General features: G+C 26.2%; 4 protein-coding genes, 1 long non-coding RNA gene and 1 other non-coding gene across 13 annotated transcripts; 1 reads left to right on the forward strand and 5 right to left on the reverse strand.

Moving 5' to 3' along the window:
- Window positions 1-5,327: 5,327 nt before the first annotated feature.
- LOC114132207 (uncharacterized) lies at window positions 5,328-7,455 on the forward strand. Its single transcript, XR_007604773.1, has 2 exons — window positions 5,328-5,618; window positions 7,078-7,455. It is a non-coding gene; the product is annotated as an uncharacterized LOC114132207 (transcript).
- Window positions 7,456-8,390: 935 nt separating this feature from the next.
- Window positions 8,391-36,657, reverse strand: LOC114132211 (kynurenine/alpha-aminoadipate aminotransferase, mitochondrial-like). Of its 7 annotated transcripts, none has more exons than XM_027997608.2 (9): window positions 36,634-36,657; window positions 16,505-16,712; window positions 15,488-15,656; window positions 12,121-12,310; window positions 11,750-11,866; window positions 10,035-10,178; window positions 9,658-9,964; window positions 8,852-9,060; window positions 8,391-8,682 (listed from the first exon to the last, which is right to left on the reverse strand). In XM_027997608.2, exons 1-9 carry the CDS (start codon window positions 36,640-36,642, stop codon window positions 8,635-8,637), a joined length of 1,401 nt encoding a protein of 466 aa, XP_027853409.2. In that variant the 5' UTR covers window positions 36,643-36,657; the 3' UTR covers window positions 8,391-8,634. The 7 variants fall into 7 exon arrangements, with proteins under 7 accessions (XP_027853409.2, XP_050058725.1, XP_027853411.2 ...); XM_050202768.1 differs by lacking the exon at window positions 36,634-36,657 and adding an exon at window positions 34,938-34,972; XM_027997610.2 differs by lacking the exon at window positions 36,634-36,657 and adding an exon at window positions 22,488-22,651.
- A 2,344-nt stretch (window positions 36,658-39,001) lies between these two features.
- On the reverse strand, window positions 39,002-68,860 carry LOC114132206 (uncharacterized). Of its 2 annotated transcripts, none has more exons than XM_027997599.2 (7): window positions 68,505-68,860; window positions 54,847-55,016; window positions 54,551-54,764; window positions 54,323-54,480; window positions 47,395-47,658; window positions 43,641-44,007; window positions 39,002-43,098 (listed from the first exon to the last, which is right to left on the reverse strand). In XM_027997599.2, the coding sequence occupies exons 2-7, from the start codon at window positions 54,952-54,954 to the stop codon at window positions 42,809-42,811; spliced, it is 1,401 nt and encodes a 466-aa protein (XP_027853400.2). In that variant the 5' UTR covers window positions 54,955-55,016; window positions 68,505-68,860; the 3' UTR covers window positions 39,002-42,808. The 2 variants fall into 2 exon arrangements, with proteins under 2 accessions (XP_027853400.2, XP_050058727.1); XM_050202770.1 differs by lacking the exon at window positions 68,505-68,860 and adding an exon at window positions 62,476-62,677.
- Window positions 68,861-75,766: 6,906 nt separating this feature from the next.
- LOC114132201 (uncharacterized) lies at window positions 75,767-92,775 on the reverse strand. Its single transcript, XM_027997596.2, is given in 4 exon segments — window positions 75,767-76,908; window positions 78,631-79,394; window positions 91,640-91,964; window positions 91,967-92,775. Coding segments are annotated over 4 exon segments (2,415 nt in total). The 5' UTR covers window positions 92,570-92,775; the 3' UTR covers window positions 75,767-76,185.
- A 4,949-nt stretch (window positions 92,776-97,724) lies between these two features.
- LOC126550723 (uncharacterized) lies at window positions 97,725-98,656 on the reverse strand. The gene is made up of 3 exons (XR_007604774.1): window positions 98,287-98,656; window positions 97,988-98,167; window positions 97,725-97,908 (listed from the first exon to the last, which is right to left on the reverse strand). It is a non-coding gene; the product is annotated as an uncharacterized LOC126550723 (long non-coding RNA).
- An 11,425-nt stretch (window positions 98,657-110,081) lies between these two features.
- Window positions 110,082-124,023, reverse strand: LOC114132197 (la-related protein 1B). The gene is made up of 20 exons (XM_027997591.2): window positions 123,006-124,023; window positions 118,229-118,266; window positions 117,276-117,335; window positions 116,925-117,186; window positions 115,583-115,675; window positions 115,320-115,519; window positions 114,988-115,133; window positions 114,734-114,920; window positions 114,255-114,651; window positions 113,426-113,517; window positions 113,028-113,233; window positions 112,714-112,936; window positions 112,496-112,657; window positions 112,218-112,432; window positions 111,302-111,459; window positions 111,043-111,187; window positions 110,867-110,976; window positions 110,657-110,793; window positions 110,371-110,590; window positions 110,082-110,291 (listed from the first exon to the last, which is right to left on the reverse strand). Exons 1-20 carry the CDS (start codon window positions 123,385-123,387, stop codon window positions 110,179-110,181), a joined length of 3,546 nt encoding a protein of 1,181 aa, XP_027853392.2. The 5' UTR covers window positions 123,388-124,023; the 3' UTR covers window positions 110,082-110,178.
- Between the last annotated feature and the right edge of the window lie 406 nt (window positions 124,024-124,429).

The following is a 124,429-nucleotide window of genomic DNA, read 5'->3' on the forward strand; positions in this document are numbered from 1 at the left end:
TTTAAAAAAATTTATGAATTCTATACATGTACACATATACTATGTATATAATTCATGAATTTTATGTATATTTAGAATGTGCACTACATATTTGCAGTGACACTCACGTCTCACGCTACACGCACATGGCAATAAATCAATGTGTACATATTGTTATATACGTAAACGATTTGTTAATTTTTAATTTTTAAAAGCACAGACGATTTTTAACTAAAATTGAAAAATAATAGGTGTTATATCATAATTCATGTAGATAAATTATGATTAAAATAAAATTTTGTTTTATACGGAATCAATATAAGGTATATTAAGCTATTATTTTTATTATTATATGTTTTTTACACGTGTATCAACTCGAAAAAGTGTAGGTATTTTTGATTACACGCTTGAATAAACCTATCATAATAATTTTTAATTGCTAAATAATAACACAGTGACACTAATTTTACATGTAATAATACATATTACATATAGATATATAATGAACACATACGTCATATAGTTTTAGCTACCTATTAATAATATGATAAGTGATAACTATTGTTCCCAGTCTCTTTAAGGATTTATAGTATATTATAGGAGGTAGGTACCAACAAAATTATATTTGCATTGTTTTAAATAATGCTAAGTAAATATAATTTATTATGTAATATGTATTTTTAGATAACATCAGTATTAAAGCCCTTCACTGCATAATGTTCCATTTATGGAACACATAGAATGTACGATAATAATATTCTATAATATCGTTATGAAATTATTTTTATTTAATTCTAGACTTAGGACAAAATGCATCATGTATAACTTTTATACATTTACCTAATCGACATAAAATAGTTCTTAGAATTAGAACGGTACGTTTGCATGTAGTACAAATAAATATACAATTATTATCTTTAAAAAATCGTATTAAGTTCACCATCATTATACGATATGTAAAAAATATCAATTTGTTACACTGATCATGCGGTTTTTATAATGTAACAATCGTTTCGTGTTCCACTATCAATAATAAAGCTGTACCGTCATTTATATAAATGTTCCATTTATGGTACATCATCATGGATATTATAAGAATAATATCTATAAACATCATGCGGATAATCACGCGATTTAAATTTATTGTAAACATGACTAAATCGTAATTTGAAGTTGAAATGACTATAAAAAAAAAATTCGCTTACTGTAAACTAAACTTAGTACTAAATTTATAAAATTGTCATTTTTAATTAAAAATGAATAAATTCAACGAGCGCTGTCAACATATAAATTTCAAATGATTATAAATAATATTTCACCAAAATGTATTTTTAAATTATTATGCAAACAACTTTTGTGATACCTTACAATTATTAATGTTTTACGGTTTTTGACTAAGTCTTAAGATTTATATCAATATTAAAATACCTAAAAAAAAATAAATAAAAACACTCAAAATGTCTATAAAATATAAATATAATTTAAAAATAGTCTAAATATTTTAAAATGATTATTAAACTAATATTGGTACATTTTAGGGTTCTATGATATTTTTGAATAATTACAAAATGATAAAAAAGTTAGAGGACAAAACTTTATTTTATTAATTCTTTGTAATAAAAACTTATGAAAATTAATATTATATCAAATTTCCAAACCTTATTTGTTGAAATTAAAAATATTACGTATTTACATATTTTCGTGATATTGACGTATTAAAATAAATATTTGAAAATATTGAATAAAAGATATTGAATTTATATAAGTCAAAATGAAATTCATACGTGAGACAAGTAGCCACGTGCCTATATATGGCATGCAATCATTTTTAATGACTCGAGTACTTCATATTATGTTTTCAAAAAAAGTATAAGTTTACACTTGATTTTTTAAGTCTACCTACAGACCTACTCTTTCAACTAAAAATAATGTAAGAAAATAAAAAAAATTTCAGTATTTCAAAATAAAAAAATTTTATATCATACGTTTGTATATATTTTGAATATTTTTATGAAAAATGGCTATAACATATATTTTAAATTATCTTGTATAGCGTGTATATTTAAAATTATAAAAATCACACACCTATTTGATGTTTCTTATACAAACCCATATTTTTCGACTAATTAAAAATTAATTCACTTTAATATTAGACATAACCAAATTAAATCGATTATTAAGAACGTTATATTCGGGTGTATACTTGTATTGACTACTCCATTTTATAACAACAACAGCAAATTTAGGTTCTGTAAAATTTATTTTATATTATTAAAATTATTATTATTTAAAATTAGAGTAAATTTGCCTATTAACAAATTTAAAGGTTAGAATATATGTAGCCTAATATTATAGGTCTTTGCATTGGTTTTTATTAATATTATAATTTTTAAGCAAAGAAAATATTCTAAAGACTTTTTATTTTGAAAATTATTTGTATTTCAAATTAAAAAATCGGGCAAGTGGGTACCGTTCTGCTGTACATTAGGGGGTGGGGTGGATCTTGGACTAGGGTAGGTTAAATTTGAATGCAATGATAGGTATCATTGTATACGAAAAACGATTCTGAACGAAGATGATTTGTCAGCCTAGGATATAATTTCCAGTTCTTGGTGAAAAAGGTGGTTTATGTTTAATGGCCTGAATACACCAAAATTTAAGTTCTTTTATAATTATTATAAGCTAAACTTATGAAAAATCTTGTATTAAATTTTCTACTCTTAGCTACCTATACAAACATTTTTATGAATTATACCTACAAAATAATTTGCAAATATTCATAATTTTGACGAATTTTTGTCAAAATTTGAACTTTAAATGCTAATAAAAAAAAATTGTGCCTATGTATTCTTATAATTTTAGAACCACTATAAGAATAACATATGAGGAACTTTGTATAAAATTTTCAAGTATTTTGATAGGGCCAAAAAAATTTTATCGACCCTTCAAAAAAATTTTTTCAGAAAAATTGAAAATTTCAATTGTCTATAAATAGCTCAAAAAAACTCAAAATATTTTGAAAATTAAATCAAGTAAATAAAATGCCAATCTAAATAACTGGTAAAATTTTCAAGTATCTATGACTTATACTTTTTGAATTATAACAAATATCAAAAATCGTTTGAGGCTAAACCGTTATTTAACGCGGTTTTTGTAAAAATTTAAATTTCAAACACTCATAAAAATTTTTTGTCTAAATTCGGAAGAGTTTTTTTTACAGATATTTGAAGAAAAATGTATGGAGAACCTTGTACCAAATTTTCAAAACTTAGTTATAAAAGAAAAAACTTTTATGATTTTTCAACTTCAAAATTACTTGCAAATTTTCGCGTTTTCGACAGATTTCGTAGAAATTCGAATTATAAACTCTTATAAAAAAAAATTGTGACTAACGATTTTTAATTTTTTTTAACTACAACAAAAACAACTCATAAGGAACCTTGTATTAAATTTTCAAAACTTTTTGGTCATCCAAAAATTTCTTATCGACACTTTAAAAAAAATTTCTCAAAAAAATCGAAAATTTCAGTGGTCTATAAATAACTCCAAAAAAGTCAAAATTTGTTGAAAATTTAACTATATACAGATACCACTGGCATTAACATTTGGTGAAAATTTCAAGTATTTTTAGTGATTAGTTTTCGAATTACAACCATAAAAAAAAATCGATTTGGTCGAAAACTGGTTTTGCGTAAAAATTGCCGTTTTTCCGTCATTTTTTTTTGTTTTTATCGATTTTTTTGAAAACTGTTAGAAAATGTTAACTTTTTACCTCTATAATGCACCAAGGATATTCACTTTTACATCGGAAACCACCCCCATAGTTTGAAATTGGAGCATTATTTCGACTAGTTATGCTGTACAGACACAAAAAAAAAAAAAAAAAACACACATCATTGTAAAATCAATACATTTATCACTTCGTTCAGAATCTAAAATAGGGTAGTTTAGTGGTTAACGCTCTGTTGTAAAATTGGAATCACTCAGCTCCACTTAGCTCCACTCAGCTTGGATATAGAGTAGTTCACTATAATGAGTGTATTAAATTTGAATCCAATGATAGGTATCATTGTATACAAAATATTATTCTGAACGTAGATGATTTGTCAGTGTAAGGGCTAGGGTATATATTTTCCGTTGGGTAATGACCTGAAAATCCCAAAATTAAATCTTGTACTGAAAATGCGAATTTAAATAACTAGTGTATGTTCTACGTTTCTACGACTAGTAATTTTTAATTATAACAAAAATCTAAAATTATTTGATAGTAAATCGTTGTTTTTTACATGAATTTAGGATTTTGTAAAAATTTAAACATTAGATTTAACTATTTTTAATTGGCCAACTCTCAACTTCCTTTATGATTATTGTAAGCCAAACGTATGGAAAATCTTGTATTCAATTTTCAACTCTGAGCTTTTTATACAAATATTTAACTACAATTTTGACGAATTTTGTCAGTATTTGAATTTCAAACGCTAATAACAAAAATTGTGCCTATGTATTCTTATAAATTTTGAATTATTATAAGACTAACTTATTATGAGGGAATTTGTATTAAATTTTCAAGAATTTTGACTGGGCCAAACAATTTTTATCGACATACATAAAAAAAAAAACGAATATTTTAAATCCCTAAAAAATAGCGATTGCCTTAAATCAGCGAAATATATTTGAAAATAAAACTATGTAAAAGAAATTCCAATCTTAATAACAGGTGTAATGTTCAAGTATCTACGACTAACTTTTTGAATAATAATAAATATATAAATTGTGTCAGGATAGATGGTTATCGTTACGCGATTTCGTAAAAATTTAAAATTCAGACGCTTCTAAAATGTTTTTCTATAATGACGGTAGTGTTTTCTATCTATAATCATTTAAAAGAAAACTTATAGACAACTTTGAGTTAAATTTTTCAATCTTAGATTAAAATACTAAAAATTTTATAAATTTTCAACTACAAAATTACTTGCAAATTTTCGCTTCGATATATCTCGTAAAAAATTGATATTTAAACGCTTATAAACAATGTTTTAATAACATTTTTTTATCGACATTTCAAAAAAAAAAAAAAGAAAATACTTAGAAATATTGAAAAATTTAGTTGTTTATAAATAGCTTGAAAAAACAAGAATATTTGAAAATGTAACCTAGTAGATAACGATAATTTTAACAGTTGGTGAAAATTTCAAGTATTTACAGTGATTTGTTTTTGAGTTAAAGCTAATAAACTAATATAATATTTGGCATATTAGGTATTATTTAGGTAGGTATAGTTATTAAATAAAATGTTTACTTACATTTTTAATAAAATTATTATGATTTATTGAATACATATTGGCTGAACGTTATATGCTTATATAGTTAATATATACTAATACAATATTTAATAAATATTATATAATGTATACTTAATCTGTTAATAATTATTTACAATTTAAGAATCTGGCATAACATAAATCAAAATGTTCAAAGTAAATTAATCGTTAAAAATTGTATAAAAGGATATCACTTTTAAAAATTCATTAGATTAACTAGATTGAATTAAATTATTTTTAATACATCAACAATCCAAATCAAACATGAATTTTAAATTTACTGTTGCAATGGCAATTGTCATCGTCGTGAGTTTGTCCGTAAGTAGCATCAATATAATGTTATAATATTATAATTTATGGTTATTTTATTTAATAAAAGCCATTTAGTTTCTGACAGATTAAATATAAATAACATAATAATAAATAAATATTTAAAATTAGCAGTTAAATTATAAAAATTAAAAATTAAATAATTAATCTAATAACCTTATAGTAAAATATACAGTAGGTATAAACAGTTAAGTTTAGTTTGGGTTAGGTATACCATATAACTCACATATGGTTTGTAGGTTATAATTTTATATATGGTGTATACAATGATGTATTTTGACTTATAAGTTTAAATAATGAAGTAGGGAAAATTTCTAAGATTAAAAAATTTAATACAAGGTTCCTCGTAAATTTCAATTAATATATTAAAAAAAATATATATATTGAATATTTGTTACAAACGTCAAAAGTTCAAATTTTGATAAAATAGCTGATATTTAAACGAATCATAATGATTTTGGTAATTTCATTGTATTTCAATTCAATATTTTCAGTGAAAATTATTCAACTTATTACTAGTGAAATGAATTAATTTAATATATTTACCTATTTACCTATAGAATTAGAACGTTACATTTGCATGTAGTACAAATAAATATACAATTATTATCTTTAAAAAATCGTATAAAGTTCACCATCATTATACGATATGTAAAAAATATCGATTTGTTACACTGATCATGCGGTTTTTATAATGTAACAATCGTTTCGTGTTCCACTATCAATAATAAAGCTGTACCGTCATTTATATAAATGTTCCATTTATGGTACATCATCATGGATATTATAAGAATAATATCTATAAACATCATGCGGATAATCACGCGATTTAAATTTATTGTAAACATGACTAAATCGTAATTTGAAGTTGAAATGACTATAAAAAAAAAATTCGCATTACTGTAATCTAAACTTAGTACTAAATTTATAAAATTGACATTTTTAAATAAAAATGAATAAATTCAACGAGCGCTGTCAACATTTAAATTTCAAATGATTATAAATAATATTTCACCAAAATGTATTTTTAAATTATTATGCAAACAACTTTTGTGATACCTTACAATATTAATGTTTTATGGTTTTTGACTAAGTCTTAAGATTTATATCAATATTAAAATACCTAAAAAAAAATAAATAAAAACACTCAAAATGTCTATAAAATATAAATATAATTTAAAAATAGTCTAAATATTTTAAAATGATTATTAAACTAATATTGGTACATTTTAGGGTTCTATGATATTTTTAATTATTACTTTTTACTTATTACTATTAAATTTTAAATTCGAATTTAATACTTCCTGAATTATAATGTTGTTGGTTAATTGGATTTCGACTTTTTACTCCCCAAATAACCAACTAAAGCTTTGTTATTCAGAAAAATATAAATACTTACAACCTGTGCAAAACCAAACTATCTAATTATTATTTTATATTTATTTAGAATTTAGGACAAGTCCAAGCAGATGATCCTCCAGTACCTCCAACTACTACTTCAGCTCCAACTCCAACTTCTTCCACTCCCCAATGCCCAAGTTATCCTTCATCAACTGGATCAACTACAACACCATCTACAACACCACCTACAACACCACCAGCAACGTCTCCATAATTATATTAAATATTTTTACTATAAATTCTGATATAAATCAACAGTTGATTTTATATACTTGCTAATTATACCCATTGAAGACGCAAATACAGTATTATGCACACTTAGATGTACTAATATAATATGTATTTCGTTATTATAATTTGTATCACTGCACATAATAATTATAAATGCCTTTGAAAATTAAAATATTAAATTGTTTTTATTATACATTTTGCTGCTAATGAACCATTTTTCTCCGAATGAAAACTTTGAAATTGAAAATAATAGATCTTTAGGTTTCATACAAAAAAAAAAACTTAGATATATAATTTAAATTTATTCAAATATCCTTTTTTATATGTATATTGTATTTATAAGGTCAACTTCAATAACCTCACCAATTTCAAAATTGAAATTTTCGAACGTAATGGATGTATTTAAAAGAACCTAACCTAGCGCGCATGTGTTGTATCCGTCTTGTAAACGTAAAAAATATCAAAAACTTTTTTACCCGGGAAAAAACCGAGAATCTTACAGTCATAACAACAAAAATAGTTATTTAAGTTTGAAAAACATAAAAACATAGATTTTGAAATGATAAAAACTTTTTTAATACAAGTGATGACAAGCGTCGTTTTGTACATTATCTTATTATTTTGAAAAATTACTGGTAATTTTTGTATTTTTACTTCTTTTTAAGCAAAAACTAGATCCGTCTTGCTTTGATTCATCTAATTATTAACCAAGTTGAAAATCGAAGCATTCTGTCAACTAGTTATTGTGTATAATATGTACAAAAAATAGAATTAAAAAACAAAAATTGTAAAATCAATACATTTATTATATCGTATGTACTATTTTAACATTATAGTTGCTACGCTCAGAATCTAAAATTGCAACAAACATTTTAAATACTTAAGGTTACCTAAGGTACTTAATAATTTTTTCATACTTTAACTATTTTTAAGTTTCAATTAGTTTCAAGAAGTTTTATTGTATTTAAATATTATGTTATAGATTTTATATTTTTATTCAGATAATAGGGAATTGTGGAAGAAATTAAACTGACAGCAACGAGACTAAAGAAAAAGTATGTAATAACAAAATTATATACAAAAATGTAAGTTAAAGCTAAAACTGTTCCACACAACCAAACTAAAAAATAAACAATTTTTAATAGATATGTATTTTTACTAGTTAATTATAAATTATAATAGGTATTATTTTTATATTAAAAAAAAAAAATACAAAAAAATTCAAAACTTAAAAATATGATATAACTTAACATATTTTTTAATAATAAAATAAAATATATATAGGTAGATATTAGATATGCAAATTCATACATACAATAATAATCGATAACTGATAAGTATTATTTATCATATTTGATTTCATAAATTTATATTAATCCAATAATTCTTCTCGTATGGCTTCCGCAAGCAGTGCAATTCCCTAGAATAATAACACTATTTTATACTTGATTAACTTAAATAACTAATAATACAAATTACTATATAGTATTAAGCTCTATTATTTATAATGCAATTTGGATGAAAAAATTACTAAAAATTAAATTAAATGTTGCAAAAATAAATAATTTTTTATAAAAGAAAACACTTACCCGATCGACTTCTTCTGGTGACGCAATGGAGTACGATAATCGAATATAGGGACTTGGATTTTCAGGAATGGCTGATAACGCAAACCCAGGAGCTAAAATTATACATTTTTCCAAACATCTAGTAGTAACTAATTTTTTAGCATCGTTCAGTCCAATTATTTTCAACCACAAAAACATACCACCATTTGGCTCATACCATTCAGCTAATCCTATTTAGAAAAAATTCATTTTATTTATTAGTAGGTATATGCATATGATAACAAAAGTTAAAGAATAAAAGTCCGTTTAATTTTATCAAAAAATTTAATTATTATTTCGTTAAATACAAATCTTATATAATATGATGATTTAAAAATTTAAAAAACTTTCTTGATTCATAATATTTCTTGATTAGATACATAGATTGTATTTACATAAATACGTAGTATACATAATTTTTTTTTTTTGTAAAAAATATGTATATATTATATACTCGTATATTTACCGTGAGACAAATTTTAAGATTTAAATGGTTTAATTATGAGAAAAAAATAATTACGTCATTAAATAAACAATAATAAATATTATGAAGATAACTCAGTGTACCCTTAGCTAGCATAACTTATGTATATCGAATACTGTGGTTATGGCAACAAATTTTCCAGTTTTCCACACTGTCACCCTTAAGTATTATCTCACATAATAATGTACACTTTACTAAATTCCTAAATAAGATCATCATTTTTGACAATATCTATATTTTAATTTTTTTTCAATTTTCAAATACAGTTGTCAGTTAATTATATTATATTGCAATAGTTTCTTACCGTTAAGATGTTTATTAATTGCAGACATCATGTAATCCAACTTTTGTTTGTAAAAGTTTTTGACGTGCATAAAATGAGAAATTAAACCATCTTTACCCCAATGTGATAAAAGCTTGTATAAAAGCACTTGCGATAATGATGATGTGTGCATTGATGATGTTTGCATATGCAGCTCTACTCTATGTAGTAATGTTTTGGGACCGGTTATGAAGCCGACGCGTAAACCAGAGCTCATGATTTTTGAAAAAGAGTCAAATCGAAGTACACGACCTTCTGTATCCATGGACAAAAAACTAACTGGATTTTCCTTAAATCATATTTCAACTAGGTAATTAATTGATTTATTGTCAATTAATTAGAGAAATGTTGACAGTTACCTTTTCGAAATGTAAGTAGTAATATGGATCGTCTTCAAGAATAAGCATATTATATTCACAAGCCAATTTATAAATTTCACGTTTTCTGTGTGTGGGTAATGTAGTTCCAGCCGGGTTTGATGCAGTAGGGTTCAAATAAATCATCTATTATTAACATTGAACATATGTTTATTATATAATATTGAAGCTTATCTACTTTGCTTATTTACTTTCCTATGGACAAAGGTGTATTTTTTAATTTAAATGTAAATAGTATTAATTTATCTTTAAATACAATATTTTAAAATCTGTTTGTGATCTTATAATTTTTATGTAAGCAGGTAAATGTATTACTAGTATTGAATTTCTATTTGATAGACCTAACTCAACCTTACACGAATCTTTTGAAACAATTTTTAAGATAAAAAAAATAAAAGAAATACACATTATAAAATCCGTCATGCTATTGCTTATGTATGCTATTTTATAGTAACTACAATATTAGAACAATATTATACCTACTTAAAATATTAGATTTTATATGATACATATTTCATTAAATAAAATTATTTTTAAATACTTTTCACTAATTGCTATACAATTTCTATGGGAAAAATGTTTATCTTTAATTTTTTTTTTTAAATAACGTTTATGAGTATATATTGAAGATAGGGAAGTGGGTAACACTCTGCTGTACAGTAGATATCGAGTGGACCTCGGGTAAATAGTAAATCATTATAATGTGTTAAATTTGAATGCAAGGTAACCATGCATAGGTATCATATTTAATTTTTTAATTTTTTGTACATATTGTAGTTACTCGTATGTATGGTTCTATGTCATTTCTATAGTTTTTTAAAGGCTTTAGTTAGAAAATCTTTAGAGGAACTCGGTATTAAACTTTCAATCCTTATCTATAAATAAAATAAATTTAATATATTTTTAACTACAAAATAATTTAGAAATACTTTATACTTGTGATTTTGACGAATTTTGCCAATGTTTAAACTTCAAACGTTAATAAAAAAATTGTGCATATTATGTATTTTTATTTTTATAATTTTTGAATCAGTATAAGACTCACTAATGAGGAAATTCATATTAAATTTTCAAGTATTTTGACTTAGCCAAAAAATTATCGATATTTCAATAAAAAAAGGAACATTTCAAATGCCTATGAAAAGCCTTAAAATCGAAATATTTTGAAAATTAAATCAAGTAAAAAAAATGCCAATCCAAACAATTGGTGAAAGATGATTGAAGTATCTATGACTTGTTTTTTTTTTAATTATAAGAAATATTTAAAATTAATGGAGAGTAAATTGAAATATTGGCGCTTGAGTTGTATTCATAGTTATTTGAAGGAAAACTTATGGAAAACTTTGTGTTAAATTTTTTAACCTTAGGTATAAATACCAAAAATTTTATGAATTTTCAACTACAAAATTATTTGAAAATTGTCATGTTTTTGACATAATATTATATAGTAAAAATTTGAATTTTAAACGTCTATAAAAAAAATTGTGACAAATGAATTTTGCTTTTTCTTTTAACTGCAATAAGAACAACTTATAAGAAATCTTGCATCAGTTTTTAAATTTTTTTTATTGAAATTAGCAAAACTACGATCAGAGGATAAACCACCTTAATATTTTTATATTATAATTATTACAATAAGAGTATCGGTGTATACACATATAGTAGTATAATAATATACATATATAATAATAGTTTACTTTGGGTATCGGCAACATTTTCCTTTTTCTTTCAGCTAAAACTTTTTCGATTTCTTCCACGACTACACCACAAGAATCTTGTATTATTGGTATGATATCAGCACTATATGGTTTGAACTGCAAACATATTAATATTTTAATCATGAGATTTTATAATAATAGTAAGATAATCAGTTTAGTTACTTTATAAATTATTTGTAATGTTTAATATTTAGATAGAAAAAGTTATTACTTAGGTATTACAAACACAGACTACAGTATACTTCAGCATTCGAAAAATCAAAAAATGAATTTTCAATTATTGGATATATTATAATATAATTAGAATTTAACATTAATACATAATTATGGTAAGATATTGAAGGCTTTACCAAATCAACGGCTCCCGTGTAAACAGGATCAGGCATAATCACTGGGTCGTTGCAACGCACACACATTTCCACGACCTTGGACAATCCTTCTTGTGCGCCAGATGTCATAATAATAGATCTTTTACTCCAATTTTGAGGTCCGTGAAAACTTTCTTGTATTTCTTCTAATATATTTATTAGAGGCCGATATCTAATAAAAGTATATAATATATAAGAATATGATTTTTATTAATCTATATTATATAACAGCTGACTACTAGCTTAGCCAAAAATAAATTGCTTTTGAAAACCCCCTCGAAATGTGTTCGAGTTTTTTATTGGGTTCAATCAAAATGGTGTACCTAATTTTTATATTATACAACACAACCATAAAGTTTTCTTGCCACTTTTTCAGACTTACTACTGTTGTCGTAATATGCATATATTTATTTTATGTATATATTATATTATACACATTTAATACATCTATAATGTTACTACTGTTACAATATACAAAAATTATTAAAATATAAATCTCAGTCTAGAAAATAATATTATGTGTATATGTGTACATATAACTCTATTACAATTCTTTAGTCAATAATCACTAATCAGTTTGCTAACTACTTATGTATATCAATAATATTATAGGTTACGCTATAATAATATAGTTCTCTATAGCAATAACTACTGGTTGTGGTCTCTGTATAGAACTCTACGATATTAATAAAGTGTTTTACATTTTAATTGTATGTGTTTCATTTTATTCGTTTACGTTAAAATAATCGACGTATAAGACAAAGTGACGCCTAAATAGTGACTTGTTACACTTTATGAAGTTTTATTGTGTGGGAATGGGGAGGGATTTCAATCTAAAAAACTATATTTTTTGTATGTGTTTTCAGTTTTGCTAACCCAATAGATTAATTTGTATGAACCATAAAGTGAAGATACATAATATTATATGCATCAGATTATTTTACTATCTTACCAGGAGAGTTCGTTTTTTGTGATTAATTTTGATATGTCTTAATGAAAATTGTGATGACATAAAATATCAAATTATAAATAATAAGAAAATTACTTTGGTGATGTTATCTGGCACTGATAGGCTATTATGATTTATGACCAACTCGTTTTTAGAACACCACCATTCATACTATCCTCACCGTGAAATAAGAATGTAACTATACTTCGTCGTTTAGTCGGCGGACCTGTTTTCAACCGCAAATCATTAATAATTTAGGTATTACTAATGATTCTTTTAGTTTTTGCAAGCCAATCAAAGTCGACCTGCGTGCGACGAACTCCTTTAATTCGATACTCGCGTACATTCTTATTCTACGACGATTATATTATAATATGTTCCAATATTCAATGGCAAGAGAATTTTAGGATTTGAATTATTCAATCTATTTTACAAATTTATTTATGGTATGTATTTTAAAGAGAGATTACCTAATTCTATTCATCGAAAACCACAAGCAAATTTTACCAATAATTATTAATATTTGTAACATTATTTATTAATTTAAAAAAACATAATATTTTTATCAGGTTGTTTTTATAATTTTTTACCTTTAACATACAAGTAGGTACATGTACTATGTTTAATTAACATGACCTTATTGCTAATTTAAATTTTGTATATTTCTTTATACAACGAAACTAATAATTATTAATAGTAAATTATGTTTTGGCTGATATGCTGATACAATATTGTTAACCTGGGGGTCACATAAATATTATTTAAATCAATACGAAAAATTATATAACTCAAACAACAAATAAAGTAATAAAATAAAAATAAATATACAATCTTACATATTAATACAAGTATAATATTATATTATTATCATATCAAAATTTCACACTAAAATTTAAATCTATTTTATTTTAATGGTGGTGAAGCTACGACTAAAAAATTGAATGGTGTTGTCATACATTACGTGTTTAATAAATGTTTCATAAAAGCATTATATCAGCTCACTATGAATGAAAATTCATTGTGAACAATTAGCTGCTAAACCTATAAATGAATATGCCTATTTAATAATAATAAAAAAAAATTATTAAAGCTAGATAGATAAGACGCATAGGTAGATATGCAAGTGCGCAATTTTTTTTGTTTTTATAAATAAGTGGGATCCGTTGTCTCGCCATAGATATACAGGTTTACCTATGTATATTATGTTTATTCAAGGTACATTAAAAAGACACCCCAAAACCATTTGAAAATAGTTTGCATTATGTTATTTATTAATTATTATATTATGTCTTAACCATGAAAAAAATCTTATAACCACATCTGGTGCATTTCCACAGTAGACAAAACCTACAGAATTACCACTATATCTATAAGATGATTATTTTCGTTAATACGTGTATCGTGGTAATCAGTTTTTATATTTGTTTTATGAATATAAAATTATGTATTTTTTTTAGAGAATAATTTTTAAGACGAAAATTCTTAGATTGTATTTACTGATTATAAGATGTAAAATTATATTTATTAACTAGCATGTAATTTATAAATAATTTTTATATTTACCAACTTTAAAACTTCATGCTAAGCTTTTTAATGAGTTTTTGTCATTTTACTTTGGTTAAAAATGTTGTTTAAAACCACTGTTCAAAAAATGAAAAAAAAAACAATTCATATTTATTTATATACTATATAGTGTATTATAGTGTATTTATATTTAAATATAAAATAATTATATCATAATAATATTATGTTTGTGCTTAATTTTATATTTATAAAAAAAATCTGACCTTCGTTCTATAACATTAAGAATAATTTTGGGTGCGGTAATAGATTAAATAGTATTTTGGGGTATCAAAAATAAAAGAAAAAAACTAAAGTACTTTTAAAAATGACCAACACAATATAAAAATTGTAAATTCGCAAATTTTTTTTTTAAACTTATTTTTACCGATTTTAACCCTTTAATATCGAAATTTTGAAAAATCTTTTCTTAGTGAGTGTCTACATCACAAAATAAAACTACTATCCAAATTTCATACTCATAGCTTCAGCGGTAACGGCACTGTTTTGATTATTATTTGAGTACACTTTCCTTTATATTATGTATAGATTATTATAGAATTACCATCTACTTTATTAAATTTTTATGTCCAATTAATCTTAGGTGGACACCTATGGTATTGTATTCATATTCAAAAATGTATTAATATTTTTTTAATTGTTAGTCATAAAAATAATTTTTTTAAATAAATAATATTAATATGTTTAAAGACTTTAGTTACTATTTGGAGTACGACATTAACTAATTACTTTTAGTTTTTATGTTATTATCATTTAAACTTGTTCATTAAGTGAATAATTAGGTATTAATATTTCTTATTAGTAAAAATAAAAACATACCCAACCGAAGGTAGATATTGCAAGGCATCTGATAGTTCTTGACCTTGAAGTTTAATATTTTCGCCAGTAATTAGTTCTACGCTTATCTTCTTGAATGGAAATGTTTGTACGTTCGGTACTCCTACACCGAATTTTATGCAATCTGGTGGTAGTTTTTCTAACAATCTCGCTAAAAAAACATCCAATCAGTAATGGTATCATATTTATATAAATAAAGGTACCTATTCTTTGTTACAATTAAAACAATGATATACAAATCAATGTCAAATTTAGAATTTTTTTTATGAATGAAGGTGATATACTGATATGTATTAACAAAGTGTTCAATGACTTTTGTCAGTTAATATTTGAAAAATTCCTTCTACGGACACGTGTGTGTTTTGCATTATAATTTATAAAAATACCCATGTATGAACAAATATTAACTTTAAATACAGAAAATCATTTAAAAAAAGGTGGGCTGCAAGTGGGTAACACTTTGCTGAACAATAAGCAACGAATTAGTTTCTGCGTAAAATTTGAATTTATTAATATATCATTGTATATGAAAAACAATTTTGAGTGAAGATAACCTATAAGTTTATATCATTTTTATGATAATATGTTTATTGAAATTCCTATTAAAGTTATTAATTGTATTATTAGTATTACAATAGTTTGATAAAATCATTTATTTTTTATTTTTACATTTACAGAAAATTGTAAAAATAAAATTTACTCATGTAGTTATTGACAATTATAATTAAAACACGTGATAGGCATTTCAAGTAATCACGGTTATTTTGTTATGAATTATAACAAATCAAAACGGAATTATAACTTCCAAAATTGAAAGTTGAAGTTTCTACTGCCTAAAAGGCGATGATACACAAAAAAAAATGTACACATTATTGTAAAATTAATGTATCAAATGCTCCACTCGGAATCTAAAAATGTCAAAAGGAAATCTATCTCTCAAACCGTCCATCATAAATTCGCATACTAACATAATAACATCAATCACAGTATTATAGTTACTTATTTCTCGAAGTTTAGACGACTGGCGTTTAGATGAAATTTCGTTAATGAAATAAGAATAGTCAATTTCAAACGGGATAGCACTATTTTGATTGTATGGTGGTAGTGGTTCTTCAGGACAATATTCAGGAACTATACAGTCAACTGAACAACGTTCCATGGACGCTGATTCTTTAGAGGACGAATAAAATTGATACTGTGCCATATTCTGTAACAGAAAAATACAAAATTAAAATAGGCAGGTAACAATAATATTGTTTAACAAACAATCGTTAGGAAATTATTAATTTTCGAGCGTATACCTTTAAACACTACTATCATTTTAACATTCAGTTAATTCATATTAAAATTACTAATTTATATAAATATAACTTAGAGTAAAATATTAAATAAAAAAAAGCGGGCAAGTGAGTACCGCTCTGCTGTACATTAGGTGCCGTATGGATCATTATTGTATATTATAGGAGTGTTAAATTTGAATCCAATGATAGTTATCATTGTATACGAAAAACGATTCTGAACGAAGATGATTTGTCAGCCTAGGATATAATTTCTAGTGGTTGGTGAAAAAGGTGGCTTATGTTTTAATGGCCTGAATACAACAAAATTTAAGTTCTTTTATAATAATTGTAAGTTTAACTTATGAAAAACCTTGTATTAAATTTTCAACTCTTAGCTACTTATACAAAAATTTTTATGAAATATACCTACAAAATAATTTGCAAATATTCATGGTTTTGACGAATTTTTGTCAATATTTGAACTTCAAATGCTAATAAAAAAAAATTGTGCCTATGTATTCTTATAATTTTTTAATCACTATAATAATAACTTATGAGGAACTTTGCATTAAATTTTCAAGTATTTTGATAGGGCCAAAAAGATTTTATCGACACATAAAAAAACAATTTTCAGAAAAATTGAAAATTTCAGTTGTCTATAAATAGCTCAAAAAAAGTCAAAATATTTTGAAAATTAAATCACGTAAAGAAAACGCTAGTCTTAATAACTGGTAAAATTTTCAAGTATCTACGACTTATACTTTTTGAATAATAACAAATATTTAAAATCGTTTGAGGATAAATCGTTATCGTTACGCGATTTCGTTAAAATTTAAAATTCAAACGCACTTAAAATTTTTCCTATAATGATGCTTCGAGTTTTCTCTATAGATACTTGAAGGTAAACTTATGGAAAACTTAGTGTTGTATTATTAATCCTTAGATATAAACACAAAAAATTTTATGATTTTTCAACTTCAAATAATTTGCAAATATTCATGCTTTTGACGAATTTTCGTCAAAATTTGAACTTCAAATGCTAATAAAAAAAAATTGTGCCTATGTATTCTTATAATTTTTTAATCACTATAATAATAACTTATGAGGAACTTTGCATTAAATTTTCAAGTATTTTGATAGGGCCAAAAAAATTTTATCGACCCTTCAAAAAAAATTTTTCAGAAAAATTGAAAATTTCACTTGTCTATAAATAGCTCAAAAAAACTCAAAGTATTTTGAAAATTAAATCAAGTAAATAAAATGCCAATCTAAATAACTGGTAAAATTTTCAAGTATCTACGACTTATACTTTTTGAATTATAACAAATATCAAAAATCGTTTGAGGCTAAACCGTTATTTAGCGCGGTTTTGTAAAAATTTAAATTTCAAACACTCATAAAAATTTTTTGTCTGAATCCGGTAGAGTTTTTTTTACAGATATTTGAAGAAAAATGTATGGAGAACCTTGTACCAAATTTTCAAAACTTAGTTATAAAAGAAAAAAATTTTATGATTTTTCAACTTCAAAATTACTTGCAAATTTTCGCGTTTTCGACAGATTTCGTAAAAATTTGAACTATAAACGCTTATAAAAAAATTTTGACTAACGATTTTTAATTTTTTTTAGCTACAATAAAAACAACTCATAAGGAACCTTGTATTAAATTTTCAAAACTTTTTGGTCATCCAAAAATTTTTTATCGACACTTTAAAAAAAATTTCTCAAAAAAATCGAAAATTTCAGTAGTCTATAAATAACTCAAAAAAAGTCAAAATTTTTTGAAAATTTAACTATATACAGATACCACTGACATTAACATTTGGTGAAAATTTCAAGTATTTTCAGTGATTAGTTTTTGAAGTACAACCACACAAAAAAATCGATTTGGTCGAAAACTGGTTTTGCGTAAAAATTGCCGTTTTTCCGTCATTTTTTTTTTGTTTTTCTTGATTTTTTTGAAAACTGTTGGAAAATGTTAACTTTTTACCTCTATAATGCACCAAGGATATTCACTTTTACATCGGAAACCACCCCCATAGTTTGAAATTGGAGCATTATTTCGACTAGTTATGCTGTACACAGACACAAAAAAAAAAAAAAAAAACAAAAAACAAAAAAACACATATCATTGTAAAATCAATACATTCATCACTTCGTTCAGAATCTAAAATATTTGTGCGCATTATCTATTATGTGTTTTTTCTTCAAATTAAAATTACATAATACATTATATAGGTATACAAATAGGTAATATACTTATTATATTATGTATTTATTATAATACCTATTCAAATAAAAAGAGCATTAAAATAAATACATTTTACTATTTAAACTTATAGGTCATTAAATAAATAATCATTTTATATTAAAACACATCACGTGCTTTATGGTAAAGATATGTACAACTAAACATGTGAGGAATGCGTGTAGGCAATAGAACTACAAAAGTAGGTTAACATCTTATATATTTCAGTTATATTAAAGTCTATTAAAAACAGAATTAAAAATTAAATTAAAATATTCTATATGAAATTTAAATTTTAAAATTTTCCATAGAAATATGGATGGAAAATAAAATAAAATAACTAGGTATTTAGAATTTTCACGTATTTTATATTATAGTCCTGCATATATTTATATCACATAAAATATATAATAAATAATATAACTGGATATATTCCTTAATAGTAAAAATATTTATAGTAAATACTAAATAGTAACTAGTAAGGCAATTTAACATTTAATTTATAACTGTAAAAAAATATATGCTATTAATTACTTTTGCCTAAAATATAAGTAATAGCATATGTTTACTAATATTTGAAAAACAATGTAGGTGTCTATATTATTTTTAAGGTGTTCAAGTTTGGAGAAAAACATTTACCTTATTTTTCACGTCCTTTATGCATTCCTTGTCAATTCTCAGTTTTTAATCATTCAATTACCTTTTATACTTTACTTCTTTTTACTCAACATATCACGAACACCAAGAAAATAAATAATTTTTTTCAATCTTAAGCTATAAATATTCGTTTCTACTGTAGATTTTTGACGTAATTAAATCGAAATTCGAGTTAATGAATTATAATTAATGTACTATATAATATTACTATTTCCTAAGAATAATGGGTCCGTGAAAATAATGTTTAAAGACATGGAACTATGATATTTTGAAAATTAATTTTCTTTTTATACTTATATTTTAATGGTGAAAAATATCAAGTTCCTACAGTAAATAATTTTTTAACTAGGTATAACATAATAAATATAATAAAATTGAAATAAATAATAACTAAAATCGTTATTTGTATTTAAAATGTTCAATTTTGTTCAGTCTAAAAAAAAAAAATCATGATATATATATTTTAATATATTATATTATCATTATTCATTATACTTATATACATATATTATAAGATATTTTTTAAATTAGTTACAGCAACTATTATTAAAAACCTTTTAATAATTATTAATCTTGAATTACATCAAAAACATAAAAAAAATTTTTATTTTTTATTATTTTAATATCCTTACAAAAATATGTACTAAATACAATTTCATACCGGAAACTTCTCTCGAAATTGAATATTTAAATATTTTTACTGCTTTAAAAAAATACATCAAACATACCAAAAAAAAAAAAGATCTCATATCATTATAAAACTAATAGATACATAAATTGTTGCTCCATTCAAAATATAAAAGGAGTACTGTGATTAATTTATTATACTTTCCACTTCGCTGAACTAAATTACTGAGATTTAAGATCAATTATTGTTTTTAAAGGAAGCAAAAAAACATTTAAAAAACCTTTTAAGCAAAACTGATTTAAAAATAACATACAAAGTGCAATATTTAACGAAATAAAGTACCTACTAATTTATTGAGAGTTGTAAAATAGTAATCATAACCTACATAACGACACATCAATTATTAATACACACGTATTGTGTAGGTGTATTATTAGGCCATTCACGATCGATAATAATTAATATTAATAGTCTTATCATAATCAGAAAGTTTTATATTAGTTAAGTTTCATAGATTTCATAATATTATTATAAAATTTGATATAAGAAATAACATATTTTGTATAATTGGCAGTGTTTTAAAACCTTAAAATTGTATATTAATCTTAAAAAAGCTAAAATAGTAGAATATTACTATACTATAATTTAATACATTTTTAAGTATGAAAAATTTTATTGGAAAAATCAATGTTTTTTTGTTTTATTAATTACTTAAATATACGAGTATAACTTAACATCAATCTTATATCATACTAAATAACACGTCATATAACTATGTATTTATTATTTTTGTACCAAAAATTTAAATTAAAATACATATAGATCTATAAATGTACATAACTTAAACCATGATCACCTTATTGTTAGCAATATATTATACAAAATTTATATATTATATATCAGTACTAATATATATATTATACTAGTACTTACTGATTTTTCGTCTATAAATTATAATCAATTATAATAATTGGCTAAAAATGAAATTAAAACTTACCAATTTCATCGAAATATTTTTTTTTAAAGTCTTCATAAAAGACATTTCAGTATAAGAAATAGGTATTTATAATTAAATAAATTTTAAGAAAATAAAGTTTTTCAAACAGAATCAAAATAGTATTCAATAATAATAAAAGTAATATACAATGTTCCCTAATATTAAAGTATATATTACTTTAAATGTCCGTTTAAAAATGAAGAAATATGTTTTTTAGACGAATGTTATTAATTACCTATATCCATTATCCATGGCTAAATATATATATACATATACATATATACTTTTATCACCGTACTACGTCGGTCGGTATATCTCTTATCTATCACTGTCAGTGGCGGTCATGACACCTGCGTATCACGAAGTTGCGATCATACCTATTTATTTAGCTATGCCTATATGAAAAAGTAGATCTTAAAACAAAAAATATTTAAGCTATGGTTGTTATGATTTAACACATTTTTTGAACAAGCTCAACTGTAGACTGCACCTAACTACGGGGGACTTATGAACAGTATATTCTAACAACAAACAATTGATAACAATGATTGATATTTTAGATCTTATCAAAGTTGTTGTTTACACCAAAGTTTTGAACCTGGGTCGTCAATATTAAATGTTAATAAAATAAAAATAATAAATTGTACAATTTTACTTGATATAATTACTTATAAGACGTATAATATATTATCTTGTCTAAGTTAAACTAAAATTTAAAACTATTTTATTTTAATGGTACTGCAGCTACTATACTAGACGGTCCCGAATGGTCTTGTTACACATGCTTGAAAAACGTCTTATAACAATATTAAGTATATAAACTCACTATTTTATTTATTAAATAAAAATATTTTTGAAAATAAATAAATAAAAAATCACCACTTAGTGTTTACTTCGAAAAAATGTACAATAAGCAATATGTAATTATTTTCAATTCTAAATTACTTAAATTTAAGTACACAAGGAGGTTGTCACAATAAAAATTTACAGAAATACTATGGTACACAACCTTACAACTAAAGTAATTTAACCTTTAAAATTGTGTGGACTTATAAAATATCAATAATTATTAGTAATTAGTATAAGATTTTTTTTTATCTTCTCTAAAATAAAATATACTAATCAATATAGTAACAATGGTTGCTGAGCTATAATAATAATATAAAATATTACCTTCTATTACTATTTAATATACCAAGAAATCTTTGCAGTCTTCTTACGGTATAATCTTCAATACACTTTTAATAATAAATTGTAAATGAAAACTTCAGAACTGATTAACTTAAATTAATATAAATAACACTACCTAGTCACTAATATACTATTCAAATGAAATGCTAGTACATTGGATTTTAAATGAACAGTATTATTGCATATGCTCCCTAACAAAAATGATAAGATGTTAAGTTGCTTAATTAACGTTTTAAATTACAGCGCCTGTACTTACTAAATATACTCAATCGATAGGAAATTTCATTGTATTAATCGTATCAACAAATAAATGTTAAATAATTAATTAATTCATACATTTAATAATAACATGGATTTATATTTGTTCTATGATAAAAAAATTATAATAATCCAATTGAGACATTATATTGATAATAAGCGTATACCTCTGGGAAACTCGTTAAAAAGGAAGTAAATTTAAGCTTTTAAAATAAAAATATAAAACTTGGGATATTGGTATCTCGACTGTCGTATAAGTATAAAATGTCAATTACTTATTAATTTAGTCACGATAATATAGTTAAAATACAGTCGAGTTTCAATAACTCAAACTTCTATAACTCCTATAATCCGATAATCAATAATCCCTAGGGTATTCCTTTACGCTCAATGCAGTAGTTATAACTTGAGAATTAAAAATTGAAAATAAAGATAATTTTTATCTCAGTTGAAATTCGAGCTATCGAGATTCGACTGTATTTGAATTTAATAGTACATCATCTCTCAAACATGAAAACGATTCTGATTTCTGAGTATGAAAAAATGTTATAGAGAAATTTATCTAAATCCAAAACACATGTATACAAGACACATATATTGTATGTTTCATTTATACATATATGTATAATGTGTATGTATATTACACGATTCGCTGAATATATAAACCATCAATTTTTTACTTGATCCAAACTTATTACATATAATAATACATTAAATTCTTTTGAATTTAAATATTAACGATGTACCTACCTACCTAATAAAAATAGTATAAATTAGATAAGGATTTGATAATTTAGAGTATAATTAATAATTATATTACCTATTTAATATCTGACGCAATATCATTATATGATTTGGCCTTATACTTTGTTATTTACATAATACTACAACACAGTTGATTACAAAAATATAAATATGACAACACAACAAAAATAAATAATAAAATCACGTGAACATGATATATTTTTTGCAATCAAATTATTCAGGTCAATATTTATTCAATTTGTATATTGTATAATAATTAATAATTATATACCATACGAAAATATTTAGTTGTATAATATTATTATCTATGTTTTTGAGGAATGCGATTTTAACATAGTAATTATAAATAAACATAAAGTGCAGACCTTTACTCAATGGTGTAGACACATTAAAGTATACATGTATTGAATAAATATACACATATTTATATAAAATAGATAAGATCATTCACCTTAAAGCAAGTTAGTGTTGTATAGAAACATTACGTTTTACAGCAGTTAGTCTATTATTATGTTTCAAAAAATCTTGAATTTTATGGGTAATCTCTAGTTTTTGACCTATTTGTTACTTGGAGGGTAGGTAAGGTTAGGTATTGGGGGGGGGTTAGGTTAGGTACCTATTGGGGGAGGGGTCAAAAATAAAATATTTTAGCTTATTTTAAATTAACTAATTGAAAAAATGAGAAAAAAATTCAATTTCGATACAACTTTGATATATTTTTATATATTAAAATTACTAAGACTTTGAAGGGTGTTTAGGCTGGGAACAGACAATAATAAGCCGAGTGTCTAGTTACTGCCTGTACTTCATACGGATCTTGTACTACACACTGACCTAACTTGTGTGTTTGTGTGTGTGTAAACTTACAAGTAATAAATAAAATGGTAACACTGGTTTTTATTATACATATATTGTTTAATAATTTGGTAATATTCAAATATGAGATCGTGTAAAATTCTTTAAGTACCTGTATAATGTATATATATATATAGGCCCTCCTAGTCTAACGGATAAAAAAGTGTCTAAAAATAATAGTTTTATTTTTATTAACGGCTCTTTTTGACGACGGTACTTACACGACATCGTACGATACAAGAAAGCGGGAGGGCCGTGTTAATTTGTGCGCACCAGCGGCTCGGCAGCGGTCAACAACGTAACGGCACGTAATCTTAACATATTATATCATTATAATAATTCAAGATGACAAAATAAACTAATTAAACAAAAATAAAATACGTTAAGTATAGCGGATGGTGAGCGTGACTGTATCGTGTGTGAATCGGTTGGTGACAAATATAGGCCGTTGACGTATACCTACTGCAGGCAAACAAGGCGGGTGGTTGGGGTGGGCTATCAAGGATAAGTTATACTCTGGGTGCAAGCAAAGGGTTACCGAAAAAAAATATTTGAAAGCCATATGGCTTATGTTTTATTAAAATTAACACATTTAAAAATTAGTAGCAGTCTTAGCTGATGAAATCGTATTTTAAATCCATATAGTCACTTAATATGGATATATGCCCAAGATTAGTGTGTAATCAGTATCTGTATCTTGGTCAGGATATTGACCATAGTTGTACATTTTTAAAGTAAAAGTTAGGTACTTTTTGGCCTGAGTGTGATTGTGTAAATGATAAAATAGAAGTTGATTTGACAAATTAACAAATGGATTCTTTAATAATAATTAAATAACTGTCAAACTTTAAAGAGAGAATAGTTTGATTTATTATCTTATATAAATTAACATGTATCTTAAAAAAAAAAATAACGGTATCAAACTCGCACGGTGACTGATGAGTGATAATTATGGATAGGGACTTTATGCTCTAAAAAACCTTAAAATATGCATGCATTAGCTTAGCTGGTTAGGGTAAAAATTATTATATATGCTATAAAAATATACAAAAATGCTAAAATATGCTCTTAAAAATATTTTATTTTTAAATAAAAACGAAAAATTTCGAATTTATTTATAATTAAATAAGGAATTTTTCTTTAGGCTTTTTTAATTAAATTTTCACAACAAAAACACCAAGTCTAGAATATTATACTAACTATATAATATATATATATATATTGACGCAAGACGAAAACGTATACGATACGATTAGAAAAATATACATCAACTGACCGTATTTGGCGTATTCCATATGGTCATTTTATGTTTTTCATAACACACAAATAATCGGGAAAACACACGGTAGATACTTTATTTAAATAAAGTTTAAAAAAATAAAATTATTATTATTATAATAATAATATAATAATTTATATTTTATCATTTAAATCTATTTTTATAATTCATAGTAAAATATTTTTCCCATTGTTTTAAATATTTAATTTAGTTATAATGAAATATGCACTTATAGGGAAAAAAGCTGAATATCCAAAGTTTAAATATAAATCAAAATGATTGCTTTAAACTTTTAGTATTATGAAACAAATACATAGCTATGTTTTGAACGATTACTGAAAAACATGCAAACTCTTATAAGTATCTAGCCGCTTTGAACAAAAAAAAAACAATTGTTATTCTACTTGGCATAGTTGATTTTTATTATAAATTGTGTAAATTGAGCTGAATAAAAAAATTGAACTATTTAACGCTTAAAAATATAAGTATTATATTATACAATTATGTATAATATAGTATATATGAAATATTCAAAAATGTATGTTTATAATGTTTACTTGCGTGATGTTCCATTTTTGGAGCGATTGAACTTTTCAATATTTTTTAGAACATATATATATTGTATACCTAGAAATCACATATAATTTTGTTGTTATGTATATAAATATTCTTCTTTAGCTTTTATCAAATGTTGGCTAAAAACCTTAGTTGTTGAAGCTTTAATAAACACTAAAAAAAAAAAAAAAATTGTTGTTAAAATGTTCACATAAATATACTATAAGCATTTAAAAGTTAAATTTTGACAATACTCATTAAATTTATTTATTTTTAATTGAAAACGTCAATATTAGAAATTTAGTACAAATTTTAGATTATAGAAATGCGCAATTTTCTTATAGTCATTTCAACTTAAAATCACGATTTTTACTCTAAATAGAAAAATAACTTACTAATTTATAAGCTTATAGTATATTAATTTAAAAAATGAAAAATATAATTAGTTATATAGTCTGACGGACATCCTCTACTCAGAATCTTTTTTTGTATATAATATAAATATCATTGAATTTAAATTTAACACCTGACCAAAGACGAGGGAGTGAGGGACACTATAAATATATACAATACGTAGACCAAGTTTTCCGATTTTTATTTTAACCTTAAACTGCAAGACTTTTTTAAGTGCTTTGCCACCCTTCCGGAACATTGACAAAAAAATTAAGAACCGTGCAAGGATAAACACGTTGCAACTCGTACCGCGGCTGCACGAAAGATAGTCACTTGGAACTTTGTACGCCTATTACTATGTGACCGAGAGCCGTGTGCACTCCAGATTTATTTTAATTTTGTTTTAAATTTCCTTAGCTATTTAAATATGTAGATTAAGTAGATTAAGTGCTTCGCCACCTATCGCAACACTGTAAAAAAATTAAAAACCGCTCAATAATACCAGTTAACACCTTGGACAGCGGCCGCATGAAAAGTAGTCATCTGAGACTTTGGTATCTTTTATTTTATGATGTGTATGAGTTTTTAACTCTAAAATCATTATTAGAGTTAGGATGTTTATGACCTATAAACACACAAAAATTCCCTTAAATCTTCAAAAAATGTACTTAAAAATTATCTAAAAAGTCTAATTAAATAAGTGAAAAAAAATTATTTTTAAATAATAATTTTTATTATAGATATGGGTGTAATTATAGTAATTTAAAATATGAATTATAATATTAATAAAATAATAAACAATAGACAATAGTATACATTTAGATTTTAAGCATTATATAAAATTGACGGTTTATAAAACAGACGATTTTGCTTTCGACATATTTAAAATCGTTAAAATATACAATTTGAAAAATATCGATTAATTGGTGAACGCGGATGCCGAATTACTACTGACAATAGTTCTTTTTACTGCAATAATTATAAGCACGTAAAATAATACATCTAATGTCTATGTCAATTTAATCTTGTTTATCGGATTTATTCCATACCATTTATAAATATACCAAACATTCGATAAGCATCTATATGATCGGTGTATGTCTGAAAGAGTATTTGCTTTATCAATGTATAAAACCAAAAAACCCACAATAATAATACTAATATTTTTTTTAATGTTATACAAATTTTCTTTAAAATACAAAATTTGTGAAAAATGACTCCACATTATACAAAAACTACAAAAAATTTACCTTAAAAATTAAAAAATGACTTAAAAGTGTTAAAAAATGACAAAAAATGCCTTTATAGCTACAAATGTCCAAAAATGCAAAATAAAATTAGAATATTCTGCATCAGGGAAGAATGAAACAAATTTTTAGCTAAGATAGCATTGTATAGAATTAAAGGAAAAAAAATACATGTCATTAAACACGTCTTCGACCACGGGTCGTGTAAAGATCATAGGAGTGTATCGCACTGTACTGAATTTGTTTACTCAGATGTATATCATTATAATATTTTTTAGTTTAATTGGTGATATTATATTATATTAAATTATACTATATAGCGGTATCGTTCATGGCCAAATACATCATCATCGCACGTACGCTTATGATTCAACGGGAAATCATCGATATATGATTGACGCAAATGCGTGGGAAGAGCGGATGCGCGTGCACTGACCAGCAGGGACCAGCCGGTACCCGCGGGACTCTATGGACGATATATAAGGGGGTCCAAAATAGGCACATTTTAGACGTGATCCACCAGAGTTAGAGCAAGCACCTTCACGTCACCCAGTGTAATATTTATGTCTCCTAACGTTGATTCCGATTTAGAATGATATTCTTATATAATATTGATAAAGTGATATCTAAAGTTTTCATTATTCTTTATTATAAAAAATACTTCGATTCCAGTATAATAATTAGTTACAATAAAAATTTAGTTTAGTGAGATGAAAATTGTGGCCTTCAATACTCGCTGGAATATAATTGTTAATACACGAATTTACGGGCAATGGTCGTTTGGGCGAAGCTAATAATTTTGACTAAAAAAATAATGGTCCGTTTGGGTGTACCATTTGGACGAGTGAAATTATTTTTACCTATGCGAGGTAAAAACCTGATGGCAGATACGGATGATATTAAGTATTGCATTTTAATAAAAATCTAATGGATTTATTTTAAATGCACTAATATTATATTATATGTCATTTAATTTAAAAAAATTATGAATTCTATACATGTACACATATACTATGTATATAATTCATGAATTTTATGTATATTTAGAATGTGCACTACATATTTGCAGTGACACTCACGTCTCACGCTACACGCACATGGCAATAAATCAATGTGTACATATTGTTATATACGTAAACGATTTGTTAATTTTTAATTTTTAAAAGCACAGACGATTTTTAACTAAAATTGAAAAATAATAGGTGTTATATCATAATTCATGTAGATAAATTATGATTAAAATAAAATTTTGTTTTATACGGAATCAATATAAGGTAAATTAAACTATTATTTTTATTATTATATGTTTTTTACACGTGTATCAACTCGAAAAAGTGTATAGGTATTTTTGATTACACACTTGAATAAACCTATCATAATTATTTTTAATTGCTAACTAATAACACAGTGATTAATTTTACATGTAATAATACATATTACATATAGTTTTGACTTATAAGTTTAAATAATGAAGTAGGGAAAATTTCTAAGATTAAAAAATTTAATACAAGGTTCCTCGTAAATTTTAATTAATATATTAAAAAAAAATATGTAGGTATTGAATATTTGTTGCGAACGTCAAAAGTTCAAATTTTGATAAAATAGCTGATATTTAAATGAATCATAATGACTTTGGTAATTTCATTGTATTTCAATTCAATATTTTCAGTGAAAATTATTCAACTTATTATTAGTGAAATGAATTAATTTAATATATTTATCTATACTATCATAAGATATAGTAATACAGATCGTGTTCTTTCAAAATTGTTTTTCGTAGGCAATGATTAATCATTAAATTTTAAATTCGAATTTAATACTTCCTATTCCAATTATTTTGAAAAATACTGGGGATTTCGACTTTTTACTCCCCAAATAAAGAAACGAAATTTTCACAAAATAAAAAAGTGAACTTTGGTTGTAAATTAAAATATTTTTAATTTTTTCGATATTAGAACAATAAAAATAATTATTCAAGTTTAAAAAACACATATGTGTGTAATTAATAGCATATTAATAAGCACCAGAGTAATTTTAATTTGTTTAAGATTAAATTTAATATTTAAATATTTGAAAGATAATTATATTAGTTTGTTGGTAAAGGTAATATTTAGTTGGTTTTCGAATATAATTTGTTATAGCTTAAAGTGTTAATTAATAAATTAACACATACTATTATATTAAATATTTAAGTACGATTCTACAGGGTTTATGTATGCTAAATATAATATATATATATAAATCATAAAGAAATTATCGATACTTAATTTATGATGAATTAAATGTTTAATGAAATGTGGTCTACTTATATATACCTATATATGAATAAAAAGGCAATAATATTTTATGTTTTAATAACGCAAATGCTTTTAAACGCTAATTTTGCTGTCGACGTTGGAATATTTTTTGTTTTATATTATACAACATTTAACATCACGTAAAGAGATAACTCAAATACAGCAATCGACTTTAATTGTTTTCATGAAAATGACAACACCTGAACTTCGACGTTAGGAGGTATGACAACTATGGATTGAACTTTTGAATATCGATTTATATGTTGACATTACTAATAGCTAGACACTCAACTAGGTATCATTTTCTGAAAATATTTATTGTTTTATGTATAAAATAATCACCGGTGGACAATCTTTTAAACACAAAGTCTTGTGTTAAAATAGCTTGCCTATTAATTCCATTTAATCCATATCAACTATTTACTTATACATTTTTACTGTATTCTTTATATATATAATTTTCATGTTATATTACAACAAATTGTCCGTATAAGTAATATATACTTTTTTAAGTTGAGTTTACACAACATTTTGATTTCACTTAGGTACTACTCGTATATTGTAGGCGATCTGCCGAGAAACCGGGTAAGCGACGGGACAACTATTTACATTGGATGATAACTGCTAGACTTTCAAACATAGCAATCGACTTGTTCATATTTTTACAGAATTAAACCTCACCAACCCAATGAAACGATTTTTACTCGACCAACTCGAAGGCGCCAGAGGGTTAACCTTCCAAACACCCGCAATCAAATTTCCGTCAGCCCCTAGTATAATGAATAAAATATATTGAATTTATATAAATCAAAATTAAATTCACGTGTGAGTTAAATATAGCCACGTACGTGTATATGGCGTGCAAAAATTTTGTAATGACTTGAATACTTCACATATGTTTTCAAAAAAAGTATAAGTTCACAATTGATTTTTTAAAGTCATCCCACTCTCTCAATGCGCTGCTTAAGAATACAAATATAATTAGTATAAATACAAAAATGAAAAATTAATACATAAAATAATATATTACGTTTTTAAAAAAAAAACATAATTTATGATAAAAACTTCAATTAAACAGATGAAATTATTACCTGTCATACTTGTCTTTATTTATTTTGATCGTATTGTTTATTCTGAGACTCGTTCCGCCATCAGCCGAGGTACTAACTACCCACGGCATGCTCAATGTGTTGCGCTTCGCCAATGATTTATATAGTTTACGTAGGTATACAAATGTGTGGCAATTGTATTAATTTGTATTAATTTCTGTGTTGTTTGTCAATTATAAATTAAATAGAACTATATATTATAATGCATTATGATAAATGAGCATGCCCATACTCCGGAGTTAGTGTTCGCGACTGTGAACTATTATACTATAAGGCATATTAGGTATTATTTAGGTCAGCGGTTCTCAACCTGTGGTACGCGTACCGCTAGTGGTACATGACAAGCTCATAGGTGATTTAAACCGCTGATTTAGGTAATTTATCGTTAAAAATAGTTTAAACGGATACCATATAAAACAAATTCGTTTAATTATCTATAGATTGAATTAAATTATTTTTAATACATCAACAATTCAAATCAAACATGAATTTAAAATTTATCAGTGCAATGGCAATATTCATCGTTGTGTATTTGCCTGTATGTATCAACGTGTTATATTATAATTTATGCTTATTTTATTTTATTTAATAAACGCCATTTAGTTTCTGACAGATTAAATATAAGTTACATAACAATAAGTAAATAAATATAAATAGGTAGTAGTTAAATTATAAAAATTAAAAATTTAATAATTATAATTTAATAATCTGATAGTAAAATATACAGTAGGTAGTTATAATTTTGTATATGATGTATACAATGATGTGGTTTAGCTTACAAGCTAAAATAATGATGTAGGAAAAATTTCTAAGATTCAAAATATTTAATAAAAAATCCCACATAAATTTTAATAAATATATATATATATATATATATATATAAAAATAATAATAATATATTGAGTATTGTTACGAACGTCAGAAGTTTAAATTTTGATAAAATAGCTGATATGTATAAACAAATTATAACGATTGTGGTAATTTTATTGTATTTCAATACAATATTTTCAGTGAAAATTATTCAATTTACCTATATTATCAATATTATCATAAGATATATTTAGTAGTACAGGTTCTGATAAACCGTGCTCTTCTCGAATGGAATTTCGTAGTTAGTGATTAATCATTAAATTTTTAATTTTAATTTAACACGTTTATAACTTTCTAACGAGGTACACAGAACATCTACATTGTACAGCAGAGTGGTTATCTACACTTAGCTTTGTAATGTTGTTTGTTTTTCCCAATTATTTCGAAAAGTGCTGGAGATTTTGACTTTTTTCCCCTAAATAATCAACAAAAGCTTTTCTATTCAGAAAAATAAATACTCACAAACTTGTGCATGATCAAACTAATAATTATTTTATACCTATTTAGAGTTTAGGACAAGTTCAAGTAAACCCCCAAAATGGAGCTGATGTTGAATGCGACCGCAAAGGATTTCCACCATGTCACCCACCTACATAAATCAACATTTGATCTTATATAATTTCTCTGTTCTCATAACTTCTAACAATATATCTATTAAATATTCAAATACAGTGTTATGCACACTTGGATATACTAATATATTTATTTCATTATTATATATAATATGTAATACTGCACATAACTATTACAAATACTTTCGAAAATTAAAATATTAAATTGTTCTTAATGTATAAAAAAAAATTGTCCCTATGTATTCTTATAATTTTTTAATCACTATAAGAATAACTTATGAGAAACTTTGTATTAAATTTTCAAGTATTTTGACTAGGCCAAAAAAATTTTATCGACACTTCAAAAAAAAAAATTTTCAGAAAAATTTAAAATTTCAGTTTTCTATAAATAACTCAAAAAAAGTCAAACATTTTTTGAAAATTTCAAGTATTTACAGTGATAAGTTTTTGAATTACAATCATATAAAAAAATCTTTTTGGTCAAAAACTGGTTTTGCGTAAAAATTCCCGTTTTTCCATCACTTTTTTTTTTTTTTTCTCGATTTTTTTGATACCTAGCTGTTAGAAAATGTTTACTTTTGACCTCTATGACGCACCAAAGATATTCACTTTGCCATGTGAAACCACGGTTATTTCGACTAGTTATGCTGTACACAGATATAAAAACAAAAAACACACATCATTGTAGAATCAATACATTCATCACTCCGTTCAGAATCTAAAACCTTTTAAGCAAATCTGATTTAAAAATAACATACAAAGTGCAATATTTAATGAAATAAAGTACCTACTAATTGAGAATTGGAAAATAGTATTTAAAAATAATAATCATAACCTACTTAACGACACATCAATTATTAATACACACGTATATTGTGTAGGTGTATTAGTAGGCCATTAACGATTGATAATTAACATTAATAGTCTTTTTATAGTCAGGAAGTTTTATATTAGTTAAGTTTCATAGGTTTCATAATATTATTATTCAATTTGATATATGAGATAACATATTTTGTACAATTGGCAGTATTTCAAAACCTTAACAATTTATATTAATCTTAAAAAAGCTAAAATAGTAGAATACCTATTACTATACCTACTATAATTTAAATAAAACTTAAGTATGAAAAATTTTATTTTAAAAATCATTGTTTTTTTGTTTTATTAGTTACTTAAATATATAACTTAACATCAATCTCTTATCATACAAAATAACAAGTCATATACCTAACTATGTATTTATTATTTTTGTACCAAAAATTTAAATTTAAATTTATGTAGATCCATAAATGTACAAAACCTAAACCAGGATCATCCTATTGTTAGCAACATATACATAATTTATATATTATTGTATATAAGTACTAATATATACCTACTGATTTTTCGTCTATAATCAATTACAGTGGTCGCCGCTTATTGGACTCACGGTTAATTGACTCATTCGCCTATTAGACTCAAAACGGCTGGTCCCGATTCGCACATATACTAACACACAACAAAAAATTCGTCTATTCGACTCACACACCGGTTAATAGGGTCATTTGGAAATTAGATAAATAAATAAAATATACATTGAACAAACGTGTAATAAATAAGTCGTTACTTTTTATCGCGGAGATAAAATAAATTACTTTTTCACGATAAACCAAGCAGTCGTCAAGTGAAGTCACATGAAGTCCAAACTACCGAACTCGTTACCGAGGAAGATATATGTGGGGAAATACAGTCAAAACAGTTTAAAGAGAATGTGGTTGGTGATAGCGACGAAGAGGAACCTGATGAGAAACCACCATAAACTAAAGAAATGCTAGAAGCGCTTCAAATTTTACGTAGATGGATTCAGCAAAGAGGCGATTTTGACGTATTCGAGAAACATAAATCTTATGAAGATAGGATTATGAAGTTGGTAGAAGAAGCGAAAATCCAATCAACATTAGACGTATTTTTATCAAAAAATTAATTAATTTTATTAATTATGTATTTATGTATGTATGTTATTTATTTTATTTTTAATTACGTATAGCTAGATTTTTACATTTTTTATACCTTGAATTTCAATATATATTTTTAATTTTTAATTTTTTAAATTTAAGCATTTTTAAAATTGTTTTGAGTCATTCGCCTTATTGACTCATTCGGTTAATTGACTCAAATTGTCGGGTCCCAAAGCGATTCTAATAAGCGGCGACTACTGTATAATAATTGGCTAAAAATGAAATTAAAACTTACCAATTTCATCGAAATATTTTTTTTTAAAGTCTTCATAAAAAATATTTCAATTTAAGAAATATTAATAATTAAATACATTTTAAGAAAATGAAGTTTTCAAACAGAACTAAAATAATATACAATAATAATAAAAGTAATATAGAATACTTCCTTATTAAAGTATACATTATTTTAAATGTCCGTTTAAAAATGAAGAAATGTGACTTTTTAGATGAATGTTATTAATTACCTACACCAAGAAGTAGATCTTAAAACAAAAAATGCTTAAGTTAGGGTTGCTATGATTTAACAAATTTTTGAACAAGCTCAACTGTAAACTGTACCTAACTATGAGAGACTTATGAACAGTATATAAGTCTAGGGGTCGGCAACCTGTGGCTCGCGAGCTACATGTGGCTCTTTTGGTCTATAGTTGCGGTTCTCCAGCTACACACATAACAATTAGTATAATATTATATTATTATAAATTAATTTTATTATTATTATGTCTATTAAAATTTTAAAATAAAATTATATTAAAAAAATTATGAACATTTTTAATGGCTCTTTAAAATCTGGAAAATGTTATATATTGTAACTTTTGGTTATTCTGTCAAAAAAGGTTGCCGACCCTTGGACTATAGTCTAACAATAAACTAATTGATAACAATGATTGATATTTTAGATCTTATCAAAGTTGTTGTTTATACCAAAGTTTTGAACCTTGATTGTCAATATAAATCAATTACTCAAACAATTATGAACCTCCAATAATAAAATAAAAATAATAAATTGTACAATATTACTTGATACAACTTATAAGTATAATATATTATCTTGTCTAAGTTTAACTGAAATTTAAAACTATTTTATTTTTGTAGTGCTGTAGAAAATTAAATGGTCTTGTTACACATACTTTACAAATTTCTCATAACAATACTATATCAACTCACTGTTTTATCAAATAAAAATATTTTTGAAATTAAATAAATAAAAATCACCAACTAGTGTTTACTTCGAAAATATGTATAATAAGCAATGTGTACTTATTTTCAATTCTAAATGACTTAAATTTGAGTAAGCAAGGAGATTATTAAATACAATTATATTGTATTATTAGGTTTGTCGTTTACGGAATCATAAGTTATAGAATGCTCGTTATATTTGGTTTATCCGAGATGTCATATAAATGAAGTAAAAGAAAAGCAGCAACTATAATCATTGGACAAATATAATAATATAATGATGTTATGTCTAAACCACGAATTATATACTGGTCAATTTTACATAATCATAAAATTTATATACGTTGCACTGTCATAATAATAATAATAAGTAATAATAAAAAAGACGATGGTACATATCGTATACAATTGATGTATCAAGAGGTTGTTTATAAGGTTGATGGTTTGCACAATTACAATCAATTCCTTGGAGCACCGTGTTCGTCTAATAATAAAGCAAGCTATCCAAGCCTATCTTTTTAGATTGTAGATCATGAGACCAACCGTGGGCGTGACTGCGACTTAAACGTCAAACCTAGGAATTTTATAGAGATAAATAAATAAGTGAGGGACTAATAGTCCCTAATTGCTACTCTAATTATGCCTATAATAAGACCAACATGTACCGTCGAATAGTGTATCAATGGAAAATAATAGACACTATAATACATTATAATATATAAATATTTATAGATAAGAGAGGATGACCGTACCTGTGCCATAGTCGATGGCCCTTCAACCGCTAATCCTTGTTTCTTGGGCCATAGTTTTGAATCACTGGAGTTATTGAAGATAACTATCGCAGAGATAGTTTTCCCAGTCACAGTGAATGGCGTTCACAGGCTGTGAACTAATATTGTTGCTGTTTTTGAAACGACCGTGCAATAATTTCACGTCGGTAGTTATTGTGTAATCGGCATATTTTATTATTTATTTATTTATTATTTGTCTTAAGAGAACGTTTTACTCGCATATTATGTTGTCTCCGTCTTATACACGTACGGCATAGCAAATTTTCATTCCCCATTTTCAAAAGTATGCTGTTAGTTTTGATATTAGAGTGAATTTACCTATATTATATAATTTAAAGGTAAGGTTATTATCTAGAGCCCCACGTAGCCTTTTATAGATATTATTATTTTTAAGTAAGTTATGATCATTTTAAAATTTAGAGTTTCAAAAAAAATGTGACTTACTTAAAAAAAATAATATCAATGAATGGCTACCTTGTGGAGCCTTAGATAATAACCTTATCTTTAAATTATATAATAGGTCAAAACTAACAGCATAATTTTAAAACTGGTGAACGAAAGTTTGTTGTCATACGTGTGTAAGACGAAGACAACTTATTGAGCAAACTCGTGTGATGGTAGTAAGTGTCGCAATATTCATAAAATTCATACTGATATCTCTAAAATCATTTTCTACGTGTACAGATAATAATCCCATATTATTGTCACATAGCAATACACTGTATGTTATCCTACATCTAAATAAAACTGCCAAACTTTAACGAAAGATTAGTTTAATTTACCTATTGTCTTATTTAAAATTAATATGTATATTGTATATCTTATAAAAAAAAATAACGGTATCAAACTCGCACGGCGAGTGATAACTAAGGCTAGGGACTTCATGCTCAAAAAAAAACCTTAAAATATGCATGCATTAGCTTAGTTGGTTAGAGTAAAATTATCATATATGCTCTAAAAATATGCAAAAATGATAAAATATGCTCTTAAAAATATTTTATTTTTTTTTTATTTAATAAAAACGGAAAATTACGAATTTATTTATTATAAAATTAGGCATTTTTCTTTAGGCTTTTTAATTAAATTTTCACAAAAAAAAAAAATTGTAGTTATCTAGTCTAGAATATTACATTAACTATATTGATGCAAGACGAATTGTATACGATACGAATAACAGACGAATAGACAACAACTGACCGTATTCGGCGTATTTCTTATCGACCAATTTTATGTTTTCGATTACACACAAATAATCGGGAAAACACATGATAGATACTTTATTTAAATAAAGTTTAAAAATATATAATAATATAATAATTTATATTTTATCATTTAAATTTATTTTTATAATTTCTAGAAAATTCATAGTAAAATATTTTTTCCCATTGTTTTAAATTGTTTAAAGAGTTATAATGAAATATGCACTTATAGGGAAAAAAGAGGTGAATATCCAAAGTAAAAATGTAAATCAAAATGATTGCTTTTAACTTACAGTATTATGAAACAAATACATAACCATGTTTTGAACGATTATTGAAAAATGTATCTAATCTTAGTAGTGACCAATTTTTAAAAAGGTCTAAAACTTAAAATTCTTGTGAATTATATTTGAATGTTTTATATTTAGATCGAAATCAATACTTTTGATTTCATAGTTGAAACATACAATTTATGCAAACATCTTTATGTAGTAGCTATCATATTTTATACCGAATAATACATTTATTAAAAATAAGTAATTTTAGTATAAACATGCTATAGCCTATAAGTAATGGACCCTGCTAATCTTAAAATTCTTGTAAATAAATAAATAAAACAATAATTAATATTAGTTATTTTATATAAGTTGTACCAATATGTATGAGATTAAACATTAAAATTCCAAAAATGATTTGATTGACCTATAAACAAAAATGAATAAAAAATCTTCTGCGTACATGTTAGATTTTCACGCATAATATCTTATATTAATTATAATTTTTTTCAAAAAATTAATATTGTTTTCAATAATTACGTACTTTTCAATGTTATTTGTTAAAGTAATCACACTATTAATTATAGTATGATTTAAATCACCTTAAATGCAATACACAAATACGCATAATAATTGACAATACACTATTTTATTTTAAATCATAAAAGCTGATTCATTATAATTTAATTTTACTATAATTGTTCAAATGTTGTTATCAAAATTATTATATGGAACATAAAAATAAAAACAATTATTAATATTGTATTGATTCCGTAAAAATAATATCTAATTTACTGATAATATTGGATTTTAGATCAAACAATTTTGTATCACATAAACAAATAAATAAATGTATTATGTATTGTACATGGTTTTATTTTATTATTCAAAGGTTAACAATAATTTCTCGGTTCATCTTTACAAAAACAATCAGAATCGATTTCTACGGATAAATTATAAACTTTATAAGTACTGTGAACTATTCAAAATGGTTTGTACAGGTAAGCATTAATTTACACACATATTAATATTTTTAACACATCTAAAATATTACCATGATTATAACACTCAATAGAAACACAACAAATCGTATATATAATTATACAAATTTATTATAAAATATAATTTAAAAATTATTTCATTACTAAAATCTCATAATTTAAACGTGACGACCCTTGTACATAGTGAGAAAGCAGCAGAAACTATAAAATACTGTAGATGATTACTGAAACGATTTGCCATATATTTTCTGATCAAAACGCACCAGCTAGTACTTATATTCATGAATACAATATGTATAGAGGTCTCGTCATTTTAAACGTTTAAAAAAAGATTTTTAATAATTTTACAATAATATATTATAATACAATTAAAACGAAAAAAAGAACTATACATACGGGATACAAATCTAAACTGCTTTTTTTCTCGTCGCGAACACATTTAGGTTCTTCATATACAAGACGTACGTACATCATAAAATTTTAATATATTTTATGTTATATTAAAAAAAAAAACTTAACAAATAAGAAAGTTTTTTATTCATAATTCATATTATATATGCCCTTTTGGTAGACATAAACATTTTCGTACAAATAAAAAATAGTATTTTTTCATTAAAAAAAAACTTTTTATGCAAATTAGGCATTTGCATTTTGTAAACAGAATAATTTAAGAGTATTTGCTTGGATAATTTGAGACGACATTCATCAAAATCTTACAAATCATAACAAGCCATAACATAAATGTTAGCTAACATATGTTAATTCCTTTTCGTCGCAAACTTTAAATTTGTGTCTCAAAAAATACCCTGTACTCAACACAATAATATGGAATGTGTGAACTTCAGAGAAGTTTATGTAACACACACAATAAATGAAAATTAATAATAACATTTATATATATATTGATCCTATATTATACCATTGGTGATTAAATAATGACACAAACATTAGGCCGCTTAAGATTAATTGGTTACAATATTATATTATTATTCTTCATTCGGCCATAGATAATATAACCTATCTACCTAAATTCGTTACGTCGAATGTACTAGCATTGACACATATTATAATAGCTTAATTTTAAATTTTAAACTGTAACACGCAACTAACTCATATAGATATTCAATTGAATAATTTTGATTGGAGTAGGTACACTACGATAAAATATTTAATATACAATTAAACACAAGGTTTTACTTAACATTTATACAAAAGTATACCTTATACGCGAATTTAACGATACTTGGATTTCCTCTTCTGAATGAAATTTAAATTAACTTATTACATTATTATGCTGCTAGAAAAATCCACATTTTATCTATCTAATATTTTTGTATGCTTCACACATTCATGTATATAAGTATAAATTTTTTGGATAAAACTCGATTGTGTTTTGTAAATGATTTACCTTTTTTGAAGTACATATAATATATTTTGACGAATAAGAAAGTACCAACACCTAAAATATGGTTGTAGTTATCTATTAAATAACTAAATAACTAATAGCGTGGAATTTATAATAAATTAACTATTTTTTCCCAATAGGTCTTAATATTGTAGTTAAACATCGTTATTAAAATAAATATTGTAAAAAAAATATAAACGAAAAAATAAATAATAAGTGAAGTACACAAGTATATTGTTTTTTATATGTTTAACTAAGCACATACTTAAACACAACATATACTTACACGTGTCTTAGATGGATCTTCTTTAATATTAGTATAACATATGTTGGATAAGCACTATAGAATTGACAGTTGTTTATTTATTGTTTGTTGTTTTATAGGTTTGTTATAATTGAAATTTGTATTAAACCTATATATTTTGTAAGATTTGGAGATATTGCACCTCAAATAAAATTAATTTACCGCACGAAATCGTACTATATGAAAATAATAAAACGGTATACAATCGAATTCTACCCATATTTTTACTAACGCATTAGTTGTTATAACAAGTATACTTAAACGAGTATTTCGGTAAATCAAAAATTATTATACAGATTATACAACAATCATGGATCTCCCCAAACACAGTATTATAATATTATCACGAAAATATTAATTTGAAAAAAAAATTTAGATGGAGACGAGCATAATAGATATTCTATAATAATTAATATATAATATTATATATGGTAGTGTTCTATAAGACATAATAATATATTATAAGCATAACGCACATAAGATACACACTCTTATTCGTCTATATGACTACAGGTATTATATTTATGATGCACGGGCAATATTTGCTATTTGCATTTATACAAGATTTGCATGCAGATCCTGTTCAAGAACACAATTTCAAAGTATGTATATAGCCTTTATACAAAATTTAATCATTACAAAGTGTCTTTAATCATATTATTATTATCGTCTCGAGATGATTTATCGTGGAAGGTAGTACGAATCTTTTAAAAGGGCGAGGTGTCGGGGGAACCGCCAGATAATTAATTACGACGTTTCACACCCAGATTATGGTCTTTTTACTGTTTTAATAACCCAACAGTAGTAGGTAACGATAAAGACAAAATGACATTTAATCATAACGATACACAGATTATCGGTGGCAATGGTGGCGTTTTAGACACGTAAACGGAATAACAACACGCGCAGTATATCAATCGACAAAAGCCCGACGATAGTTGAAGTATATTCCGACAAAAACACTTAGTTAACTACTTAACTCGGTGTAAAAAAAAAATATATTAGCTTTTAAGGATCCGAAATAAAACAGAAACCAAGTAAATTGTCAAATCTGTTGAAATGTAATAATTCAAAATTTATAGTAAACTTGCGAGAAAAAAGTAGGCGTACCTATATTAATTTATACGGAATTGTTATCGTTATATTGTGATACATATACATTTTAATCAGTTTGATATTTGACTATTAAATTAATATTTTTAATTCCTAAGATTTATTTTGCAAACTAAATTTAGATTCATATATTTCTACAGATTAAACAATTATATTAACTTATTTTCAATTTATATCCTATTTTAAAATGTTTTCTCACTCGGAATGTTTTATACAGTATAATTTTTTTTTTTTTGGACATCAGCAGGTAGATCTTTATAGCCATTATAGACTCTTTAATCTAACCGACTACACCACCAATGCCAGCCAACGTGGAACGCGATGGCTATAATAATATCATATGAAGAATTCAATAATTTTGTATTTGTTTTTTAAACTATATTACATAACCGTTATTCAACCAATCATATTGAACGTTTCATTAAAAGTATACGGCTATGTAAATTTCCCAATCTATTTATTCCTCATAAGAACAATTTGGTCCGTTCGTTCTAGGCCTCTAGCAATTATGAAATATTATAAGAAGTCATATATTACTTGTAAGTTGCTCCGTGTGTATTATAATAGTCGCACCAGTCGTGATTTTTTTTTATTTATAACATCGCGCTACTCTTATCGAAGACCGAGGCTCTGGATGTCTGCAGGCATGCTTAATGGTAGGTAACCCTGATTTCATATGTTTATAATATGTATATAATATAATACATATATTTACTTAAAATATTGCAATATGTATACTTGAACACTTGTTGTATTTTATACGACACACAATAATATGCCTACGTAAAAGTATACATATGACAATATTCTCGAACAACACGTATTTTTAGCCTTAAACACTAGAACAATGTTTCTTTAGACGCGTCGTAAAGCGCGCGTAAAGACCCTGATAATGAGTTGGCGTTGACGATCGAGTCGGCTACGGGGTTCACGTCCGCCTGGACAACGATCACGTTCCGGCCGACTGCCGTCGGTTGCTGCGGCCTGCGGTTGAAATCGTGATACGATCTGACCGCGGACGCGGCGGCACCTCCAAGTGTTGTAGCCACTTCGCGATCACCGTCGGTCCGAGACGTACCGTTACCGCGGTTAGTGGTCGGCGGCGGTGAGTATCGCCTCCCACAAGATGCTGCAACCAAAATCGGACGGGTCAAATAAAAAACCCAAATAATAATAATAACAAGTTTGACTTGCTATCAAAGTTAAGTAAACACTGATAGTAATACGATATTGACTTGGTTTCAAAGAGTCAATCTACTTTTTCATTAAATACAAAACGCGGATCGTATTATAATTACTATCGTATTTTGCACCTAAATATAATGAGTTACACACCAATATTAATATAGCGCCGAATTTTATGTTAGTTCGTTTTTCCCCAGTCAAAGTTATATACAGCTATAGTCTTGGTGACAACATATAACGTTGTATTTTATGAAGAAATAACACACTCAACAGATATTACCTACTATATAGTGTTTGATTATTTTTGTAGAAAACAAACTTCGACTTGTCGTATGAAATCATCGAAACCTGCAGATACGTGGAAAACGTTTTTAACTCGATGGGTTACCTACTTTTAAGTCGACTGAATAAAACCGAATCGTCTCAACGGTTCAGTCGAACCGGTTGATTTCGTTAAAAAAACTATACACTTTAAACGGCCCCCACCTTTGGTCGGTTCTGCGCTGATCATCTGTGACGCTAACGAAGCTCCGTCGTCGCAGTCGTCTTCGTCGTGGGTCAGCGGCGGCGGTGGCGAAGACGCAGTCGCGCAACAACATTCGTCGACGAACACGGACGAGTTGACCGTGGTGGCGGTGGAAGCGGCGTCGTCGCTGCAACTGCTGCACGACGTCCGGATGCACGCGATGGGCGCCGCCGTGGACGACGACGACACCGTCTTCCGCGGCGGCTGCGGTGGTTTCCGGAACCGCTCGGACGCGGCCGGCAACAGCTGTTCGGTGTGCCTGGGCACGTCCGAGAAACTTTCCTGGCTGCCGCCGCTCGGTGACATGCACGGCGTAGGCTGGATCACCTGTAACGGGCACAATACGACGACACGAATATTAATAACCTTTATATTCTATACATGGAATTTTTTTCCACAATCCTCTCAGCCATTATCGGTCCACATACTATGTTATGGTTTTACAAGGGCTGTAATTTTAATGCGTTAAAAAAAAAAACCATAAGGAAACCTCACAAGTATCTCGAAAAAAAAGTATATAGCGGAAACGTATATAGCGTTGTATACGATGTCGACTGTTTCAGAATACAATTTAAACAAATTCTAAGGACATTATAACAAAAGTGCTATCAATAAAATTGTTACCACCTCTTTAACAAATTATTTGTAGATATGAAAACGATGGTTGGCGATTTATTTGCTAGTTGCTATTCGAATTTAATTAACATGACGTTACTGTAATACACGTTCGACATTATTTGACTACTATTATGTCTACATATTTTTAATCCTCTACAAATAATATAGACATGGCTTTTATTACTACTATACATTTTGTACTAGAGTGTACATACAGTTGTTATTATGTTACGGTCGACACAAAAGTTTACTATGAATAAAGGTTTTGAAAACTTCAAAAATGCCCAAAAAATATTGAAAAATTTAAATTTGGCCAATAACATATAAAATAAAAATATCATTAAAATAATCATCATCAGCTAAGGTCTAAAATATATTTTCTACTTATGAGGCTACGTTTCAAATCAAAATCCCAGCCTTAAAAAGTTATTATTATTATTGATTTATTCTATGGTGGATAATAATAGTTTTAAGCCCAGTGGCAGTGCCGTCTGACGTAGAGAGGAGCCATGGGTATAGTGTTTATGGGGGTAGAAGTTAATAGTGGCACTCCTACCAGAGTATCGATCTTCCTACTCGATATATATTATGCACAACATATTATTATAGGTAATAAAGTATATAAATATTTGTTGTTTATTATTTATTTTTTCGTATTATACTTCGTAGCCTCGTAGGTATATGCTTTTTTTATCATGTATGCCCTCATACGATCAAAATACAAAGTCCATATTGTATATAGGTACTATATATATAAGTTGTTTTAGTACCTATACCTACTACCAAATCGTAATTTTTTTTTTAAATAAAAAAAGGTTTATTGTTTGGTATTTCCAAAAGAAAGTCTCACTTATCGTGTATGTATTACTCTACATCTGCAAGAGAAATGCTAAACATGCCATTGAATAATTCAAGATATATAATATATTTATAGAATATTTGTAAACAGACCCCAGACCCATTTAAGACTTAAAGCAATCAATTTAACCTACTTTTAACATTAAATCATTAAATTAAACTACAAAAAGTATGGCATTTACTTCCACATACTAATATTTTATATTATTAATTGTAGGATAATGTATTATAGGTAGAAATTTTGGGCATAAGCAAGAAATGCAGTTCGACTTTTTATTGGTTTAAAATTACTTAAAATCTCAACGATAAGAAACTTTTTTTCATTTCTAACATTCTGAACATATAGACTAAAATATTTGTAGTAAATAAATATTAAATATATGTAAATAGTTCATTTATTTATTAAAAATTGAAAATTATTTTAGTTATTAATAAAAATTAAAAACGTTAAGGGAATGTATTTATTTAAATTTACTTATGAAATTAAATATTTTATGACTGTATTTATGTATTATTATACTCGACAATAATTAATCTATATTAACTCAAAGGTTTTCAATTTATCCGGTAAGTTTTTTAAGCCAGCCTAAAAAGTTTACTTATTTTCTTTTTATCTTTGACTCCTAAATATTGACTATATATAAAATATATCTGAGTTGTTACTGCGAGGAAATTAGTCAAAATCAATGAAAATAAAATAATAAAATGATTTCTTTCCCTTTCTAATATCATAATCTATTCCTTATTCCTCCATATAAAATGTTGGTCTTCAATATTCAAATTTATTTTTATACAAATCAACATATAAAAAAAATGGAAGACCTCTAAGTAGTTTATTTTATGCAATCCTATCCTGTTTTTTATGCTCATTAATTATTAAGGTGGTAACATTAAAAAAGAGAAATTGGTTGTAGTTAGTTTATAGGTAATATTTGATTATGATTAAAAGAATAATATTATATACGATTATCAAAAGGATGGGTATTCAATATTCTTAAATTGTTAACATTTGTAGGGTGTAAAAAATATATACATAATATATTATTTGCTTTAAAAGCGTACACAAGTAACAACAAAAAGCAATGGAAATAATATACTAAACATACGCTCTATAAAAGTCCTAACCGATAATATTTTGCAGCACAGTAACATTTTTTCTGCAATCGAATAACAAATTGTAATATCAAACTAGGTGTTATTAATATTAACTTATAAGGCTAATGTAAGATAAAATGGCATAAATAGGCTCGAGGTAAAAGTAGTTTTAAATTAACATGAATATTTTAAAAATTTGATTACACATAAAAAATGATAATATTATAGTATAACAAAAATTATCATAACAATACGTTTGAATAAAAAATTGTATCAACATTTAAGCTTCAATCGCTTATATAATTTGGAAATTTTGGTAATTTGAATGAATTTCTTTAATATTTTAGCCTTAAAAATTAATTATATCTAGAATTTTTTCAACTAGGAGAACCGATTAAATACAATGTTAATAGATATTATAAAAATAGTAACTATTACATAAATTGCCATAGTTCGTTGTCGATTGTATGATAGGAATTAATGTGTAATACATTATTACAGATAAACTGATAATATTAAAGATTAAAAGGCGTTCAATTGTTAGCTCACCAATGATATAATATTATACTTAATGAAATAATCATAATGTTATGTCATAAAAGATAATTAAATTAATGTTTATCTTTTGAAGCAAAATAAACTTCTACAATTTATAATGAATATTAATAATATGAATAATATATGGTAATAAACTAATAACATATAAATGCTGAACTATGATGCTTTAGGTATATATTATTATTAAACATGTATTATTCTTTCTCAAATATATTTGCAGATTTAGTAATTTGCAAATTTGCTATTCGTCGCATTTCATCAACTATTTTATTTTTTATTTTTATTTATACTTCAAGATGATAATAGATGATAATGGGGCCCACTGAACATGTTCGTGTGGGGGTTCAAACTATACAGTTAATGTAATTAATGTATGCATACATTTTACACGTGTTAGAGTTAAATATAGCATAATAATTATTATTTATTATGTTCAATATATTGCATGCGGTATATTGTTACACGGATATTACATAACTTATTATTTTTTTATTATTATTATTATTATCACACATTAGTTACTTAAGTTAATATGCGTAATTCATTAATCATTATTATATCAATTTTTGAGATGTATTAACTAACTTGTATGTCAATGGGATAGTAAAACTCCCATGGTGGGTAACCGGCAGGTGGTGGGTGGTTCAATGGAGATGGTGGCTGTCCAACAAATAACGATGATCCTCTGGCTTCCAAGTAACTTGTATCGTTGCTACTGACTGTTATGGCACTATTTCCTCTTGGAATCCACTTTTGATCACATGGCACTTCCAGCCATTTAGCTACACGATAACCATTATTGCTACATACGTCCTCAATATCATCATTATCCATATTATCGTCTTCGTCCTAATTGTAATTAAAACACATGTATGAGCTACAATTACTAAATAAAAATATATAAATAATTTTTTATTTTAATTTTATTAAGATTCAAATTTAAAATTAATATAATAATTATTTCTAATTTTAATATAATATGTATTTCTGTAAAATCTCAATGATTTTTTCAAAAGTATAAATTTGATTTATCTAAAAACTAAATCACATTTATACATCGTAATTTGTAAGAATTTATTTATTTTTTATTTATTTGTACAATTATATTTTCTTTGTATTTAACAAGTTGTAATTAGAATAAAAGACAAAGAATAAAGTTACAAAAATAATGCTAAAGTAAGGTAGAGGTCACCGAAAAAAAACCAACCTATAATTACATATAATTTACAAACTAATAAACTCATTATTATAGTATTTGAGTATTGTTACTATAATATAGTATAGTATAACTTATTTTTGTCTTACTATGTTTTATACATCAATTATACATTAAATGTGCAGGATGGCTTTTTAAGTCACTAAAATTTAACTTCGATTATACCATTATAATAGCATTAGTAAGTTTATTAGTAGGTACCTATTTTTTTTATGTAAATTAATAAAAAAAACAAGTATATACCCCCTCACGTTAACCTATTCCTAATAAGAAAAGTTAACATAAGTTATAAGTTTAAAGTAAAATAATTTTTTTTCGGTGTAGGTATACTGATAACATTTTTGTTTTTAAAAAAAAATATTGTGAAGTTCAAATATCGAGAAAATCCGTTAAGATAACAAAAAATATACAAATTATTTTGTAGATAAAAATCAAGAAATAAATATTATATATTATTATATTTAGATTCATTTTAAGCTATACCATGAGCTTATTCTCTGAATGCACTGAATATTGAATAAGTATGATTACTTTTATAATATATTACATCATAACATATAAACGTGAAACAGTGTACGCACTTCAACATCAACTTTATGTTAAATTAATTTAAAATATTTAATATCAAACACAAATCATTATACTTCATACATTTACACTTTACTGCATATTAATTACTGTATACATTTTATTTATTTACTATATTTTTTATAAAATTATATTTTATAAGTGTTTTATTATTTTTCGATACATGATTGAATTCGATATAAATATCAACATGGTGTTTTAAATTAATTAATGATGTATCGTCAGATTTAATAAAATATTAATAATTTTATAAAATTTAGTAATATTTAAGTTTATGTAAGTGTTTTAAATTTCCAGCTTCTAAAGTTATAGACTATTACTTTACATATTTTCTTAAAAATATACTTACAAATTGTAATCGTATACCAATACTAACTCGTATATGATAATAGGTAATCATTAATATATTCATTTGTAGAATTAAAAATTATTTAACGTTTACCTTTTTTTATTTTTCAGGTCAAATAAATACTTATTAATACTTTTTATAATATCTTATGAGTTAATGATAGTAAAGAAGTGTTCGTATTTGTGTTCATTTGTATCCGAAAATTCCATATATATATATATATATATATATATATATTTACATGATTCCACATAATTTTAAATGCAACGTTGCCATTCCAAAAACAAAATATATATTATTATAATTTGTAAAGGCCGAGCAACACTAAAGAGTGATTTTGGCGCGTGGTAAGCATACAATGGTAGCACCCGGTAACACGCGCGGTACTTAGGCGATACACGCGCGTTTTCACCGCGCATCAAAATTGCTCTAGTGTATAACGAAATAACGATATAACGAATAAAACTGTCATTATTATATTTTTAAATATTTTACAATAAAAAATGTTTTAAATTAAATATAATAATATATAATTTGCATTGAAGTATCGTTCGACAAGCTGAATAGATGTTTAACAAAAATGAAAAATCATAACGAAACTAAGTACTTTAATAGGTATGTAAGTAATATAACAATTAGGAATTAAAACTTTAAAATATCAATAATATTAAATTGAAAATCTATCAAATAATTTGTTATATATCTGATTATTTTTTTTAACAGTTGGTAGTAAGCTCCAAAATAGTATCAAAATTATTTTAGTATTTATAACATAGGTACACTATGATTTACTAAATAAATATCTATTTATTTTAACTGCATATGGCATAGTGCAATTTATAAAAAGTAATAGTTATACCTACTTAATATTAAAATCTTTTTTATAATAGCTTATTTATAATTAATCTCAAGATGTTGAAAATAATAAAATTATTAAAAATGTTTAGAAAAGGAAATATTGATTAAAAATCATAAGCTTTAATAATAACTATAATGATAAACTTAGTGAAAATTATTTTAAATGTATTATTTAAGACTTAATAGCTGGTAAAGTGTAATTTGAATTTATTGATGACAATAAATAATAGTTATTACAAAACCATATAAAACTGAATGTGAAGAATCTTTAAAAAATAATAACATAAAACAAAATATGTTAATCTGTTACATACTATGTCATGTTGTTAATTGCACGATCAATTCTTCGAGTGGTGAAAAATATACACTATGAAAAAAAACTCTATCTGGCCATTATGTTATAAAATAACGCATATCATAAGTATTGATAATGATAATAAATGATTGAAAACGAGGGAAATGTATCAGACTAACGACAGTGTTAGCGTTTGATACACTGATCATATGATGGTTGGTACGCTAACCACCGTCAAAAAAAATATTTTAAATATTTTCAAAGATGGTTTAACCACTTCATTTGAACGGTCAAAAATAGTTGGTAAACATATATACCAGCTAATATAAACCAACAAAAACTTTAAAGCGGGTGTCCACTGCATACGTGTACGTGTACGCGCATAGAAAATTCTTTTCTGCGCTTGGTTGGTATACATGGTAAGTTTTGGTATACCAGAAAGTTTAAACGTTCCAATCAATCACAGAAAATTATTTTTATGCACGTACACGTACACGTATTTAGTGGAAACCCGCCTTTAGACATATCGTTAAACATATTTTTATGTCTACTTTTTTATGTGAAACGGTGAATTCAATATTAATTAGTATTTTATTAGTCGAATTTAAATATTATTTTTATATTAATCAAGTACTGATAAAGATACGAATCAAACGTAATTGCGAGCAGGTTTAAGTATTATTATTATTTTTTTTTTTTTAATAATAAAAATTTATATTTAATTTAGCTTAATAATTTAACATGTTTTAAGCAAATTATATTATTATTAAAATATGATAATTATTATCATAGTCTGGATAATTTAAATGTTTTGTATGATCGTACTTAGTACTATAAATGGTTTAAGGTAAGTAAATCATACAAAATTCTGAAAATTAAATTTAACCAACTATGATTTGTTAATTAAGAAAAAAGAAAACACACCATTTTGTATAATGGTGTGATAATCGTTGTAGTGTACTACCTATATTTTATTTTACTAAGACAAAATATGTTTTAATTATTCTATATATTCCTTTTATATAGTCTAAGGCCTAAGCATATATTATTGAATAAGTCAATAATATTATAGGACAAATAAAATATACTCATAGATGGACGTTGTTTGTTGCGTATTGATAATAGTATTTAAAAAACTTAAGATTATAATATCATTCAATTTAAATTGAAGTATATATTATTGTTTATCGCTATCATTTATACATAACAAATAAATATTATAATTTTCATAGTTTGAGTAAATCACAGTAATTATGTATTTTTTCTTTCGGGTTTTACTTTAGGTTAGGAACTTATTCAATTTATTAAACAACAATGTATTAATTATCTTTCATTACAAAATGTATTTTTCAATAAAACCTTTTTTTTAAACCCGTGGGGATTTAAAGAAAAAACATCGGTTAACCCCATACAAAATCAACTCAAACATTTCCTCATCACTCAAAACGATTGCAAACCACTACGGCTCTTATAACGAAAATATATGCCAATTAATTTGGTACCTAAAATGACATTTTATACAACCTGCCTTAACATTAAAATTAAATTGTCTTTATTAAATAATCATTAATTAAAAAGTATAGAAATTCAACTTAATTATAATTCACTAACTGAAATTAATATAACAAAATATTAAACAATATTTTATTATTAATAATAATTTAACACTAATAAGACTATTATTTATTTATATTCCAGGCAATGCATTATTGGTTTTGCAATGCTACATTTATTTATTTTTTTCATTTTTTTATACGTCATCATGTTTAGTGTGGTTACAAAATTGATCGTTTATCAAAAATAAAAATATTTCGGAAATATATTATATGTAACACTAATTTTTGGCTAAACCTATTCAACCGAACGATAGACATTTTTTGCTCTGGCATAGTATTATTTTGTACAGTATACATCGGTAAATGTGATACCTATTAGTTGCGTTAAAAATATAAATTTCTGTTTTATTTTTATATCAGTGTTCCATTATCTGAGTATTATTTATTTAATCAATACTAATAATAATAATAGCTTTATTATAGGTAATATGTAATTTATAATAAATGATAATACTCTGTAAGGGCAAAGAGTACATTAGATAATTATTATTAGGTATAAACACATAATAATTTACAAGCGATCGAAACATGTGAAATAACATTATATAACAAAAGATGCTAAATATTATTTAATTACATAATAAATTAATAACTAATAGCTTAGTGTTTTACAAATAATAAAAATAATTCAAAATTAGAACTTAGAACTTTTCAACTTTATTGATAAATCAAAAATTAATCTAATTTTATTGTTTTACGGAATTACTATTTATTACAATTTATTTAAAGAGGTATTATAATTTTGACCTTGTAGTTGTACTTAGAATATGTTGGTATTTTGGAAAGAATAGTGAAGTACATAAAATAAAATTTTGGTTAAAAATGCTGAATAATCAATTAAATAATTAAATAATTTATAATTATATCATTGTTTATTTTCGAGAGATATAAGATTTAATTCTATAACTATTGTAATAGATGAAGTGTCAAACTTCCCTAATTTATAACCCAGTATACCAAAAAAAACATTTTTGTACTTTATCGATTTTTGTGATTTGACCAGATTGATATACTACTCCATATTAATTAAAAGTCACATTTAACTATAGGAAATATACCTATCAAAAAACAATATAAAGTTTCAAACAAAAGGGTTGTTAAATTTTCAACAGTTTTGTTTCAAGAAATCAAACATTCGTATTTGCGTATTACTTTGTCGAAAATCAGTAAAATTTGCTCATCGAACGTCACTATAAAGTTTAACTGAGGTCCTTAATATGAGTTTTAATATTTAGCTTACTATTTCTTATAAAATAATACCTATTGTTGCGAATTATTAATTTCTCTGAATAATTTATACATTTTGTATTTTAGTAACTGCTCATATTTTTTACTTATTTTAAATATTCGTATAGATTATAGAAAATTGTAAGTCTTTATACACTTGAATATTAACCAATAAGTCAATCACTACTTAAAATAAAATTGCAATTGAACAATTTTTCTCCAAAAAATATTTATACCGGTAGCAACCCTAATTTTTTTCCAAACCCTGTTTGCGATTACTCTAAATTCTATAATACAAAAATTCTAAGATCACATTATAGCTATGTCAAATAGTTACTTGACATAGCTATAATAACTATTAATAACTAGTATAAACTAGTTAGTTTCTAAACAAAGCTTTCTATTTCTGTTGTATTATAATTATTATTTTTTTTTTTTTAATAAGGATAATTTTCTGTCTATAATTTTTTTTAAATTAATTTTGAAAATTTTAAATCAACTATTAAAAATATAATTTGTTGTTGATATTTGTAAAAAATATAAATTCCACATAAATAATTTTTATAAATTTCACAAATGTACCTTTGAATAATTACCTACTTATTTCAAATCGAACTATGTAGAAACAGTAAGTTTAAATTATAGCTTATGTAGTTATGCTAGTATTACGTTGGTATTATAGTCAGATTAATTTGAAACGATATTCAATATAATAAATACTGAATTTAACCAATTAAATGTTGGTTATAATGAATTATAGGTACTTTAATGTAAATGTTTGTACTAAGAACAAGTCTAAGGTTTCAATAATTAAGTACAAACCAAAAGTATATAAGGAATTGCTAAGTTTCCTACGTTTCCTAAGCTCATTTGTTTTGAAATCATATTCTTGTAAAAACAAATAAGTGAGAAAATAGAGGAGTATAAGTAAAAGAGTTTAAAAGACCTAATAAAGTTTTCATCAGAACTTAGAAGCTCTTTAATCCGAGCTTCTTGGAGTGCTAATAAATTCATTTTCGCTGTTTAAAAATTCATTTAAGTGGGTTTTATGGAATTCACTTATAATATAAAATACTATGTTTATTTTTTATTAAGGTATGCTTATGGGCATACAAATAGGGTTGGATTTTTATTTATAGACAGACCGAAAATGAAATCTATAAATAGATTAAATTAAACCTTTAACATAAAAGAATAGATTATTGAACCCTAAATCCATTATCAATTTATTTTACTGTTCAAAATTAAATTTTAATTAATTGCATCAGATAAAAAAATCATAACATGTTAAATTCACTATTCAGTATATACATTTTAAAAGAAATAAACTATTATTATAAACATTTTTACTGCGAGGCACTTACCTCTTCGAAAGAGTATTCTAATACTGACGATTTCATAAACTTGTTGCTGGTTTGAGATAAAGCCGAATATGGATGATATTGGGTTTCAGACATATAGGTCTTAGATTTACGGTTCCAGTTATTGCAATCAGCAACACTGTTTTCAGTCATACTATATCCTGATGACAAAAAAAATGTATGAATATTAATTTAATAAATACAGTATACTTTAAAAAAATATTTTTTTACTCGGAGAACATCTACAAAGACCATGACCAGAACAATAGCTAGAGCTAGAACTTCTTTTAGCCAAAGCAGCAAGTTGTTCTTCTTGGTCTACAGCCGCTTTGATGACCGCTTCGAGATGTTGGTCAGAGAGAGATCGAGTTTTACATTTACTCTTGTACAATACTAATAGAACCATCATTAAAAAAAATCCTCCTAAGGTGGATGCAATTCTAATCTGAAAAATAAATATAGTTGCATACATATTATATAAAAGATCTAAAAAAAAAAATACTTAATTATTATTTAATTATACTTACTCCAGTCATCACATCATAAGTATTATAAAATTCGGCTCTAATCATTTGTCTTTTAATCATGATGTCAGATTCAGTAGCATTTATGTAGTTATCGACGCTATCTCCCATCGCTTGGGGGCTGTACCCCAAACTGACATACAATTACTTTCATGTCATTCCTATTGACGTCTCTGCAAAATAAATAAATATATAATATACATAAATATCATAAATAGGTAGATATAGTTATTTTTGGTGATTGGTGTCATATTCTACTCGGATCACATTTTTTATAAGACAAAACAATAGACTTATATATAATATAATAATCAATACGAAACCGTTTGCTTCAGTAATAAAATTAAAACAATTACATGGGTTTTCATTATTAAAAAAACACAACGGATACTAATGCACCGCGTGCATCCTACAAATGAAACTAATGTCCTATTTCTATTTAATTATTTAAACCATGATTTATAATCTGCTCAATGAATAATTAATATATTCATATAAATTTTATATTTTGACTCTGAACTAAGAGATGAATGTATTTAGTTCTGAAAACGATTTTAATAATAATCAATAAACTTGAAATAAATATTTTAAAGCCACTGACAAAGAATTTATTTTCATGAATATAATTTTAGTTTAAAAATAAATATTAAATTGCATATTATTGGAGTACCTAATCATCAATACAATTATTACAATTTGATGAATTAATAAGAATTTTATGAAAAATGATAACTAATTTGTAGATATTATGATTTGCTACCTTCATTTCCTTATTCTTTAAAATATATTATACATATTGAATGTTCTTGATTTTTTTATACCCGATTTATAACAATTGCTATGTGGTGTATGTAGGTACTATAAAAAATAACGGCACTTGAAAAAATCCAATCATATTATATTTTCGTTTTTTTTTTTTTAACTTACATACATAACCTAAAATATTATAACACTTATTTTTCTTAATTCAATTTACAGATTATTTCTTACACATACGGCTAGTTTATATAAAATGTATGGGTTTAGTCGAAGCTTAAAATTCAAGTAATTGGTAATTTGGTGATATAAATTTTACTAAAGTCATCTAAACGTTTTATATTTAAACAGAATGTAATTATTTTTGGCTTAAATAATTGCTTGGGACATATCAACCCGGTCGATTAAGGGTTTATGGTTATAGTGTATCTTAATCATGTGTTTTTATTTTACTATCTGTATCAATGGTCGATGGTAATAAATTATTCCTTGTTGGAAAACGTTCTGCAAAAAACCCTAATCTCTCAAGTTATGTTTTATTCTAAAATTAACGACGATGATAATATATATTCTAAAACTTCTTTGGCTGTATGAAGTGGTCTTCATACGTTTCGGAATTTCAAAAGGGCTAATTACGAAAGATTTAAAAAATATTACCAGGGATAACATTTTGTCAACGTTAATAAATGAAAAATCAGAAAACTTTCTAAAGAAGTCTCTTTTAGGTATTATTCATCAACGACTGCCGTTACGTACATTTCGAATATCAACATTTTTACTGTCGGTTTCGAAAAGTTTAAGAAACCTTTTGTCAAAAAAAAAAAAAATCATTTCAAGAAAAAATATAATGTAAGGTAGGTACTTAATGAAAATTAAGAAAAAATTATGTTCTTTAAAGTGTAGATATAACCTATGCCAGAAATAAAAAATAAATACCTAGTATTAGATTTACAATAATGTATTACTAGATGTACTAGATTAAAGTTGTGGAAAAAAAATATCACGATTAAAATATACTTAATGCAAATGCACACGGTAATTAAATTATCACAAAAAATGTGGAGAGGTTATAATTTATAATTTTATTAGATTCTTGTAGTCTATTAATATAGTTTTATATTGATTATTTTACATTAACTCGTTGTATATTTTAATTTACTTTTTATGTATAAAATTTGCCTTTAGATTTTATAGTTTTGTTTCATTATTAATTTATCATATTATTGCGAATTCAAAAATATGACTAAATAACATACAAATATATACATTTATTTTCTATAGATTCAAAATGCAGAGTATTGCTAATATATTATATTATTATTATTATTTATAAATTATAAGTATTTTGTTAAAAATAAAATTATCGCGATCAATTGAAAAATATAATATTAACTATATTATTATATAACTATTATACTAAATATTTATGTATTATATCTGCAGTTCCAATTAAAATAATAATAATAAAAATACGATACCACTTTTCTCGATGTCTGAAACATGATCAAGTATATATTCTATACAATGTAGGATACACCTGTAAATATTGTATCTATAAATTCACGAACAATCAATTTTTGACTCGTATAAACCATATCAAATGACATGGTGTTAAGATCCCAATGTATTTTATTTTCACATAGGTTTGTATAGACTGATTTCTAGTACAGGTTTCATATTTTACTGTGTAACAAGTTATATTTTTTTTTTAACTACATAATAGAAACTAAATAATTTAATCCATGGTTTTATACAATATATGATTTTACATAAATAAATACCTGTATATTATGTGTTATACAAGTGGCTAAAATTGATAAAGATAATAATATATAAAACAGTATAACTACGATACTTAATGATATTCATGCATATCCTTGGTATCGACACCAATAAATTAAGATCTATAAATAATATATTTATCATATACCTATAAAATTATTAGACTTGTAATAATATTTATTTTAGTTGTTACATTAATATATTTTAATTTTTGTATGTTAAGGTATTATACAATATGTTTATATGAAATGCTTTGTATTGGGACAAATGTGTATTATTCTGCAGTTCATTATTATTGTAACCCGTTGAATAAATCTGCTACAAGAAATTGAAAATCTTTCTCGGTACATGTTTACTGCAGTTCTGTATTATTTTTATTCAAAACAACGAATAAAATATAGGCCATATCCAATGTATTTTTCGTAATATTGATCTTTCCGGTGAAAAGGCACTGTGAACTAACTTCATTCGAATACTGCGAGCACTTCATCACTTCCGCACTTACTAACGCCATCGCGCTACCCAGCCAACACAATTATGTGACACATGAGCGCAATCTCAGTATCCGGAACAAGGCCTTCAGACGTTTAATGAACGTCAACTGACAAACATAATTTATCAGACTGAAATGACAGATATTTAACGACTAAACAGTTATCTACATAAATGTATTATGGAGGTTAGTAATTGGGTATAAAATGTGGAATAATACTTTATTACCTGTTATGTTATTTACATCTGATTTTATCATTCTTGCCGGTCAAATTAAATGACATTTGAATTCAATAATAACATCGAGCTGCGTAATACATTTTTAAACATTGATATTAGGTATGTTTTATCCAGAGTGACATTTCAATAGTAATAACATCAATAATGGGTTGTGAATGCAGTGCCGTAACGTAACTACCCTCCGTGGCGCCCTGGGAGAATTTTATTTTTTGGCTCTTATTTTCGTTTTATTTTATCGGTATAGTTTTTATAATATTTTTCTATTGCATTCTTACATGTTAATATTGCTATATTTGTAAGTTATTGAGTTATTACAGTCAATTAGTTATCATATAGCTGTACCTTTCATACACGTAAAAATAAAATATACATTGTTATACATGTAGTATCATTGTAAAAGTAGTACACTAATAAATAAACATCATCAAGTCGCAATTCAGTATGTTATTTTTGTACATTACACATTTACTCTTGATTTTAATAAAACTTTTAATAATTTATAAGAAAAATAAATTGTATATAAAAAACCAATTGGATTTAACTCAAATGCGCCCACTTACTTTTTCCCAACCGCCTACATTTCGCTAACAGCACTATGCGAATGGATTGTTAATAATGGGCTTTGACCACTTATGAGTGGAAAATTACCAAAATAAAATGTAATAATAGCTGGTAGGTATATGAATCTGATCATCACCATAGTGATACTCGGGTTGGTACCGTCATAATGCATGGCGATATTATTATTGTTTGGTGTTTCGGTTACTCCCTTTAATCACGAATGAAAATTAATTATTATATTACGCATGACATCACGAGGTATGTCAAAAAACAATAGCTATGGGTTTTTGTGTTTATAATACAGATTTGAATTGTAAATGCAAAAATCGAAAAACTTGCCTCTGCCATAGGTATAGTAGATTTTGAGTGTATTTCGACACTAAATCAGTTAGGTACTTTAATGGATATGTTAAATTGTAATTGAATGATGCATCACTAATTCACTGATTGTACGATTCTGAAACGATGCGATTAATTTCTAATGACATATAGAATATGTTAAACTAAACTATGTCAAAACATGACATATATTATTGTATTATAAATATTTAATAAATCATTTTTATTATTAATTTATAAAGCAATATCGAGTATCGACAACGTATACTGTAGAACGGTATAAATGATTTAAAACAAGTCTAAATAATTAGAAAATGTAACAATTTATAATGTAAATAGAAAATAATAATATACATAAGTCCCCACTGTGAAAGAATTCAAGTATCTATATGGTAAGACGCAATCTTAGTGATCGTAACATACAGTATATACAAAACAAAATACTTTGAAAAAAAAATGTTGAGGAAATTTCTTGGACCACGTGAAGATCGTAGATGAAATGAGATATTTATGGATCTGAAAGAAGGAAGATGTAAGAGAGTTTTATTAAAAGTCAAATCAAATTGAAATTACATAATTAATATATATTGTTTAAACCTCCACAACATAATTAAATTGACATCATAGAGAAAGTTAGAAAAATGCAACTTAAATGATTTATACACGTTTAGAAAAATAAGCACTTGTTACATATTATACAGTGTAAATAAGTGTTTCAGAAGTAAAAACTCTTTTAGAATTTGGCGCATTTAATGTAGGAAGAACAAATCATAAAAAATAGAAGCGAACGAATTGTGCCGGAAGCTGCATGATGAACTTGTCACAGAATAAAAAAAAAATAGAAGGAACTATATTTACAGTATAGTTATGGTGGCTGAAACTATATAAGAGAAGAAAATAAATTTGAAAAGTACAATATGCTAGTTGAACGTGAAAAAATGATAACTGTTATAATTCATTATAATAAGTATAGTGTATACATTATAATTAAAGTATGTTCACCTCAATAATTTAATTTAATAATTTATTTATTCTAATTCAGATTTTTAAAATTGTTAAGTATACTTAAAGATCATATTTTAAAATTATTGAGATTGTTTGTACTATTAAAGAGTGTCCTGTGGTGATACAAACTTTTGTTTTTCAAATGAGAATCTCCTTTTTACAGTAAATTATTTAGTGCATAATTTTTATTTTTTATTTTAATGAATCTAATTAAAAATTTAAGCCAGTAGTTTTTAAGTTAGTTATTGTAATATTTATATTAAGGATAATAATGTTTAAAACTGTTTTACAAAATTATAAAACACATGAAATATTGAATCTAATATTTATAAAAGATGGAGAAATTTTATAGATTATAAATATTGTTAGATTAGTATAAACTAGTAAACTAGGTACTAAAATTTTAAAAATTTCATAGCTAGGGCTCGGAAGCATAATAATCAACTAAAAAAACACATGATTATTTTAGAAAAACAAAAAATAAGCAAATTTATTTAAAAAAAAATTAAAATTAATCAAAAAACTTTAAAAATTAATTTAAATTAAAAAAAAAGAATTAACTGCATACTATGTATAGATAACTATAGATTTGCAATTGTGAAATGGACTCTATTGTCTGACAGAATATTTTTATACATAAAAACAGACTCCATGTCCACTGAAATGATCGGTGCATACTTCATACAAGAGGTTTCAAATTGCAACACTAAATCTTAAATTTTGAAATGGTCAAGATCGATGTTATAAGCATACTGACCGAATAGGTACTGCAGGCTATATTTAAATCGATAATAATCTATACGTTTAATACATTTAATAAACAAGCCGATAACAAAAATTATAATAATCTAATACCTATAACGCATTCTGGGTTTTTACGTTTCTTATTAATTCAATTTTTTATTATTACTTTAATAGCATAATAAAAATAAAAAGTTCTACAGCTAAAATAATAGAAAAAAGCAATAGAAAAAATAAAAAAAAAGCAAAAATAATTTGGTTAATTTGGAATCAGAATAATTTGAAACGAATTTAAAATTAGATTCTAAATATTCCAAAAATCAAATTTTAAATGGCTACTTAATATTTTAAAAGAAAAAAGAGTTGAGCATATCAATGAATTGCATGAAACATCATGTATAAATACATTTTTAAATAATATGTGGATAATTATATTATAATTCATTAACATTTAACAAATTGTGATAAAATAAATCTATAGGTTGGTTATAGTTTCCAATTTATTATTATTCATCTAGGTATACAACTAAATAGAAAAAATAACCTACACAATATTGGAAATTAAACATCATGGGTGTCAAATTTTAAGTTAAAAGTATTAGTAAACAACTTGTGCTCTTGGGTACTCTTAATCTCTTTCAATTCTAAACTTAAATAATTAAAATTTATAATTTGCAAATTATGTACGATAATTTGACGTAAGGTAAACTGGGTGGTGTGCAAACTATTCATAAACCAAAAATCGAATGATGCGCAACTGTCTTACAAAAATGGTCGAAATGAACAATGGTAATGCGCAAACGAAGTACAGTCGGTGGAGATGTGAAAGTTTTAAACTAGAAAAGCTGGGAGGGGACTTTAACTTCTATATAATACCAATTTAGTATTTTTTTTTAAATGTTACCATAATACATTGTATTATGTCCTGCTTCTATTTTTCTTCGTAGCTCGGGGAATAAAGGCTGTACACTGGTAAACAGGCGCACTTAAAATTACAGAAAATAATTGTATCAACTGTAGGATTCTGGAATATAAATATTATTCGGTGTGTAAAAATTCTGAGACTTGTAAACCGTTCATTGTCAGACCGTAAATTTCCGAAATAAAATATACATGTTGAGTATCATGACCCGGAATGTAGGTATAAGTATCTAGAAAACTAAAAAACGATACTAGCGCTTTCAAGTAACAGTTACCATAGGCAAAATATTGTAATAATTAAAAGCTGCGAAAAGCGTAGTAAAATGGTTAGCGTATATTATTAAATAATAAAATGGCCAAATTTAATATTATCTCCCGTAATACGATATTTCATACTATAGAAAGTATGTATATGGTTTTTACATTTGGTACTTTGATACCGTTACCACATAGATAGTTAAATTTTTCTGCCTCTAATTCAATGTTCTATTTAATATTTATAATGTAAAGTAAATTTCTTCAGAACTGTAAGCTTGAGCTTAACTGCTTAAGCATACTATACTTGTATTATTATCTCCTCCAAAAAAAGATAAAAGTAACTATAGTAAGTTCCTCTGAGAATTTAATTACAAAAAAATAAAATGTCAAATGTTAATAATTATTTTGTGCAGTAAAAATAAATATTACCCATATCATCATTGAAATTGTTAAGTATATTTTGTTTATTAATTAAAAACCATAATACCTTTACGATTGATAACCTAACTCGAAATAATAGCGTAAATACTTGAGTACCTTGCTCGCATGACAAGAGTTGTTGAACATATTTTGTTCGTATCCTTTTTTTCTCTCCAATTATTGTGTTGAATTCTATCATTTCCCGATCGATGATAGCTACAATGAGGAGAAAAAACCCCTCTTTCGATATTTTTTAATTACAGTCATGCGCATGGGATATGCATGAGTATACAACTACATACTACATACTCTGCGACTTCTAAAAAAAAAACATATTTATACACAATCAGAGATCCTTTTTTCTTAAACATATTTATAATATTAATAATTAAAAATTTTATTTTCAAAAATAGATAATGATGATTTATAGACGAGTAAAATGATTAAAACCATTGTAATACCTACTAATAATGATTTTAAATTCAGTTAATAAATATGTTCTCATAAAAAAATATAAACAAATTTTATATTTTAGTGTAAATAAATAAAATAAATTTATGACACTATTTTTTAGAAGTTAAAGCGACCAATTTTTTCTATGACATACCATATTTATGTATTCTACACATGCTCATGGTTTTAACAATTTTAAATACACCAAAAAAATACATTTTTTTGTTAACTCAAATCTAATCTCAAAAACTACTGTACTGATCTAAATAAAAATTATATCAATACATTCCTTGAGACTTGAGGGGTTCTTTTTTTAATCACAATTGTTAATTTAGGGTGGCTCACAAATGAATTTAATTTTCAATTATGAAAATTAAAATAATTTCTTATCGAGTTACCATAGATTACAGAAATAAAATTGGAATAGACCCACTATGCTGATATGGGATTATTTAAAGAGTAATTTGAATCCTATTTGAAAAGTATATCAAATCCTAAACCCCATTCGCCACAGGTGAATTTCCTGTTTCGGTAGAATTACAAAGCGAGTCTAATCTGACGACAATTAGCTTTCCTAATAGAGCCATATTTTTAAGTTTTTTTTCATTTTTCTTCGGGTGAAGTCAGGTTGTACGGCTTGTATATTTATATAATACCTATACATATTATAGCTTTGTTAGGACTGAATCAAAGTAGAGTACTAGAGTATAAACTATGATATGAATAGAAACTTGAATTTTGACAATACTTTTGATACACCAAATCGTTCAATGTAAATGCATATAAATAAGGAAAGATTTTATAAAATTTATATTTTAAAGAGGGGAAAAACGATTATTATTTTTGTTTGTATGTAATATTATGGTGGCCATTGTAAGTTACAGAAAATTGCCATTAATTGTTTGAAACACCATATTATACATTGTCTGAAAATAATACAAATTATAACTATTACGATTTCAATAATTATTATATGCATATAGTCACACGTCTTAATATTCAACTAATGCTGGATTTATTTAACTAACGGTAGCAGGAGAATTATTTTCTTATTATTTTAAAGTATACAATATACCTACCACAATAGTGAACTTTGTGAAGTATTTGATAATAATGACATCATTACATTGAGTAGTGGGCAAAAAATAACGTATTGAAAAAGTTTTTTTTATAATTCATTTATTACTATTATAGTATTATATAAATATATATACATCTCCTTTTACTTATTTTTTTCGCTCTTCACTCCGAACTATAATATAGGGTTGACCACTCCAACTTTACAATCTACACATCTATAAGGTTTTATCCCCTGCCTTTTTTTTTTACTCGAGCTACCTATTTTCGTGTTATTCTCTACTCTGTCTCTGTTAGGTGTCTTAACTATTCATTATTACACCTTAATTAGTGAATTTTAATAGATAACTGATGAATACAAAAAAATTAAGTTTAATTTATGCTATTTTTTAGAACTAATCAGTTATTTCAGAGCTAATTTCAATATTTCTATTACTATAAGACCCAAGGTCGTCATGAGAATATTAGTTTTTCAACTATCTACTAATTCTTTAAATCCAATCTGAATAATATAATAATATTCTTAAACCTTTATGAATGTATATTATGTGATAATTAACCAGAGATTTGAAACTAAATGCAAATTTTCAAATGGAATTTATATGTATAACAAATAGAATTATATAGTCTGTAATATGCATACCTCCTAACAGACCTAACATCATAAAAGTTTGACTGCAAGAAAAAATTGTTCATAAAAAAAAAAATACTTATAAAAATTTTTTCTGGTATATTTAATAATTTAAAGCTTTAAGATCAAATTAAAATTAATATCTTTGTAATAATTAATTCAGTTATTGGAATTAAATGACTTATCAAATTAATCAAGCAATTATAAAAAATTATATTAATCAAACGTAAAGTGTATTGGTTTGTTAGTTTCGCGTTTCGACATGTCAAATATGTGCTCGATATTTTTCTCGTTCTATTTTGTATTTTAATTTATAATAAACGAGCCCGTCACATTTCCCGTACAGGAAAAATCGTAATTTAATATTTTACCGACTATCAGAAAAATTCCAAGTCTCTCTAATCGTTATAAGGGTAAAAAAAAAAAACCGTATAAATATACACACTCATACTTAACATATTATGTTCATTACATAATATTACAGTGTATACACTCGGAACAGATGGAACCTATCAAACAGTCGTTTATCTGGTCTGTACGCTCGGTTAACGTTTAATATGTACGCGAGGATCGTATATTAATAAAATGGATTGACAGTAACGTCCTGTTCTGTGGTACGTTGGCAGATGAGATATTGATCCGAAAACGGTACGTACCTCTCTAGACCTCTCCTCCCCCGACCGACATGCATCCATGACTCGAGGCCGCAACCACCCCTGCCAGTCTACCCGTCGAGTCCATAACATAATTGTTGTATATTATATATATATATATATAGGTACATCTACTTTGGCGATGTTGACTATTATTAATGAAAATGGCGATATTAATAATATTGTCCTTAAAAATAAAATAATAGTAATTTAATAATTAATGATATTAATGATCGCCGTAAAACTTTGTGTGACAAATTGTGTACAACAACAATATTTATTATAAACAACGTAGTCGCTGTCTGTACTGAAAATAATAACTGACATAAGTGACGTTGAATCGATTACCTGCATAGATTTATTATTTAGATTTATTATACATAGAATTAAACGCGTTCGACGAACATGTTTACACGACGAAATATTTTATACCGATGATATTTTAATTTTAAACTTATTATCTACGTCATAATAAGTAAAATAAAAGCTACTCGAGATTTTATAAACAAAAATGTAATCGTATCCACCTGTGAATATTTTTAACACCTTTAAAAAGAAAAGTTAAAACTTAATAAATAAATAAAAAACCTTCATTCAACGCTGGCGTATTATGCAAATATTCGGACCCTTTAAATTTCCTTTTTGTTTTTATAGGGTAGTAACTAGTAAGTAGTAAACAACCATTTTACCCTCTATGATTTTTTCGGTAAATATCCTAGAGTAAACCGAACGTTCATTACGACTTAGGGTCTAGGAAAAATGTTGATACAAGGGAATCGTTGTTTGACTCACGATGCTTGATTTCTAACGATTATAATAAATAATATATATAATTGATTTTAGTAAATTCGATTTTAGACGCATATAATAATGCGTTGTTGGCCGTATTCTCTGTGTTACTTAATGAAACACATTACATCAAATTAAAGAATAAAAACACAATAATAAAAAATAATTAAGGCCGTCATTACCGTTCTGTACACCCACCAGTAGAGCAAAATGTTATGATTTATGACACAGTCCCTCCTATCAGTAATTAAAATACTCTACTACATAATCTAGTGTCAAATTCTGGTCAAATTTATTTCATGTGAGTGTAAGTATGACATAGGTATCTCGTGATAATATCAACTAACCTTTAACACCCTTCTCGCTCTACCTGTGACATTGATATACACCATGCACTCATAAAACGGATGAACATATTAATATAATATATGAATTTAAACATCGAAACGTAAAATTTTAAGCAAAATGTTTATAATTTCGCTTTCGGTTGTCATCGATATACAGTTATCACTATACACACAATATTATACTACGTCGTGGTTTTTATTTTAGATTTGCACTAAATCGTAGGTACTTTTAATAAAAGTTCTCATGACATCGTTATCTACCATCATTTAATTTGTGCAATTATAAATTAATCCCTAAGCCTATCCCTAGGTAAAAGTCACATTTTTTCAAAATTTTGAGTATTTTCGCAATGTATGTAAATAAAATATTGAATTTTGAGCATGTTATCAATTTAAAACCATGCGATGACCGATGTGGTTCAAGTAACATAAAAAGTGAACGTTGCTAGAAAAATTTAATATAAAAGTCTGTATTTACATACCCGAGTAAAGTGTTGTAAACAAATTGATATGGAAATGCGAAAATTAAATGTAATAAAAAACGTATATTATAATATGAATGAATACGTTATAAAGAAAATAATAGAAACGATAGAGTGACTCTTCAGACCGACTTCAAAACATTAGCAATGATTATAAAAAATAAAAATTGTCTGTCCGAACGTTATTCGAAAGGTATAAATTGCACACGAATTCCAATTAAATGTGTAATCTTTATACATTTTATGTGTGCCGAGCACTTATTTATAACTTAATATTAATAATTATAAATATTCCTTTTTACGCATTTATTCTTATTTATTTATATAAATTGTTGTAGATCTGTAATATACTAATATAAATTGTATTATTTTATTTATATTTGACTAGATGTTTTGATCATTAATTTTGTTAGTTAGTTTAAACATAATTATTATAGTAAATTATGTTCTTATTCACAGTGAGAATTATCTGAATTCAAATCATTCGCATGGATATTGCAATTCGAAATAACGATTGAAACTTTAATCATACCTGCAATATACTCAATGTCGAATTAACTACTACGTTTAAAGTAATAAAAATTTGAAGAAATATTTTACCCTATTTTGTAACTCGTTAATATTTAAAAAAATGTGTAATACAAGAATAATAACAAAAATATTTCTATTTGTTCGATATAGACTATATTATTACAAGCACCAACATCCTACCGCAAGCTCGCTTTTGATGATTTTCAAACACTTATAATGTTTGTGTTTGAAGTGTATCCTTCTAGTTTTTTTTTTATTTATGTTTTCGAGGTTTTTTCCTTTTAATTGGTTCTTCCGTACTCCGTAGTCATACTTCACATTTTTCGCGGTTAAACAACGTTTGAAAATCACGCCAACGTACAAATATCAGTTATATTATAAAAGGTGTAATATATATAGTCGTCTGTCTGTTACGATGAGTATGTTATGTAGGTATAGGTATAGATTCACGCATTACGAGTATACGGTGCGGATAAAACACGAGTTTTGTATAATATGATTTATACGATCGTAGGCTAATGGATATACAAAGTTAAAACGAACGAAACAATAAAACCGTCATTCAAAAAATGGGGGAGGGAGGCAGAGATCATTTTTAAATATCCAAAACATACTATGACGAGCGCGCGCAATATATTTTATTCGGATACAGCGTATGTAAATTTCCCATACCGAATTTATTTACATAATATTCCCAATCCCATTTATAAATATTTCATTCCGCGGCTGCAGCACACTATATATACATTATTATATTGCTCATCATTACTCTAATAGGTATATACACACGAACATCATACTTGTCGTACTCGATATTATTCTGACGACTCGGACTTGTGCGGATTAATATTCCTTATGAATATTGGAGACATATTTTGAAAACGTGACGGAATATTTTAGGCCTCCATTAAAATATTAAGCTTTACGGTGTACCCAAAGAACATCGGATAGTGCGGTCCGCACTGTACACGGTTATTAGCATAATCTTATTAACGAGACCGAATGAGACGAATGAGACGAAAATGAAAAATTCACGCGGAATCGTTTATCGGTCCGAATAACGATCATAATAATAGCCTTTGCAATATTTATACGATTCAAAGACGACGTAATTGATTTATCTAAATTTCCATAATTTTATTATACGAAACGCACACCTTAAATTATGCGTTTGTGTACTCACTTTTCTCTTGTACAGTAGCCGAGTTGACGAGTACGACCTTTTGACGGCGGGCAACGACGACGACGACGACGACGACGGCGGCGGCGGCGGGACGATCATTGCTGTTCCGGTGGCGATGCTGCGGCTGTTCCGGCGGCGGCGGCGCGCATGTTATCCCCGAACAGGCGGAATTCGCGTAAATCGTCGTTCGCGCGTTGCAGGGTGTCGCGGCGGCGTCCGACTGACTGTCTTCGCACGGGCGGCGGGTCGGCGCGTAACGTCACACACTTGCGCGTAAGTCGTGGCGGCGACCGCGACGGACTGGTGTTGTTGCACACGCGTCGTACGCTGCGGCGGCGGCGTCGGCGTCAACTCCGAACGACATCTGTACCCGAACACGAGAGGCCCACACCGAGCGGGGCCCGCTTCGAAATCCGACGAGCGTGTTAACACACAAAAACGGAATGATCAATATTTCTGGCCCTATTGGCGCGCGCCGCCCCGCGGACGCCGGGAAGAAAAACAAATAATTTACTGGCCGCGGCCGCCGCGCGTTATTACCTATGTGACGCGTGTTCTACGCGCGCGATAAACGGTAAATTTTTATCTAATTTTTCGTCCGATCGAGACGACGTGATTTGTGCACCGCCGTCGATTTACGCCCGACGGGCGCAGAGGTTAACGATTGGTTTCCCGCCGCCCACTCGCGTCGCCGACAAAACCCGCGGCATACAGGGTAATTGTACGCCGAACGTCTTATATATGCGATCAAAAGCTCAACCTTTTTTCCCCGTTATTTGACCCGTGTCCGATTTTTCAAAGTATGATTTTTTCAAAAAAAAAAATTGTACGTACCTACCTACATAATTGTGCATTTGATTAGCGAAAGAGACGAATTGTTGAGTCTGTCTGTGCCCATATATGTACAACAATAATATGTTATATCATACGGGTGTAATTGTTATACGTTATGTCCGACTATAAATGGGTTTAGGATTTGAAAATTGTAATAATCAATAACTATACGCCTTAAATCCGTTACAATTTTTAAAAATATTCGAGAGGGTGTTAAGTACGATGTGTGTTTGACTAAAATACTGCGTGCGTCATCCAAACTATATTTTTTTATTTCGCGTAAAACCGTTATTAATAATATAGCGAAACCTCTATTTAACGAAGTCTCACGGGGAACAGAAAAAATTCGTATTATAGAGGAATTCGTTGAATGGAATTAACGTGCATTATTTTTAACAATGAAGGGTCGTGGTTCTAAAAAATAATTCGTTAAAATAAAAAATTTCGTCAAATGGAAGTTTCATTGCGTGTATAATTATCCAATACTAGCTAACTAGCACATTATATTTTAATAATTAATCATCAACTTCTCGTTCGAATTTCGATCTAAAACTTTAATAACTTTAACTGTTTTGAATTATTTACAGAAAAACGGGTGGTCCAAAAATTCCGAAAATCAAAATTATTTTAAAATAGAGTGAACACGCTCGACAAACCACTCTGTATGATAGTTATATGCGTTTAAAGCTCCGAGCTTTACATAATATATATTATATTATAACAACTGTATTCCTATAATATAATATTATTAGATTATGATATATACATTTTACTACACATTCATACACCTATAATAATATAATAAACTCGAATCAAGGTTGTCGTCGATCAACAGTTATTATATTATAATATTAATAATACGAGCGTATTTACAACAATGATATACATCGACCCGCGAACGAACACACGTGACCCTACCACCCACACTACCCACCCCGTTCATAATTCACCAATTACATCGCTCTCCGACCGCAAAACGAATTGTTAATAGACGGCTAGCATACATAATAATATACCGGTGAAAATGTATATTATTATAACAGTGTTTATCGGAATTCGGGAGGGGGGGGGGTACTATCGTTTCCGCTTTTTACGTGGCGGTTTTCACCGTTTTCGCCACCGCCCAGCCGTCGTTTCCGACGAGTCACGATAAATGCACACTGCAGGGCACACTCCTTTTCGCCACTATAATCCACCGCTCCTTCCTTTCCGTCATCGCAAAGGCACTGTCTCATATTTTCTAGACCACGACGAGCCCTCTGACTGCCCTCTCCTCCCCATACGTCAGCAGACGACCGACACTGTCAGTGTATCGACAAAAATAGCCGATTTCGATTTTTGACGAGACGCCTACGTGACCGGCAGAATGCGCGTCGGCCGTAAAGTCGAGCAATGATATAGAGGCACGCGCGCTTTCGTCGTGGCGCCGCCGACGCCGTCTGCGCTATAATAATAAGCGATCGCGCGTGAAACGTCTCTTTTTTCCCGCTAACGTCACCATTTATTACAACTCTATAGCCGATGCTTCGCCGTAGTTCTCAACGTCGATAATAATAATAATAATAATAAATAAACGACGTGTGTACAACTGGTTCGTATTGTTATATTTTGTGCTAACGAAACTAGCGATCCTGCAAAGCCACAAACGGATAAAATGCATAATATTGTAACATTATTTTATTCACTTTTAGTAATACGGTATAGACTTACTGTGAGCAGGCAAAAATTGTAAGATTAGTCTAAATTTTTTTTAAATGTTATTATAAAAAATTAGGTCAGCGCATTTCGTTGGTAGACGTTTGTCCATGGCCCCTTCGATCCTCGGACAGGAAAGTGTAATTTATTGTAGGTATTCGATTTGAATGCAATGATTGCATTCGATAAAAAACGATTCTGAGCGGACGAGGGGATCTTTTTTATTTAATTTATTCGTTTTTATGGTAATAAACAAAGCTGTAATTAGTCACCCGTAATTATTTAATATTACAAAATCGTGATGTCGTACGTTTTTTCTCCTTTAACCGTTTTCATTTCAAGTACCGTTTCGAAAATCCAAAAATGACCTCTTTAAAGTAGCTCAAACCAGCTCAATAACATTACCTTTCAGAAAATATGCTACACTTGTACTTTTGAGCAAGTTTAGGGGGAGAAAAAGTGTTTACAGAATAAAAAAGAAATAAACATCTATGTAAAACCAATACATTCCTCGCTCTGCTCAGAATCTAAAAATATAATTATGTAATATAGGTAACATTTTTGAATTAGGTCAAAATAACTAAAATCGTAATTCTTGGCTTAGTCCGAGTTTGACTTCAACCCGTCTACAGTTTTTTATTAAACGCATGAATAATTTAAACTAAAATAAATACACGTAGGTATTTCATACTCGGTATTCATCCCAAAAATGAATAAAATATGTTTTTACCTTTTTGTGCCTTTTTATTTTGTAAAAGATCACAAAAAGGATTTTTGAGCTTTATTCAATTAAATTTATTTTAATTATTCGAATTGAAATTGTTGATGAATTTATTAATCTTATATTAAAACTTAGTTAATAAACTAGTTAATCAAAATTGATTACTCTACGGTTAACATTAAAACAATTCTTGTAAAACATGCACAAAATGTCTATTATTGTTTATATTAATCCGGAGGTATTTAAACTTTAAAGGCATATACTTATTAAAATAATATTGCGTCGACTTACAAGTATGATTCATCTTCATCATTAAGTATGTCACTATAGTAATGAACACATATTTCGTATTTTCCTGTTTTATAGTCAACCCCACGTGTTTGCATACTTTCATTAGGTCTGACACATTGCTTGTGGTAATCTGCTTCACATCAGCCGTAATTATTATATCGTCCGCTAATAGGGTATGATTTATGAATAAATCAGCATACCTGCAAGATACATTTAAAAAAAGTAATTATCAAACTATAATTGATTTTGTGTTTATTCGACTAATAAACTACATAATATATTTAAATAATTGCAAACTGTTATTGAAAAATGTCCATAACAAAAACGTTAAAAACTATTTTGCTATAATATTAAAATTATTAATAGTTAAATATATTTCAAATTGTTTAATTTATGAATTATAATAACAAAATTGAAATTATTAATTTCGATTCGTCCTTTAATCCTATCATGAGTAAAAACAGGTTAGGTTGTATTAAGTATGATTGAATGTTTTTACTTTAAATAAAAGAACCAAATATTTTAAAATTGTGATTTTTTATAGAATAATCCATCAATTATTATTATATTTGTGTTATAATATACTTAATCACATCTACGCAAACAAAAAGTTAACGAATAATTCTTATTAAAAATGGAATAAAATAAGTATATTTTATCACTTTGGATAAATTTATAGTGTATCTTTAAAATAATATCGATCTAAAAAAATATTGATATGATCTTGTCGTCACTATCAATATAATCCATGATCATATGATCAACACTACTATTGTTAAAATTAAATTGTATAGAAAATTATAAAACGATAGCTAAATTTTTAAATTCTTAAAAAATGTATTTTTACTTTTTAATCAAAATTAAACAGTTTCTTTCGGCATGTTTATTAGTGTATTAACCATGAATATTAATAAATTTTATCTTAATTCATGATATTAACTACATAATGATTTTAACGAACCACGACAATAGTGTATCTAAATTGTCTAGTTAAAACGCCGTGCGTGATTTAAATTTTAGTTTGGAAATACGCTTTATTGTGAGTTATTATGACTTACACATAAGTTGATCCATCGGATGCACACAAAAAATAATACTTAAATAAAATAATGTTTTGGTAAAACCCAAACGTGTGTGTATTCTTAATTCTTATTTTACCAATCAGTTTTACGGATACAGAAATTATATCAGTTGTATAATTATAGCTTATAACGTTTTACTCTTTTTTTTTTTTTTTGAAAAATACTTTATAATTAAAATACACAAAAAACCACACGTGTACTGAGAAAATAATATAGGAGATTATTCCGAATAAACATTAGAAACTTTAATATAAATAAAGATACTTACTAACTCGTCCACTTCGTTCTGTATATACATTTTGATGCTGTGAATATTCAATATATTTGGAAACTTAACATGCTCAAGCGGTGAATTTATTCGATATTTTTTTTTACTAAGCGATATCAATAACCGAACAGATAGCGCCATGGATATTGTACACGCACAAAAAAGTAAAAATATCAATATTATAATCAGACTCTAATAGACCCCACAGCCACTTGTTGTCATTTTTTTCTAAAAAAAACTAGTTTTACGTACTTTTCACAGTATAAATAAAGTGCAATAATTTTACAAACACACTTCACACTTTAAGGGAACGTCGCAGTATCTATTAGATCAATAATAATATGTAATATTTCCGGATTTAATGTGAAATACCACGAAATACCGTTTTTTTGACAAAATCACATTATGTTCAATACTTGGTGAAGTTGTAAGTTTTCAAATTCAAAATTTCACATATATGATCTGATGCGATGGCTAATGAATGTACATGCACAAAAAAGTAAAAATATAAAAATTATAATCAGAATATAGAACCCACAGCCACTTGTTTTCAGTGTTTTCTTAAAAAAATAGTTTTACGAATTTTTCATATGTAAATAAGATGCCATAATTTTATGTATAATATGTAATATGTATAATTATTTTACCAATCTGTTTCCTAAAAGCAAGAGTAGCGTTGTAGGTAAATTTTTAGATTACACCTATACATTCTCAGTTAAGATGATTGAATTATGATGAAAAACAAAATCGATTTGTTTGTTTTTGAGTTAATTGTTGACAAACAAAATAAGCGACATCTCTTTATATTTTATTATAGAGTAGAGAGTTAAGTGCTATCTATACTAAAGAATAGTATATTGCTTAATCATAGCATCGATAAATGTAAATATTGAAATATGTATACAGAATGTATTAACGAACGAAAAATATCGCAGTTATTCTTACTCGCTATTAATATACTTACAAAATCGGTAGTCACCTCTAGTTTACGCTGTTCTATTAATTTTCAAACTGTTCTTTCGTTGTCATCTCGAGTGTGTATATTAATAAATTATTGAAGTGTGTAATAAAAGAAGTGCGACAAAATTTCAGTGGAATGTAGATACAGCCATATAATATAGATATATGTTTTGCGAACGTCATACCTACTATAACGTATGTATAATTATTTATAATTTTGTACAATCCAAATTTTTAACTAAAATTAAATTGTTATCATATTATTCTTCATGCTTAGTTGATTTTTAGCCATTATATCAATTTAAGCATGAAAAATATATCATATAAAAAAACACTGTTTTTCGAATAAAGTACGTTAAAAAAAAGACAACCGTTTATAGTAAATAAAAAATAGCAAATATTACGCATCTAAGCTCTACATTTACTACGGCAATCAATTTTAGTCTACAATATATATATATACTATATAATATAATAGTACTACTGTGTACTATAGAGTGTAGTTTTACTATCTAAGTTAACTTTATCAGTGAAATAAATGCATTATTGTTATTAATCACTTACTTAAATAGCTGTTACTATTATAATATTTTATAAGTAAAACAAAAAAACCATTCTAGATTGAGCTATAGGTCCAATGGTGTAAAGCTAGCCAAGTACTTTGGCATGATTAGAATGCCGCCCTTTTCATATACAAGTACATTTTCAACATTAAAAATTAATTTTTTACGATGTCATAGTATACCAATAATTAAATCGGAAAAATCAATACAGTAAAAAAAAAAAAATATTTAATCAATTATTTACATTTTAATAACCAATACATAACTGAAAAAACATAGAAAAAAATATAAAAATATAAATATCAATACATTCGATGTAGGTGGTACACTATTCGTATTTATAAAGTAACAAATTAGTAATTATAATATATTATAAAGTACTTATGGTCATTTTTAATACACAAATATGTTCATTTAAAAAAAATGCTACCACATGTATTGATTTTATTGAGTAAATAAAAAAACAATCGAGTATAATAATGCAATAATGCCATTATAATATTATATGTATAAGAATATGTACCTACGTGTATAAAAAAATAACCACTGCGTTTATTAATAACTGAGCAAACAATTTACAATATGATCCATAATAGATTCTTCCATGGCTTCTTGAGTAGTAACTCAATTCGACTGTTTAGGATTTTACTTTCTTAAATAATTACTTCACTCAACCTATAAAACTTTAAAGACTTATCAATTATTAAGTAGTCATTCAGTATTTAATACCAAAACATTGTTCAGAAAATGATTTAACTTTAGGATATAAATTTATATAGATAGGTAAATGTATAAAAATTCATTGTTTTAAAGGAATAGGCACATTTAAAAACTATAGGTCCTTTAAATCGTGTTAACATGACATATATTTTTTTCTCCGAAAAGACAAAACTTAAAAATTGACATTGTATTGCAGTGTTACATGAGAATAGACGATCTCAATAAGTTTTTAAAATCTATTCTGGCATTCTATAGGTAATCTACGGAATATTTACAATATAGCACGTGACGTTATTAACAAAAAAAAAAAATTATACTCGCGAAAATAGAAAAACAAAGTAAACAAGAAAAAAAATACATATATAATAATATAATTTTGATATTATTATTGTTAGATCGTTTTCGTATAATAATAATAATACCATCGTTTCACTCAGTGGGTTAATTATAATATATGTACAATCGATTATGTATTGTACTCGGTTACGCGTCGTTAATAATATTATATTATCCGTAACAAAAACGATGACGACATAATATTATTATATCAGTAAGGGTGTATCGCTGCGATTCCGATTCGACCGGACGACTGTAACGAACCGTTGTGACGGTACATCGCAGACTCTTGCGGTGCCTGTGGCTGCTGGTGCCTGTGATACGCTTCCGCATAGCTGTGCCTGTACCTGGGCGAAATCGGCGTGGGACCGTCGTCCGCCGACCGCTTGTCCGACATCGCTTCCCGTCTACTTCCGTAACCGCTGCCGCCGAGGTCTGCTTGCTGTTGTTGTTGGTGGTGATGGTTTTGACCGCGATGGTGTTTGTACGGTTGTTGTTGGTGATGGTTCGGTTGGTGATCCTCGTAACCGTACGCCGCCGATCGCCGCTTGTACTCTCGGCCGGCAGACGCCGTCGGCGGCAGACCGTCGTCTTCGCCGCCGTCGTAATCGTCGTCTGCCTCCCGGATGTCCGGTTCGCCACGGGGTCTGCCTCCGTAACTTATTGGAGGCGGACAACAGCCACCGTCGTCTTCGTAAGCGTACGCGGCCGACCGTCGTTTGTAATCGTTCGCGCGAGACGAAAGTTCCGCCGGTGGCGGCGACACGTCGTTGTAACGACTCCGCCTGGGCGCGGCTCGAGGAGCTTCCACGACCCGGCGCGGTGAGTTTTTGTGCCGTTCTTCGGGTGGAGGTGGGCGGTAGTTGTGGTCTGACGGCGGAAAGTCCTCGGCTGAATAACTTCTCGGCACCGATCTGGATTCGTCGTGATCGTGCTGTGAAAATTCGAAAATAAAAAAAATACTCATTTAAATTTTGATTATACATATTATTATGATCAATCATAATATAGTTTCGATAGTTGTGGTGCAAGTGAGCTTCCGCTCGGATATCAAAACAAGTGGTTTTGAAACCGAGTATATTGTAAGGTTCCTGCGCTTCCACCACAAATTTAGTACGATTATATTAAACTGTAATAGGTATAACTCATACAGTTCATCTTCGTATTCGGTAACCGTTATGATTTAAAAAGAAAAAAAACAGTGTGGTCTACATACTATATTACAATAAAAATATATACCATAATCCCACTCTCTATTTTAGTTCATGGGGTCATAATATTTATATTTCAATATGATATAGCTTTCGGACCACTGTTTATTTTTTTAATCTTAACGGTTTCTTAGTGTCAAGATGGACTGAACGGGTAATACAGTAAGTACTTTACTTTTACATCGTTAACTCATAATTTTTATAGTATATATGAATTTGAAATAAGTTTTTTTATTAACGGCTAATCTCAGAAATTGCTGGATTATTTTAGCAGTTCCAATTTTTTGTTGTTAACATAAATTTTAAAGTAAATCGACCTAACCTAAAATAGTGGCAAGAACATTATCTGATTTTTTCGTTAGATTTTTACAATACTTTTTTGTCAGAAAGCTATGAATACGTAAAGTATTAATATTTAAAAGTGCTCATAACTGGCTTAAAAATTAAAATACCGTAAAAACCAAAAAAAAAAACTCAATGCTTTTACCTTCATGTTTGCTAATAGGTCAATTCACTTATTCAATTATTAAAGCTAACCACACGAAATCGGTACATTTTAGCATATTATTTGTTAGTAAGACGGAGACAATACAGGTGGTTACGACGACGTCCTCTTAATGTTTCTGACTGAATTAATAATGAGGTCACCTATAAATACATGAGATCTTCGTTCTGGACGAATAAAATCAAGTCTTTGGTGAGAAATATTTTGGAACAATTTACAATGTAAATTGTATAGTTTTATTTTAAATATGCAATAGGTAGGTGTAGTAATTTCCATCAATTACATTCACAGTAAAAGTAACCACAATATAACTGATAGCCTTAGACCGCAGTTATAATTCAATAAAATAATCTTGCAAATTGTAACTGTTTTCTTATTTCATTAAAATAAATCATGATGATATGGTTGATGTGCAATATTATATTTATATTTTAATAGCTGTGGACGTCATATTTATTTTAATTTGTTAAAGAAAAATCGTTGATTTATTTTTTATTCATTTTTATCTTATTAATTGCACAAAGAAAAATAAACTTTCAACGACTACTCCTAACTATGTAAATTGGAGACAAACATATAAATGTTTGGAAAAATATAGAAATTGTGATTTTTTTCCTAGAAACGATCAGAAGAAAATTAATAATTATACTTTATTTTTTAGCAACATATAGAATTGAATTTAAATTTTGCACAAATTTAATTTTAAAACCATTATAATATTATGATTTAATATTAAAATGGAAGCTGTATGTAAACAGATATACAAATATATTAGATAATTAATTAATTAGTCGAAAATCTCCAAATCAAAATCAAAAAGGTTATCATTATTAAATTTCTATGTGATTATAATATTATATATTTTTTTTTACTAAAAAATAATAGAAATATTAGTAATAACAGAATTTTTAATTCTTTTTTCATAAAAATTTTAATTTACCTGAAAGTTCCTAGGCTGTCTATTGGAAATTGGTTTCGAATAACCACCATTGTAATCAGTATCTAAACGTTCTCTCGGTCGATTGGATCTTCTGTAATTTTTTACCGCCTGGTGGTCAAAATGGTCGTCATTGTAGTCACCATCATCATCATAACGATTCCTGTCCATTTCGTCATCATCTGAATGGTGACTTCGTGACCAATTACAAGATTCTCTAACCACTGCTCTAATCATGGGCATTGCATTTTCTTTACGTTGTCGTTCAAGACGCTTCTTTAGTTCAGATTGTTGCTCGTCAATCCGTTCTTTTTCCAGCATAAGGAACTTTTCTTTGGCATCCTTGAATCTCTCACGTGGAGACTCTCTAACTGTAGAACGATTTGGAGATGGTGTCCTCTGTCTGATTTCTACAGGTTTTTTCCTGTGTTCAGGAACAGTTAAGGGTGTCTGTGCAGAGTTCTTGGCCGCATCACAATTTCTAGGTCTCGGTTGGACCAACGCAACGTTACGATCCGAATATTTTTCTCTAAGATTCGGTGAAATATTGTTATTATTATTACTAAAGTTTTGGCGTTTAAAATTCGTAACGTTGTTATGTTGTTGTAGCTCTTGTCTTCCATTGTAATAGTCTTTTTCCGGTGATGTAACTGGACTACTACTACTGTCTACGCCACTGTCTTGTCTCCTGATTCTGGGAAGCGGATGGTCATTGGCAGATTTTGCAAACAATGGTTCTTCTAACGGACTCGCGTTCCAATCGTCATCTAAAAAATATATTTCAGTAGCTATATTAAAAATGTGTATTTAAATAAAACAATTATTTTTGGTTAAAAAAACAATTATTGTTACGGGTGTAATCATCGTCTTTATATTAACTCAAAAACGTAGAAAATTACTGTATAACTAACGAAATCTTATAAAGACAACGAGTACCTAAAACAATAAATTATTATTAAACTTATTATATCAAACTGGTTTCAAAAACCATTTCAGTTACCTGCCAAAGATGCAAATATTTATGTAGGTTAATTCAACACAATAATTATATGATTTATTAGTAGACTTATAATTATTTATAAATAGGTACAATTTATAATCATTTTTTATGCCTATAATAATAACAGCATAATTTATAATAAACGTCAAATAAAACTACTAACTGTATATTATTGTGCTATAATTATTTTTGACATGGCTAAAATTAGAAGAAAAATATATTAATTTAATAAAAAATCAATTTCAATTTTAAACTATAATCGGTGTCTATTATACATTATAATATAGCTAATAAAAATAATTTTAATGACGACTTGAACATGTTTTCAGTTGGTTATTATAAACAAGGTATATCTAAAAAACAACATGACGTGTAATACGTATTATATAAACTATAGGTACACTCGTATGTTTTGATAAATTTCAAACCTACAATCTTAAAGTACCTACCTAGCTAATAAGAACATTAAAATTTGCTGTTATTTTGCACTAAAATAAAACATTATATTGATGTTGTTTCGATTAACCGGTTTAATACAGTTTGCCTAGAAATTGAAAATTCTATATATTTTGGCCTCAAGAAATACCTTTCTCTTGACGACGTCGCCCAAAACACCAGCCGAAGTAAAGTATATTATAAACCTGCATAAATATTTTATTATTACCATTACTGCAACATTATACACATAAATGACGACCGTACGTTAAATAACTAAACGGATATAATTGATTGAACGCATCGAATTAGTTACAACTAAACATATAGGTACAATATATAACATAAAATTTAGATTAAACGTATCGATTGAAAAAAAAACAGTTGCTACTTGTATTACACTATATACATTTACAATATTTGTGGCAAAACAATTGCAGTTTTATTTTAATCGTCTATCCGGCACAATTCACACGGTTTGTTATATTCAGCCACTGCAAGAGAGCATGAGAAAGAGGTCATATTACGTATGAATTGGCGGTTCGCCACGAAATAAAATCGTACACCAAAAGCCACGGAATTGTATTGAACTATATATACATACATATATTTTGTACAGGTATATTTTTACGAGGATATTAAACCGATGAAATTATTTCTCTATACAAAGATGGCTTAATAACCCATAGCTACTAGCCATATAAGTTGGCACAGTAGTTGTAAATTTCAATAACTATAAGTCGACAAACGTGTACGTAAACTGGTCTAGGTACATAAGTATTGAGATGGGGCGAACGTTTAGCTATAAAAATTAAAGAGGACATTGCTCCCTTTTTATAACTTAATAATATTATTAAAAAACATTTTTAGTATTAAATTTTATTCGGTGAAACATAACGTTAAAGTGATTAGTTTAATAATAATCGATTAGATTTATATTATATTGGCGTAGTTTATTGTATATTAATCGACATTGTAATTATATGGTTACAATAGTTTGATGATAATCAATTTTCCGACTTGTAATTTGTGAAAACTGATTAAGATATCTCACATTAAAAACTATAAACGCATATGATTATAAATGAAATACAATTTGCTCCCAATAAAAATTATCCGAGTAATGCCGAATCGATTAAATTCAATTGCACAAAAGATGACGTATCCGAATATGTGTATTGAGAAGAGGCAGTAAAAATATTCAACTAGGAACTAAATTTGTTGTCGTCTGCAATAAATAAAGAAAATTGTTTGTGCCCAAATTAGCTAGAGAAGTGAAATAAAAATTAAATAATATTTTTAGTAGGTTGATTATTAGTATTATTATATTTATAAACTAAAAACAAAATATATATAATTTAATAACAAGGCATGACTTTTCTTCTAGCCGTATTTAACTAGAATATTATATAGATTTTATATTTATATGTAACTGTCGTATAACATCTATATTTATTTAACTCAATTTATGTTTTTTATACGTAGATATAATAACTTACGTTAATTATCGGCAGTTAATATTGATTTAAAATTCATATCTATTTCCGTAAACATAAAAAAAATAATTATTAGTTATTAAAAATGTATTTTAAACCATTATTGTGGTATTGTTATAATAATATGTAATATATGTATAATTTCATAAACATGTTTTATTAATTAGGTAATTATGTAGTCTATAAGTAGTAAATAATTGTATACTTTTATACCAGAGATAACTAAAAATGCGTATGGAGAAAGTGCACCAGATGAATTTTACTCAAGTGCTCCGGGCCACATACCGTTATTCAACTTAGCATGCAGTATAACGCATACTTGTGTTTCTTTTTACAATCGATATTTTTGTAATAATTAATTTATCAATATAATAGGCGGAGAAACGTAAGTCTGCAGCTTATATTAATATGAAACAAAAATTAATTACGCACGAGGATTACAACGGTAAGTATTTCCGTATTGGTATATATGATATATCATTACATACCTATATGTTTGTACATGTAATGTACATAATAATACATACGAAAATATATGTATTTATACTGTGATTGACGGTATAGGAAACACATCACTAGTGTTTACGAACATAAACTTATATCATAATAATACCTATGTTTAATATTATAGTCATAGTTAAATGACAAATACGTACCTATACAAATATAATATTATAATGCATATACTGTACAGTATGCCTTGTTTGGCCGTTGTTTTTGAGCGAGGATAAGACGATTTTCATCGTATCGACGACCTCTGACTCGAACCGCGTGTCTATAATAATAATTATCTTGGCGAAGAATCGTGCCGTGTGAAAGTCTCGCGTTCGGGCGCTATATTACGGCTCTCTTAACCAAACACCAAAAGATATTCAGAATCAAAATAAATAATGTATAGGAGTATATCTGTATACAGTTAACCCGAAAAGAATATAATACATCAGGAATTCTGTTGAATATCCTCTACGTGTAATAGAATAATAATATTATATTATTATAAAAGACTTTAGAATTGAATGGAGCTGGTTGTTGGGTCTGCAGGCTGCAACTGCAGCGCAAGATGTACAGAGAATTCAATCTCTTTGTATTTATTATGTATATGACGTTACAGGCAATCTGATGCACTTGCTGGTCGATGTTTACTTTATCTAGTATTTTTGGACAATGCATCAAAATACTATTTTGCCAAAAGGCAGAATAATAAATAACTTTCCCAGTCCGATAGTAAGCTTAACAAGAATTGTGGCTTTAATTTAAAAATGTATACATTTAAATGTTATACTATTGTATTGAAATACTAACTTTATAAAGAGATAAATGTTTCCTGTCAATTTAGTATGTCTTAATTTATTAATTGACACTGCTTACGTGTTTTTATAAAGTTTTAATGGTATAAAACCATAACAAAGTAATTAATATAGGTAGTGTACTCAAGTCTCAAATACTTATCCTTAGATAGTATATGCTTAAAACTTAAAAAACTATTTAAAAAATAAATTCTCATATACTTTACAAAACAATATTTCAAAATTCAAAAATAATTCTAGTTCGTTATAGTAGAGTTACTTCATTATTGGTAATAATGAAAGAAAGGAATACTTAAATCAGTTACATACTTATATAGTATTATGTTATGATTTTATGAATGCATGAAAATAATTTGTAATTATCAAAAATACCACATATATTGTAACATTTTACAGTTTTCACAATTTTTAATAGATTTACCAATTATGAATATCTAATACATATTTGTTTTTAAATTATATCAAAAATGTTACCATTAGTTATATTATATTGTATTAAAATGCAGTAAGATATTTATACTAAATTTACTAATTTGGACTACTGCAGACTTTCCAATTAATTATAACACAGGTACTGTACATAGATCATTACGATTACGACAATGGTAATATGAAAATAAATCTACAGTGAAGGGGTAATCAGTATTTTTTGTACTGCTATGCAAGAAAGTAATTTGTAGAGATAATAAATATTAAACATTAAGGCATAACCACAAAATTATAATTTGTTTATTTAAGTACTTATAGCACCTACCCATATTGTTACTTAATAATATATTCATTACGTCATATTATTTGGACCTTATGACAAAAAAATAATCAACATTTATAATTATTAATTGTGCATTTATTACTTTTTTACGTTTGTTGTTATTTTATAAATTAAATAAAATGCTAGTATTCAAATATTAAGTGTTGTACTATAGTATATTGGATTGTACATATAAAAAGAAAATGAAATTCATAAAAATATCGATTTCCTTAACGCCGCGTAACATAATATACCTAATTATAGCTAGTATATTATGCTTTATTGAGTTGTGTTGTCAAGAGTGGTAAGGGTTAAATATCGATGTATATATAATATTTTGTATTAACTAATTCTTAACAGGTGTTACATAAGCATTAACAGTAAAAAATAAAACAATCATATTATTTTATCACTAGACGTTACATAATTATTCAAAAAAGTATCCCCCCTCGAATAAAATATCCTGGCTCCGCAATTGTGTATATTTATGATTATTATTTAACGTGGAAATTTAAAGCATTCTATTATACACATGTGTTGAAACTATGTGAATACAACATAGTAGGTATCTATTATAGGTATTTAATTTAATAATATTTCACTATGTTATAAGAGGTACGCTAAATTACAATTTTCTAATAATTACAAATGAAATTCATGTACAAATTTCCTCTTTACAAATCACGATTTTCAAAAACCACATTAATATAAATATTATAATTCTAGCATACGTTTAATATATTCTTTAAAATCTATTAATTATTACTTGATTTACATTTTGTACCTGCGTGAAATGTATGATTTTTTTTTTTTTTTGAATAAAATATTATAAAACTTTGCAGTATGATGTACTGATAAATAATCGAATTTGCATAATCTTATAGTAATATAAGCTATTTCATCATCTATATATTAAAACAAAAAATTATAAGAATACATACAATATTATACCTAAGTATAACATACATAATATAATATGGTAGACAAATATATACCTGAGTAAATTGTACTTCATATGTGCAGACCAATGATGTATTATATAGACACTTATATTCTTCGATTTATGTATAATATATGAATATTATACACAATAAATAGGTCATACACAGCTATATTCTGTATAAAAACCACTTCGAGTTAGCAGTTATAAACCAAGATGATATATCTTGGACGGTGAAGTTTCTACTTCTCATCGTGTTAATATTCATTTTATATTACATAGCCACGAAAATGACCTCTTGTACATCAACCTTCTAATAAATAGTGAAATTTAGATGTGTAGAGTAATTTTTTATGTCAAATTAAATAAAAAAAATATTTATAAAAGCTTATTCTACAATAACAATATTTAAGATTATCGATAATAACCGCAATATTTTAAATCGCTTCTAGAACAATATATGATTATGTTAATTTAAAATAAATAGTTATTTTTAAAATGTCTATACTATGCCACTTAGATAGGTTCACTTTAAATAAACATTATTTTTGTTAACAGTACATCGCGCATAAGTCTTGTATTAGGTACTCCTATTATCTCTGCGAGATCGTGACGTATCAATATATTTAAATAAGTTTTTTAAAGAGTTAACATACCCATATTCCATAAACAAATATTAATGTTATAACGTAAATTTCTTATACATCAATCTTGAAAAAAAACCAGCATTTAGAGATATTGATTTGCTACGGAGATAATTAAGGTGATACGGTAGCTACTTTTAGCACATTCCAATTATATATTATATACGTATATATTATATTATATTTCGTCAAAATAAACAGTAAACACGTTAAAAGTAAATTGTATGCTAATTCAATACACAGTTAAGTAATATCATTATATAAATTATTGTAATTCACTTTAAATCTTATATAATAGATATTTGATGTTTTTGGAACCGAGTGTATCATAATATTCTTACATCGTTAGACGCACGGTCTGGTTAGGATTATACAGGTCAATTGGTCGATAAAAAAGTATTTTCAATAATATTGTTAAATTATGTGTTTATAACCTGTACCAAGATATCATTGATTATAGAATAGATTCTATTATATAATCAATGCTTGTACTATCAAAAAAATATGTATAATATTTTAATGTCTACGGCTATTTATTATTGAATTCTAGTGGTTTCTGTAGAACATTTTTATGGTTGAAATCATAAATTTTGGCTTTCTAGCTAATGTTGTATAGTTAGACCATCTAAAGTTTATTAATTGCATTAATAGTTTTATAATTAAAATTATTATTGAAATAAAAAAATAAACATTTTGTGTATGGTATCTATGTTAAAAATAAATGAAATATTTTTGTTTTAGAAATTATTTGAAATTGTGTTAAAAGATATCTAAAATACCCTTTATTTAGTTTTATTAGTTTTATTAAAAAAGTTGTCAACATACAAAATAAAGGTTAATTTTGTGTTGGTACAATCGCGTTTTTAAAAAACGTAGAACTTTTGTACAAACATTTGATCATTTTATCGATCCGAAATCATTCATAAATACCATGTTTAAACAACATATGAAATATTCCTTGTATTTATATAATATATTATATGGTAATTAATTTTTCTTTTAACTGTATAGTAAAATGAAACTTGTCAGTATTTTTTTATCTATGACTATATAGTTTTGTAGTATATAATTAAATCGAAACGATTAATGTATATATTTTTTTAATTAATTAAGATTCATATAAAAATACATTTGAAAACCATTTAAATTTGGCATTTGTTTCGTAACTGCTGATGTACTGAAATAAATAATTATAGACTGTATAGTGTATATACTATAGTAGGAGGTCTATAGCAATTAATAATAATATTATGATGTATTCGATATATAATTACATAATAATATAAAATAATAGGTACTTGACAAATAATTTCAAATAATTATTACAGGAATATAAAATTAAAATTTTCAGAACGTATTTTTTCAAATCATTATCTATTCTATAATATATACGTAATAACATGTATTGACATGTGCCAGAGTTAAAACAAGTACTTATTATTAAATTAAAATAAGTAGTGGTTAAAAATATATAATAAGTACATCTTAATTCTACTGCAGTATAATGTTATTTAATAATATATTTCTGTCACTGTATGGGTCATTGATTTTTAAAATGTATGCATCTCTTACGAGTTTTACGCAACACTATCATTGCCAATTCATTACCTATATTCGTGATGTTACGAAGTACACGTGCAGCTAGAATACTTTGGAAATTTACCTAGCTGTATAATAAATTACTACTAGTCTATCGAATTGTAAGATTACAAAATCGCGTGTACAAGTATATATATACTAGACCACCGAGTTTTTTTTATTACAAATACGATATTATACAGGACTAGACGGTATAGTATTTGCAAATATCAAAAACGTGTACGATACTTTAAAACGAGTTTTTCATAAATCTAAACTCTAAAGAGTTGTCATAAAACATGTTGTTGTTTGTGAATAACTCGTCTAAGATGTGCGAATGACCGAATGATTAGTGTTTTATGAATTCGAACACAATTCTAATTGTATATTTTAACATTTTTAAATCCTTAACGTAAAATCAACATTGAAATGCGTATATCTAACGTTGACACTCGTAAAGTTCCTGTTGAAACAATTCCAAATGTCTATAAGTATGCCAATAATAACAATTTTTTTATTATACATAGAGTGAACCAATATAAGTATAATACATAACTGTTTCATCGATGATGGATAACGTTAAGTGATAGTTAATAATATAAGCAATAGAGATCTGATTAAATTATGTAATAATTTACGTATTAATTAAAAACGAAAATAAAAAGCTTGTGTGTAAAATAATACAGCAATACTTGGCGCATGCCGCAGGTATTTTACGTGGTGATTTTTTTCCAACGAAAGGCTTTCGTTTTCTGCCACAGTTAATTGTTGTTCGATATTTTATATATTATAATTATTAAAAAAGGAACGTTTTAATACTTAAATAAATAAAATTTTCTGCCTACAGAGTATTCCTAGACACATACGTATCATAGTTCTAAACGACACAGTCCGTAAAGCATGTCAAATATCAAACACACAATGAATGCAATCGTATATGCTGCACATTATATGCGCCAGTGTCATAAGTCGTACCGTCTAGGATGAGGTCCTGTGCGTGAACTGCGCACATATTATTATTATTATTGTTGTTGTACCTACCGGTCGGTGCTACATGATGTAAAACCAAAAACCGGTTTCTTATTTGTCATCCTGTTACACCCACGACGACGTATGCAGCACCGTTACCACAGGTAGGTACGTACATATTATTAAAATAATAATATTATAAATTATAATGATGACGATGTACGCCTTTATAAAATAATATTATGCCCCATAATATAATGCGTACCTATTTTGATGTGTGTAGGTATGCCTTTTACAATTATTATAATATATTATAAGCGTGGAAGATAAACTCACTCTCACTGTTATAATAATAATCATAACAAGACTGTGTACGTGTCGATTAGAATGTATCGCGACGATCGAGACGAACCGGTGAACTACTATACAACTATAATAGTACAATATTTTATTTATATATTTTATACGTTCTACCTTAACCTGATGCGATATCCCGTGTGAGTATTGCGTTTACGCATAATGAACCAATATACAAATGTAGGCATTACCGAATTGTAAAGGAACAATAATTCTAAAGAATTTTTGTGGCCAGTGCAGGGGAGAGGGAAACTCTGAGACGTTTATTGTGGAATGCATAACAGCTGTGTAAAACGTAGATATAGCAGTTTTACCAAATTAAGATGGACGAGAAGAAGTGAATGAACGTTCAAGGTCGATATTGCTGGTATTTTTTTCAGCGCCTAACTTCAAAGGAAATACTCAGTCACAGTCGGTTGACTCTTGTAGCTGAATTATCTATACAGAACTATTATAGAAGAATATACCTAGACATAATGATGCAGCCAAAGTCTACATGAGAATGATCACTACGGAAGTACCTACTTATACGATTTATTTTTGGCAGAAGAGATTCACCGTACAAATTGACAACGACCGAGAGATGAAAAAAAAATAAATTATGAAATAATAGACATCGAGTAGAATTCTTCATTGCATAATATAATAATGTGTAACAATAATATTGTTATCGTGAAGTATAATATTAGATTCTGACCTACCGTGATTTAATTAATGAAATTTAAAAAAAAAACAATTTCTTAATACGCATTATTGGAACCTAAATGAATCATTATTAATTATTGTGTTAGTATTAATACAAAATTGTATAATTTTTATTTTAAAATATCATAGGTATCTAACTGATATCGTATTATTTTAAACAACTATATTCCAAGTAGTAAGGTCGTATTTTTAACACGATAGGACCTACAACGACGTTATGAAAAGTGTGATGTATAGAGATCGTGTTTGACACTCGTTTCGCTTCGTTCACCTCGGTACTGTGTATGATTATAGTGTATTATTATTATTTTTAATTTGAATATTGCTATTATATCGCATTAAAAAAAGATGCTCAACGGATGTCGGCTTAAACAAAAAAAAAATAAAAATGTCAGTTTGTATAAATAATGAATATTTACTGAAATTTGAATGATTTTCATTTTCTAATAATTATTATATTATTACTACAGAAATAATTAGTATACATTAGTATAATAGTATAGGTACAGGTATTATATGAAATATATTGAGTTTTTTCATTGTCCGAAAGTGCTTTCTAAAAAGAAGCTCGCAATACGTAGTAAAACAAATAGATAACTCTATTGATATTATATACGTTCAGAATCTTTTTTTAACATTTTTTTTTTTATTTAAGCTTTCTGTTAAATACGTTAAACAATAAGCTTTACTAATCGATAAAATTAGATACAATAATTTCAAGAAGTATAGAGTGAAGAAATCAATTAAAGTAACTATGTCTAATACTACCTACTTATAGTACTTAATATTTTTACATGAAATAAACAATTAGAATCTGAAAGATCTAAAATCTGTCCAATTTCTTTTAATAACTAATGGAATATTCGTACACGAAAATGTGAGGCTAGAGAATTACTGTTAAAATTATTGTTTAAGTTTTCGGGTAATTAGAGTTTTAGCCGTCTATAAAAGGATGGCTTATAAGTTATAACTAACCCAAGTGCTAATGTCTAATTCCCAATGGGAATAATAACAATACGAATCATAAATGGTAGTATATGCCTACTGTACTTAGAACTAAGAAATAGAAGTACATTTTAACTAACAGTAAATGTTTTGAGTGTGTATATAAAACGTATAAGTATATAATATATATATTGTTAGTTGTTATAGAATGTTTACATTGTTTTAAGCCATTAGAAACACATTCATTAAGCCAACAACATTAATCTGTATTGAATTGATTTCTTTTTTGCAAAAAGTCGGGTAAAAAAAATGTAGAATTCGACTATATTATGGGTATACATTTTGGATAATAAAAAACGTCATTAGAAAGTCGTTGCATGCTATGCCTATTATGTTCAGCTAATTTTTATGAGCTATCGCATATGTGGCACGTGCTAAAGCTGGTTGGGTGGCTTAAAAAAGGACAACAATCGTTTGACCCACATAAACGTTTGGGTATCATATCATTAAAACCTATTATATATTAAATATATTTTTAAATTTTAGTTTAAGATATAAGTATAATAAAGGTTTAGTGCCAAAAACGATGTTAAATGTACTGTACCAATACTATTCTGATGTACTAGCTTTTGTTACACTTGAATACATGTACCATTAGTTCAGTTTTAAATGGCATAATATAATATGCACATTGCACATTGCACAAAAGCCAAACGGATAAAATATTATTTCTTGTTGCACCACTGAATACTGCAGCAAGTATCGATATAATATTATAATGCATATTATATGTATGTATGTTAATGGGTATATATTGCATGCATATAGTATAATAGATGTTGTATTTAAAATAAAATATATAGATTAGGGTAGGTACATATATTAACATTAGTTTATAAACTTCAACAGTTTAACGATAACGTTCATAACCGTTATATAGAAAAGGACAAGAGCGATAACTATTTTTATACGGCTAGTTTATATTTAGTAGATAAGTACCTAAGTATGTAAACGAGATTCAAACACAATAAATTAAATTGAATAGATAATATTCTAAATTCTTTTACACATTGCAGCTATGCAGGAATAGCGAAACACGACATTCCTCTAAAAATGTTTTTTTGCATTTTTACAATATATATCTTAAAATTATAATAAATAGCAGCAGTTATCACCCATCGAAGATCAAACGTATGAAATATTTACGATTATATAAACGTATTAGTATTATTTGTGAGAGTACGACAGTACGAGTTTATAAATGCATCATTTAATATTACATATAGAAATACCAATAAAACTGGTGGAAAACTTTGTGAAGGGTAATTACGTTAATATACTTTACCTAATATTTGCGTTTGAATTGAATTATAAAATATGACAATAATAATACCAACCCACTGACTGATTAAAATGTATAGAAATTTATAAACGATTTAATATATGTTAAAATATAGTATTAAATGGTAAACGTTCGGACTATTTTACGATCAATATAAATTTAATGTTATCATTCGTTTTAACATAAAAAATTATATTTATTATAGTTACAGGGAAATCATACAATATGAGTTATCCATTAAACGTTGCAGATGTTTTAAAATGTTTAATGCTTAATAAACATATAAAATAATAATATATTTGTATAGAAATTATTTGATTATACCTAATACGCATTGTAACTGGTCATAAAGACTGGTTTCATTCTTAACTATAAGAATTTAGATGTTATTGAAATATTTAATAGTTTCAGTTGTTCGACCCCTTTAGAGTGTAAGGTGTAACTATGTAATACCTATTGTCTAAATATATGACAGTATACCTATTATAAAATTGTATATTGTAATAATCAATATTAATTATGTTAATAGCTATAGGACTATACCTGACGACGAGTTATTATCCGCGTATGCGTTTTCCGGTTCATATTGTTCCGGACTGGGTGCGTGATCAGATCCTATCCCGCTAGATCCACCACTCGATCCCATTTTCGTACCGGATCTTCGAAAATCTTGTTGCAGTCTTGCGCCAGTACTGTTGACACCGACGATGTTAGCACTCATGCACCGCCTAAAGTCGATACCGTTTAGATTTCCGCGATGTCTGTGGACGGTATCATAATCTCTGGGTGGCAACAAAATCGGGACGCCACCGGTCTTGCCACCGGTACCCAATTTTTTTTTCAACTCTGCCGCCAACGAATCGTACAGGTGGTCACATCATGACCAAGGCCCGGCACTCCGCTCTCGGGCGACAACGGTGGCTGTGGCGGAGACTCTCTTTTCCGATCATTCCGATCATTCCGATCATTTCGATCATTCCGAACGTTGCAGTGCGTTTCGGATTTTGTCTGCAGTCTCGATTCGATGTCATTGAGTTTCTTCTTGTTCTCCGGTCGATCGACTAGCATTCGCAATTGCGTGGATAGCAGAGTCGCAGTCTCTACGGTATCACAACGGTAGACGTGCACGTGCACGGGCCACTTGGTAACGGGGTTGTAGAGCAGTAAGATCACAGCCACCAGATCCTCATCCTGATGGACGCAGGTGACCGCGTGATCGGGGATCAGGTGCTTTACCAAGTCACTTTTTGAACTCTTACCGCCCGGCAATGAAATCAATGCCGAAACATTATGAACGATCTTTAATCCCCTGTGACTTACTTGGAGAGTGAACTTATATGGTGTCACTTTCTTTTCCCTTTCCGCCAAAGCCGATATCACAGGAATTATGCTTTCTACGTCTCTCACATTCTTACATTCCTGAGCTCCGAGAAACCAAACGTAGTACGAACTTTTTTTTATGTCTTTTTTCATATTTGAATTTATTTCCCGGTTAACAGTTACACATGTAAAAGTACTATGCTATAAACTAAATATAGTAAAACACTAAAAAACAAAATACAAAATTAAAACGCTAAAATAAAAAACATTAAAAACCGCGACACGACACAAACAATTCACTGTACACGAAAATAAGACACAACAAGCAGGCGTTTGAAGAATAACTGATGGTCGAAGTTCCAGGTGTACTACAGCAGTATTGTGGAAGTAGAAGTGGTACCGGTTCATAGTTGGTATTTGAAAGGAACATAAAGTAGGCAGCGCTGCCAAGCGAAAACGAGATAATGTCCTCGATGCATATTAAATATAAACGTAATTTTTATTCACAGTTTATAATCCTTAAAACTATTCAATGCTTATTCTAAAGCGAATTAAAAATAAAAATTATACATGAATATTAAATTCAATGTATTATAGGTTTAAACTAAAATTTTAAAATAAAACATCAATATAATTCAACTAATAATTGACGTGCTAATGCTTTATACCAAGTAAGAGTACTACAAAAAATGAATATAATTTTTACTTTTTAAAAGTTAAAATTTTTAAATTTTATAATATAAAAATAAATCGGTCAATTTGAAATTATTGAATGTTTCATTACAATATGTGGTAGGCGTAAGTATGAAAAGTATTTGTAAATATAAAACATAACCACCCATAATTGAAAGTTTTAAAAACGATCCGGATACTCCCATCCGGATATTGTGGCCTACATACCTAATACCTACAATATAAAAATTTCTTATAATAGATTTGACCGATTTTGAATGAAAATGATGTGTATAAAATAAATTTAAATATTTCTAAAATGTTTACTGAACAAATAAGAGTAGATAAAGTTAATTAATTATTAATTTATAAATATTTATTTATAATATACATTGAGCTAAGCAGTTAATTAAAAATCTTAAAAAATATAGTGTAAATAACTTAAGTTAATAACTTTATAACTTAAGTTGATCATTGGCCGCATTAAGACACAAACTAGAGTACCTATTTACATAAAATATCTGAATTATAATAATAATAAGAAAAGTGAAATATGTATAACGTTATGTTTAAGGTACCTATATTACAATATTAAATTGTAAATTATTATTGAGTGATTAGTGATGTAATGTTATGTATAAATCAGTCATAAATACTCATAATCATCAAACTTATAAAAATATATTATATTTGAAACACAAAACATTTTAGATTCTAAGCGAATTAATGAGTGCATTGATTTTTCAATTATATGTAGGATTTTTGAAGCAGTAAAAATGCTTAAACTTTGAGGATGATTTTTTTGGTAGCTAATTGGATCTAAAGTTGGTACTTTATACCAATAATCTCATAAACATACCAATTACATTAATCACTTAAGGGGTAAAAAGTATTAAATTTCCAGTTTTTACTTTATCAAATAATTAGAATAAAAAGCTAAGCACGCAAAAATCTGAATATTTACACCGTAACATCAGTTTTCGAAAAAGTTGAATTTGAATTTGTATTTTTGTATTAATTCAAAATTAAACAATCATAGATAATATTAGATACTTGACAATTTTCTCGATTATTTAAATTACTATTTTCTAGACTAAACATATTATAATTTTTTTTAATATTTTGTCTGTTTATTAGCGTTTTAAATTTTTAACTATTTTTAAAACTATTGTTGTTGATTATTTCTATTTTTGTCATTATCAAAAAAGTTTTGAACCTTTTATAATAGAAAGTTTCTATATTTTTATAGCAATTTAAAAATATTGAAAATACATTTAGGTATACAATGCTTATAATACAGGAATATTTAATGATCAAATTTTGACATAATTGGATATTGCATAAAAATAACGATTTCAGTTCAAAAAATATTAATAATTGGGACTTATAGCTTTCCATACCATAACGCATATAATTATATTCTATTGTCTATAAGGTTCAAAAATGGTTTTGTAAATATGATTAGTGGTTACTCGTCGCGTGAATGAAAATTAGTTTAGAGAGTTAAAAACTATTGTGAAATTCAAATTTCAAAGTGCCACAATAATAGTTTCACGTATAATAATAAATAATACCTACGTAATAAATATTATTAAATAAGAATCTTTAACACAATTAAAACAGTTATTGGCGGCTGAAGTCTGAGGTATTGTTATTCGCCAAAAGTTAAACTGAACATTAGCCAGACAATCATTGGCTAAGCGTAGGACATCAACCAAATGTAAACAATACCAATAACATGTATACATTTATTCAGATATTATATATATTAAATGTCATTATCTGCATGTGGTTTTCTTTAAAATCGAGTATCGACGTAATATTCAACTGTTTAATGTTTTAAAAAATATTTTTTTGTTTAGTTTTGAGAGGGACTGTCTAAAATTCAAATTTCCCGTTACGAAATTTGTCATCTGGTGTATGTACGGATTTTTATATTATGATCGCATTGTTTATCTGCCGTTCTCTCTAAATTGAAGGGAAATATTTCATTATTAACCTAAAAAATATTATATTACAAACATTATTTTATGGGGCTCAGAAGGAGAAATAAAATTATAAGAAGTAATTTTTTTCTTAAAAATATTTGTATTTTACAAATTGTATTTGTTATAAAATATTCAGATACTCAACAATGTTTTAACGACATATTTTATGATGATTATATTTGGTATTTAGGAATTTTTATCAGAAAACTGAATTCACATTGTACACGTTTAAAACTTGTATATCATCGTATATGCGATCTCTAGTGCAACGAAGGATGGTCTCGCGTGTGAGAGTATAATGTTATAACATTACACTTTTACACATTACACGGTTTTCGCTCTCCGCCTTCAGCTAAACCATATACGCGCCTGTAATTGCCTCCGATTCGCCGTCATAGTTGCGTGAAGTCGTAGACGATATATATAATTTATAAACATTAAATGCATTTTTTATACTTTTTTTATTATTATTATTATTTTTTTTTGAGAAAAAACAATCTGTAATACAATAGTAAGCATTACAATAGGAAGCTGAGACGAGTGTAATTGGTTAGTGACTGGGGGAAGGGGGGCGTGGGTGAAGCTGCAGGTATCTAGCGATACCACTTCGGCACGGTTTATTTTATATTACAATAAAGAAAGGAAAAGAAAATGAATAAAACAGTGATATAGTATATGATAATATTAAATGTATATAGGTATAATACATTTCTTGTCATTTTGTATGCATCTTTTATTAGTCGCTCCCTTCTTAATTCTTGACCTTATTAATACTTTTACTGAGGCGTGCACATGCACACGACGATACATATTTTGTATTACAGGGGAGGTGACACGATGAGTGGAAAAATAACTCATATCTAACGTATGTACCTACAGAAAATATATGCATTTTAAGGTAATTATTTATCCACTAAAAATAGGTGATGAATATAATTGGTGTGTTTATGATATAATTGGTATAAACCCATATAAACAAAAAATAGTTTTAGTAGAGATTCGAGCACCACAAACTCAAAGGCTTATGTATAGTAACGCCAACGTTTATGCATTATATAGTTTTATTATTAATGGCATACGGATTGTTGATTTTATCTATCGATTACCTATACATAATGCAATAATAGTAAGTAGTACGTACCTACTATAATAAATAACAAAACTCGTACTTACATATTACATTTTAATTTTTAATACATATAATATGACATTGTGACAATATAGAAACTATATTGTATTATTGCAATACTCGCCATGACGCAGTCTCTTTAATGATAATAACCTAACCTAACCGTCACGATCGATACTATCGCGATTTACTATCTTCGTGTGGATCCATAACTTTAGAATACCTATAGTTACACTACTTGTATATACTTACTACCCATATACAATTCGTTTATTACCGTTATGTATAATTATAGCATGAGCATTGAGCAATGTACTATAATCAAATGGCTACATTATTTTACAAATATGAAAAACTACAATACCACTACCTTTTTAATCTTTTTCATAAAAAAAAAAAAAAATATATAGTTTATAGAAAAGCCGCAGGCCACTGATCCCCACATCTATATTACCCTAAATTTCTATAGTAAATTATAAATGCACCTAGTAAATTATTGCCTATTATTAATAGGTGATTAGAGTGTATAGGTAAACAAACAGTATAATGTCGACTAATATTTTTCCTCATACACCTATATTATTGCGATCGAATAATAATTTCGTCAATATAATGTAGTAGGCATACGATATATATATATATTTCACACACACTCACATGTAGGATATATTTATAAACATATAGTAACTGATATTGCAGCCAGTGAAGAAGGACAAAGAGCTGATTGTATTATATATAGGTTTTAGATTCATTTTTTTTTCATCGAAAGCGACACGATCTATCACGTGTATATACATATATACATACATAGAGAGACGTAGTGAACGGTGTTATAACAAAATATCAAATATAATGTATGGTTAAGACGCGTGCGTTCGTGGCCCAACCTAACCTACATTCATATTATATATTGTAGTCTGCAGAGGTTGACTAACAAATGAAACGACCTTGATTGTTTGACTCCGTGACGGATTTTATTCAATTAGTAATTAAGTGCTACAGCGACAAGCATATAACGGCTACAGCCAGAGATACGGCGCAGCACGACCATAAGAAAAAATACGGTGCTTTTTTATACAACAAATTCTTGAGCGAAATTCAAAGGGGCGTTGTCGAACAAAATGCAATAAAGCCGTCCGTAAACCGTAGATAATAGTGAAGTATAATAATAATACACGATACACTTTTTAAACACATTAAACGATTTCGAAAATGTTTAACCAATGCAAAATATCTCTAGTCTCTAAGGTCACCTACGTCTCTATAAACGAGTAACGAATAATACTTCGATGTACTAATTAGAAATGTATAATATGATCTCGGAATATTAACACCTTATGGCTTATTATAGTCACGATTTTGTTTGTTTTACTTCAGTATTTTAGTATCTATGTATTTAGTATTATTATTATAATCTATACAGTTACATCTTTTTTACGTGGTATACGAATAAAATATTGGTCGTAGACTGATAAATCATAACTCAAAATCTGTATTAATTTGAAATTCGTACTTACGGTTACCTACAGCACTATTTCTGCAACATGTGGTTACAGGTCCTGGTGAATTTTGCAATCCCAGACACTTTCCACTCGAAGTATAAATTCGTTTTGGATATTTAAAATGTTGAAATGTTTTTTTTTCTTTTAAACTTTTAACAATTACGTAGCTTGTGTTTTTTCTTTCTTTTAATTACATACCTACTATAAAATTTGAAATTAGGTTTGTAAGAATTTGTAGAATATCCGTAAAACAAAACATAATAAAGCAGAGATAACAAACCTGTGACATGCGTGTCACGAAGTGCACGCTCTTTTAGTAACACGTATAACTGTCCAAAAAAAAGATCATACCAACATAGAAATTTTTTTTAAAAGGTCACCAAATTAGTTGATACGCAGGGAAAATAAAATCCAACAAAATTTCTTATTCGACATGCGGATACAAACAGGTTAGCCGATCCTAAAATAGATACGAGTATTTAGTATTACACATTACAATAATAACTAATAAAACGATTTTCTTTTACAAATTTATAATAATAATTTTAATTATCGATACTATTAGTATACTTAACACACCTAACTTAACAATCTAAACGCTTGCTTTTAGATTAAAAAAAAACCACCACCTTAAAAATATTGCACTGTAAAACAAAAAAAAATATGAGTCCTCCACTTATTATTTTCAATTTTATCTTACCTATTAGTTATATGCCTTATACGGATTCAATAAAAACGTGCAGTCAAAAATAATGAAACTGTTTAATAAACGTTTTTACGATAGACTTCATAGTCACATCTTAAGTCATAACCTACTCATAAAAATCTATATTCGCACTCATAGTTAATGATCCACCGTTCCCCGTGACGAGGAATGGGTGTCGTGACTTATTTTAAATTAAAAAAAAAATAAATTGAATATTAAGATAGGTACTAACTAATAATTATAAGAGACTTCTTACCAAAATTGTTCATGACTTGATTACCTGTGTGGCTATGCCATCGACCATCGCCTTAACCTTTACTGCGTATAGTAATGTAGGTATATAGATTATTAACAAATTGCATATTATCTAAAAGATAAAATAAAAGCTATAAAATTAAAAAAAGTATATAATCATAAGTTACAATGAACATTATTATAATATTCAAAATTTTAAATTTTATTTTAAAGGTAATAATCACTCATTTTCTCGAAAAATATTAACGTTATTGAAAATTTATTTTTACATATTTTTGAGGTTAATATAGAACAAAATTATTGAAAAATTATTTATTTTTATTTTTTTTTTCCATTTAAAGTTATTTACTTTTGTACATAGGTACATGTTTTCTTTTATAATCTCAATTCTGAGTACATTTATTAGTTTTTTTTTTTTTATCAAATTTTCCAAAAAAGTTTTTGCTACCTATCTATAAAATATGAAATATAAAAAAAAGGAAATTATAACTTACGACGGAAAATAATAAAAGTTTTTTTACTGATTTCAAATGTAAAAAAATTATTTCCAAAAACTCCAATACTTTTCGAGAAGTGATAGTAGCTATATTATGTTATTAAAAAGAATCATCTAGTTTATAATATATTGTATCATGTATCTAATTATAAAGTTTTGAATTATTCAATTATTACAATAGTCAATAATGCTACTTTAGAATATCCTTATTAATTATAAATATTTAAAATTACCTTCGGCAATAATTCCAAAACATGATTATTGGTAAAAAAATTAAATTTCCCTATAATTAACTATTATTTATTATAATATAGTATTTATATAAGACTTTATTGTCAGTCTTATTAAATATTTGTTATGGGTTTAATGACAATTATTAGGTATAATAAACACTGCATATAAAAATCCGATGAAAATTTCGTGATTAAAACCTTGAGCGTATACATTCAAGTACCTATTCAATATAGACAGTAAACACGTTCAACAACTTTCTCTGTCGTAGAATAATAATGGTTATACCCCTTTAGGCACTTTTATAAATAAATCTCAATATCGTCTATGCAAAAATAAAGTACACATAAACATAACATATTATACTTAAATATTTACTATGAATTCATGTATGATATCCCTGTATCAACCTTAAATATTATACTGTATATTAGTCTAACGAAATTTAGACTATAAAAACTTTTAATATTGCTATAAAATATTATATGATTACTTAATAAATATTTGAATTATACGATTTAGTAAGTATAAGTAAATATAAAAGTTACAATTATTATAGAAATATTCAACTAAATTATATTATTAGGTGTAGTACAACACTCAAGGGCTAAAGATAATTGCCTATAACGAGTAAAATTATTCTTTATAATATGTATTCGACGCAATGAATAATGGCAATTCAATAATATGACAATATTTATTACCTATATAGGTTATCTTTTTTGTTTTACAAAAAGGTTATGTTAAGTAATAAATAAATCATAAATACTCACAGAAACATTAAAAATCTATTTAAAACTGTCGTGTATTACAAAACAGTATAAAAAGTTAATAATTGTAAATGCGTTAAAATGACCATAAGTATTTTTAATTGCATCTTTCCTAAATAAACGGCGATTTGTATTTACACACACACACACACACACATATATATATATATAGAGAGAGAGACTACAATATTACAGAATTGCAATGGTTTTTTAAATAAATATTTAGGACTTAGGTACGCATCGGTATTATCTCCTGACCATATAATGGTAGGGGCATTTATTTCTCATTTACCTACTAAGTTTAAATTATTTGAGGATGTTTTTCTATTATTCGTACACGCAACTGAAAGCGTAAAAAACCTTATTAATCATTACGTAGAATTTTACGAATGGTCCCTGATTTTAGATTTTAAATTTTACCTATTCATCTGAAAGTGTTAGCTTAAGCTTGACCGTAGGGAGAAAGAGTATATAATTCAAATTTACCGAAATTCAAACTGCAAAATGTTGTATATTTTCATGTTTTACGTATTACACAATTGAGAATTGAGTATAATAAATTAATATGTACATTCCAACTTCTAAGGTACAAATAGTATAACCGTATACTCATAATTATAATACAAATTAAACGATATTAACATGCATGACAGTATATGAGTAGTATGACACTATTGACACTTATACCATATAATTAGGTAAACCAATTTAAGACATAAATATATCAAAATATTGATATTAATATGATTTAAGTATTGTAAGATATAATATGTATATCAACTTACACCAAACTATATAGTATTGACTAACATATACACTATATAAATTATTTAAAATGGTAAGGTCGTACAGTTTACCTTTCTAAGCCTTTCATTTAGTTAGTGATATACTATTAACAATTATTATTTCGAATTCAGGGACGAATTAATCAAATCGTGCATTATAACAAATTATTTAATAAAATATGAAAAAATGAACAATCATATCGTTAATGATAAAAATTATTATGAACACATTAATGTTACAGCTTTTATTTTTACAGTAGACACCAGCTATTACCTATTAAATTACCTACTTATTACTATAATGTATCTATATATCTATAATTTATTTATATAGATAATATTATTAAAAAAAATACGTCTTTGTCTTTGCAAGACAATATATTATAATATACTTCTTGGGTACATATACAAGTATAATGTATTTTCATCAAATTATTTAGATGGTACACAACTATGTCTTGAAATTTTACTACAAATTTTACTATATTATGGTGTATATATATTTATAGTGTTTGAAAATACCTCAGTGAACGGTGGAGGAATACTGAGGGGTGGTTTACTCGTTTTAGGCAGTAGGGAGCGATGACATTTTTACGGGTGGAAGAGGGGCAAGAAATACAGAATCAAGAAGAATTGATCGAATTTAAAACTAATAAAAAGTTAAAAGCCAGCTTTAACGATGGTGAACATCTCACAGAATTTTGGCTGCAATATACCATCAGCCAAAGCTATCCTGGACTGTGGACTGTCGTAAAAAATTATTAATTGCCTTCGCTTCCTCTTATCTTGTTGTCGTTGAGCAAAGATTCAGTGTGCCCAGTCTATAGTGACAGATCTAATTGCAAAAAAACAATCGACTCAATTTCGACAGAAGAAGAGTATTACACTTTAATCTTACAAAGATTGAACCAAACGTAAAATGTTGCTCTAAATCATCAACACAACTACACAACCATCTGATCAACTGATCAACACAACTATTTCAAAATATTTCAATTTTCTACTTAAATTATTATATTTATAAGCATTGTACTAATAAACATTATATATATACATTTTTTGTATAAAATTATAAAATACTTAAACTTACTTTACTTAAACCATTTTTATTTTTTTTTCTAGGGTGTGTGGGCGTTGACAATTATTTTGATTCTCAAGGGGTGGTAGTTTTAAAAAGGTTAAAAACCACTGTTAGAAATAGAAAAAAATCAAACCATCGAAAGTCAACACTTCAATCATCTTATGATTTATAAATACATATATAAGTATATAATTAGAGTATATTCTCAAATTAGTATTCCATATTCGATATTATTATACATATAATAGAAACATTATAATTGAGTTTTCTGGATTGTTAACGTTACGCAAAAATAAATATCAATGTTATTACTTATTACATAGCTAGTGTTTCTGGCACAATTAGTTTCATTAAAAAATAAATTAAAAACATGTTTACAATTTATCATATACGCTATTTCAATTTGATTTATTTGATTTTTACTTTCCGAGAATTATACAATGATGTGTTTTTGTGCATTTATTATAATTTAAAAGTGAAAAAACTATTTAGGCAGTAAGAACTTGAAAATTTCATCAAATATCCATACTAAAATTTATCCAGAGTCTATAGATTCTAGACATAATATAACTTTCAAAATGTATTCATCCTTTTTGTTCTAATAATAGATTTATGAAATTGTCTCCTTTTAGACATTGAGTTGAGTGATTGATGTATTGATTTTTATTTTTGTATATGAAGACATATTTTCTTCTAATAGAAAAAATTCTTCTAGGTTAAGTAACTTTGAGAAAAGTCTCTAATAAAAAATTAGATCTAATTTGTACTCTTTTGTGGAAATTAAATAATCGAAAAATACATAAATATAATTATAATTTATTACGTGTAATATTTTAGACAAAGATTAATTGACAATTGTTAAACGTATAGGCATTTTATTACTAATAGTAGGTACCAAATATGAATAATATGTTATAAAATATCCTTAGAAACACACTATTTTCGCAAAAAAATCGTTTTCCGGATACAATAATTTATCATTGAATTTAAATTTAACACATTTATTACATTGACCTACTCAATGACGAGGTACACCATTACACCAACTGCAGTATTGAGTATACTAGGTACCTACCTATAGTTAAAAGGTTACCTACTTTTTTAGGTAATTTTCAATTTTTTTGATAAGTAAAAAATCGTGAAAATTAAATAAAAGATTCCTATAACATATTCTTATAAAGTAATTAAAAATACTGCAAATATAGCCATAATTTTTTTATAAGACCAAAGTTAAAAAAATTTATGATTTCAGAATTTTAATTCTGAAAAGAGTCAAAATGTAAAAACCTAATCTAATGTATTGTTTTTACAACAATGTGTTTTTTTTAATGTTTTATTGTCTTGTGTATGAACTCTGAAAACACTTTTTATTGAAAAAAAATGCTACAACCATCAACTGCGAGAGAAGTTTGTGGTAGTAAATAGGATCTAATTCATGTTTTTCAGAGGTTAAAATTGAAAATTCTTAGTAATTTTTAAATAATCGACAAAAGTGAAAAAATAAATAATAAAAATATATTGCTGTATAAATAATTAAAATAATTGTTTGGTAACTATGGTTACCAAAAAGTTAAGCCATCAACGTTACAATCATTTTTCATCGTATATGATTTATCATTGAACTCAAATTTAACACATCATTACGATGACCTACTCAATGACGAAGTATTTACACTCGACGGTTAACACCTACTGTATATCAGAAAGGTTACCTACTTTTTTGTTAAGTTTATTTTCGATTTTTATTGGTGAAAAAAAAATCTTGAAAATTGAATACAAGGTTCCTATAAGATATTTTAATAGCAATTAAAAATTTAAAAATATAATCACATTTTTTTTATATAAAACAAGTAAAAACAATTATTTTAATTTTATATTCGGAACTCAATAGTCGGTTTTTTTTTTTTAGAAATTTTCAACTTTTTTCAAGGAATGTTAATTAAAAGTTATTCAGTGGGTAAAAATTCTTGAACATTTATATATTTATTCTTATATCTAAGTTTTAAAAATGTAATTAAGACAAAAAAATCCTCATACTGTACCTATAATATAATATGGAAACTATAAAATCTAATAAATATACCTATACTTAATGGCAATTATTTTTCATAAACATTTTAAGTTAAAATGTTGACCAAAATAATCATTTAATTTGAGGAACTTAAAAGTTAAAACTTATACGTACCTACATTATAAATTGTACCATCTGCAATACCATTTTTAATTTATTTTAAAATATTATTATCAATTTACTACTTTTATATACTCTGACTCTATACTATTTTACCTTATTCATAGAAAAATGTTGTTACATTTTAAGTTATATAACATGATATAAAATACATTTTATTATAATATTGTAATAATTAAGCTCTAATGATTAAATTCAATTTAAAATTTTACTCACCCGTAATAGTGACCCACTCGATACTTAATGTACAGCTAAGCAGTCCAACTTTCCTTGCTTTTATTATTTTCTTTTTTTTTTTTTGTATGCAAGTTCTGACAGCAAAATGGATCTAGTTGATACTTTTTAATATTTCTTGTATTTATATCTTAATAATCAGGAAAAATAAATATAGTAAAAAACGGGAATATAATTACAGCAACACCAATGTATAAAATGTAGGTATCGGACATCATCGATTTTGTTATTTTATTCTAATTCAAATAAATAAATTATCATGAATTTTTAAATCTTTTACCATATATTTTTATTAACATATTCTTGACATATTTTATGTTTTATAGAAATTTTAATTTTGTTTTTTTTTTTGTAAGATTAACATACCACAGTAAAGTTAGTAAATAACAATATAATATTTATTATTGTAAATGTTTTAATTTCAATAAAATTCATCAAAATTAAGAAAATATATAAATTATGTTGCAATAAAACTTTTAATTTTAAAATGTAATAAAGACTGTTTTACATTTTTTCCTAGAATTAAATAAAAAATTTAGGGAAAAGCCGTACCTATACATTTTTTATGAAGGGTTGAATTATGACATAAATATTATATTCACTCGTAAATAACGTTTTCTCTTAAAAAGATTCTTGTAATTATTATTTCTTTTTTTTGTAGATTATTAAAAAATATAATCGTAAAAACTCAAAACATTTCAATAGGCATTTAGTTTTCAATATTTTAACTTAATTGTTTATGCAAACTATTTTTAATCATAGATTTTGTATTCTGTACAACGAGAGAATATACCATCGCCCATCAAAAATCATTTCTAATGCGCATCCCTACACAATAGCCTGACGTTCAGAAATATACTAAGCAAAATACTAATTAACTTAGACTCAAACAGTGGAATCTCGGTTTAATTAGTTCATAAAGCTGGGTACGCCGATTATTAAACATTACTTTTTACAAGCGTTTATACCTACAGAAAATTTATTTACAGATATGGGTATAATAAAATTACATAATACATACATATTATTACGTATAGGTAATACCTACCTTGTACCTACTTCAATACTAAAATGGGAAGATGTGACCTAGTGACATTACTACATCAATACCAGTTGTTATGAAATATTGTTGGACTATCAATTATGCTTAATAGGTACCTATAGCTACCTATATATTAATAGGCACGATTCACATATTTTTTACATTCATAAAAGTACATTTAATAAAATTATAAATACATTACCTAATAATCAGAATTGTATGAGGAGTATGTTTTATTATGGAAAACTAAAACCATTTACATTTTTTTTTTTAAAGAGTACATAAATTAATGAACAAGTTTCAATTCCTGAAAGAAGCTCTATGCGGAATTTTTGAAATAAAATTGACCGACTTCTGAAATTCTAAATATTCTTAGTCTAAAATTTGTTTTACGAAAAAACATGATTTTTTGGATAACTTTACTAGTTATTTTATTTATTTAACCCACTAATTTTATTAGAACTAATAAATTGTATTATTGAAAAAATGGTCACCGTGGTTAATATACTATTTTCTAGTAGTAGTGCTGAATGATATGATGATAGGAGTGCGTACTGTAATAATAAATACAATAGAATAAAATATATGGATAGGTAATATATAATGTCCAAAATTTGTGAAAAATAGTAACATTAAACTAAGAGAAAACAAAGAAAAGAAATTTATTGATCCCTAAATTAACAGTTTCTTTGAATTTTTAGCATACATCTCTACTTAAAAAAAGCAAAATACACTGCAACGTCAAATGAGCCAACGTGGAGCAGTTTTGAAATTATATTATAAATAACTTTAATATTAATTAATCTAGATTCTAGATGTATTTTCAATGTAATATTTTTTTCTAGTCAAGGCTTAGATAATTTATTTCTGTTACAATTGCCAAACAAATTATTCTTTCTGTTAACTTTTTGTTTGCCCTGTGTTGTACACTTATACTGAATATCAACAATAACATTTGTGTTTTTCTTATGAGAAACCTATAGGTACTATAACTATCATTCACTTAAACCACAAACTTGGAGAACTATTTTAAATGTTTAAAAAATAATAAACAATTCTCTGTGTTTAACAAATATAATTTGTATCGGGGGAATATATGTATTAACATAAAAAAAATGTATGGTATCACAACTCACTTCTACCCGGGCTTGCTTTATGTTTTCACATAGCTTAACTATTACTTGTAAGTACATCATTATATCGATTTAAAAATAATCTTATCCAATCTTGTCCTAGTAAATTATCTTAAAATCTTGCAGGTACTTTGTAGTCTTCAGTGTCTAAATAATTTTTTACAATAAAAACTATGCCTTTTGATGTCGAAAGGAATTCCCATTTCCAACTGCAAATAATCTGTCTAACAACATAGATTCATTTGTTTTAGATAAAATAATAGGTCCCTCTATAGGTTTCAAATTATTTTCATTTATATTTATATTTATTGTTGACTTTGAAATTCCAAATTAATTAGCTGCTTGGCCCTCACTTAAAACACAATTCTTAATGAGCAATAACTTTTTGCAAATCAGAATCAGAAAAATGTTAGTTGTTCGACCACAGATTTTTTCCCGACATTTATTCATCTATAAAAAATTAATAACTATAAGTACTATTTAGACTAAATTGTATTAAGGTTAGGTTGTATTGTTTAATTGAAATGAATTCGTTAAAATTTATTCTAGGTATAACATGAACCAGGGTAGAATAACAGTGATCTAAGGTTGTACTAAATAATAAATATGTAATTTATAGAAATGTATGCACAATTATAATTTATAATATAGAGTAGAAAATTTAACACACATTCGAACATATTTATTATTATCAATTTTTATGTAAAACGTCTCATTCAATTTAATTAGTATTAGTAAATTTTCGGACGTTTTCAAAACGATAGATATTGAACATAAAAATAATTAATAAAGATTAATACTTACGTTTAAAATTTACTACTGAGACACTACCAAAGTAAGGTCAACAGCATTTTATAAATTAATATAATAAAAATATTGTGTGTTATCAAGGAGGTAAAACAATAAGATAATATTTTTGCTCTAAGTTAGTCTGTTTGATGGTAACTGCATGTTCCCAATAAAATATTTGTATAGTAACCTGTAACCTATGTCAGTAACAAGGCCATTAACACACATAAAAGTAAAAATATATTATTATAAAATTATTATACTTCTAGTGAAAAAAAAAATTTTCTTGAACTATTGAAATACCAAATGGAAAGTGCAAGAATGAAAAAGAATATCAAAGAAGAAATTGGCATAACATAATGAAGAATAGTAGGGAAATTATTTTAAACAATTGTCAAGTGATTGCAAGAGGAAGCATGAATTTTCAAACGTAGAAAAATGCGTAATAAAAGTAGTAAGCAATGTAAACATTGGTGCTCCATGGGGGAGGAAGGGTAAGATGAAACAGATGCATAGGTTTTTTTTATTATGGTTGTCTTAATATTGCCTGTGATCAAATTTAAAATAATTATTACATAAAATATTATCCTAACATAGTATTATGCAAAAACTAGGTAACAATTCATTAGTCAATAATATTAATAAGTGGAGTTTTGTTAATTGTTTTTTTATTTACTTTAGAAAAATGTCTGCTAATGCTTATCAATGTAGAGATTTGAATTCTTCCATGTTGCTATAAGAATAATTTAGTTACTGAACATCAGGAAGTGTTAAATGTATAATGGCTACTATATTAACAAAAATAATACACAAATTACAATATTCAAAATAAAATAATTATATTTTGATAAGATTATACACAGAACAATATAGTTTATTATGTTGAACAAATTAATAATAATTATAAATATTATAATAAATATAATATTATATAACAGTATATAATATATTTATATGCATACATAAAATATTATATAGTTATATATACATACATATATAAATAATATATATACTGTTATTATTAGCAAAGTAGCAATCAAACAAACTTAAACACTTATATGATATACACTATTTATATATATAGTTTTAATAAAAGTTATGTATAAAATCACCCTAATTAAATTTTAAATATAATAATTTTAGTCACAAAAATTCTGGGTAATTCAGATATAACATATTATTATTTATTAAAAATATATTTTAAAAAAAAAGCTTTAAATTTGGATTCAAACTTCAGTTGTTATTATTTAATAATTATACATATACTTTAAGAAAAAAAAAACAAGTTTATTTATTCTACTTTAAAAATACTTAAAAATATTGGAAAATACATATGCGACATAAATTATCTATACTCTTTAAATTGCAATCAGATTAAACTTATTCTATTTCTAAAAATTAAAAGATGAACACAATCGTTTGAATTTGATTTGACAAATTTTAACTCAATTTAAAGTAAGAACAATGAGCAATTCAAAAGATAAAGAAAACAATAATAGCATATAATGCTTTCAAAATTAAAATATTGTTTAAGGTAAAATATAAATATATTTTATTACATAATTACTCATTAAAAATATAAGGTAATACAAAAAATTATTACTTCATTTTTTAAACAATAACATAAATATTCAGTAATTCAATTTAGGTGAACCAAAAATAGAATAACTAATCTAAATCGTATGACGAATAATAAGAAAATTATTATCAATTTTGATCTATACTATTTTCTCAATCTTTTGAATTTACTTTCATTAATTATAAATAAAAAGAAACCCTGTGAGCACATTTAAGTCTTATACAATCAAAGACTTGACGACTATATTTCTAGTTTATATATATATATTTTTTTTTTTGTTTTTTAATTATATGGCAATAGACACAAACTATTCGATTTTTTTAATTTAAAATCCAAATTTTGGAACAATAAAATAAAATACAAGATATCTAATCCCATTCCCATAAACTAATATTATAGTTTCTTATATGATGTTATTAAATTTAAATGCTAACATTATAACTAAAATAATAGTATTAACAAAATAATTAAATTAAGCAACACACTTTATACAATTGTTAAAATATTAAAAAAAACTATCACACTAAATAAAGTTTCCATATTACTAAAGAAATTATTACATAAAATAAAATTTCTGCCCTTAAATACTTTTTTTTTTTTTTTTAAGTAATTGTTATGTTAGGTATCAAAGACTCGTTTATTATTTGTTTTACTTGATATTATACTTAGTAATTAGCAAACCATGTGACTAGTGTTTCACAATAAACATTAGTAAAATAAATAAAAGATGGTAAATTCATTTTTAAATGGAAAATAAAGAAATTAATATTGAAATAAAAAGACAAAACAATGATCAGTCTTCACCACAATTATTTAAAAAGTTGTAAGTAATATATGTAAAGTAAGAATTACAATTACACATTTATAATAACTGTTGGTGTCAATATAAGAATTTACTTTTAAAATATAAATGCACTCAGAAATGTGCATTATATATTTGATATATATATTAAAATGTTTAGGCTTATACGCATATGAAATAGCTAATCAAGTTTTTTGTTTAAAAAATATATTAGACCCAAGTCTATAATCTTGATAAATAACATAACACACTAAATTTAAAAATATATAATATGTCCAAATTTTTTTTTTTTTTTTTGTGATTGTGAGTTTTTATTATGTATTCATTTTATAAATGTTAAGAAAATAACATTGTTTTCTTAATGATATTCTGAAGCATTACTTTTTTGGCGACTCAGAAGAGTTTTCTTCAATTGTTGACGATCCTTTTTTATTTAATTCAAATGTAACCTTTGTTATTCTAGGACCTTTGGAGTCACCTGATTTCTCACCTAAATAATTTAGGTATTCTTTAATCTATTTAAACCGACAAATTGCAAATTGCAAATTATAATTTAGAAAAAAACTTACCAACTGATAAATATCTTCTTCTAGGTAATACAGAGTTTTTACGCCAATTGTCATCATTAGGTGGTTGAACATTAGAAGTAATATTTAATGGCTTTGTTATAACATCTGTTGCAATTTTCAATGTATCAAGAGTAGAATTTTCAGAATAACTACGGTGGCGTTTCATGCGTGCCATTTTTCGCATAGATGCATCCAAATAACCTTCACTTTTAGGTAATTGCTAAAATCACGTTTATATTTTTATACAAACTAACCAATTATTTATTAAATGTCTTTAAATTATTACCTCTTCTGCTTTACGGAAATCTTCAATTGTTTTAAATTTACTTAAAAATTGCTTCAACTTGGGATCTACTTGAAGCGTTTTACTATACTTGTAATACTCCAAAAATGCCCAGAATTTTTCCAAACCATAAAGTTGACCTACATTGTATCCATAAAAAATATGGATTATTTCAAATTGTTTTTAAATAAAATAAAAAATTTAACAAATTACCATTTTCATGATCTCTTATAGTTTCTGCTTGGAAATCTTTATATAATTCTGGTCGGAATTTCCTTTCTAGACCATAGCTATAATAACGAAACAAACATTCCAATCCATACCTAAAAAAAAAAATATATATATATATGTGTTAAAAATATAATTTACATTACAACATTTTAACAAACCTGAAACCATTATTAGAATCTTCTACAGCCAAAGATTGGAACTCTTTATACATGTTTTTATTAAAATTGTCTCGCAAGAAAAATGACCAGAATCTATATAATGTGTTCATTTCTTGAGACATTCCTGGCCCAAGTCTAGATCTCTCTGAATAGAAAAACAAGGAGAAAATGTTATATTATTTTTATCTTTTGTAAGTTATTGAATATCATTTTATCCAAGTTAAGCGACATCAAAGAAAAATATAATTATTATACACACCTTTTAAACAACGTGAGTGATATTTATGGTATGCTTGTTGAGTAAAATTATTTTCCATAAGCAATGCATGAGAAGGGTGATGAAAAGTGGGCAATGATTGAGGTGTGCTAGATAGAAAACCTTCACTTGGACTAGGACTGGTGCCTAATGTTCCACTACTGCAAATAAAATAAAGTTTAACATATAATAAAATATTTGTTAAAAATATCATCACAATTAATAATATGAAAATACAGTTAAATAAATTCATTATTTTTTTACATTCAAATTAACTTGAAAATTAGAAATGGTACTATAAATCAAAGAGTCCAACTTGGGACTTTCACAATAATCAGATACAGTTGGCATTTTATTTATAAAATTATACTACAGGGGTGGCCAGCAAGAAAAAACTTGCAAGCCACCAAATATATTAATAAATACGGAAAAGCCAAAATATATATATATATAAAAAAAAAAAGGTGTCATTTTATTATAATACATAAATTCATATAAAAAAATGTGTTTGTAAAAATATTACGATAAGATGCGGTTTGGCCATCCCTTTTATATAACATGTTATAATATCATGAACATTTTAGCTCCTGTTATCATGATATTTAATCATTTGGCGTATGAACATATTCATGTTGGCCATCCCTACCATATAACAATGACAAAACTATAATATTCATAAAGTAAATCATTAAAATTGTTTTTGTTATATAATACATAGTTTTATTTCATAAACGCTTTAGTATTTCATTATATGGTAATAGCAAACTTATATCTATATATTTTAACAATGCGAGACCTTTTAAAGCTTTAATTCTGTGCTCTATGGAGCACTATTGTTACCTACCTACTGTTAAGTAATAACAATATACTATTTAATATCATATATAAAAAAAACATAAAATTATTAAAATTATTTTACCCAAATGATGTTGTCCGAGGTCTAGAATGGGCACGAGAGTCTAACACCCAACCTACATGATGTTCACTATCCACATTAAAACGACTTCGTTTTCTATTCCCAGATTCATCAATATCTCCATAGAAATGACGGCGATTTGGCTTTTGTAAGTCAAATTTCACTTTAGTTTTAGTCTGTGTTGCAGTATGAGTTTTAACTTGTTTATTTTCAATTTCCTAATAAATAAAAATGTTAAAATAATTGAATTATAGTTTGAACTAAATCTATAAATCAATTACCTTTCTTTCAGTAGATTCCATTATTTCAGTTAAATTATCAACATTAAGAGAAGGTGGTGGTGGTGGAGGAACTTGATTGACTTTCTTTGGAGCTTTTGGTACTAGTCTTTCAAAAACCTCTTGGGTAACAACATTTACAGTTTTGTAAGATGATGTTTGGTTCTAAAAAAAATAATATATATGTGACAATTGGCTAAATATTATTTAATAATAAATACCGTAGAATTTGTATGCCACAAGTCTTCTTCATATAATCTTAAACCTAAGTCAATAGCATGTTCTAGATCTTGAGTCATTTTTACACGGGTTGTTCTATCATGTGATCTATCTTCAATTTTTTGGGGGCGACTTATCATTTTTTGTGTAATTATCATGAGTTTGTCAATATCTTTATCATCAAAATCATCTTTATCTCCATAATCAGATTCATCACTATCAGAACTTCAAAAACAAACCACCAATAAAAATAAATAAATATTATCTTATTTAATTTTAGTGCACAACTGAATATTTAATACAAATTTAAAATTACCCAATTGGATCTTCATTAAATTTATTTACTTTTCCACATGGTACAACAGCAAGATCTTCATCAAACTGAAATCCAAGATCCCATGAACTTGATGCATGAGTATCAATTTGATTCTCAGAAAAATTGCGTTTAGATATATTAGATGCTACATTTTGTGTTTCTAATGTCATAGTAGCATTGTTTTTAGGCTTTGAGCGTCTTTTAACCTGCAATATTAATTCAATTATGAATTTACTCATGAAAATTATTAACATAACTAATTAATTATTTATTAATACCATCTATATTGGTTAAATTCAATTTAAATATTTAATTTTTATATGTATAAAAGAAAATTATTTTTCAATAAAAGATATCACGATATAATTAATAATAGTTAAAAATAAAAAAAAACATACTTCTTTCCATGATTCTTTATCCTCTAAAACTTCAACAGATGCACTTTTATTGTTGTTGGATTCTTCTTTAATTGTTTCAGACTTTAAATTAGCTATTTAACAATTAATAATATTATTAATCAATATTTCATAAAATATAAATAAATACATTATTTTATCTTTAGCTTATTAATATTATTACTTTTGCAAATGCCGAATACTAAATGAGAATATTTTTTTATAAACAATATATCATTATATCATCAATCAATTTGGACATTAATCAGTTTATCAAAATAAATAATGGGTTGTTTTTCTATCTCTTGAATAAAATCTTTATCATACTATACTCTCTGCTTAAATTAAAAATCTTGTGGGGTGAAGGGATCAAGCAACATTAGTCTGTTTTTTTACTGTTGTAAAGCCATTGTGACTATATAATTATTATTATGATAATATAATACATTAAAACCATATTGAGAATAGTATTGTCATAAAAAATTGGTTTTTCTTAATTATAGCCTTTATTATACTTAAAATTTAAATTAAAAAAAAAACATAGACATAGGTAATATTATAGTACTCAATATTATTTTACAATAGTTCATTATATTCATATTACCTTTGTATTTAAAAACTATATTCAATAATGAGCAATTTTACTGTACTATGTGTAAAAAATATATAAGTATAGGTAATTGCATTTTGAACTAATAAAAATGTGTATTAGATAATTTGATTTAAATTTTATAAAACAATATTTATTCAAATAGTAAATATAAGGAGTATTTGATGTTAAAAAATATTATCAAAATTAAATTACAAAATGTATTATCAATAAAAATCTTACCAAGTTTTGAATGTTGACCATTAGATTTATTGGGTGTTTCAATAAGTTCATCACTTTTGGTAACAGGAGTATCTTTAATTTTTGTTTGTTCACAGTCATTTGTATCACAGTTCTCTTCAGTCTTCGATTCTATGGGGCCATTCCTTGGAACGAATTCTGGGACATCAGGATTAAGATTCATGGCAGCTTGGGGATCAGAAACTATGTGTATGCTTGGAGGAGGAGGAGGAGCAGGTAAATTTTTCACCATTAAGTCTGGAGAAATAAGTGGAACAATAGTAGGCGGTCCCATGGGATGAGCATATAATGGATGTTGTGCATTTAAATTATTTTTAAATAAAAATTGTTGAGGTATTTCTTTAAGTGGCCACTTGGTTGGATCAATTCGGCATCTTACCTATTTAAATTAGTTAAGAAATTAAAAGGTTAATATATTATACTAAATTAGTTTTATGTTCAAATGCTAAATATTCCCATACCATATGACCATTAAGTTCTAATTCTTCCATATCAATCATAGCTTTCATAACAAGGCTAATATCTTGACTAAGTTCTCTAACACGTTTAAAAGAAGCAATAAATGTTACAGGAACATAACCCTGTTCATCCATGTGAAACCTGAAGAATGTATCTTTGCAAAGATTATCTGTTGAAAAATAGTAAGATCTGGAAAACAATAATATAAATAAATATATCATAGTATTAAACAATTTACAAATAATTATCAACGCACATTTGTTGCTTAAGAAGATTAATCACAGTCTGTTCATTTATCACTGGATAAGTCATAAACGGAACTAATTCACAATAAGGTTGGGTATAATTCAAACGGGATGGACCTGAGTACAAAACATCACTTCCTTTAAAATTATAACTAGCCTGAAAAATAAAACAGTTTTTGAAGATTATAAGGATATTAAATTATTTGGGTGTTAAGAATTAATATATGTATTAATTTATGATTTTTAATCATAATATATTCATGCAATACTTTATTAATATGTTATACAAAAATTTGTATTTATAAACATTGAAACTATTATAAATCAACACAAGGAAATTTACATTTTTTCCATCTGATAATGGTTTTTGAGAGTTAGTCTTAGGTTCTTCATCTTGAAACCTATTGCGAGATCGTTGGTGTCGCAGATAGCGCATTGGACCTCCATCACGTTTGTCAGAATCAGAAATAGGATTATCTGACAAATCAGAAACCTTACGACTATTTTTATTTCTTATTTGATTATTACTTTTGTCTCGACCACCTGAGAAAGAATAGGAGAATATCAGTATACTCTATATAAATTATTAATTAAACTTATTCTCACTAGATCGATCTCTACGATATTTTGAAAGTCTGCTCCTATAACTGTTTTCTTTAGATATTTCAATATCAAGAGGTGTCCATTTAGAATGTTTAACTGTAATATAAAATGCCCAGGTGTAACAAAGAATATTTCAACTAAAATAATATATCAATGTATTAAAGTATTTTAAAATAAATGCCAAATGGTTGCAAACATCAGTAACTTTTTTCCTTAAAAGAGTGCCTATACCCAATATGATGTTCTCGTTGTCTTGCTAATATACAACACATCAACATTAACATTCAGCAATTATTCCAATTTAAAGATTTAAGCTTAAATATATGAATGAATTTATATGTCATTCATACTTAAAGGTAAGAACATTATCTGTGTTTTCTAATTGGTATTAAACAATATTTTAATTTTTAATATTAATATTATGCATACTTATAACTAGGGCCCAGATTTCAATTCAGTTTATTAAATCGAGTGCTCTAGGAGCACATTTAGTTGTAATTAATACTTCAAAAGTGACATTTTTATTTTTCATTTTCCACTGTTTTTACATTTTAGAACATTTCTGATCATTTTATTATTTTTTACAACATAAAAAGAGGACATTATTAATATATCGTATAAGTTTAAAATACAAATTAGGAAATATGTTAATGATGGATAATGTTAATTGTTCTTTTTATAAATGTAATTATGTTTTTCTTTAACTTATTTATTACCAAAAATAGGGTCTTGCTGGGATTTACTCTTACAAATAACAATTAATTTATCAATCAGTATTACACTGCATTGTATTTATTTTTATATTTATATTCGGTATTTTGTTTTTGTATTATTTTTAGTTTAGTAAAGATAAAAAAAAAAAAAAATGATTAAATGCAGAAATGTTTTATTGTGGCTCATGTGCTTATTAAAATGATTTGGTTTAGTTTTTAAGTGTAATTGTATTGAAAAGGCATTTTGTTCTTTTTCTAAATAATATTTTGAGTTTGTAAGGCATTCAAATCCGGGTCCTATTTATAATTTACATAAAATTAAAATATCCTAAAAACCAAAATTATAGAACATAGATAATGTTCTTACCTTTAAGTTTGAAAATCTGTCCATTCAGTCTAATATTTAAAGTAACAACACAAAATCGAAACTGCTAAACTTAAATGTTGGTATGTTATACATTAGTAAGATGGAGACAACAAACTATGAGGGTAAGACATCCTTTTAATCTAAAAACAAATTATGTAACTCAATTGTATTATCAAGTTGAAAAATAATATATAAATAAAAACCTAAAATACATGTATTTAATAAAATAATGATTATTTATTACTAAGTATTTATAGGTACCAACCTTTTTTTCGTTTATCAATATTATTTGATTCATTGGATGATGAATGACCAGAATTTGTACCATTTTCTTGTTCATTAACATTTGAGGAGTCATTACTTGTTTCATTTTTTTTAACACCATTCATCTTTTGACAAGACTTTTTAGCTGATATTACCTCGTTAGTAGAAGTCTGGACATCTTTCGCAGATGAGGAATTATTAACTTTTGGCAATTGTGACTGAATATTTGGTGAAGTATTTTCACTCTGTGATATACATTTTTTCTACATAAAAAATAAAATTAATTTAATATACTTACCTAAACTTCTTATAATTTAGTAAAAATTATAAAATTAACAACATCTATACTTACATCTGGACCTTGAGCAGTTCCTAAAGAAGGCCAAGCTTCAATACAATTTAATTCTTTGTTCTAAAAATGACAAATATATAAATACAACATTAAATAACATTTCTAAAAATAAACGCATTTCAAAATATCTCAACATTTGTTTTATTTCTATGACTATTAAATAATTTTTAAACACATAAAATAATTTTGAAAATAATACTGTAATAATTTTATTTGAAAGGTTCAGTTTGAAAATCAAAATTTGAGAAATAAAATTATTTATTGACCATAGCAAAGAATATTTAAAAAAAATTAAATAACACTCGAATTCAAAATATGAAATTAAAAATGTATGTTATGGTTAAAAAAGTAAAACAATTTAAAAATTAGAATTTTTTACCAAAAATATTTTTTAATGACAAAGTAATTTAAAATACATATTTTTTGCAATAATGAGTGTACTTATTACATTAATTAAATAACCTTATAAACACCCTTATCATTACTCATTAGTTTCATAAAAGATATTTAATAGTAAGGATTAAATGGTTTTGACGAAATGCAGGTAAATGAGGATTTTCTAAGTAAATTTCCTACCGAAAATTTTACTGCATCAAATGTAAAAACAAACATGATATAAAATGGAACATATTATAAACAATTTATACTGTTAGCTAAATAGAGTAATTTTTTTGTTTGTTAAAATAATCACCTTTCTAACTTAATTTTCCAGCTTTGCCAGTGTGCAGTTTTGAACTAAAATGCAACTACTATTTGTATAAGAGATACTATAATTTTTATAATGTAACAAATTTGTGAAAAAAGTTCAATAGTGTCAATAGGAACTTGGTACTTAATAAAAAGGCAAATTCTTTAATATAGGTTTACATTTATGTTCATATATGGTTTTTTAATAATGAAGTTGAATTAAAATGTATTGTGTTCAAATGGTCCAATAACAAAAATTTACTTACTTTTTTAATCTTAGTGAATTTGCTGCTTGACATATCACCTGTAAAATAAATATACATTTTAATGATAAATCACCAATCTTATAAATATTAAATAGAAATACAGTTATAATCGCGCATTTACTTGCTTAATTTAAAGTACATTGTTTACTAGTATTATGAAACAATATTTCTTACATAATATATATTAGTTAACAAAAAATAATTACTTATTAAATAAATATTTTCAGTTGGATACAAGTGAAATAAGAAACTTAATATTTATCTACACTGAAGCATATTTTTAAAATTACTAACACGCATTATTACTTTTAAATAATTATTATAAATAGGTAAAACATTTTTATATTAATAAAATAAAAATGTATTAATATTTTATTCATTAAATACTGAACATCAAAAAAATAGGTACTTTATATCATTTAAAATTCAAGCTTAGAAAAATTAAGATAAACAATCATATACAATTTATTAGTGCACTATTATCCACTGGTCAACTCATTGCGTGGATATTCCACTACAAGCACACCATACTATGTAGACACTTTATCACCCATACAATTATATATATAATATATATTTTTTAATAAAGTAAAAATTGCAAATAAGTAGAATTCAAAATAATATAGGTAGTAAAAGTAAAACATTAATTTTTAACATTTAATTGGAAACTATACATTTTAAATTATCTTTAATTATATTATTTTCATAAATCATCATCATACAAATTTCTTAGCACACTATAAACAAAAAATAAGCTCAGCTCTTTATACTACCTTCTTATTAAACGCTCAATACATTTCTAAATATTAAGATGGCATATGTAGATTAAAATTCTTATGCTCACTCTTGGTACATTTATTTGTCTGTGAAGTATTTTCTTTAAGATATAAAAAACAATTCAATAAATATAAGGGAAATAATGTTTGCTTTCTAATATTTCTATGGCCTATTGGTACAAATTAAGTATTAAAAAAATAATATTTAAGAAATGTTAAATACCTACCTTCATTTTTTATTTAATAATTAGTATAAATTAAATCAGTAAAAATATATATTCAATATTATCTGTGGGTAAAAATTAAGAGCAGACATCATTCAAATTTGAAAAGCAAATTTAAAATCTTCAATGAATCATACGCGTAAACTATTAAATTAAATAAGTCAGACTTAGTAAAATGAAAAAAAAACAGCTTCAAATGTTATTTATGTAATTTTTTTTAAAATTGCATTCATGGCAGCTTTATATAAATTAAGCATAACCGTAGCTACTGGTTTTAGTTTGGTAATTTTAACATTTCTAAGTTCTAACAATAAATAATTTTCAAAATTACATCATGGTGTTGTAAACCATATTAAATACTAATTTAACAGATTTTAAGTAGCTGATCAATAATTAATAATTATTGATAATTGTAATAATTACCTATATAGGTATGTATATTCAGTTTTATCAATCACAAAAATTCAACAATCTAGTAAGAATCAAAAATAAAAACCAAATTATATGTATGTCTATACAATTTGTATCACTAGTTTTTAGCTAATTATTAAATATGATTAATTTAACTAAGTTTTAATTAACCAAACAAGAATAATATAAGTAATCAATCAAAAATAAAAAATACTTAATGTTTTTAATTAGATTTTTAACTTATCTGATATTTTGTACCTATAATAGTTTAATTATAAATCTATAGGTACATCTAAAAACATAATTTAGATAGAGTATACAATTTAATAACCATAATAATTGCTTTATGACGTTTATCAAAGTGTTTATCTAGTGCACTAGACTAATCAGTATTTGAACATTGAATCATCACACTATAATATCGAACCATTGTAACTAAAACATTATTGGTTTATTTATCATGGCTCGATATTTTTATTTGCACATAATACATAAGAATTAAAGAAACTTACAACAATACAACTATGCAAGAAATGATTTTTAATAATAAACATAGATAATAAATAATAATAGAATTTGATATTAGGTGAATAAAAAATTATAAAATGTATAGATGTAAAATAAATTTTCTTTGATAACTAATGACTTAATTAATTTTACAATAATTATATTCAAAATAGGTTCTCTAAAAGGGTTAAGTTTAGGTTAAGTAACTTTTAAATCTTATTGGAAATAAAATTATAATTGGTAAATTACCATTTTTTTTTATTATTTCTATGGTACTTTCTTGAACCATTTAAAGTATAACTGTAACTGATTCAGACTATTGAAAAACTACTATCAAATTCAACTTTTATTTAATTTTTTATGGAGTAATGTTAGTAAATCCTTTTACTCAATAAAACAATTATCTATAAATAATTAATACATATTAAAATTAATTGCAGAAACAATTTAGTGTCAATGTATTGCTTTGAATAGGTACTTCCAATTTAAACACATTTTTAAAATTTTTTTTATAAAATAGTAATAAAAATTAGTACCTATTTAATAGAGGTACAAAACTCTAATAATAGTTAGATAATAAAATATTAAGGTAAGTACTTCTAATACTTTCTAACTACTATCTTCAGTCTACACCTATACAATTATTTAAGTATCTACATAAGTATTGGGTACCTAAACAATTACTGTGTTTGATCAACTTACTATATTTTTTATTAAGTACTTATTTCACACATATAGGTAGATAAAACTATATAATTGGCAGAAAAGTTAGGTCCTAAACAATTTTAAAATTATAACTAGGTTAAACCTACTTACTTAAATTATTTTATTAATAATAGGTATACTATTTTCATAATCATAAGCCAATGAAGCTTCAAAAAAACATTAAAATACAATCTATGATACAATTCAATATTTAAGTAGAATTAAGTTAGAGTCGATAAAAAAACACTTTCGGAGAACTATGTAGGTACCTAATACTTCAAATACTTTTTTTATATACAAAAGCTATAAGGTAACAATGTGATTGGTAAAATTATTATTTCATAAATAACTACCTATTATGGTTCCAAATATATTATATTTACATGATTTATAATGGATTAATTAGTTAACTAATTCAAATATTAATATTACCTACTTAGGTACCTATAATATAAAATCATTGATAATTTATTTATTTTTGAAATTTAACACAATATAGCTAATTGGTATATAAATATATACATAAAATTGTGTATACAACAAGGTATACAATAATGATATAGGCTTCTTAAAAATGATTTATTCTTAGTTGATATTTTATAATTTATAATAAATACATATTTATTTAATATATTCTTTAGACTAAATAATTAATTAAGTAAATTAGTACTATAGTTACCTTCTTACTTTTAATAGCATTTAATACCATTGACTTTAATAAACAAAAAATAATAAATAACTTTCCCAACATTAAAACATAATAAACAATATATAAGTAATGTGAAACTACCTATATTAAATATAAATCGACTTACCAATTATTTATCTAAAAATAGTATGTGGAATTGTATAGCTTAGATACACAAAGTTGAAATAATATTAGGTATACATTTAGGTTATACTTCATCAACATGTTTTCTAATAAATCAGTAAATATTTTTTTAAGTTAATTCTCAAGATTTTACATTTATACTGAATCTAACATAATAATAAGTACCCATGTTCACGTAAGGCACTTGGTCAACTTCAATAGGTATATTCTTAACAGATACACCTGTTGATTATCTGTCTTATTTCAGGAATTAATTGCTACTTTATTTAATTATTTATGTGTTATGCATACAACATAATAATAAGCCATCAAAAACTTAATATAGTATGTATTAGTTGTACCATAGGTTGTACCTATATAAATACAAACAAAACTTTTTAATATGGTCACTGATTTAGTCTATTTTTTTAACATCTAATTGCTTAAATCCTACAAAATTCAGAAATTTCTTCCTAAGCTATTCGTTTTAAATATTGTTATTTGTCTGTAGAAAGGCTACTATCAAACTCAACTCATTCAAGCTAAAAGGCTCTGGAGTAGTGTTAGCGAAACCATTCAGTTAATTTTGCATAGATCATTAAACAGTTAAATAAATACATTTAACTATCACAAAAATTTTGATCTTGCAACCTATTTGGCGTAGAACAAAATGTACTATTTAATTAATTAAAACATATAGATACTAGACATACATGTACTAGATTTAAATTTTATAATTTGTAATTTCCTAAATTCATATAGGTAGGTATTTTTTACCTACCAATTCATACATCATAGTACTTATTGTTATTTATCTGTAGAAAGGCTACTATCAAACTCAACTCATTCAAGCTAAAAGGCTCTGGAGTAGTGTTAGCGAAACCATTCAGTTAATATTGCATAGATCTTAAAACACTTAAATACATATATTTAACTATTAAAAAAACGTTGATCTTGCTACCTGTTTGGTGTAGAACGACAATTTATCATTTAATCAATTAAAACATATAGATACTAGACATACATGTACTAGATTTAAATTTTATAATTTGTAATTTCCTAAATTTATATAGGTAGGTATTTATCTACCAATTCATACATCATACTTCATAGTAATGTGTTAGGTATTTTAAGATAAACTATTAGAATACTTAATTATGTAGTAGGTAGGCTGTATTAACTATATATTTTTATTCTTCATTAAGACTAAATTTTATATAACTAACTTATCAATGAAATTAACGTAGGTTCAGAACCAAAATTAAGATTAAGATTCAGTTATTTATAAAAAATGCCTATTAAACTAGGTAGTTTAAATTTTGTTTATAGATACTAATACTTACAACTAGTTTGTTGTTGAGGTAGCAAGACCCTTTTTTCACCAACAATCGGGTCCTTTTCTTTGGCTGATTCTTTTGAACGAACATGTGCTACGCTTATATTTGCTGTCCATGGGTTAGTTTTGGGTAATGGAGCTTCCACAAATTTTTTTTTATCATTACTACTGATATCACTACCTTCATCGCATTTGTTAAGTTCCTGTAGTGGTTTGTCTTCACTAGGCACTGGAGATTGACATTGTATATGTTTGTTTACATCAATATCCTCAGATGTGGATACATATTTTTTTGAGCGTATATTTTCCTTATTGCACGCGCTTTTTGAAGACATGGCAACTGAAGGCACTGACGACGGCACGATTACTTGACTCATACTAGTAGTCATTTAAAAAACCTGAGTTGATCCGTAACGACGGATAAATGGCTTTATTCTGACATTTTTCAAAATGCCATTGTAACAACTTTGTTATGTTGTTGAGCAAATCGTTTAATGTAAAAACGATTGCAAAAATAACATACTTGATTTTCACGACAGTTAATCGTAAATCAAGCTACAAGGCGTTTTTTCTTCAGTCAGTAGTACTTACTCAAGTTTATTAGGGTCATCGATTTAAATTTCTTAATCACTATCTGTGGTGAACCGACACGTCAAAAATATATCACTATAAATTAAAACAAATGACAACGTAAGCCTAAAACTTGTTTTAAATTAAAAAATTATTTTTGTCAAAAAACCATGTGACTTTGGAAACGCAAAAACTATAAGAACTGCGTGTTCGACGTTCGGTAACCCGGCACGTTTCTGTTTTACTGCGCAACGCAATAATATGGAAGAGAAAATTGTTTATCAGTAAGATTTTTCAAAACACATGTGCTCAAGCCAAAGAAATTAAAAACCCATAGATATATAGATAATAATGATTATCTATATTTATGTAAAAACCAGGGCTTATAGGAGATTTTAAGAGTTTAAGACCCAATCCCACTAAAATCCAACTTGGGTCAAAGTCAAAGTATAAGCAAGTACTACTATGAAAAAAAATAAACCACGAGTTACGAGTAGTTGTAGTTCACGACGACGAAACATTCAGTATGATAACACGTGCAACTGTACAAGTAGGAGGAGCTTGTTTCAAGGATTCGTTTTTACTTTTTTTATTCTTTGGCTGTCCTTTAAGTACGGTGTTTCTCTCACTCTTAATTTCAACCCAAGCCATCTCTCTCAATCTGTTTGGCACGACCAGTGACAGACCGAGTAATAATATTTATGACCACGCCTCTAAAGGCCCAGTCATTGGGGTAAAATAATATTATGTCCCGTAAATAAAAAATTAGAAAAAGTTGTTATATACTTATATGTATGATACATCTATGGGTATAATTAATTGGTAAGGTTTATTCTTTCTTATTCTACGTCAAGTGGTATT

Source organism: Aphis gossypii, chromosome 3, assembly GCF_020184175.1.
Source record: "Aphis gossypii isolate Hap1 chromosome 3, ASM2018417v2, whole genome shotgun sequence".
In the NCBI taxonomy this organism is placed as follows: domain Eukaryota; kingdom Metazoa; phylum Arthropoda; class Insecta; order Hemiptera; family Aphididae; genus Aphis; species Aphis gossypii.

Bases quoted from the DNA above. Each gene is read 5' to 3' on its own strand.
- LOC114132211 (XM_027997607.2), bottom strand. From the start codon at position 21,359: ATGTCTTTTATGAAGACTTTAAAAAAAAATATTTCGATGAAATTG. The intron at 12,311-15,487 runs GTATGTTTTTAT...TACTTTTATTAG, and splicing joins CAATATCTACCTTCGGTTGG to ATATCGGCCTCTAATAAATA. The intron at 9,061-9,657 runs GTAAGAAACTAT...TTTTCTAAATAG, and splicing joins AATTAATAAACATCTTAACG to GATTAGCTGAATGGTATGAG.
- LOC114132206 (XM_027997599.2), bottom strand. From the start codon at position 54,954: ATGGGAGATAGCGTCGATAACTACATAAATGCTACTGAATCTGACATC. The intron at 47,659-54,322 runs GTAAGTGCCTCG...AATTACAATTAG, and splicing joins TAGAATACTCTTTCGAAGAG to GACGAAGACGATAATATGGA. The intron at 43,099-43,640 runs GTGGGGGCCGTT...TTTTGGTTGCAG, and splicing joins CAGCGCAGAACCGACCAAAG to CATCTTGTGGGAGGCGATAC.
- LOC114132197 (XM_027997591.2), bottom strand. From the start codon at position 123,387: ATGACTACTAGTATGAGTCAAGTAATCGTGCCGTCGTCAGTGCCTTCA. The intron at 117,336-118,228 runs GTAAGTAAATTT...TGTCATTTTTAG, and splicing joins AATTCACTAAGATTAAAAAA to AACAAAGAATTAAATTGTAT. The intron at 114,652-114,733 runs GTATGGGAATAT...TAATTTAAATAG, and splicing joins TAGAACTTAATGGTCATATG to GTAAGATGCCGAATTGATCC.